Source organism: Homalodisca vitripennis, chromosome 3 (genome assembly GCF_021130785.1).
Source record: "Homalodisca vitripennis isolate AUS2020 chromosome 3, UT_GWSS_2.1, whole genome shotgun sequence".
Taxonomy (NCBI): Eukaryota; Metazoa; Arthropoda; class Insecta; order Hemiptera; family Cicadellidae; genus Homalodisca; species Homalodisca vitripennis.
In genome coordinates this window covers 194,999,197-195,114,033 of record NC_060209.1, presented here as the reverse complement: position 1 = coordinate 195,114,033, position 114,837 = coordinate 194,999,197, and the positions used below count along the sequence as shown (strand labels likewise).

General features: G+C 35.1%; 3 protein-coding genes across 4 annotated transcripts; 2 read left to right on the top strand and 1 right to left on the bottom strand.

Moving 5' to 3' along the window:
- The first annotated feature begins 21,008 nt into the window (after nucleotides 1-21,008).
- On the top strand, nucleotides 21,009-29,830 carry LOC124357972 (mediator of RNA polymerase II transcription subunit 7-like). Of its 2 annotated transcripts, none has more exons than XM_046810143.1 (4): nucleotides 21,009-21,241; nucleotides 25,052-25,277; nucleotides 28,604-28,894; nucleotides 29,499-29,830. In XM_046810143.1, the coding sequence occupies exons 2-4, from the start codon at nucleotides 25,077-25,079 to the stop codon at nucleotides 29,676-29,678; spliced, it is 672 nt and encodes a 223-aa protein (XP_046666099.1). In that variant the 5' UTR covers nucleotides 21,009-21,241; nucleotides 25,052-25,076; the 3' UTR covers nucleotides 29,679-29,830. The 2 variants fall into 2 exon arrangements, with proteins under 2 accessions (XP_046666099.1, XP_046666100.1); XM_046810144.1 differs by having other exon boundaries at nucleotides 21,009-21,244.
- A 23,916-nt stretch (nucleotides 29,831-53,746) lies between these two features.
- LOC124357971 (protein SPT2 homolog) lies at nucleotides 53,747-76,225 on the bottom strand. Its single transcript, XM_046810141.1, has 8 exons — nucleotides 76,027-76,225; nucleotides 71,695-71,838; nucleotides 69,510-69,645; nucleotides 66,251-66,408; nucleotides 61,966-64,462; nucleotides 60,972-61,101; nucleotides 59,784-59,869; nucleotides 53,747-57,906 (listed from the first exon to the last, which is right to left on the bottom strand). The coding sequence occupies exons 1-8, from the start codon at nucleotides 76,084-76,086 to the stop codon at nucleotides 57,812-57,814; spliced, it is 3,306 nt and encodes a 1,101-aa protein (XP_046666097.1). The 5' UTR covers nucleotides 76,087-76,225; the 3' UTR covers nucleotides 53,747-57,811.
- A 3,614-nt stretch (nucleotides 76,226-79,839) lies between these two features.
- On the top strand, nucleotides 79,840-101,071 carry LOC124357970 (39S ribosomal protein L39, mitochondrial-like). Its single transcript, XM_046810140.1, has 8 exons — nucleotides 79,840-80,032; nucleotides 82,849-83,037; nucleotides 84,255-84,497; nucleotides 85,042-85,260; nucleotides 92,992-93,092; nucleotides 95,210-95,281; nucleotides 98,805-98,852; nucleotides 100,955-101,071. The coding sequence occupies exons 1-8, from the start codon at nucleotides 79,972-79,974 to the stop codon at nucleotides 101,018-101,020; spliced, it is 999 nt and encodes a 332-aa protein (XP_046666096.1). The 5' UTR covers nucleotides 79,840-79,971; the 3' UTR covers nucleotides 101,021-101,071.
- Nucleotides 101,072-114,837: the final 13,766 nt, after the last annotated feature.

Below are 114,837 nucleotides of genomic sequence, written 5' to 3'. Positions count from 1 at the left end.
ATAATATAATCTTCAAACAAGCTAAGTGTAAACTTAATAATAAAACACAACTTATGACTAAAAACAAAACTCAATAATTGTGAAATAAATTGGCACATCCAATAGGCAAAAGCCCGAAGAAGGATAAACATCAGATGAAATTAACATAGTAAAAGAAAACCCGAAGGATTGAACCGCTACATAAATAATATACTACTAAGAAATCCATACAAAATCTATAAAACAAGTTATGGCCGTAAAAATAAAAAAGATTAATTGGTATTAACTGTAAAAGGTAATAAAAAACGAACTAAAATATACACATTGTTCATTATTTCATTCAACGATTCTCATAAAGCACTCGAAACCATACAATGAAAATAAAAATATTTTTAAACTTTTAAAAAATCGATTTCTATTTCATCAATCTTTGAGGATTAAAAGTAAAAAATGTTGTAAACAGTAAGAATAGGTTAGTGTGACTTTACACTATATTATTTTTTATGAATAAAGTCACACGTTAAATTCTCACGGGTTGTAAACCAGTTGTTTACAATTTTATTTATTTCGCTATTTTCTCGTAGTCATCATGGTTAGCTTTAAGACCGATGTAAATATATTCACTAACGCTCAGCCAAATCTTATGGAGCGGCTTGCATCGTCATCGAACTCAGTGTTCCTCATATACAAAGAAGCCTTAAGCAAAATTTCTAGTCATAGGTCAATTTGTTTTCGAGATATCTTGCGATGGGTAGACATACAGAATTTCTTTCAGCCCCTCTTCTCTTACGCTCAGCCAATTATTATAGGTCTACTTTATTCATAAACGGATATTTCATGTTTATAACACGGTGCGCCCGTGAGATACCTGAGCATGATGAGACAGATCGCGGGATAGTGGTTACGCGGAGTCCTCATCTAGCTTAATAGGCGATAATTACATGTTGTAACCAATAATTATTAGCACGAATCGGTCTGCGGACATGTCACCTCCCTGTTTCCGGTTGCGGTGTCCGGTGTCCTGCCCACTTCCGGGTTGACACACCGTCTACTGGACCACATTCCCAGGAACCGGGGCGTGCGCCAAGGATGATCCTACATCCCAATCTGATGTCAACGTGGCTCATAAAACAGTTTCAGAGCTTATAGTGAAGCCACTGACCAAATTAGAATCTATCTTAAAAGTGTTATCCAATTTATAAGAAAGAAAATTCAATCATCAGTAAATAACTATCGGCCTATCTCTATTTTACCTGTACTGAGCAAAATATTTGAAAAATTGTTTTTGTCAAGAATGCTATATTTTTGACATACAGTAACACCCAATTTATAAGAAAGAAAATCCAATCATCAGTAAATAACTATCGGCCTATCTCTAAGCAAAATATTCGATACTGAATAAAATGAAGTACTGAGCAAAATATTAAAAAATTGTTTTTGTCAAGAATGATAAATTTTGTGAACACACATATATCCAGCTTTCAGAAAACTAATTTGGTTTCAGAAAAAGAAAATCGTCAAAATACCATTACGATAGTCAATCTTATCGATATGGTTGTAGACGGGATTGAAGATCATACTCACAAATTAAGTGTTTTTTTAATCTTTTTAAAGAAATTGAATGTGTTGACCACAAATTCTGCTTTGAAAAATTAGAATTCCACGGCTTTTATGGATTAGTTTATTTCCGGCACAAAAAAAAACCGGCTGAAGGATTTCGACTGAACTTTTGGAACGAGGCGTTTTTCATCCTCATAAAATTATTAATGTGATCATTACCTTACGGAAACTTTTATTCGGCCTGTTTAGTAGCGATATATTGGAAAATTGTATTTGTAAGCTTGCGAGTAATTACGTTATTACGGAGCAAAATACTGGAATTAAATTACGAACACTTGATATATTTTTACTGTTTTAGATCATTTGGTTTGATAAAATGCTTGAAAATTGAATTTCACTTGTGAGGTCGATCCTAAAAAAGAAAATATTCCTTGTTTTACAGTAGAAAACAAGAAATATTTGTGTGGCCCTTGTATTTTAAAATATAAAACTAAAGATGCATTCACATTTTAGAAGATTTATTTGTACAATTTCAATCCTATGATTTTAATTTAACGGACTGTATGTTATCATATTAATTTTTAAAAATGGGGGAAATCCATTCCTTCCTTCTTTATCTAAAATGAACACCCTATATGGAATCAAAATCTAATTAAGAATAATGAGTGTGAAAATTCATAATTTTACATAATTAAAATTGATAGTATTAGCACAGTGATGCATGTACAAACAGGGTGTTTCGATACTCTAGCACCAGATTTCTAAATAAACAAAAAATGAGCGTCAAGTTCTTAAAAATACAAAATTTTCCGACTTCTCTAAAATAATCATTGTTCTACAAATATTTAAATTTATTTCAACCAAACTTTAATCAAAAATTTTCATAGTAAGCTCCATTAGAACAACAATGTTGGTTGGGCTTACTTTGCAACTTTTCAAATTACAAGAACTCGCAAAGTAGCAATCTTACATAAGTTTTACTTCAAAAGTAATATTTTGAACAAATTTAATGTAAATTTCAGAGATGCTTCCATTAAAAATGGACAACTCTGTAGACGACAGTTGTGACTTGAACATGTAAGGCGATGCTTTCGATAATGCCACGGACCCAAAAAGGGTTACTGTGAATTCCTTGTTTTTGAAAATGTCTGCTTGTAAGGAACCATTTATAATAAGTTGAAGGATACAGGTAAATTTGATCTCAACATTATGGGCACTGGAACAAAGGTTAGGACTGTGCGTATCCCAGCATTTGAGGTACACGTATTTTGGAAACTGAACAAAATACGAATATGTACCGTCACATCAAAACAATCCAAACCTTTCCTATAATAGCCTATGGCGAGCTTTTCCCGTGGAGAACCACCATTCCTACCACTTTAGGAACGTCCATTGTATGCTTCCAAGAGACTACGGCGCAAGACTGAACTTTATCTCTGCTGGGTTTGCAGAAAGATGTTGATAACTTTCTCCGGAAGTAAATATTTACTGTAGTTACAAATTGTTTCGGTTCATGGAGAGAAACTGTTTTCTTAACATACAAAATTTTAATATTTTGTTACAAATGTTTCAGGAAAGTTTTGACGAAATTTCCTTATATTAGGGGCGCCCTATGACGTATGTGAAACAGCTTTCGTGGCGCGAATTCATGTAAGTTTGAACTTGAAGATCTTGACGAGATAAGTGGAAACGATCAAATGGTCAAGACCTAATTTATTTTATTTCCGTATATCTTATACTGTCTGGAACAACTATTGTAACTACTACTTATGTCGATTTCCTTGAAATGTATCATTTTGTCGTTTTATAGGTCTTGTACGGCTTATTTTTCAAAAATTACTTTTAAAAGTGAAGAATACACTTATATTCAAAAGTCAAGTTCAAGACAATTAGATTTTCTTCGTGACGTAACGGATTTCGCAAATGACCATTTCCGAATTCAGTGGAGATTGCAAGAGAATCACTAACTTTTGAAATTTAACATAAATTGAGGTGGCAGTGACGTAAATCCACTCAAAGCAAATCTCTTATGACAACAATGACAATCAATACATAAATCAATTAAGTAAGTGCCCCACAATTGGTCCAGAGTAGTTCAATTCATTCCTTGGGGGGGGGGGGGAGGGTTCGGTTCCAAATCCGGCTTTTATGACTTAATTGAGCCAAACCTCGTTCAGGGCACCCGACCGCCCGTCGTTTAATCCCTTCCATTTTAAATCGGTGATTTTTCCATTAGTACCTCTTAAATACTGCAGCAGTCCATTTCATAACACCTGTTTCTACATGGGTGGTCCTCCGGGAACGCTGCAATTCTGTGCACTAAATGATTATAACTTTGATTACATAATTATTATTATTTTCATTTGAGTACAAACAACTATAGTAGCTCTCACGAAAGTAGTCGATGGTAGTTTTTGGATCAGAACGTTCGTTCCTTCTTCACCCCGCTTCCAACAGTGTTGCTAAACCTTACATTTATGGAAGAAGCTGAGACCCTCAACATATGTTGCATATATGCAGACATTTTTAGCTGCTACCGTAAACAAATAGACTATATTTATCTGTATTGCAGACAATTTATCACAGTATACACCCATAGGCGTATCTAGGATGGCCTAATAAGGGGGGAGAAGAGTTTACCACTACAAACCTTTCGTACCTCCCACTCAAGCTGGTATCCGGGAGCACCTCCTCCATCAGAATATATTAAATGCTAATAATATAAACATTTATAAGTTTGACAGCCGTATGAGAACATTATTATACGAGTATTATGCTATACAAAAAACTGCTTTTACATAAGCGAAATTTTTACTTTCTGGAGACCGCACAATAATACAAAAGAGTTTCTACATCTTTTACCTAAAATTAATCCGTTCTCGAATGGGTTTCCACGATACGTATCTCTTACTTGAAAATATGGGCGTCTATTTGTATCACTTAAACAATACGTATTCTACATTTAAATGTCTTTTAATTTCAAACGACGCCATTATTAATAACAAATATTGGGTTACAAATCGACATTTATTTCTATAGATGATATATTTACTGTGCGTACAATTACACAAATTTTGAGACATGAAAGTAAGTAAAATTGTGTTTTTTTTACTGTCCAATGCGTGCATTGCACACAGATGCGGCAGACGTTCGGCGATGAACAAATATAGAAAATATGAACTTCAAGTTAAATGTTATTTACAAAGCACGGATTTCGTTAATTTTGCTGTCTAATTTTGAGTTTTCGCACACAAAGTGTGACAGAAACACGTTATAGCGATCGGTAAATAACTAACGCACACGAATATAAATCGACGTAAAATAAATCTGTGTAATTTCTTGGTGATTTTAATGTCATCCTGCTCGTCATAACAAAGAATCTAAAGCCATATTGGATAGTGTTTTTGGTTACAGTTTTACACAAACTATTACAGACATCAACCTGAGGTCTGACAGGGGAATAATGATATAGGCCTACACATTTTTGTTAATCTTTCAAATAGCAAGTTAGCCTTTTATTTAGCAGTCTAAAAGTAACAAGTACAATTGAAATAGTGTGTTCAGTGAAAGAGATGTTGAAAGACAAAGTGTTAATTTTTATAGATATTATTAGACACTATTCAAACAAAGCGTTCTCTATAATTCGCTAAATAAAATCAGTTTATAACAACGCAAAGTTGTTTCATAAAAAAATGTTAAGTAACAAACAAAAACTTCGAGACGCTTAGGCCTATATTTTACAGATCATTGGTACACCAGAATTAATAGCTATTATAAATTAAAGAAGTTTGAACATAAAACTTATTGGTGTAGTGAAATTCGACCATGCCAGGGGCCGATGGCAACCCTTTGAAGGCAACCTGGAAAATTATCACAAATTATAATTTATAATATTCACGTGAGATGGGCGAATTGAAACTCAACAGGATTATTTATTACACATGATTTCCAAGAAACTTCTAGAGTTTTAAATACTAACCTTATAAACAACTCTGCCACATTAAAATCTAAATCATTTTTCCAATAAATAGACCATTACCACAGGTCCTATCACAGTTCCATCTACATCTTTAAACATTTTTCCTATTCGTAGCTAATATATTTTATTACATTTTACTTCCACGAAATCCAGTTATTTGAATCTCAACTGATTTTTTTCTTCTTTACAATCAAACAATGTTTTTGAGCTATTCCTTTACTTGACTTGTTTGTTACATAACAACAAGTATTTTAACAAGTCCATTACCGTATTGTACTATTTTCTTGAAATAAAACATATTCATATCAGTCTAGATTCTCAATAATACTTCCACATTTTCCACAGTTCTTTATTTGTTCGAAAAGCAGTTACTACCGTTCAGTCAGATGAGCATAACCTTAATATCTTATTCGATTCAATTAAGACTTTTGACGCTGTTGACCACAAGACTCTCAGTGTGGTTTAGGGTGGAATATTTTAGTCTAGGCGTGTTTCTATGAACTGTTCTCTGTAAACATTATAATGCGACAACACAATCATATGTTTAACTAATTTTTTTTTGTTTTTTTTGACAATTTTATTTACAATCTGTTCAGACATTCTTAGAACAATAAGTAAATTAGATAAAATAATAAATTAACACGAGTTAGACTCTATCCAGCGATAGAGCTAACACAAATAAACAAGAAAGTTTGAAATTAGAACCTAAGAGGTAAGTCCAGGATTGAGTGTCTCTTCAGACGTGTAACTGACGCACTATTATCCAACAGGTTCATCGCAAGGTAGTTCGGATGAGAATACAGCTTGTCTTGGTACTTCTTGCTGTAGCGAGTTATTTCCTCTTTTACTGTGGGAGTTTTGGTGTCTTGATGTATTAATTGATTAGTTATATACCACGGAGCTTCCAGGATGTTCCGAAGGACTTTAGACTGAAAGCGTTGGAGAATTTCGATGTTGGAGTTACTGGCTGTACCCCAAAGCTGTATACCATAAGTCCAAACAGGTTTCAAAATCACCTTGTATACTAACAACTTATTTCTTAATGATAATTTCGACCTCTTGTTTAAAAGCCAGGATATTTTTTGAATTTTGAGTTTAAAAATAATCTTTTGTGCCAGATATGAGAACGCCAAGTTAGTCTTCGGTCTAGATGCATACCCAGATATTTCACTTCTTCAGATTGGGGGAGGAGGACATTATTAAGAGAGATAGGTGGGCAGTTAGCAGGCCTTGTTGTGAAAGTTACATGAGTGGACTTGGTTTCATTAACCTTCACCCTCCATCTCACAAGCCACTCCGACAAGTCATCCAGCTCAGATTGTAGTCGTTGGGATGCAGTTCCTGGGACTTCATGAGAGGCTAGTATAGCGGTATCATCAGCAAAGGTGGCCATGGTGACATCGGCTCTTACAGGTATGTCAGATGTGAAGAGGGTGTAGAAGATGGGACCCAATACACTGCCTTGTGGAACGCCCGTCTCAATTTTGTGGAGGTCGGAGTATTCGTCTTGAAATTTGACTCGAAAAAACCTGTTTGACAAATAGGACTTGATTCTTAAGTACAATTTAAATCGTTTAGTCTATTGTTGAGACAGTAGTCGGGTATGTACGTTTATTTTTCTCTTGAAACTCCTTTAACTACTTGTTGTATTTTATTAATTGTGTACATAGTTATGTTCTGATTTGATAATGCCTGATGAATTAATCATGTAAGGTCAGTGCGATAGTTTATTTTCAGTTGTGAACATTCCTTGGATTTTTCATTCTGGAACAGAACTCTCATGAAAATGGTCATAATTTTATTTCTTCATTTAGGAAGAAACTTTAAACGGAATGAAATTAGATGAACTCAAATCATTGGATGGATATATTTCTGACAATGAATCAAATAACTGGCAAACTGTTAAATCAAGAAACATAAACATAAATATTACTTCTTTGCTAGATTATGGACTCAAACACCTTTGTAAAGTTACATAACAAACAATGATGGCCCCATTCAACTCAGTAATAGCTATCCTCTAACAAAGAATATTCTTTGGATGACGATGTCGTAGCTAAGAACCAATAAAAAGATTCAAAGCCAGCTCCTATATTCTTTCCCAGGAGTGACAAATGTTTCACCGTTAACCCTTTCAGGGCCAGGACCCAAATATGAGGATGTTGCAAAAATTTTTCACATATCATATCCGCTTGTGACTAGTCAAAAGTGCCAGGCTAAAAATTGGCGAATTTGCAGTCTCTTAGATTAAAAATTTATAACTTTTCATAAAAATTAGAGAATGATCTAAAAGTTGCACCAAATTACTCATATAGATATATACTACCAACAAAAAAATATATAGATGTAGTTTTTAAGTAATTTGAAATAAAAAAAAAATAATGTTTTAATAGATTACATAAATTTTTTTTTGTAAATAACTAAAAAGAGGAAAAATAATTTTGCCCGTGGGAAGCTATTTTATTATATTGTACATTTAGAAAGGAACAACCATGCAAAATTTTGTGTTATTTTCTCTCATAAATAAATTTTTTATGACACATTTTGTATAAATATGCATAATTGTACTTCGCAACAAGTGATAAAAGCAACTGACTCTTACACTGCAAGAAACTTAAAATAAATATTCACATTATGGATGAACCGGTAAAACAGATGATTGTAGGATCCATAAACAGTTTCAATACAGTTAAAAACACTATTTACCAAGAAATATTTTATTTGAAATTTATTTACACTGTTTCTATTTACAACTATGCTACTTACAATTTCACTCCCGTGAGATCGCAAATTGTCAGTCATTGTAACTAACTACACACAATAGCTAAGCACGTAACTACTAACACTACTAATATTTACAACCAAAAAATAAAATAATAATGAAGAAGAATCCAGCATACAATAGTACGATTACACTAAAGCATAAAGAATCAACAACAATAGATCGAGTCAGCTGATAATGTCACGTGACAATTATTACGAAAATAAAAATGCATAGACCCTCCAAAATAAAAATGATATTCATATTAATTATCTACAAATATACCAGGGAATAAAAAAAACATAAAACTTTAATCATTTGACGTCGTATTTAATTTAAGAAAACGACGAATATCAAGGCGACTATATATTGCCGTCTGGCACTTTTCAAGACGCGATCTATGGCGGCAATATATTGCCGCCTGGCCCCGGAAAGGGTCAAAGTTCTGGACTCAATTGTATGTAAAAATGAGTATTCGTGCAAGTGTCTCAATCAAAACAGAAATAAACTTTTCCTTCATCTCCTGACGCTTACCAGAAAATAGTCAAAGTTATTTGAATCTCAACTGATTTTTTTCTCCTTTACAGTCAAACAATGTTTTTGAGCTATCCCTTTACTTGACTTGTTTGTTAATTTAAAGTCCATTACCGTATTGTACTATTTTCTTGAAATATAAACATATTCATATCAATCTAGATTCTCAATAATACTTCCACATTTTTCCACAGTTCTTTATTTGTTCGAAAAGCAGTTACTACCGTTCAGTGAGATGAGCATAACCTTAATATCTTATTCGATTTAATTAAGACTTTTGACGCTGTTGACCACAAGACTCTCAGTGTGGTTTAGGGTGGAATATTTTAGTCTAGGCGTGTTTGTGTGAACTGTTCTCTGTAAACATTATAATGCGACAAACACAATCATATGTTTAACTAATTTGTTTTTGTTTTTTTTTGACAATTTTATTTACAATCTGTTCAGACATTCTTAGAACAATAAGTAAATTAGATAAAAAAATTAACACGAGTTAGACTCTATCCAGCGATAGAGCTAACACAAATAAACAAGAAAGTTTTGAAATTAGAAACTAAGAGGTAAGTCCAGGATTGAGTGTCTCTTCAGACGTTGGAACTGACGCACTATTATCCAACAGGTTCATCGCAAGGTAGTTCGGATGAGAATACAGCTTGTCTTGGTACTTCTTGCTGTAGCGAGTTATTTCCTCTTTACTGTGGGAATTTCGGTATCTTGATGTATTTAATTGATTAGTTATATACCACGGAGCTTCCAGGATGTTCCGAAGGACTTTAGACTGAAAGCGTTGGAGAATTTTCGATGTTGGAGTTACTGGCTGTACCCCCAAAGCTGTATACCATAAGTCCAAACAGGTTTCAAAATCACCTTGTATACTAACAACTTATTTCTTAATGATAATTTCGACCTCTTGTTTAAAAGCCAGGATATTTTTTGAATTTTGAGTTTAGAATAATCTTTTGTGCCAAATATGAGAACGCCAAGTTAGTCTTCGGTCTAGATGCATACCCAGGATATTTCACTTCTTCAGATTGGGGGAGGAAGGACATTATTAAGAGAGATATGTGGGCAGTTAGCAGGCATTGTTGTGAAAGTTACATGAGTGGACTTGGTTTCATTAACCTTCACCCTCCATCTCACAAGCCACTTCGACAAGTCATCCAGCTCAGATTGTAGTCGTTGGGATGCAGTTCCTGGGACTTCATGAGAGGCTAGTATAGCGGTATCATCAGCAAAGGTGGCCATGGTGACATCGGCTCGTACAGGTATGTCAGATGTGAAGAGGGTGGTAGAAGATGGGACCCAATACACTGCCTTGTGGAACGCCCGCCTCAATTTTGTGGAGGTCGGAGTATTCGTCTTGAAATTTGACTCGAAAAAACCTGTTTGACAAATAGGACTTGATTCTTAAGTACAATTTAAATCGTTTAGTCTATTGTTGAGACAGTAGTCGGGTATGTACGTTTATTTTTCTCTTGAAACTCTTTAACTGCTTGTTGTATTTTATTAATTGTGTACATAGTTATGTTCTGATTTGATAATGCCTGATGAATTAATCATGTAAGGTCAGTGCGTTAGTTTATTTTCAGTTGTGAACATTCCTTGGATATATATATATATATATATATATATATATATATATATTCAGTTTATCTATTTTTTAGGTTAAGAACCTGCTTGATTGTTTCTCTTTCTTTCATTCTGGAACAGAACTCTCATGAAAATGGTCATAATTTTATTTCTTCATTTAGGAAGAACTTTAACGGAATGAAATTAAATGAACTCAAATCATTGGATGGATACATTTCTGACAATGAATCAAATAACTGGCAAACTGTTAAATCAAGAAACATAAACATAAATATTACTTCTTTGCCAGATTATGGACTCAAACACCTTTGTAAAGTTACATAACAAACAATGATGGCCCCATTCAACTCAGTAATAGCTATCCTCTAACAAAGAATATTCTATGGATGACGATGTCATAGCTAAGAACCAATAAAAGATTCAAAGCCAGCTCCTATATTTTTTCCCAGGAGTGACAAATGTTTCACCGTTAACCCTTTCAGGGCCAGGACCAAATATGAGATGTTGCAAAATTTTTTCACATATCATATCCGCTTGTGACTAGTCAAAAGTGCCAGGCTAAAATTGGCGATTTTGCAGTCTCTTAGATTAAAATTTATAACTTTTCAAAAAAATTAGAGAATGATCTAAAAGTTGCACCAAATTACTCATATAGATATATACTATCAACAAAAAATATATAGATGTAGTTTTAAGTAATTTAAAATTTAAAAAATAATGTTTTAATAGATTACATAAAAAATTTTGTATTTTTTATTTATTTATTTTTTTTTTTTGTAAATAACTAAAAGAGGAAAAATAATTTTGCCGTGGGAAGCTATTTTATTATATTGTACATTTAGAAAGGAACAACCATACAAAATTTTGTGTTATTTCTCTCAAAAATAAATTTTTTATGACACATTTTGTATAAATACGCATAATTGTACTTCGCAACAAGTGATAAAGCAACTGACTCTTACACTGCAAGAAACTTAAAATAAATATTCACATTATGGATGAACCGGTAAACAGATGATTGTAGGATCCATAAACAGTTTCAATACAGTTAAAAACACTATTTACCAAGAAATATTTACACAATTTTATTTGAAATTTATTTACACTGTTTCTATTTACAAATATGCTACTTACAATTTCACTCCCGTGAGATCGCAAATTGTCAGTCATTGTAACTACTACACACAATAGCTAAGCACGTAACTACTAACACTACTAATATTTACAACCACAAAATAAAATAGGTAATGAAGAAGAATCCAGCATACAATAGTACGATTACACTAAAGCATAAAGAATTAACAACAATAGATCGAGTCAGCTGATAATGTCACGTGACAATTATTACGAAATAAAAATGCATAGACCTCCAAAATAAAAATGATATTCATATTAATTATCTACAAATATACCAGGGAATAAAAAAATATAAAACTTTAATCATTTGACGTCGTATTTATTTAAGAAAACGACGAATATCAAGGCGACTATATATTGCCGCCTGGCACTTTTCAGACGCGATCTATGGCGGCAAGATATTGCCGCCTAGCCCGGAAAGGGTCAAAGTTCTGGACTCAATTGTATGTAAAAATGAGTATTCGTGCAAGTGTCTCAATCAAAACAGAAATAAACTTTTTCCTTCATCTCCTGACGCTTACCAAAAAATAGTCAAAGAACTCACAGACTTGAACGTAAGTTTCCATACTTACCAGTTAAAGCAAGAACGAGCATATAGGGTTGTGCTGAAGAATATGCATTACTCTATTTCTATTGAAGACCTAAAAATAACGATCGAAGAAGACAGGCACAAGGTAAAAGATCTGTTCAATGTAAGAAATAGATTCACAAAGAATCCAATGTCTTTTTATCGAGCCTTTAAATAGTAATAAAAGAACATTTCAAATTCAGTACCCTTTGAGTGCCACGGGTATTTTCCGAAGGCATATGCATAAAGTGCTACGCTGTTTTTTCGCATATTTGTAAGCTTTTGGGAAAAAGGCTGTTGTAAAATAACTACCAAACAGATTTCCATAATTTTGTTGTTGTTTTTTTTTTCTTATTAAATGCAGAATATGATATATACCGTTACAAATAAAATTTGATTTATAAAAATATAAAAATTTTAGTATGTATAAAAAAGTTTTTTACTTTTGTATAAAAAGTTAAGTTTTGACCTAATTTGTGTGTATACGGTATTTTTAAGATTTTTTATCTTTATACCATGATAAAGGCCATATGATTCTAAATAAAACCCATGTGTAATATCTTATTTAAGAATTTTAAAAACATGGCATTATATGTATTAAAAAAATGCTGCCCGGTACCGACATTTTATAAACTGTACTTCATTTGTCAGAGTTTAGAAATTACTTAGTAATGATGTAGTTTTCCCAATAAATCTAATAAAACATTAATACAACACAAATAAATATGATTAGTAGATTTAGAAACAAATACTTGCTAACATATTTACATAAAAGTTTACATTTACTAAATAATAACCCTAATAATATTTACACTGAAAATTCACGTTTTTCGCTTGAACACAAATCAAATCATACATTACTTTTGTAAAGAAATACAGTAAAATACTGTATAAGTTACTATTTTATTTTGTATTTACTCAAATGCTTGGTTATCGGCACATAAACAACAAGAAAGGCCGTTACGCAACACGGTACTCGTCCGCTACGTCGCGTGACTGGAAGACAGAATCATCTTACAGGTACTTATCACTGCCCACTATTTTTGGACGAGTTTTCCCTATCAGAGATAAAAATAAACTTGATTATACGTTCCTTCTTCCATAATGAATCGACAAATACTCGATGAGTCATACTTCCTATCTCCAAATCGTCTCCAAATAGACACACGAATGACCTGACATTTTCGAATAATGAAACGTTGTTCTTATAGTTTTAATTTAATTGATTGTCGTAATAACTTGTAAATTCCAAAAATAGGTTAAATAAAGTCAGTTGTTTTTATTACTGTAATTTATTTTGTCCCCGATAAGGAAAACTCGTCCAAAAATAGTGGCTTCTTGATAAGTACCCAAACAACGTAAGTTTCGCAGATAAAATAGTAGAGAAAGAACATAAAACTCGTATTTATTGATAGTTTGGAACCTATTGATACAGCCGTCTGGTTATTTGGCCAAAATAATCTTGTACTATATAAAATATTATCAAAATACGAAACGTCAAAATTGGCGACGCTGGCACTTTATGCACTTTTCGTACCGTCAAAATTAGCGACGCTGTGGCACTCAAAGGGTTAAACGCAAATATTTTATTTGTAACACCCAATAAACAGAAGGAAGTTGTTCAATGTAAACGTTGCCAACGTTATAGACATACTAAATGCTACTGTCAAAATACATTTCGTTGTGTTAAATGTTCCCAGGATCACGATATAAATGTTTGCAACAAACCTTCAAAGGTACCCCCTGCTCACGTTCTCTGGTTTGTTGAGCATCCGGTTAACTACAAAGGTTGTCCTGTGTTTGAAGAAATAGAAAACAAACCATTTCCATCCCTTAGATAAAACACTTTTGAAATCTACATGGATCAATCTGGACGAAACAACTTAAGTAATCCTAACCAAAACCGGTCCTCTAAAAATAGTTTAGTCACTGAAGGGGTAACCTTCACTCAAGTTTTACAAAATGATCATACAAATGACAGTTCTCCTCCAAGAGAACAAATATCTAATGGACACATGGATGAATCTGAAGGTTTTTTTAACATAATTCAGAAATCTTGATTTGAGAACTTTATTTCAACAAGAAGAACAGACTAGTACATTACTTAATTTCTTGACTATTAATTTTTCTCGTTTTAAAATGAGCATTGTTCTGAAAGGCGCTTTTTGGGATACTAACGACTCAGCATAGTTAAGAAGTCTAGTTATTTATCACCCAACATAACTTACACTTTATACTTATTTCAGAAACTCATTTCACGGACAGAAGTTATTAACAAATTCCTAACTACATATTATACTATTTTAATCATCCTGACAACTAGGCCCATGAGGGTCGTGCCATTTTAGTTAAATACACAATTAAGCATTATAAACTACCCAGCTTCAGAAAGAATCGCCTTCAAGCTTCCAGCATTGTTCTTGAAGATTGGTTAGGTCCTATTACATTTTCAGCCATTTATTGTCATCACACATGTTATAACTATACACAAATTTGAACAGTTTTTCACCTCACTGGGGAATAAATTTACAGCAGGAGGTGATTACAAAGCGAAACATTAAGAATGGCGGCGTTCTCGATTGGCCACTCCTAGAGGACAACAAAGAACCATTATTAAAGGTTAGAACCATTGGTTGATAATCATTTCAACCATTTGTCTATGGGTGAACCTACATACTGGCCAACTGATATGATAAAATTCCAGATTTGTAAAGTTTTTTGTTACAAAAGGTATTAATCAAAACTACACGGATATTAAATCCTGCATTGATATGTCATCTGATCATTCGCCAGAGATTATACTTCATCTCAGCTCAAAAGTATGTAAAAAAAAGTCAAGTGACAAAATTTAATAACTGGGTTCGATTCGTGATTTATCAAATTAAAATTTGAATTTAAATATCTAGTTGCAGTGTTGAGGATTTAGGAAATGCTACCGACTACTTTATCAATTTTTTACAGTGTTCTGCCAAAGAAGCTACGCCCTTGCACCATTCTTCAAAAGTTGGAAAATTAGGGGTAGGCCTATATTATCCTAATTACACCAAGAAAATCTCGTTGAGAAAAGAAGATTAAGAAGAATATTGCAAAACACTAGAAATCTGTGTGATAAGGCAATAAATAATAGGGCAGATCAACATTTATGATGAATATAATTTAATTAAAAAAAACCTGTGGTTTGAAGAGAAAGCCTCTCAGCAACCGAAGTTACATATTATTCGTTATTGTGAGAAACTGAAAGAATACAGCAGTCTAAGATACAAATTACCTTAAAAGCTGACGGAAACTGGGCGAAAAGTAACATTGAAAAATCGGAGCTATTTGCAAAATATCTCTCGAATGTTTTCAAACTAAATGACGCCTTTGTAAACAGCGAAGACGAAATAAACAAGTAATTAGATTCTCCACTTCAACTTGATATCTCATTAAAATATTCATACCGTCTCAAGTTCACTCAGTATAACGCACAAACTCAATCCTCACAACTCCCCTGGCTACGACTCTATTACTGGAAATATAATGAAAGAACTTTCAAGAAAAGCGATTATATTCTTAACACTTTTATTTAACGCCATATTGAGACTGGAACACATACCTGTTCAATTTAAAAAAGCCCTGCTAATTGTCATACCAAAATCAGGGAAACCTCTCATGTATCTGACCTCATACAGACCAATAAGTCTCTTACCTTTAATTTCAAAACTGTTTGGAAAGTTTCTTCTGAGAAGGCTACAATTATACTCGATGAACATTCTGTAGTACCTGCTCATCAGTTTGGTTTTAGGCGGAAACATAGCACAATAAAACAAGTCCACGGATTAGTTGAAAATAAACGTTATTGATCAGCTACCTTTTTTAGATGTTAGTCAAGCGTTAGATTTAGATGTTAATCAATGTAAGGCGTGGCATACTGTTTTATTATACAAGATTAAAAAGTGTTTACATTCTATTTTCAAATATTAAAATCACATCTTTCAAACAGATTTTACCAAATAAAATATCAAGATATTTTTGCTCAACTACATTCAATAGAATTCTGAGTTCCTCAAGGAAGTGTACTTGGTCCATTTTTATACTTACCTCCCAGAAGATAAACATACTCAAATTGCGATTTTCGCAGATGATTCTGCAGTTTTATTTCAATCCATAAAGATCGTGTTCGAGCATGTTATTACTTACAACATTACAACAGAGTTTAATCATAAATCATAAATATAAAAATATTAAAGAATCATAATAAAAAATCAAATCATGACAGTGTTAGTCATGCTAAGTTACTAACTAAGTTATCGCAGTTTGGTATCCATGGGAAGGAGTACAACTGGCTAAAATCATATATACAAAACAGACAGCAATTTGTGGAAATATATAATCTGAATAACAAGAATAATTATTTAACTAGTAAATATAATTCTATTTTAAAACAAACTTCTTATGGGGTTCCTCAAGGATCCATTTTGGGGCCACTTCTATTCCTCTGCTACCTAAAAGGAATTCCAGAGCTAGATAAATTATGCTTATACGCTGATGATGCCACTCTAAGACCTAATGCTTCATCTAAAGAGGAAATAGAGGAGTCTGCTTTTCTCAGCGTATCCAAAATAAATCAGTTTTTCAAAGAAAACAACTTAATTTTAAATCCAACAAAAACAAGCTATATGGAATTTTGTACTAACCAATTGCAGAAATAAAATTAATCCTCGTATAGAAATAGATGAAGTGGCTATAGTTAAGGAAGAAGAAGTAAAGTTTTTAGGTTTAACGTTAGACAGTTCGCTGACATGGAATAAACATTCAGAAAATGGCCTTTTAGACAATCATGGCACCAGAAACACCTTATATCGGAATACCTGCAATGACCAACTTTGATTGGGGCTTTATTGTAAAATCAAATTCCGTTTCAAAATGACATAGCGCTCCATTACAAATACGTCATGAGTGTGTTAACAGAAAAGCTAAGAACTTATATAATTTAATTTTCAATAAACATTGAGTCATAAGAAGTACTTGCTCCGCCAGGACTCGAACCCGGACCTTTCACTTGCCTGCGTAAGTGCGCTACCACTACACCATCCCTTACTTTTCAGAATTCAATTATTTTGTATTTTGCCGTTTCTGTCACATATATGTTTAAATAACCAAACTATCATATGATCGGAAGACCAAATACCTGTCAAACAACTCATATTTACATTCATTAAATTTGTATAAATGGAAATAGCCTAATTTAATTTTCAATGAACATTACATCACAAAAAGTACTTACTCTACCGGGACTCGAAACCGAATTCGATTTTAATGTCATTCAATTCATATATATATATATATATATATAATTTATTGAAATTATATTGTACTGGCTAACTACTGGATTTAGGTAGTGTATTCCAAAGTGTTTAATTAATAAGCTGTATAATATGTTGTAATTGATAGAAATAAAATGTATTCTTTATATTCCAAAAAATATTAAATGGTGTTGTTCAGTATAAAAACTACAATGAGAATAACATCAGCATCTAAGTGGAATAAAATAAAACCAACTCAAAACAGTGTTGGCTGTGGTATGTACTGCATATAGTCAAATATCGCTTTAGTTTCATATTTGGCCGACAGAATACAGCACTTTCCTGCCACACTTTAATTAATAGCCGATCATCGCTTAAGGACCCTAAAAGTTTCACCTGTCTTAATCTGGAGAATAAAATTACCTATAGACTTGAAATTATGTATGCAGCTTGCATATGTGGTTATGTACCTTATAAATATGACGAATTATGAAACTGAGCATTCATTACACGTGGTATCTATACAAGTGCAACCAAAAAATAGGGAGTCCACTCATTTCTGAGGGATCCCATGTGATGATATAGTGAAAACGGTAACATATATGTTGTTGTCCGTTATTTTCACTCTAAATGTATTATTTCTATTGAATATCAAATCCGCAGTTAAGTGGTCGTCACGATGCTTTAGCTTTAACCTCTTCAGACCTGGAGTAGCGTATAAATATAACTTTATTAATTTCTGCAGGTTTTATTTCTGTTATAACAAACATTTGATATAGTTTACTGTATTCCTCAAAGAGTGCAGCACGCAATAGTACCAATTGCTTGAGATTATATTAGTTTCCACAACCACAAGAATGTGCCACCTGAGGTTTGCACACCAGTTTTATTTCAAGCACGTTTCGCTGAAGTAAGTGTTAATTTACGAAATATTTAGTTGGTCTAAAATATGTTATATATATTTCATTGCTAAAAACTAAGATTTTTGATAGTACTTAGTATCATGCAGGTGTTACTGTAGTTAATAGATTGTGTGCGTTTTAATAATTATGTAGCGTATTCGCTACATTGGGTTCTAGGCTTCGATTCAAGCCTTTCGGAGACGTAGCTTGTTTACTACATTGAGTTTTTAATTTTCAATAGTTAAAATTATAAAGGGCTATGCTATATGTAACTTTTGTCTGGAATAAAACTTTATGTTATTTATTTTACACTTAGTTTATTTACGCACCATTTTATGTATTCCACGTGTTTTCAGGACTATGTGACGATACTATCCGAAACCAGATTAATGTTTTTCGTGACGATGGCTCTGACCTCTAGGATTACTACTGATGACACGGATGCTGGTCCTACATTTGTACCTCCCCTCTTCCAAGAACCAGGATATGAATATGTTGAGGAAGAAGATTTACAGCCACCTGCATCCCCAGATCCAATAGAAGAGATCCCTAGGCGAAGGAGGATTATTTGGAAGCACAAGGACTCCTTTGAACCGCTGCCACCAGCACATGAGCATGTCCCGGATGAAAATATAATTATAGGTAACCCCTTGGACCACTATAAAAGGTACATACCTGAGTTCGTCTATGAAGTAAGAAGCACAATGAGTTACCAAAATTACCCGAAAAAGAATGTAAAAGAACTAAAAAAACATTCACTAAAGAAATGAGCAAGTTTTTAGCATGACTAAAGCTATGTTTTACTTAAAATTTCCAAGAATCCGTATGTACTGAGCAACTGCAATAAGAGTAACTATGATATGTGAAACAATGAGTACTGAAAGATACTTGCTCATGAGAAGGAACCTTAAACTGGTTGATGATACTTTAATTTCTAATGAGACTAGAGGAAGTAATAACTTATGGAAGGTACAGTTTTTAATTGACACTGTCAGGCAAGCTTGTCTTTCTAAACATAGACCTTCTAAAGTCTTAGTTGATGAGCAGATGGTTCCCTTCTAGGGCAGTCGTCCTTCAGGTAGTACGAGGAAAATCGAATCCATATGGTTTCTCTGTTAAGGAGTTGGTTACAATATTACGGATAATCCTGCCTGCACAGATTTGAATATAGGAGGCAAGGTTGTAATGCGATACGCTGAAACTATCAATGCAGGCACCTATTTGTTAATAGATCGTTACTTTACTTCTGTTTACTTACTTGATTTGCTCCAGTATAAAAGATTAATGCAAGGCACTGGAACTTTGGATCGTAGGAGAATCCTAAAGGAAATAACATTCAAGTCAGATGCTGAATTGTTGAGAGCAGGACGAGTATATTGGGATCTAGTTGTAAGAGATGATGAACAAATTTGTATAGTAAAAAGTTACGATAACAAACCAGTAATACTTAGTAACGTCTTCAAATGAAGGCACTTTTCTACCTGATAATTGTCGCAGATGGGATAAAAAGAACAGTCTATATTGATGTTAGCCGTCCATCTTCCATTAGAAGCTGTAACGTCAACATGGGAGGAATCGATCTTGCAGATCGCCTGATCAGCTCTTACAGAATCGTTGGGAGGACTAGGAAGTGGACTAACCGATACATCTTCCATTAAGTTGAATTTACATTAGTGGCAGCATGGATTTACTTCAGAAGGCAACAAGAATAAAAAACCACTCCTAGGCGTGATCAGCTTGATTTCTTCGAGTTTCGTAGAAGAATATCTAAACATTTAGTATACTCTTCAACCTCATGGACTGTAGCAATTTAAATTCTAATCAGTGTAAAAAAAACAAAAAAACTACGCACAGTAACTTTCGGGTTTGTTTGTAAAGAAATATTGCCCTATTTTCCAAAACAAACCTTTTGTAACTCAGTGGCAATTGTTGCAAATATTTCATGCCTAATGACTCAATGTCGCATATAAGCTACATAAATGGTTTTAGCCACGGGTAAATAAAAAAATTTCTCACTGAACAAAATATGTAGAATAAGAATATAACAGTGATTTTAAAAATATTTTCAGTCATAATTGCATGGAAGTTAACAAATTATTTCCTACTCACTATGGAAATTTTGTCCTTTATGAACGGAATATCAGTGTTTATGAATCACTTTGTTGGTAATGTACCAAGGAGCTTTCATAATCTTTCTCGGGATTTTGTATTGGAAGCGCTGCGTGATGTCAATGTTTGATGTTGAAGCAGCTCTCCGTAACTGAATTCGATAGGTCCACACAGGTTTTAAAATAACTTTGTATAAAAGCAATTTATTTTCCAGTGATAGGTGAGAATTTGTTCTAAAAAGCCAAAACTTGAAAAATATTATATTGAGTTGTAGCCTCTTGTTTCAGACGTAAAAGTATAAAACTTGAAACGCCTGTTTGTTGAAATTAATAAATATGAATAATAGGGAATCTTAGATCTGTGTGTGTGCGCGCGCGTGAGTGTGTTTGGGGGAGGGGTGAATGATGGAATATAAGTATAACTGCTTATGGCTGTGAGGAAATGTATTTATCAAAACTAACGTCTGCGATACAGTTTACTATTAATATTAATACAAAGCAATCAAGAATGTCCGAAAGTGTCGATGGTCGATAGAATATCGAAAACCTTAGTATCGATACACAGGTTGTATCGAGTCAATATCTATCGATGCAAAGTATCGAGATTTTTTGTTTTGTTTGGTTATGTTGTGTTTTGTCTTGTGTACTCGTTCTGTACTTGGCCAAAAAGTTGGATTTTGTACTAGACGTGACTAACACAACACAACTTTTCTAGCTACGTACGTCTTTGTTCCTGTGTGAGATTGTGCCTACGTTTTTCCACTTTCATCAATGAATAGAGTGTTAATAATTGTCAAAATTACTTTCTTTTACCGAGTTTGGTAGGATTGATTATAAGGTAATCTATTGTGTTCATTTTTATAACGAGCCTAACATATATTTCTATCATGTATACAAGATAGTGTTACTTAACCTATTTTCCATAACAAATTGGTATAAATTATTTGTACTGTATTAATTATTTAATCCAGAAAGGTTCTAAGTTGATACTATACCAGTTTTATGTAGATATGAAAATATATAATTGCCTATTGAATTTAAAATTAAAATTAAATAGGTTTGGTTGATTTTCATAGAGACCTAAATAGCTACATGTTGATCAAATCTGTAGACTAGTGTATACTAAGTATTAACAGTAACTCCTGAAATCTGTGGGCTTATTTCAAAGCATAGGTTATTAACCCTTTAACTGCCAAAGATGTATGCAACTTGGCATATTATGGCCATCAGCTGCTGACTATTTGACCGTCGCTCAACCCAATGATTCTCATTACAATCAAAGAACACCACATGCAGTGAAATTATGTTTGCATTAGCGATGTTAGCTATAACAATCTAAAACTATTTTCATAAATTTCCTAAAATAGTATGTTTAACTTCCAGAAAGATTTTTTATGTGGTTGCAATCCATTTATTGCATAATAATTGATGATATGTTTAAAATTTAGATGATATCTCCAGTAGTCTATCTATCTAGGGGACCGAAGGAAATCGGGGTTACTGGTTGGTGGTGGAGAGGGGGATGATAACCTAAGAAGGAGTAGGCATTCGTGGAGGGAGTACGATAAGCGGAGTGGTTTTTTTATATTGAAATGATCAAATGCCAATTAATTATTATACCCATCGATATAATTGACCAATAGTAATTAATTTGAACAGTAAGTAAATCAACTGCAATAACTGTACACACATTTTTATATTCTAAATACAATTTGTTCTATAAGTAGCCTATATTATTTTAAATAAAAATAAAATAGTTAACTTTAGTATCTATGCAAAATAACGCTAAAAGATAATTTATTGTTTTTCAGTTTCAAGAAGTTGGGTAGGGTACGATAAGCGGACCCGGTTTTTTATATCGAAGAATGTAATCATCGATACCTAATATTCGCATCTCAAATCCTAGACTATCAATCGATATAAAAGTATCTATAGTCCTCAATAACAATCATGTTTTAAATTAAAATATGGATTTAATATTTACAGTGATTAAACAAATTATTATAAGCAAAATTAGGAAAACTGAAGACGACCATATTTGCTCCTCTCACAGTTACAGTTGTTTCTCTCCCACAAATTTCACATAATAGATTTTTCGTTACGAGTCCAACATGTTGAAGCCATGTAAAACATGTCTTATCATCTTTCAAAGCAATGTCGTGTACTTTTTTAAAATTGACTGCCATTTTTAATAATCAAATGTTACTTATATGTAAAATTGAAATATTACCTTACGTGTATTATTTGAGTGTTTACAGCTGTTGATATAGATTATTTAAGTTGGTAGTTCAAAATAATTAATCAGTATCGATTGATTATATCGGTAGTTATGATTAAGTAATATCGTTTGCCAATTTCAATATAAAAAACCGGGTCCGGTTATCGTACCCTACCCCAAGAAGTTTATTTTGTTGTTACGTTTTCTTTATCATTTCATCTTAATTTTTCATATCACCTGTATTAGTTTTATCGTAACAACTTATATCTGTAACCCTGAAAAACTAAAGCTCATTTAAAAATTGTTGTGTTAGCCTAAACCATCATTCTATTATTGCTATCTCATAAATTCACTTAAGAAATAATTTAAGTTACACAGTCTACACTAAAGAAATTTGTTTAAAACTGTAAAAAACAGTTTGAATTTTATTTACAAACAATGTTGGTATTTATTTACAATACCGTGACCATGAAAAATGGACTTTTTTCATGGGTTGGGCATTTATAGCCAAGTATTATTATCACAGGTGCATATAAACTGGGGGGAAAGTATATCATTGTAGCTATTATATTGATGCCTTTCGGCCATTATTGCATTAAGGATGGAAAATAACCGACAAAATTTTGTCGAACAACACTTGGAGGGTTAAGGATCAGGGGCATCACGTGATCTGGGATTCGACTTTTGCAAGCTCGAGTTAATTTTTTTTCTAAAAGAGGAAGCAGTGCGCAGCACTGCGCAGCGGGCAGGCATCGTTGACAGGATTAACGTCATCATTTCAGTAAAATTGCCAGAGGTACTGTCAAAAACAGAGTTTTCAGAGGATTTCAAAAAATCGTAACTCCTTTGATTTTCGTTGCCGACGAATTTTTTCTTCACTATTGTTTTCAGGAAAAATTGTAGTTTTCAGGAAAAAAAAATTAACATACCTTTCCATGGTCACGATTTTGTAAATTGATACCACAATGTTAACCATTTATCTGCCATTGGTGTTTCTCAGTCTTAATGCACAAGCTGAGCAAATCGGCCTGTGTTGGTCTTGAGTAAATTTTGACCTCCGATTAAATCAGCCCATCACGGTAAGAGGGTTAATTACATACAATACACCTAGAATGCTTTTAACACGATCTGGCAAATGAATTGCTAAAGTCGTTTCAAAACACTTGTCCAATACCACTAGTCACTAGTTATTTTTGGGTAATACTTACTTACTTAAGGATCAGAATTAACTGAATATAAAATTCAGAACACTGCAACTTATAGTCAAGTAGGCTGATGTTGTTCAGACACTAATGGCTCTGGTCATCAGTGTGGGTTGTGGTGCTACCATGTGCTGGTGGTGAGATAGTGCCTTTCAGGCTTAACCACAGAATCAACAAGTTAACATACTTTCTTTTTATGTATGTTTTTAAACTGTAAACATCTGATTGCAATAAAATGTATGTGGTAGCATAGAGAAAGAACTAAACTTCTCAAATATCAGGGTTTTTTTTGTGTATTCCTTCATCCAGACTGGATTTCCGCTTGGTAACTGGACTGAGCACCTTTGTAGTCTAGATATTTCTGATGTCAAAACGATTTTTGTGGATTTCTTGAGAGAGACTTGGACTACAGATTCCATGAGTCAACCTTTGTAGCCTAGATGTTTCTGATGTCAAAACAATTTTTGTGGATTTCTTGAGACAGACTTGGACTACAGATTCCATGAGTCAACCTTTGTAGCCTAGATGTTTCTGATGTCAAAACGATTTTTGTGGGTTTCTTCAGACAGACGTGGACTACATAATTCAGGAATCAACCTGTACCAGAGTCAGATTTCAAACGCAGCACCAAGCATAATGTGAATGAAGCTTAACTCAATATTTGCATTACAATATTTCATTTACAACTCCAATTTATTAATAATAACACTATTCCAATATTATTATTTATATTGCAGTGTCCCAAAAATAAAATAATATTGGAAAATAGATGTTATTATGTACTAACTAGGCTACTAGTTTTAAATTATTTCCAATTGCTCCGAGAGTCTTTAGCCTTCATTTACAAGTTATTCCAATGTCTATTCTGTTGGCCTGTTAGAAAACTAATTTGGTAAGACCTAAACAAATAGTTTCACTAAAAGTACTTTTTTGGGTCACCTGTTGATTATACCAAATCCTCCTACTGCATTTGGCAAGTTTATTTAACAGATTGAATTTTAAATGTAGGCCTATTCTTTTAAAAAATATGTTGAAAACGGTTAATAAATCTTACGACGAAGACAACTGAAAAGTTTGTCTAGGAAGGTAAATGACTTAAAAGTGTTTGATATGGAAAAGGTACATAGTCTTTAAGTGTCTGGAGGGAGGCTGGTAGCTATATGACTAGTTGTTCATCTATCCTCTGCTCCAAAGAAATCTCTACAAGATGTTGGATGTAACGTTTCAGATAAGAGTGTATAAAGTAGCCCAGAATGTCAACAACTCCGGAAGCAGCTCAAGCGCAAGTGAGCTCCCTTCCACTACCACCAGTTCAATATATAAATGTCTACACCGATGAGAATGTCAAACGAGGTAGAGCGCCGAAACCTCCACCACCGGTGCATGATTCCTATAAAATGTTTGGCAACACGTACAGCACTGATGATGCAATCATCCGTCCCCTGGAAACTCAGGTACTGGTCTTCAGGAATTTTAAAATAAACTAACCAAGCGAGCTCTTAAAACTATTCTGTTACATTACATGTTTCAATATTTTAGATAGTAGTAGGCTCAGGCCTATCTAAGCTTGACTTGTTTAATACTGTATTTGATATTTCATTTACATTATATGTTACAGACCAGTGCAATCAAGATAAAAATTAGATGCAATCTGCATAACACTACTCAATCACTGTATAACCTTTCAATATTTTCTAAAAACTTAAATGTAAACAAATGTTTCTGCCACTTTGGTCAACTTCAGCTGAAATTGTCACCAGCTGTTTAGGGTCAGTTAACTTTGGTTACATGTTGTAAATATTATAATAATTTTCAAGAATTATTAAATATTCTGAGAATCTTTTCTAATGTTTCTCACCTTTAAAACCTCCCTTGGACTTCTACAAACATTTGAAAACTAAAATTAGCACAATCAGTCCAGGCTTTCTCGAGTTTTAGTAAGACTAACAAAGTCAATTCATTTTTATATATTAAGACTAGCTGACCCAGTAAACTTCGTTTCACTTACCTCTTAATATAAGCCATATTTATTTAAACCCTAATTATGTATTGCAGAACCGGTAACTTTATAAAGGCATCATCATCATAGTATAGGCCATGCTACGGCATCTTAGAACTGTTCAAAATTCAATGAATACAGCGCCTTCTACACCGCAGCTGTTGAACAATGCCACAATAATCAATAAAAAAACATAAAGGTGTCTTTAAAAGATGTTTTAAATTTATGTCAGATCAAGTGTCAGAACGCTTTATTTTTATAATTGGCTGAATTCGTTTGTAACGTGATAGTCACTTTCCTTTAAATTGATTGATTGATTTGTTTTTATAGAAGAAGAACTTTTACAAGAAAAGTTCCCTTTTGCAAAAAGTGGATAGAACGGCAGAATAAAACAACTACCTGTCCCAGTTGCACTAAAAAATTGTTAAGATGCGACGAATGTTTGACAATAACCGCTGATACTTTCAACTTTTGTATCAAGTGCGGTCACAATTTGAGCCGCATAATAAGAATTAATAGGTCCAAGGAACAATAAATCAAGTGAAACAACAATTGTTATCAAAACCGAAGTTCGTCTCAACAATGCTATCATCATCATCATCTGAAGGAATAACATTTTCAGAACTTAATTTAACTGGCGAAGAATTAAAATATTTGGATGAGATAGAAGAAAATCAGAGCACAACATCGGCAATATTCTGGCTGTGCCAAACTTGTCCGAGTCACAGAGTCCTCCCGCCACGCTGTCAGGTCCTAGCGAGCAAAGTGAAGACATCATTAGCAAGCCGGGTTTATAAATAATTTAGATATAGAGGTGGAGTTTAACATTTAATTTTAACCCTCATCGTTCGAAAGTTATATTGTTTAAGATTCAAGTGCCGATTTTTTCAAGTGCCGAGAAATTTAAGAAAATATGTTTCTTACCATAAAGACTAATCAATATATGTTTATTTGTCGGCACTATAATCGATTTCTGGATCGTAGGAGAATGCTGCTCGTTCCAGGATCACAGGAGCATTGCGTTTGCGGAATCTGTCAATTTCCTTTTCCCGGGCTCGCTGCTGTTGTGATCGATGTGCCCGAACTCGTTGCATTCTTTGTCTATCCACTTCATTCTGATTTATTGTAGAACGCAAATGTGCCATACCAATACGACTGTTATCATTATCAGTCTCTTGCTGGTCATCAGTGCGATTAGCGCGTGAGGTAGGTCGCCGCACATTCGATTTACTTCGACGACCTATGTTAGATCGTTTTCTTCTCGGCATTGTAAGCAGTATCTGATATTAATGTTTTCTTGCACTAATAATGTTAACCTATAATGGCGACAGCTTTCTTACCCAAAATTGCATGCAGTAGTAAGTAAACATATGATACTGAGACACTTCGTTATTTGTATTTGTTACTTACAACTGTTAAATTAAATTAAGTTAAACACGAACATCAATCAAACGTTTGACAGGTAAAACAGTTTGTATGGGAAAATCAAATTGTGGTTTTTAGTATTTCCCTTGGAATTGTGTTATATTTTCTCATCGTTTAAACCTTCCCTGGACTTCCACGAACATTTCAAGACCAAAATTAGCCAAATCGGTTCAGCCGTTCTTGAGTTTTAGCGAGACTAACGAACGAAAATTCATTTTTATTTATATAGATAAGGAAAATAAACAATAGTATTGAAAAGGTTTTAACATAATTACTTTAAAAATTTGTCTGACGTCAGATCACGTTGGACGATCTGAGGTCGGGAAAGTACCAATTAGAAATGCCCCTAGCCACCAGTGCAGGCTTTGGTGGTGCCTTTGGGGCCACTCTGTACATCTGACAAACAAAAAATATCCTTAGAGATAGTACTGAAACTGAAGCTCGGGTTACATGAGCCATGAGCCCATTGTTTGTTGTAAAATGGGCGATCATCGTTGTTCAAATTATATATGGGAGAACTATTGGAAGATGAAAATATTAGTTCTGATGAAACATATGGGCAAATAAAGTGCATGATGATGTTTCTTTGTCAGATTTGTTTCCAGAAAGTCTGGATGAGTATAAACCGATGGAATATGAGTTGGGTTGTGAAAACTGATGATGACAGTGAAAACAATTCATTATTATTTGATATTACTCTTCCAAAGAATTCATCAACCACCAATAAATATGGATGCATAATGACAAAAAAAGGTGTACATACTTTATATTTTTAACAAAAAATTTGTTTGTGTTGTAAACAAGTGTGTATATATATATATATATATATATATATATATATATATATATATATATGTTATAATATTTTTGTTCACTGAAACACTGTGTATATTTATTGCATTTATAGTATCTTACTATCTCAAGTCATATGAAAGTTACATGGAGTGAAACTTAGAAAACTAAAAATTTACAATACATTTTTTCAACTTATATATAAATAAAAAAACAATAAGTGCATATTTGCATTATTTAAAATTTTACTCTGGTTTGTAACAAAAAAATGGATATAAAACACTTATTACTTTGCATTTAGCACATATTTGTAAAGAATAACCGAAAAATATGCTGTGCAAAGACAACAACGAGTGTATCATTCTGGGAGTTTCTTATTATCAATCGGAGGGTTAAAACTACTATCTCTAAACCAGGCTCAAACTCTTAACACTTTTGATTATAAGAGTACCAGTTCGGTTCTCCCTAACACAAATTGCATCCAGTTTTTGTTTGCATATAAATTTCAACAAATTTTAGAATCAGAGTTACGAATTTTAATAAATACAATTTAAATTGGTGCAGGGATTCAAGCGCCTGTACCCCCAGCACTACGACAGGAAGAGGGAGCTGCGCAAGCTGAACCACTCGCTGTTTGTCAACTTCCTCGACTTGTTAGACCTGCTGGTACGTTGTCCCGACTCTACCCACCGCACGGCCAAGGTAGAGGACCTCAGCCTACTGTTCATTCACATCCATCACCTGCTCAACGAGTTCCGTCCACATCAGGCACGCGAGACACTACGTGTCATGTTGGAGCTGCAGAGGCGACAGCGCGTAGAGACAGCCCAGCGCTTCCAGAAACATCTGGAAAAGGTAGGGTAGTTGTTCTCGACAGTACCAGAAACATCTGGAAAAAGTATTGTAATTGTATAGTATTTTAGTAAATTGTATACTTACAATCAAAATAGTATTTTGAATAAAATGATAGGACAAAATGAATAGGGTTTAAAGGTGACAAATAAGTTTTATAATTATGAAGAAAAATGTTTACAAATTGGTTCAAAAACCGAATTTTAACATAGACCCATCTAGGGTTAAGAGTAAGAAGTTTTCTCAACTAAAAATTTGATCTTGTTGGTAAAAGAATTATTTGTCTATAAATCCTAATATTGGTTTTGTCCTCTTATTGAAAAAGTGTGTTTTTATTACTAGAAAAGTACTAGATATTAACAGAGCATAAAATTTTGAAGAGCCTTATTTCAATTACCACTATTGTATGGTAACACTAGTTTGTACACTGTTAAATAAAAAGAATTTAATTTACAAGAAGTGTTTAAAAATTAAATCAGTTTAACATTTGCCTGTATTAAAATAATGCTTAGTATTTTTTCATGCTCAACTCTTTATTTACTATCCAAGCTGTTGATTATTTTTCTGAATTGTCTCCTCTCTACTTGTCTGTCCGTTGTGTGTGTAGGTACGGGAGATCCTGCACCAAGCTATGATGAGTCTGCCTGACATGTCCGACCTAGACTCAAAGCTGACAGTTCCGGTAGAGATATTCCAGGCCCACGACACCACCAACAAGGACGAAACCGACAGCGAAGGTTGTGACCCTCTCGACAGACTCATGTGTGAAATTGTCGACCAATTGTAAAGCCCGAGTCAATTCCCCTGTATAATATTGTTCATTTTGTATTCATAAACGGTTTTTATATTAAAGAATTTGTGTATGTGTATATTTTTGTCCCTTTATGTTAGAGTGGTCAAGAAATTTGTTGTTGAAATTATATGTAGTAGGAGACAGTACTCTCTGTTGTAATCATAGGTTTATTAAGGAGTTTCTTACACCTCCCACCCCATTGCAAAAAAAAAAAAATAATGTTATTCTTACATAGCACATTTTTCAATTTTTAAAGGTTAAATATTAATCTTATTTCAACAGCCGCAACTTTGTAATGAATAAAGCTTATGAAGAGTGGTTTGTGGCTTTGTTCTAATAAGAATCAAGAATCTTTATTGTCGACCCACAATAACTGCATTGACAATGTCATCAGATGGTTTATACATATACACAGTATAACACCAACATTAAAGAATACAATAATACATACCACATACTTATGGTAAATAGTACACGTCACAAAGCATTAAAATTAAAAGAATAAATTATCTACATTACAAGAAAGCATTTCGTCCACTGTATAAAAAGCTTTTTGTTTTAACCATTTGAGCAAAGCATTTTTAAATTTTGTGCAAGAAACATCTTTGCCCGTTAAAGGTAGCTTGTTAAATAATTTTATACCAACATAAAAGTATGTGTGCTGGGTCTTAGTTAGCGTATTCTAAGTCAATAAGGTCTCGGTATCTGGTGGAATAATCATGATTAGAGTTTCTAAGACTAAGTATGTTCCTTAAAAAAAGGTTTACATGAGTCACTAAAGGCTATATTGAGAATTGTGCGTAAAGCTCTCTTTTGGCATAGAAAAACCTCCTTAGCACCAGCTGAATTACCCCAGAGGAGAGTTCCATACAAAAGGTGTGAGTGGAAAAGTGCAAAGTAAGCTTTTAATAGCAAGGTGAAGCTAGTACAAGTTTTGAGTTTTTCTAACAGAAAAATTACTCTGAATAAACGGGTACAAAGAATATCTGTGTGATTTTTCCGGGTAAGCTTAGTGTCCAGGTTGATTCCAAGTAGCTTAACAGAGTTATGTCTTAACACATTCGCTGCGGCAAAAAGCATAATTAGGATTACCGGATGCTGAAAAATTTTTATGTCGAAAAAACTTTCCTTGTACGGTATAAAGGCAGGATTGAAGGTGTAAATGACGTTTCCGGCCGAGTTTCCTGGAACTGTGACATCACAATTTTCGGCCCCTACTGGGGCCGGCCGCATATTGTACTGGTCCCGTACTGTCAAAAGTTGTTACGAGCGCTCTGCTGCTGATATAACTTACTTGTTTCATTGAAAGTCCATATACACTGAATGCCCTTGCCCCAAATAATCCTTCAAAAGGTGTAGGACAACCTTCTAAGTATGCCCTACACCACCTACGGTAGTATCTGATTTGCCCGTGTACATGAGGAATCTAAGAATAAATCCTTGATGATCTGTCAAAGTGTACAATTTATAAGATGCAGGATCCATTTTTATAAAAAAAAAAAACACACAAATAATGTAGAGAAAGATTACACAGTTGATATACATAGAAACAACACACTGAACACTCAAAGATTACAACAGGCTCCTATTGAAAAAGAACCGTAACAGATAGAAGCGAACGAAACCAATCACAATAAAGCATTGGACATGACTTAAAATGATTCAAGATCCAAACATTCTTTATTCATATTATGTACAAAGGTACAATAAATAGCGTCAAATTACAAATGGTTAAGACTTAATACTAGATACTTAATACTTATAATCCTTATTTATATTAAAATATATTATGTTATACCAAACATAGAATGGCCCCTCCTAGATTCCTTACAACAGTTAGGTCAGAATTGCTTACTTCTAGCTGAGAAAATATTCATCTAGCGAATAAAGAGATAAATTTATTAAATAATCTTTCGCTTTAGATTTGAATTTACATAAATTATTTTCCAGTAAAATATGCCTTGGTAGCATATACAAAAACTTTGTTCCCATATATTTAGTTTTTTTCTTAAAAAAATCTAAATGATGTGTTTCAACCTGTCTATTTAATCGAGTGTTGTGAATATGATTATTTACAGATAAAATCGGGTCAAAGTTCTGTTTTACGTAAGTCATAGTTTCTAAAATATAGAGCACATATACAGTTAATATTTTTAGATTAGCAAAAAGATGTTTGACTGAGTCTTCTCTTTTTAATTTGCACATAATTCTTAATTATTTCTTTTGTTGTATTAAAATTCTATCTAAATTTCCCTTTTTTGTTGCTCCATATATGCTTATCCCATAAGCAAATTGTGAGTGAACTAAAGAAAAATATATTATTTTTAATGTTTCCAAGCTACAATACTTTGCCAATTGTCTCAGAGCAAATAAGCCTGTTGACATTTTGCCTACCACATGATCAGTGTGCTTGTCCCAACTTAGGTTTTCGTCAATTAAAAGCCCTAAAAGTTTTGTTACTTCAACTTGTTCTATTATTTCGTTATTTATAGCTAGCTACTTGTGGGTTTATTTTATTCCTTGTTTGTTTTGTACAAAATGGTATAAAATTAGATTTATTTGAGTTTAGTAGAAGATTTTTATGATCCAAAAATTCTTTGACAATTGACAAAGCAATAAATGATGAAACTTCAACATTATCTTTAGTGTCTCCTGATATTGTTATATTCGAATCGTCAGCAAACAAACAAATAGTACTACCAACAGGGATCGCTCCAGGTAAACCCTTCAAGTAGCAAAGAAACAAGAGAGGTCCCAGGACAGACCCCTGCGGCACACCATGTTTAATTATTCGTCTCTGGGAATTGAACTTGCGGATGTAATTGTATTTTTCTGAAAATTCTGATATTGAATGTTCAATCTCAACATACTGCTGTCTATTTTGGAGATAAGATTCAAACCATTCCAATTGTTTTCCAGTAATCCCTAGTTTTTCTAATGACTAAAAGTTATTTATGAGACACACTGTCAAAGGCTCTAGTCATATCCAAAAATACACCTAAAACTTTTTCCCCTTTATCAACTGATTCGATTATTGTTTGGATGAACTCAATTCCTGCAGTAATTGTTGATCGACCTGACTGAAAACCGTGAATCAGAATCAGAATCAGAATTTTTTATTGCCGTTACAAATGTGGTATGCATGGCATCGTCATCTCATACAAAACAAATTGTATTATAAAAGTAAAATATTCATAACTAGACTATGTTAGCTTCAATATGATGTATAACTTCATCTAAACTGTATGCTGCTAGATTTACTAAGATATTTTTTAAGCATTGCTTAAACCTAATAAAATCTAGACATTTAATATGATTTGGTAACATGTTATAAATTTTAATACCTATCTCTACAAAACTATTTTTGGTACACTGGTAGGTACAGTAGTTTACTCTAAGATTAGAACAATTTCTAGTAAAGTAATTATGTATAGAGCTATTTACTGTTATTGTCTGCAAGTTATTTTTAACATACAGTAATACATCCAGAACAAATATAGAAGGCACAGTCAACACCTCTAATTGTCTAAACAAAGGTTTGCAATGGGTTCTATTGTTTACATTACACATTATCCTAATAGCTCTCTTCTGCAATATCAAAAGTCTTTTGGTGTTAGGATCATTGCCCCATACAATAACTCCATAGGACAAATGACTCTGGATGTGTGCATAGTATACTGCAGTTAATGTTTCAATATTTACAATTAATCTCAATCTTAACAACATAAAAATGCCTTTTGCTAATTTTTTACATAAAACTTCTATATGCCTGTTCCATTTCAGATTCTCTTGGAGGTGAACACCTAGAAACTTTACATTATCATGGTTAGGTTTATGTTGCAAACTAAAATTAATCTCCTGAGTTTTCTCATGGCTTACACAGAGGACGTTCGCCGCACACCAATCATTCACAATAATTGAGTTAGCGACTAATAGAGAATCATTTACTACATTAAGATTTTTACCATTCAGTAAGATTGCTAGGTCGTCTGCAAACATGTATGATCTTGTCACATTGTTATTTATGGAGGCTGGCAGGTCATTTACATAAATTATAAATAATACAGGTCCCAAAATGGATCCTTGTGGAACCCCTGCTGTAACTGCATTGTATTGAGAAGAGCTTCCATTAAAAGCAACCATTTGATATCTCTCTTTGAGATATGATTTAAAAAATTGTAAAGACAGATCATCAAAACCATAATACTTAAGTTTATCTAACAAAATTTCATGATTTACCGTGTCGAAGGCTTTAGACATGTCGAAGAACTTGCCTATGACCACTTTTTTATCATCTACACCATAAATACAGTTCTTCATAAATTTTACAATAGCATTTAGTGTTCCTCTCTTAGGCCTAAAACCAAACTGACTATCTGATAACAATAGGTTACTTTCAAAATACTGAATTACTTGCCTATTTATTATTACCTCAAACACTTTTGAAACAATTGGAATTATCGAGACAGGTCTAAAACTCTTATGTTCTTTCCGTGAACCTTTTTTATACAGTGGTATAACCTTTGCCAGCTTAAGGCACCTTGGAAATGTACCATTATTAATACAAAGATTCAAGAGATAGGCTAGAGCTTCGGCAATAAAAGGTGCAGCAAGTTTCAACAGCTCAGAATTAAAACCATACACATCCAGACATGAACTATTACTTAACAAATTAATAGCATCATACATCTGTTCAACCTTTACTTCAGTAATACTAAATTCACAGTTAGACACATTACAACTTAACTTACTTAAATAGTATGACATAGACTGACTAGAAAAAGGCACATTAGCAATGAGATCATTTACACTATTCACAAAAAAGTTATTGAAATCACAAGCTGTTAGACTACTTCCAACTTCTGTACTTTTAGACCTATCACTATTACTTATATTTTCATTAATAATAGACCACATAATTTTAGGTTTATTTTTAGCAGATGACACCCTCTCACAATTAAAACGTAGCTTACAACTTCTAACATCGCTTTTATATTTCTTCTTTAATTTCATATAACATTCTTTAAAGTAGGTTATGCCTGTAGACTTATACTGAGCATACATATCGTGACCACATTGGTAAAGTAGCGAATGTGCAAAATTTTCGAATCTGGGCTAATGTGCTAAACAGAAAGTGCTGAGAGAGAGATCTACACTCCAGTAAAACAACGAATGTACAGACCCAATAATAACAACAGTAATCACAATGTTTATTTTAACGAATCTGCCCTTGCCTCACTATTTAAAACGCTAAACAGTCGTATATGAACTACTCACAGGTAAACAAACGAATATGCCACGTTCGCCTTTTTACCAAAGTATATTAATTTATATTGCAAAAGGCTAAACAGGCGAAAGTGGCACATTCGCTGCTTTACCTAAGTGAATATTTATATTGCTGAAGTGATTTAATTAACGAATTATTTGATTGCATCTAAAGAAAATAAAATATCCCTTCTGTATTAACTCTTCCATCAAAATCATCATACTGTATAAGATATTAGAATAACTAACTATCCCAGCTCTCCCTTAGTTAACAGCTGTGACACTTACTTTGTCTTATGTGGAATCCGCTGATTAAAAAAAAAAAACAACACACCAGTGAGTGAGTTTATAGTTTTGTTTTGTTGACATTCGTTGTCGTTGATGTTAAGGCTCATTTATCTTTTTTCAGTAACAGCAAGTGATTATTTCACAGCTGTAGTGAGCTCAATGATACAAATATAATTCACAGTAACAACTCAGCACTTACAGAAGATACCCAACATCGTTTATCACCAAAAAAAGCGAAAAATATCAAAAATGGAGTTTATAAAAGACAAGAACAAACGGCAAAAGACTAAGAGGGCTTGAATATTGTACTGTAAAAGGAAAATTAGTTAATTCAATGGCCTCTAAAACAAGCAGATGCTCCGGCCGTGCCAAACACAAATGCTTTAAATAATGTACAAGAAGAACAACGAGAAAAAATCTACAACGATTTTCACAATTGCCTTCCTTATCGGAACAACGGCAGTTTCTTTGTCAAACATGTCACTGTGCGACCAACTTCAAGGAAAGTTTACAAAAGCAGTGGAGTCACACAAGAGCTTTCACCAAGAAATACACATTTTCCACTGAAAATGGCACATTTGAAGTTTGTCGAGAATTTTTTTCTCGACACCCTTGAATATTTCAGAGTCACTTATAAGAGGGGCACGTGAAAAGGTTAACTCGTCGGGTTGTTCTCCTCCCCGATCTAAGAGGAAAGAAAGATCCACCAAACAAATTAAGTCCCTGCCACTGACAAGTTTATCAGAGAAAATATTTTGTCTTTCTCAAGAATGGAATCCCATTATGCAAGAAAGAAATATGAATATCAATATCTAGAGAGTGCACTAAATGTAACAATAAATTATGCACAACTTGTATAAAGAAAAAATGCATTGAAGAAAACAAAAATCCAGTATCTTTTGAGAAGTATCGACGGATCTTTCGTGAATACAAACTGAAAATTTTACAAACCTTAAAAAGGATCAGTGCAAGAAATGTATAGCTCACGAAGAACAAAAACACGATGCTGATTATGATGATAGTCTGTATATTGAGCACTGTGAGCGTAAAGAGGCAGCACGAAAAATCATAGACAAAGACAAGGAAGATGCAAAAGAACAACAAAATGTTTTGCAATCCAATGGACCTTCAAGCTGTTCTCAACACCACCAAAGGGAGCCAGGGGACCATTCTTCTACGTAAGAAAGTTGGCTGTGTACAACCTAACCATCTACAATCTTAAGCACGCAAGTGTCACCTGCTGTGTCTGGGACGAGACAGAAGGAAAACGGGGCAGTACAGAGGTTTCTACCTGCATTTATACATTTTTAATGAGCCAGACCAATGTTGAATTTCTTAGAATGATGTCGGATAGCTGTGGAGGACAATAACAAAATTTTAAATTCATTTTAATGTGTATGAATGTTATCAAGAGCATCCCTCAATTTCGAAAATCGATCACAGATTTTTTGAACCTGGTCATAGTCAAATGGAGTGTGACTCCGTACATACAAAAATAGAACAACATAGTAAAAATGTTCTAATTTTTACTCCAGACGGGTGGTGCCCAAGTAATACGAACAGCAAGGACCAAGCCAAAACCATTTGAAGTGACGCCTTTATGCCATGATGATTTCATAGATTTTTCTGTTGGCCAAGACAAGATTGTTTTTGTGGACCCAGAAAATAATAAAAACCATCTACCTTTCAAAAAAGCTATTTGGTTCCAATGCAGAAAAACTGAGCCATATGAATTATTTGTAAAAACAGATTACGCAGAAAATGCGCTTTTTTAGGTACGTTATAAAAGTGAACAAAAACAAAAGGGGCAGGCCTTCAAATAACTCTTTAGTTTAAACCGTACAAGACTAGATTCCCAGTTACGACAAAAAAAACTGAAAGACCTTCAAAAACTCTGTAAAGATCTGCAGATACCACGTATCTATTACGGCTTTTAACAACAATCTCCCCTCTGAAGATAGTGTACGAGATGGCCTCCCAGAACCAGATGAATCTGAAGAATCTGGTACTGACTAATCAAAGTTTAACCACGTTTAACGTTTGAAAAATAATATTAAAAGATTTAATTTGTTAATTTTATTGTAGTTGTTCAATTTTAAATTAATTATAACATATTATAATTATAATATGATTGTGCTGATTCATACTTGCGTTGTTTTTTTCTCAGTTCCCTCATCTCAGAAACCTATTTTAACAGGTGAAAATAGGGATTATGCTTAAAACAATAATGCAGATTCGCTACTTCATCGTAGCCTAACAAGATTGGTACGTATATGATAGTCACTTTGGTAAACTAACGAATCTGATTTTTTTGGTAAATGTAACCATTTGGCAAATTTTAATAATACCCATTTTTTACAGTGTTTTCCAAGGTTTAAGGATCATAGTTTAAAGTATATAAATAACAAGAATACCGGATTTTTTTGTTGCACCTTAAACTGTTTTTCAGCTCTCCTGTAAAGTAGCCGATTTGCACATTCGCTACTTTACCAATTTGGTCACGATATATAAACAACTTTCCTTAAGTTCTTTGAGGTCTGTATTATACCAAGAGGGAAGTTTACAATAATCCCTAACAGCTGGTATATACTTAATAGGAAAAGCAATATTCACAATGTTCATAAATTTATTTAAAAAATAGTCAAATTTATCTAGGAGTTGTTCTTTATCTAGGAGTTGGTGTTCTACTAAATAATCTACTAACTGAAAGTGAACAACTCTTTCAAGTATTTTTGAAAAGATGGGTAGCAATGAGACGATAGCATGACAAATCATTAGGATTTCCTTTTTTAAAAATGGGAATTACTCTAGCAATTTTTAATGATTCAGGGAATATTCCAGAGATAATAGAAGAGTTTATCACATGCAATAAGGGTTTCAATATAACAGGGAGGACTTTTTTTACAATATCAATGGAAATATAATCATTTCCAGCAGAAAATTTATTTTCAAAGGAGTTAACTATTTTTTTTTTAAGATTTTCTTCTGTTATGGTTTTAAACTTAAACCTAGATTGGGTTGAAAAATTGTCTTCTAACAGTAAGTTACTATTACCCTGAGGAATCTTTGGTAAAACAGATTTTTCAACTACTGATACAAAGAAATCATTGAATAAATTTGCTATCTGAATAGGGTTCTTTACTAAAATTCCATCTTGTTCAATGTTAATATTATGCTTTGCAGTTGATTCTTTATTTATCTCAGTTTTAATCAGATTCCAAGTCATTTTAGATTTGTTTTTAGAATTACTTAATTTATTATAAAAAAAATGTTTCTTATTCCTATTTATACAGTTTTTTAATTCTTGTTTGGAATGTTTGATTAAAACTTTAGAATATTCATCCTTATTTTTTCTAAATTATTTTTCAAGTTGATGGATTTCGTTTTTCTTATATTTTATTTCGTCAGTGATCCATTGATAAATTTTTTTATCTTTGATATCTACCATAAGTTTTGGGAAACTATTACTAAAATGGTACATACAAATATTTAAAAAGGTTTCCTACTTAGTGTTAACTGTTGACTGATATACCTCCATAAAGGATTCCTGAGATAAACATTTATTTACTAAAAGTAACAATATTATTTGGATTAAAATTCCTGCAATATTTTTTTGAAATTTTCTTTTTTATATTTAAGTTAAAAATCTCAAGTAATTGAGCATCATGGTCTGAGATGTGTGTTATGAGTCCTGTTACTTGCTGTTCATAATCTTTAATATTACTAATTATATTATCTATAGCTGTCTCTGATTGTAATGTTTTTTTTTTTTTTGTTTTTTCTTCCTTGGGGCGGCCTACTGCCATGCACTTAAGCCTCAAGGGCCTTTTGCGCACCCCGAAAACACCATGAGGACTACCAGTCTACAACTTCAGCAGTTCAACAAACCGCCGAAAACAACCTATCAAGTCCTCCTGGGAAAACTCGCCACCCCTGTTCAAGCTACCAAAGATGGCATACCGCTCTCTCGCTATTGCTGGGCAATCAAAGAGCAGGTGCTCAGCAGTCTCCTCCTGCTCATTACACCTTCCACAGAGCGGATCCTCCTGAAGGATACCAACTCTGTGTAGATGCTTCTTCAGGTGACCATGCCCCGTAATGAGACCAATGACCTTGGAAGACATTGATCTGTTTAATGAGAGAAGGTCCGAGGCCACCTTGGAGGAAGGTGACTGTAATACCATTCTACTCACTCTCAAACCCGGATGCAACCTCCACCTTCTCCCATGCTCCGCGCGAATCCATTTCGAGACAACCCTAGAGGATTCACACCTTGGAACACCGCAGAATGGTTGAGGGCCCGTCATAATTGTTGCTGAGCCCTGGTTGGCCAGGGCATCAGCTCTTTCGTTCCCAGAAATCCCCTTATGACCAGGAACCCAACAAACGGTTACATTGTTGATTCTGGCAAGGGAGGAAACGGTCTGATAGCAATCCCAAACCAGTTTGGATTTGATTGCGCAAGAATCCAGCGCCATCAGCGCTGCCTGACTGTCCGTGAAAATGTTAATCGTCTTGCCCCTATATCGCAGACGAAGATTCTCACGAGCACATTCCATAATGGCTGCGACCTCCGCTTGAAAGACTGTCGGATACGGACCCATAGGAACCACCAGCTCCCTACATGGTATCACTCCCAGAATTCCAGCACCTGTGCCGCTTTTTGTTTTAGAGCCGTCTGTGTACCATTCGAGCTCCGCTGGTGGAAGAGGTTGCTTCCCCTCTGACCAATCATCCCTTGAGGGCAAAATAATCCTAAAGGGTTTGTCAAAGGAAAACTTTTGTGGCATCTGATCAGAGATCATATGCAAAACATCCTCCTGTATCAGAGTGCTAATTCTGCAGTGCCCACCGCTGCAGCCCGACCAGAATCCCGTCTGCTGCAGACAGTAGGCACTCTTCCTGGCCATAGCTCGAATGACAATGTCCAGGGGGGCCAGATTAAGACAACAGTCCAGAGCCGCGCCTGGCGCACTAGGAAAGGCCCCTGTGATAGCGAGGCAGGCCATCCTTTGGATACCTGCCAAACGTGCTACCACCGTTTTGGCTTCCATTTTTGGCCACCATACGACAGCTCCGTACATTAGTGCAGGTCTGACCACGGAAACATAAAGCCAGTACAAGAGCCTCGGCTTCAGTCCCCAGGGCCCACCTATCACACGTCTGCATTGCATTAGAGACCACTTACCCCTGGCAATGACCCTTTCTAGATGAGGTCCCCAGTTTAGAACCCTATCTAGGATCACGCCCAGGTACTTGACCTCAGGCTTCAGCTCAACGGGTGAGCCTTTAAATAGAAAAGGACCAATGCCCTCCATCTGTCGCCTCCTGGTAAAGGCAACCACGGCAGCCTTGGTGGGGTTGACGGTGAGGCCAACCTTATCACACCAGTTTCCCACCATGTTCAGAGCAGCATTGGTCAATTCCGTGATTGTTGTGTTGAACTTGCCACTCACAAGAATCACAATATCATCTGCATACCCTTGTGCAAAGACACCGCTGCTATTCAAAGAATTCAGCAGGTCATCCACAACCAGGTTCCACAGAAGAGGAGAGAGAACGCCGCCCTGCGGACAGCCCCTCGTAGCCTTTGCACTAACACTTGCTCCCATGAGGGTTGAAACAACAACCCTGTCCGTGAGCAAGGCCCCTATCCAGTCACACACCTGACCATCAACGCCACGTCCCGAGACCGCATTGATAATCGCCTGAGTGGCTGTATTATCAAAGGCACCTTCAATGTCTAAAAAGACTCCTATGGCTACCTCTTTTGCCGCCAGCGTCTTCTCAATCCTGCATACCAATTGATGCAGGGCCGAGTCGCATGACTTTCCTGGAGTGTAGGCATGCTGGTTAGGATGCAAAGGTCGCTCCAGAAGAGCTCCCTCCCAAACAAACCTGGCAACCATTTTCTCCATGGTTTTGAGAAGGAAGGAGGACAGGCATATTGGCCTGAAAGACTTCGGCCGATCCATGCCCGCCCTCCCCTGCTTCGGTATGAACACCACTCTGGACACTCTCCAGGGTAGTGGGATGTACCTGAGAGCCACGGAGGCTCTGAACAGTCTGCACAGCTGTGGAAGGAGAATGTCCAATCCCCGCTGCAAGCAAACCGGTCTCACCCCGTCGCCCCCAGGAGCCTTGTAAGGACTGAATGAGTTAATAGCCCACTCAATCCTACTGAAGGTAACAATACGGTGCGCCAGACTCCACTGCGAATGAGTGGCGCGACCCGCATGTCTCCCCTCACTTTCGGGTGGTTGTTCACCCTCATGAACAATACAGTCCGGGAAGTGTGTTCCCATCATGACTTTCAGAACTCCTTCCGGCTCAGTAATGTAAACACCTTGATCGTCCTTGAGACTACCAAGCGGCGAGATGGGATTCTTTGCCAATAGCTTTTGCAGCCTTGCACTGCCCTGCACACTGTCAATATCGGTGCAGAGCTTCTTCCAGGCTAACCTCTTAGCCGTACGAACCTTGCGGTTGTACAGTGCAAGAGCCTCGTGGTAGGTGTCCCAAGTACCCCAAGTTTTGGCTCTCCTGAATAGAGCCCTGACCCTCTTCCTCAAAGAGGCCAATTCAGAGCTCCACCAGGCTACCTTAGATCTGTTTTTGTTTATAATCGGGCAGCTGAGATCGAAGGAGCCGACAATCGCAGAAGTTAGACCGTCAGCAGATTCGTCAAGCTGCGCCGCGCTGTGAATCCGTTTCCCATTAGTGGAATCAGAATCCAGCCGTGCCCTGAGGTTTTCCTTGTAGGATACCCAGTTTGTGTTCCTCGGATTCCTATACTGAACTTTTTCCAGCATCTGTTCACCGATCTTAAAACAGATGTGAGCATGATCAGAGAGGGAAGGCTCGCCAGACACATGCCAGCCATGCATCCGACCAGCCATACCCTCCGACATCATGGTCACATCTAGCACCTCCCTTCTTGTCCTCGTGCGAAACGTGGGCACATTTCCCACATTTGCGATCATTAGACTACGGGACATTATGTATTCTAGAAGTAACTTACCTCTGTTATTAGTGTTGGTGCTGCCCCACGCCTCGTTGTGCGAGTTGGCGTCGCATCCCACCACCAGTTCCGCTCCACTCCTCCCAACATGGTCCACCAAGGCAGCCAGTTCCCTGGAGGGCGTGGACTCCGCATCATCATACGGTAGATATGATGATGCAACTAGCAGGGCTCGTCCAGTACCAGCCACCATCAACCTGACTGTGGCGAGATCCCTGCAACAAAATTCCAGAACAGGAATGCTGTCCACCTTGTTGCTTACAACAATACATGTCCTGGCATTTTCAACCTGGGCACTAAATATTTTCACCCCTGTCATTGAAAGCCCTGATATTTTTCCCTTGCTGATCCAAGGTTCCTGTATCAGAGCCACGTGAAAATCTTCCGACAGGAAGCGTCTGCAGAATACAGCCGAGGCAGCTTTATTATGCTGCAGGTTGATCTGAAGAACCTTGATCCCCATGATCAACCGCCCCACCCCGCGCCCTCAGCTGGACCTGCTCCACACCAATGAACACCCTCCAGCCCCTCCCCTTAAGAGTGGTTGAAGACTGTTCATCTATTAAAATTACAAGAGTTCTGGAATCTCCCGTGTGGACATCTCCAACAACCCTCCAGTCCGACACAGAGATCCCAGCATTCTGTTTATTAATGGCCTTGAGAATGGTCGCAGAGTCCTTCCCGGCCATGGGACCATCGACCCTTAGGAAGACCTTGGTAGATCTTATGAGGTCTTTGTAGTCCCCACAGATCACCCCTATTCCCCCAGGGCCACCGATCCCCAGCCCCGGAGCCAGACCCCGCAGCCAATCCCTGGTCTCGTCATTGCCACAAAGCATGACGAGAGCCCCCCTTTCGGGGAAACACCTTTTGAACTGCAGGCACACACCTTCTGCTGAGAGTACCTCGTCGAGAATGCGCCCCCGAAGTTCCATAGCCTCCTCCTCTGAGAGGCGCCTCTCAGGAAAGTTAGCAGGGACCAAGACTAGCTTATGTCCCGTCAGAACTTCCCTGAATGTTTCTCCCAACCCCTCCTCCGTTGAGGGATTGGTACTCGTCGCATGCGCTGCTTGCTCAGGAGGTGCGGTCGGGCGCCTCTTCGGCAGGGGTTTTTTCCGCCGAAGAACCGCCCGAGCGCCCTCTCTTCCCAATAGGAGTTGAGACCGCACCTGCAGTTGCCTCCGGTGCTGCCTCCCTCTGTCTTTTTATCTTTCTTCTTTCATTGGCCGACCTCTTGCCCGTTTGCCTCCTCCATTGACTGACCGGAAGCCAGGTGCCGTCGGCCTTTTTCTGCTCCATCGCCCAACGCTTGCGCAGTTTAAAGGGTAGCTTAAGGTTGTAGTCCATTACACATGCTCCAGTGTCTGTGTCCATGGACTCAACCCTTCCGCTAGCATCATCGAGTGCTACATCGTCGTCGATGGTGGTAGCGCTAGAAGAACAGGCAGATACATCCAAGGCCTGGGTGCCGGATGCAACTGCCCGTTGCAGTTCTTCCAGATCTAAATCTGTTGGTGTTTTTTGTTTATTTTTAAAAGACTCCATAAAAGGTCCCACGAGTACCGAGGAAATAACAGTCCACCCAGCCAGAGCCCCGCATGACCAGGTAAGGCTATTTACGCTTGGGGGGGCGCCCAACCCCCAAGGGCTCCGTTTACGACGCACAACCCCTGCGCCATGCATCCCTTAGGCACGGGTCGCTTCACACCGTGGGATTGGGGTGCCCTCAGTCAAAAACAAGTTTTTGTGTGTGGTGCGATTCCAGGCGGACCCGGACTGGCACCACTACTGCGCGGCGCCGAGGGCCGTCACCGCGCAGAGTGCACACTCGAGACACTACCCTAGATCCTGGGGTTTTGTTGACAGCAGGGCCACCTCAAGCAGAACGCTGAATAGCGTTTATCCGGGCCCAACCATTGGTTAGATGGTTGGATTCGGATCCCCCTTCGGTCTTGAGCGACACCTTGGCGGTGCCGCCCCTGGAGAGGTACTTTCCCAGTTCATTTGGGATTGACCCGAACAAAGGTCAGCCCGTCTCCTAGACCCCGATTGTAATGTTACTCTTGTCGGAAAGTCAACTTTGTATTCTAAATTGTGTGATTTAAGTACACTCACAAAGTCTTTGTAATAATTATCTCTTTTTAAACGTTAATGTTCAGGTCCCCAGTTAATATTACATTTTTGTATTTGTTAGTTAAAATAGAACATAACACTTTAAAATTTAACATAAAATTGTGGAAAAACATTGGTATTGGGGATCTGTAGATACAGCATAATACGCAGTTAAAATTTTCTAGTATTATCTCTTTTTAAACGTTAATATTCAGGTCCCCAGTTAATATTACATTTTTGTATTTGTTAGTTAAAATAGAACAAAAAACTTTAAAATTTGACATAAAATTGTGGAAAAACATTGGTATTGGGATCTGTAGATACAGCATAATACACAGTTAAAATTTTCTAGTAATACCTCAACCAGACAGCATTCAAATATTTTGTCAATCAACAAATTTTGAACTGAAGGAATTATTAATTTTTTAGTATTGAGATGTGTTTTGGATAATATCACTACTCCTCCGCCCACTGAAGATCTAGAATAATAAGAACATATATTATAACCCGGAACTTGTAATATATTTAGTTCATTTTCACTCATTTTGTGCTCAGAAATTGCCATGATGTCTGGCTTTAATTCGTCCAAATTAATTCTTAAAATTTCCAACCGTGAGGGTAAATGTTGCACGTTTTGATGCATAATTGTAAAATTAATCTGAATGTTGTCTTGGTTGTTACGATTTAAAGAGGGGCCATTTCCAGAGCTACATTGGCTAAAAAAGTTTCTGTGATGGTTGGTTGAGGAGTGCTGCACGAGTGAGAAGAGTCATTTTTGAGTAGAGAACTGTTAGACTCGTTTGAGTGAAGTTCTGCTACCTCATCTTGAAGTGTTCTTCTTACTTTAATTAAAAATTCTTTATGTGTTAAAGTAATGCGGCAAATATTCAATAGTCTACAACAAAAGGCTGAATTACACTGAGGCTTTGTGGGTAGAGCAGCAAGGCGGCCCCATCTGGGGACGTCCGTACTTCGCGCGCAGGTCTGCCGTCCCCATATGGGCCGGCCGCAGTGAATGTGTTAAACTAAAAATAATATGTTCAGTCTTATCTTCGTTAATTTTTAAGCCATTAGTGGAATACCAGAGGACAGACCTTTTCTTTCATGTAGCCAATCATAGCCGAGTTAATTTCAGAGAGCAAGTTAGAGCACATTAAGGTAGTGTCGTCAGCGTAGAGTACTTTTATTAGGCACAAATTTGGGAAAATCATTAATGAAGACCGTCAATAAGAAGGGACCCAGGACAGAGCCCTGGGGGACCCCGCTTATAACCTGCTTAAGGTCCGACCTCTGATCACCTATTTTAACAAACTGGTACCTATTACTAATATACGAGATACATAGTGAAAGCTCATTGCCCTCAATTCCATAGTAATTTAGTAGTCTGATAAGCTCTTGGTGGGGCACAGTGTCAAAGGCCTTGGTTAGATCTAAGAGTAAGGCACTAACTTCGCTTTCAAAACTATGAATAATCTATGACACCACACTTTCAACAGCCTTAATAGTGGATAGATTATGTCTAAAACCAAATTGTTCTGACAGAAGTAACTGATTTTGTTCAAAGTAGTGTTCATTCTGACATTTAATAATACTTTCAAATAATTTAGATATAACTGGTACCAAGGCGATAAGTCGATAATTATTTACATTAGTTCTGTCTCCTTTTTTTATATATAATCACAGTTACTGTTACTTTTAAGCATTGTGGAAAGACTCTGGTGTGAAACATCCAGTTTATAAGATAAGTTAAAGGATACAATATTTCCCTAATTATTTCTTTAAGTATAAAATTAGATAGTCCAAAAACATCCTCAGCCCCGGAGTTTCTTAGCCTGATAACAGTATTTAAAATATCGACAGGATTTACAGTGTGCCATTTAAAAGGCAAAGCCTTTGGATTGTTTATACCAGATGACTCCAGCATGTCACTTGCACTATCTAAATTTAGACTAACATTATCATTAGGCCTATTGACATAACTACAAATATTGATAAAATAATTATTAAAATCACTGACAGATATGGAGGGTTCGGTCTGGGAGCATTTCTTAGGTGTGCGCCTTGTTTCGTTATTAATCACAGTCCAAGCTGCTTTGCAAATGTTTTTTGACCCCAATATAATTTCATCATTAGCATTCTTTTTTGCTATGTCTATTTGGGCACGATAAAACTTTTTAATCCCTTTGTGGACCTCCAATAAATCAGGAATAAGTTTACACTTATGTTTGGACTTCAAGATCTTATTGCTAGGATTCTTATTTTTAACGTTTTTCAAAAGACAGCACTCATTAAAAGAGTGAGAAACAATCTCCATAAAATTATTAAAGGCTACATCAAAGTTTTCAGGAGCTACAATTACTTTATTCCAAACAATATTACTTACCCTACATTTAAAAAATTCTCAACATTAAAATTGTTTAAAACTCTAACACTAATGTTTGACTGTACAGATTTATTGACACCTTTAATAATAATAAACACCTTTAAAACTTAAAGAAACCAATGAAGAATCTGAAAGGTTAAGAAAATTTCTGGTAACAAGGATAATAAAATATTTGCTGCCAGAAAAAAAGAACTATGACATTTACTTGATAACCCTTAAAAACAGTCTACTTTAGAGTGACTGAAAAATTAAATGAAAAATGCCTTAATTAAAATGGCGGAGTTAGGGCTGTAAGGCCCTCTCTACCACTCAACCTCAATTTGACTATAAAATGATGCAAAAATAGTATAAAGAACTTATAGTAAATGAAAAACAAATTCAAGACCCTTCTGAAATTGCTGAACACATTAGCCATCGTCTTACAAAAATAGCCAACATCATTCTCTGTAATGCTGGCCAAGTCGTAAATCGACTACCAACATGCATAGACTATACCTACCTGATTTCATGCCTCATCGAACCACACCAGAAGAAGTCTTCCATGCACTCATCCCTAAAATCAAAACCATCAGTAGATGTCGATGAACGTACCTCCACACTACTGAAACACTGCAAGAATGAAATACAGAGTCCCTTATGTCAAATAACCAACCTTTCATTTTCACAAGGTATCTTTCCAATGAAACTAAAACTTGCAAAAGTATTCCTGAAACACAAGAAAGGCAGTGTAACATCAGTAGAAAACTATAGACCAATATCGATTTGTCCAAAAATAGTTGATATATCCAAAATTCTCCTGAACCAACTGATAACACTTCTGATTACTCACAATTTCTTGACGACTCAACAGCATGGCTTCCTTCGAGGAAAATCCACCACTACGGCTATAGTTCAACTGAAGGAATTCATTATTGACCGATTTGAAGAAGGTTCAACTGTGACTGCCATTCCACTATACTTTAGTAAGGCATTGATTGCAAAAACCACTCTGCTTCTCAAAAAAAAAAAAAAAAAAAAAATAGGTAATATGGGCATAAGGGGAGTATTGCATACATAACTGGCTCTTCAGCTACTTGAAGGACTGACAGCAACTAGTTGAAGTGAACTATTATATAAATATCACATCCCATAAAGCAAAATCAACCTTACTCCCAATCATTAGAGGCGTTCCTCAAGGATATATACTTGGCCTGGTGCTTTATATTCAACAACATGGCTGCCTGCCTACAGTCTAGTGTAGTGGCTTCCAGTTTCAGTGCATTTTGAGTGTGTATCGTCACAAAACATATTTATTCTGGAGGTCCACTCCAATAATGCTTCATAATAACCAACACTTTAATCAAGATTATTAAAAAAAAACACCCAAGTACCTAAAAATGACCTTATTTCATCAAAATACCTCAGCATTACAATTGATGACAATCTCTCTTGAAACTCACACTGATAACCTCTGTTGTAAGCTTGACCCTAGTATCTATGCTCTTAGGAGTAAAAAGCTAATGTAACATTGATGCTGCCAGAACAGCATATTTCTCTCTTTTTCGAATCTCATCCGAGGTATGTATTATTAGTATGAGGCAACTCTTTAGTGAGAAACAGGGAACGTATTCTAGTCCTACTAATTCGAATACTAGCAGGACTAACTCCCCTAGACTGATGCCGCAAGCCTACGGAGAACTCGGGATCTAACATCTGCGAGGCCACCCGCTTCACAATAGCTCAAACCTTACAACCTAGGTGAAAATCACAGCTACACTAGAAACTGTTACCATAACAGAGGCGTACCTCAGGGATCTGTGCTTGGTCCAGTGCTTTACACTCTTTTGACAAATGACTTCCCACAATATCTGGAGAAATACTGCAGGGTTGTGATGTATGCTGATGACACTGCCCTTATTATTACTGAGAAAGACAAAGAACAACTTGACATCAATTCGTATATAGCTTTTGTTATGGCAAAGCAATACTGCCATATCAATGATCTGATACTAAATGAGAAGAAAACACAGCAGCTAATTTTCACTGCCTCCCGAAACCATCACAGGGGTCTCCCAGAGCTAGAGGTAACAACATCAACAAAATACCTAGGTCTGACTCTAGACAACAAACTATCCTGGGAGCCTCATGTGGATAAACTCTGCAAAAAACTTAGCTCCTGCCTTTATGTAGTACGACGAATTAAACAAATTAGCAATATGGATATGGGTAAATCAGCCTACCATTCTCTCTTTGAGACCCATCTTAGATATGGATTAATTGTATGGGGAAGTACAATAGCAACAAATTTACAAAGAGTATTAGTAATACAAAAGAGAACCATCAGAGTTCTTACTGGACTGAGACCACGAGACAGTTGCAGGGAAGCCTTCAGAGAACTGAGGATTTTAACAGTAGTAGCTCTTTATATAATTGATACTATTTTGCACTCTGTAACAACTGGACAGACTAGAACTGGAGACCATCACTGCTACAACACAAGAAATAGACACCACTTTGCTCTTGAAACACACCACCTAAGTTTATATGAGAGGAAACCATCATACAAAGGAGCAATCTATTTCAACATTCTACCAGACTCACTGAAGAAAACACCAGTCAAACACCTGAAGAACTCACTCAAAAGTTGGTTTCTCCAGCAACCCTTCTACACTATTCAAGAGTTCATAAACTGGAAATTAATTGCATCATGAACTGATATTTTAAATTTTATGTTCTGTATGTCCTTTATTGTATTGACAAAAATTCTAAACTCAACGTTTATGAATAAAGAATATTGTCTATCTAAACACCTATGAATATGCCCTATATACACATCACCTGACCCTGTTTGAAAAAAATTGCCTACATGAGAAGAAAAACTTTATAATCAACTCCCAGATGACCAGAAGAGATGCGGAGAAGACAAGAATTTAAAGACATCACTGAAGACCTGGGTGGTACAGAAGTCTTTTTGTATTTTAGAAGAATTTTGAAATGCCTAACTATTATAATAGTTAGGCGATTTATTTTAGGCGAGGAAATAATGGTAGAGAAGATTTGGAAATACTGAACCATAAATTCGAACAGGTTGAAAGATTCAAATACCTCAGAGCAATAGTTAATTCAAAGAGTAATGAACTAATAGAAATCCAAAATAGAATAAATTTGGCAAATAGAAGCATATGTGCGCATTAAATAATATTTCAAAATCAAAATTACTCTCTTACAAAACAAAATTAAGAATATATAAGACTGTTATAAGACCAGTTCTTCTCTATGGAGCAGAGACATGGATTATAGATAAACAGGCAGAAAAGAAGATTGGTTACATTTGAGAATAAAATTTTGAGGAAATTTTTTGGACCTATTAGAGATGGAGATAGATGGAGAATCAGGCACAACCAAGAAATCAGAGAGATGTTTCAATCTCCAGACGTTGTAGGAGAAGCAAAGAGCAAGAGACTTCGGTGGGCAGGCCATGTGATGAGGAGGGAGGATGATAAATTGATTAAAGAGGTTTGGAAACACAATCCAGTTGGAAGAAGACCTCGAGGTAGACCCAAAAATCGCTGGAAGGACCAGGTGGAGGACTTCCGGAAATTGAGAGCGGGTCAGGGGGATTGTGAAGACAGGGAGAGATGGAGGCGGCTGGTTGGCGAGGCCAAATACCACCTAGGGTATCCATGGCCATGGGAGTAAGAGTAAGTAAGTAAGTAACTATTATAATAATGCAATTAGTGTATTCAGTATGCATGTAAATAAAGAATTTTATTGGATGATTGAATTGGTATGCATATTGATGTAGACTTGTATTTAACATTTCCCCAATGTAGGTAGAAATGAGTTAGTTATTGCATAAAAAAGTAGATAAGATAGCCATACAGCATTGTGCAAACTTTGTAATTTAATCTGTTAAGGTTTAAACGGTATTAAGGTGCTTCCAGACATTTTACACACCTGGTATATTGATAAAATGAGGGAGAAATGATCATTTCTTGGTGTCCAAGAACAAAGTGATCAGCCATAGCAATTTACCATAAACTGAATCACCAAATAATTAAGCATCCCATTGTATTGTGAAAATAAATCCCTTAGTGGTATACAGCTAAATTTTTGATACAGAAGACTGTCACAAGCTTCTTAAATGAATTTTTATACAGAGTAGAAGGAACAATCAATGAACCATCAGTGTAGTTTGGTTTTGAGATCTACTTCCTCTTCGTTTCTTAATTCAGTGTAAGGAAATTTTGGAGCTTCCTTGAAATGTAAGTTGACTTTTTCAAACTCAGTCAGACGGCATGATGGAAATTCATATACTGTTGTGTTCTGAGTTATATTGGCGAATTTCACTGCTCTTAGGTAGGTCTTCTCTTAATGTGAGCATCACAATTTTCTGAATACAGTGACACATTTAGTAGGGATTTTGTGAGTCCTAATGGCTTCTCTGTAGCTTTTGTTTCGATTCTGGAAATATACTCCCTCCCTTGTTTGAGGATTCATTGAATATTAGCATCTAGTAATGAAGTAGGCAACTTCAATGTTTCTCAATAGAATAGAGACTGGAACTCAGCTTCTTACAAAGTTTGTCCACATGAGGAGTCCACGATAATTTCTTGTCAAGCACCATAACCTGAACATTTAACAGGCTTCAAATGCCACAGATTCAATTGTAGTTTTCCTTTGGCCAATATAAATTGTGGGGGAAGAAGACTATAAATTAGGTTTTTTTAATAACAGAGGGCAGGTTTCCTGGGTCTAGTAATTGCCTCAGTCATCTGGCTTATTGCCCACACTCTTTCAGGTTTAAGCTATGTCAAATCCCAGGATTGTATTACATCAAAAGATTTTCTGTACAATCCTTACCTGTTCCAATCCCTCTTCTGCATGCCTAAGAAACCCAAGGAATCATAAAATAATAAATTAGGTTCAGATAGATATAACACATTTTATTTCACAAAAATTCAGTTTTTTATGAAGAAACTAATTTGAAAATCTACATCAACTAAAATTTTTGAACTGGAATATAAATTATATCAACATATTGAACTAAAGCATGATAAATGCATTTTGATTAATTTATTTGGACTCCAATCACCAATCGTACTTAATAATTCTATTCAACATAATATTGTATTTGAATGAATAAATCATTTTATCAAAGATAACTAACTAGTAGTTGTGTTAGAACCAAAGACAATCCTCCAGACTAGATTGATTTTGTACTCTGGACTGAAGTCATCTTTCTTGACTTATGCTCTGAGCAGTTACTGCACTTGTAAATACTAGTTTTAAAGCATTCTTATTTCACTAGAAATTACACATGAAATTGCCTTTGGGCAGAGATGAGAAATGAGTACCACTTCTCAGACACAATCACGTAACCGAGGAGAGTACAGAAATGAGTACCACTTCTCAGACACAATCACGTAACCGAGGAGAGTACAGAAATGAGTACCACTTCTCAGACACAATCACGTAACCGAGGAGAGTACAGAAATGAGTACCACTTCTCAGACACAATCACGTAACCGAGGAGAGTACAGAAATGAGTACCACTTCTCAGACACAATCACGTAACCGAGGAGAGTACAGAAATGAGTACCACTTCTCAGACACAATCACATAACCGAGGAGAGTACAGAAATGAGTACCACTTCTCAGACACAATCACGTAACCGAGGAGAGTACAGAAATCGTTGGTTTTTACTCAAAGTCTGTTGAGGTTGAGGATTTAGTCTTACTCTAAGATGGAAACAGCTAAAAGAACAAAAATCAAAAACCCCGACTGGAAGTAAAACCACGAGCCGAGAAGTGATGTTCTGGATTTTCTTAGTATACAGTACAAACATCATGGCCAATCATTAACCCTTTGCGCTCGAAAGGCCAGCAGCAAGATTGCAGAGAGGTCGCATTCGTTTTGCGTAGTTTGTCCTCGCAACTCGTACGGCCAGTACAGCCATACTACTACTTTCATTAAAAACTCGGTGGCCATATTTGTTGTTTGCCTCCCCAACTCCATATTTTTGAACTTCCTCCGCGTTATTTGCATATAGTAGTTACAATGTTTAAAGAAGAATTGAAAAATGATTTTTAATTTATTTTTAGTGAATCTTTCTAATAGAAAGATAAACATACATTTGGGAAATTTAACTCTTATATGTATATTGTTAACAAAGATATGTAAATAAAATATTATAAAGTAGGCCTTTACAATTATGTTATATTCAGCCACGGACTATTTTTTTGTCTTTATATTTTTTTACGGAATAAAACTTTTAAAAATACATACTTATATGTGGTTAAGAATAGTTAGTGTGGTTAGCACAAGTTTTTTAGTAAAATTTCCTAGGTTTCTATCACTTCAGTGTATAGGCCTATTAGAGCAGAATTATAGGCTAATTTAAAATGTACTACTTTACTTCAAAATTAATTTAAAATACAGCTTATCGATGGATATAAGCACTCACTATTCATTATAAAACAAAGAGAATATTAAAAAATAACTGCTACGTTTAGTGGTGAGTAGTGCTGGCCTTACGAGCTATGGACGTAGTATATCTTGGCCAGTACAGCTGGACATACAAGATGAAAGAACATTATGGCAAAAATTAATCTGCGCTTCCGACAAAATGGTGGCGGCCAGTACAACTGGCCATACAAGCTCCAAGAACAAATTATAAATAATGTCTTTGAGTGCATAGGGTTAATGTCACAGCTGTTTTAGTTTTAGTTTTAAAATACTATGAGGGAAATTATATTGTAATTCTGTTTTGGAATTTGCTATAAAGAACTGCACTTCCAAATTCAAAATAATGAAAAACGTCAATTGCTTTTCAAAAGCAAAATTTGGGAGCTTGTGTATTTACTTTGTACCTCAAAAAATTTACACAAATATATTTGTTAGGTTTAAAATTTGCTATTATTCCACTGAAAGTGGGGAAAAACAGGCTTCAGCGGAGGTGTTACAGCAACTAATAATAGGACAAAGACAAATAGGGAGACAGAATGTACAAATTTTAACATATGTAAAGTATATTTCATTTATTGACAAAATAATAATTTTTGTATATTCATGCTACAACGTACTTATATTACTCTTCATTATATACAAAAACAATACAATTACAAAACAGAAAGGTTGTGTATATATTATAGTATATAACTCATTGGTTATTTACATGTGGCATACAAAATCTACCGTATAAATGTCACTAATATTTCCACTATGAAGATAAGATAAAGAAAGCTCTTGTAATATTACTCACCAAGCTAATATTACACTTATCTGGAATATTTAGAAAGTCGCATGAAGCACAATTATCATCGACAACTCCCTATCATCGCACGACAGCTGACGATTTTGTGCTAAGGTACCAAACAAACTCATCCGAGACAATTAAATTACAGGCAGTATTACTGGAAATGCAATAATTGCGAGTTTAAGTAAAACATTCATAATGTGGCAAGATGCTAATTGTCTTTACTAACATTATTTCATATCTAGCAGCAGTGCGCTTCAAAATATCCAAAATATAACTGGAAAATCTGTGAACATCCACCTACGCAAAATTGTAATCAGAAACATAGAATCAGTCTTACAACAAACACAAACAATTGCTTGGGAAAGGTACGCGGAAACACGGTTTTCCCTCTGTAACATGGAAACAAAAAACATTTTTGTGCACAAAATTCTTTTAACAATGAATTTTTTGAATTCAGTTAAAAAAAATGAAGGGCATTTCGTAATTGAAGACTTGGAGCAATTGGAAATAATTTAAAACTAGTTGTAGTCAGTAATAAACACTTTCCAAAAATTATTTTTATTTTTGAGACAAGACCTTTTAAAAAATATTGTTTTATTGTCAGACGAGATTTGGGTTTGGAAAATATATTGTTTTATACTATACAATTCATAGCCCTCTATGGTAACTTCTTTGAGTACAAAAAAGTAAAACTTTTTTATTACACCTTGTGAAATCACAGGCATTTAAAATATGAAATTTAGGCAATTTTATAATCAAATAAAAATGTCTAAAGTTAAAAATGTAAATGTTTAAGATGAATATAGCTTCAAGTAGTGACATTTTTTATTTATTATGAAATTTAATTTAGTCTAAATGTCAATTATATTCAATTAAAAAAACAATTCTCATAAATAGTTAAAAGGACGAAAGTTATCTTAAAAGCTATGAATTTAACATTAAAAATATTTTTCAAGCCCATAATCGATTACACCAGCTTAAACACACTTTTGTTTTTTATTATTACTTGATATGGTCAAATAATATAGACACCAACTGAAAGAGGTTAAAGTACACAAAGAATTTATATTTTCGCTTGTCATATTAAAGGTATTTCTTGAATCATTCAAAATAATAAAAAAACATAATACGAGAGCTATCCAGTAAGTAGATTACGTTTTTTTCTGTAACTGCAAGGTTAATTTAATTTCAACTTAATTTTTACCTTGTAAAAAATAAATGTAAACTCCAAGCTGTGGGGTTTAAGATGTTTTTAATATAATTATTAAAAAATTGTGACATATATTGTTCTACATGAATTTTAAACTTATAAATAAATAAGTTTCAACTTCTAAATATTTTTAATACATTTTCACAACTTGTATTTAGCCTAACACAATAATTACGTTTTACCTTATTGAACTGACCTGTATTGTCAGACAATAGAAATACTACACACTAAAGACAACCTTAGTCACGTAGACATTTTACATGCACACTTAAAAATAAAATTATGGATAACAATGACTAAAACTGCTAATTTTGTATATGTACAAATTAGTAAACATTCAAACAGGGAAAAACAATACTATGATTACAAAATAAACAATCACAACCCAAAATAACCACAACATTAGTTTTATAACACAGATATAACGAGAAAAGAGTAATGAAAAACACACACACACGTTACAAGGTGGAAAAAATTGTCATTAAGTACAAATTATGTAATTTGTATATTATCAATTAGGTGATTATATTACTACTGGCCCGCAAATTTTTATTTTGAAATACCATAATAATTGTATAAATGTAATTCAAACTGAATTACACTTTGTCTCGTTTTGGTGATATTTTTATGAAGTAAAACCCAGCTTCTTTTATATTTTTAAAATAATGAAAGTACAATAAAAGTGACAGGGAAATCTTCTAATACTTCAAAGATTTGTAATTTTTTTGAGCATTCGTTTGTTAGCCCTTTTTTCTAAAAATGTGAAGAAGGAGCAATTCAAAACTTCCAAACGCCAGCCACCATCATGTAACCCATCAAATGTACGAACAAAAAAAAAAAAGGAATTATAATGTGGTTTATGAAAAAAAACGTTTACTTATCCCTATACAAACGGTGACAGTTTAAAAATTTGATTTCCACATTTCGGTTTCAATAATAAATATCCCTTTTCCCTTTATGAATAGTGACATTTGACTAATTCTGGAAATAATCATTACACCACTAAATTCCGCATTAAAATATTTAAGTTTCTCATTTCCCTCTATTCCTTATTTTTATTTTTAAACCCTAAATAATAAAGGTACATTTTTCAACGATCTGCCATTTTTTATGAGTACAAGTTAAAACTTCCTGTATGAATCAGATTTGGATTTTGCTGTAAGTACTATTTCAGATGAGTAAAAATAAAGAACTACAAATTTGTATTCATTTCAAAGCCCTCCCCATTTAGGAACAAAGAGCTTAGCAAAAAGAACTTCAAAACAAACTTCTAATCATCTAATAAAAATATTCCAAAGATTAAAAAAGGTCAATCTAACAGTACAGCCAAAGAAAAAAGTTTGACTGACAAAAATTTGCAGCTAAATTAACTGCCATTTTGTATAGGGACAAGATAAATGGATTTTATACATTGTGCCAGATTAAATTTTTTCTTTAATTTATGGGTCGATAAGTGTGTTGACATCTGAAATTTGAATTGGCCCCAACGCTTTTTTGGAAACACGGGTAAAATAAACAACATATTTTAAAGAGTGTAATTACCACCCTATAAAGCTTTTGAATTTATTTTCATTATTTTAAAAAGAGAGACAATTTTATTATGCTATCTGCCATATACATACAACAGAAACTTAGCTGGAATACAAAACACTACATATTTTATATATCTACTATTTATATATACTCTCAGTGTAAAAGTAATTTCACTTTTTATAAAATTGTAAGTATGAACTGGGCTTTTATGCCGTACGAGAAAGGTTGTCTTCCGAAAACCTTTGGCAATGTACGAAAGCCAAATAACGTTACAAGTCCAAACTTGTTTAACAAGTCTAGTATCACAAAAACCCACTCAAATTTATTAAAAGAAATAAAATAAAATATTATGTCTTCCAGCAACATAAATCACAGATTCAAAAACGGTTCTTAAAAATATATTTCGTAAAACGTAATAATAATTTAAATTTGAGTCCTCGTTTTCCCTGTGCATTATTTACTGGCAAGTATTGAAACAGAAAAAAACCAGACAATTCATACACAACATTCTTACGAGGGTGAATAAATGAATAATAAGCCCTGTAAACTTACAACATTGTTTTTGATAATCGTTATCAACAAAATATGCCTATCACAGCACTCTAAAAGAATTAAACAAAACACATGTAAAGTTACGTAATACAATAACGTATAAAATCGTGTATAAAATAATACATTATACCTAGATCAATAAATAGCATTAAAACACTATTTAAATTTTGATAGCAAAACTTAAAGATTCATTTAGTACATCTAATGGTAAATGACGGAGCACTCGTCTTGTTTATGTTCTGGAGCAGAGAAAAATACTTCAAAACATAATGTTTTTGTTTTTGTAATTATAAGACTGTGAAGATAAATCCAGTGAACTTTAGCATATCTTCTTGTACAAAACATAATAAAGACAAGCATCATTCTGTAGTACATAATATAGTTACCTCAAATATTGTCTGAGGTATATTTGAGCTAATTTAAGGAAACCGAATGATCTATTGTACGGTTTTTGAGATAATATACACAAATACAGCACTTAAATAAAAATTAAATTACGGCTCTAGACTCGTGGAACTGGAATCACCTTTTCTTCTTCATCAGTTCCATTCTCCTTCTCGCCTTCGCTCTCTTCTCCTCCATCTCCTTCTTCATGTCTTCCCAGTCTTCTGTCAAACCTGGGCAGATAAGGAAGAGATAACAACAACCGAAGATAATCGAAATCTAGACGTCCTACTGAGGTCAGTAACTGGGACATTATAGAGTTTGCTAGGTCCCTTCAGTGGTAGCACTAGGCCAGGTTATCGGATAGTGCTAGGAACAGTTAGTTGTCCTAGAGTTTTATATTTACTGTGCATATAACGCTTCAGAAAAGAGGTTTTCAAGAGGAAATCTTGAGTGCAAACTTGGCATTATTATTTATTGTATTGAATAAGGATATCACACGATAGGAAAACGGAAAATGAAAAACAGACATTCCAGGTACAATCACCTTGAGCTGGAACGATTTTTATGTAAAGTTAATAAATATATAGAATCAATTCAAATAATCACTGATAATTCTATGAAACCAATTCAGAAATAATTGACTTCCAACATTGTAATAAAAAACAAACACCACAATCACATCTCTGCAACTCTTGTAAGCTACCAGCTGACACTAAAGAATGAGAGAAAACTAAAAATTGAAATAACCTGAAATCTTAGAAATTTAATTCTTTGTCTTTGCAACTGTATACATTTTATTGACACCAGGCTCCACAGTGTATGTAATGGAAATATCTGTTGAAAGTATTGTTGTCCTTGTTCATTGAATGCTTTTATACCAAGAGATGCTATCTAGAAGTAATATATGAAACATTTTAGCGATCTCTTCATTGACAGTGAATTAGTCGTTTTTCACTATAATTCTTTCTTTCTTGGGCTGCTATCATATAGAATTATTGATACTACATTATTTCTAACTTTCTACAACTAGAGTTTTATTGATATTATGTTGTTTTCACAGGTTTCCCACAACTTTACTCGTTTTTCACTACCGACATGACAGGTACAAGTCAGCGTTTGCGTGAAGTGAATAAGCTTAATTACTTTTTAAATACCACCATATTACAGAGAATTTAGTAATCTTAACAGCAATATATAATATGTAACATTTTTGTTAGAGTTTTTAAATAACGAAAAAAAAAAACAAAAAAAAACGTGAAAGTCGAAACATTCATGTCGAAAAAACTTTCATTCGACTGGGAGAGGGTTATGGTTTGGTATGCCAGTTTTCTTCTTAACATAGCCGATCTGAGTGGTAGGTCCGAGTATTGAATAAGAATGGTAAGTCCGAGTATTTAATAAGAGTGGTAAGTCCGAGTATTGGATAAGAGTGGTAAGTCCGAGTATTGGATAAGAGTGGTAAGTCCGAGTATTGAATAAGAATGGTAAGTCCGAGTATTGAATAAGAGTGGTAAGTCCGAGTATTGAATAAGAGTGGTAAGGCCGAGTATTGAATAAGAGTGGTAGGTCCGAGTATTGGATAAGAGTGGTAAGTCCAAGTATTGGATAAGAGTGGTAAGTCCGAGTATTGAATAATAATGGTAAGTCCGAGTATTGAATAAGAATGGTAAGTCCGAGTATTGAATAAGAATGGTAAGTCCGAGTATTGAATAAGAGTGGTAAGTCCGAGTATTGAATAAGAGTGGTAAGTCCGAGTATTGAATAAGAGTGGTAAGTCCGAGTATTGAATAAGAGTGGTAAGTCAGAGTATTGAATAAGAGTGGTAAGTCCGAGTATTGAATAAGAGTGGTAAGTCAGAGTATTGAATAAGAGTGGTAAGTCCAAGTATTGAATAAGAGTGGTAAGTCCGAGTATTGAATAAGAGTGGTAAGTCTGAGTATTGAATTAGAGAGGTAAGTCTGAGTATTGAATAAGAGTGGTAAGTCTGAGTATTGAATAAGAGTGGTAAGTCTGAGTATTGAATTAGAGAGGTAAGTCTGAGTATTGAATAAGAGTTGTAAGCCCGAGTATTGAATAAATACATTCAATTGTTATTCACTTGACTCACCTATTTTAAGACTGCGCAGTTCCTCTTGATCAATTTGACCAAAGTTTGACTCCATGCACTCGTCGTCCTCTTCCATCCCCATAAACCTGGAGGTAAGAGAAGGTTGTTTATTATGTACAGAATGATTGACAAGTAACTAGATTTTTTAAAATTATAAAACAAGTTCAAGCTATTTATGAAATATACAAATTCATTAAAGATTTCCATTGCCACTGAATGACTGTCCTTAAGAGTATTTATTATATATATATATATATATATATATATATATATATATATATAAAACTAACAACCAATATGATAAAGTTCATGCATCTATTGAAGTATTAGTGTAATAATGTTTTGCCTCTTGAACATAAATAAGGCAAAATTACGAAAAACCTTTCTTTTATTCTAATCAAACAATATTTTCATTCAATGTTTATAAATTATATTTTATGGAAATTAATACTGTTTGAAAAATATTGTAATTAAATATCACAAATGTGTTAATTAATTGTAAGTGATTTTAATTGAAATACGTTATTGTAGTAGTTATGATAAATAGGGCTTGTAAAAACATAATAATGTTTAATTTAACACAAAAATAAATTAGAGATATATAAATGAAGGAGTAATATTTCAAATGCACTGAACTTAAGTTTCAAATATTATTATTCAATATTAATAATATTAATTACACTGAATACCGTTCTTTACTTAACTCTTTGATTCCATTACGGGAAGTCCTGATATTTTTATGCTCTCTGCACATAGGCCTCACAGGTACTGATTAATAATGCTAAGTGAATACAATTAGTTAAAAATAGACTCATACCGCCATAATACAATACCATACCGCCAAATTGACGTTCAACGGCCAACAGCCGTTACAGACATCCATAAACTTTTACATATAACTGGCTAACTATAGTTCCAAATGCGTGGAACTTGAGACTCTTACAGCAAAACATATGTGCAATAGAGAAATCAGTCTGATTTTGTTTTAACCTCTATGCAGTTGTTATTCTGACGTAAAAAACTCTTTACCGAGATTGTGGTTAACTTGTACTGCTTTGTTCGGCTGCTGCGAAATTAGTATGTTTAGTGTGTTTAGGTGTAGTGATGTCACTAAACTCTGTTTTACCAAAAAAAAAGTGTTACAGGACAGTACCAAATACTTATTATAATCAATTTTACTCAACTTACCTGGACTTATCGTAGCCAAATATTGATTGAATTTCCTTTGAGATTTGTTCCATATTCATGTCCGACCCATCATCGATGAAGTCATCCATCTCAGAATCATACTCCTCTTCTGACTCGGACTCAATACGACCTGAAATATAAAATTTAAACATTTCAATAAAGTTCAACCTATTTAAAAAATATAAAAAATCAAATAAAAGAGATAAACTGAAATGATATGGATAGTAAGTTGGGATGGAAAAAAAGTTTACTAAAAATTATACAATTGATATATTGTTGTATTTTGGCTCTAGAATAGAATCTAACTAATGCAGATCCTCAAAACTAAATGGCACTAAAAGAACTGTATATACAGGTGTTCAGTAAAAGTGTTCCAATATTCTGGGATTTTGTTCTACACATAAAAATGAGCAAAACAGTTCATAAAAATAAAAATGTGAAAATAAAATGTTAACAAAATCCTTTTACTTGTTTCATAAATGACATCTGTTTAAAATTTTGAAAGTCAAATAACAAAAAAATAACGGTATCGTTATAAAAAAAATGCATAGGATAACAACTAATTAGTCATTTTTACACCAATTCCAATACTATCTTTTTCAAAGAAATCAATGCATAAATGAGCACTATCACTTTATAGGTATGCTTGCACAAGCCGGGAGCTACTTAGATTTTGTCTTTTGATAGGCACTAGCGGTTTTTAAATAGGTTATACAAATTTTAAAAGATATCAACTATTTTGAAATTTTAATGACAAATACCAATGGTACTTTATCTAACAAAATCTGTCAACGCATAAGTGAGCACGGCCACTTCAAAGTTACACTTGCACAAACCAGGAGCAACAAACAACTGGTAACTCTCAACTGGGACATGTTTGCGAGCACCATTTTTTAATGACCAATATGTGTTGGATAGTTAAAGTATTTACCCACATGAATAATTGAATTACCACCAATTACGAATAGTAGCGGGTGTAGGTGCTAATACTTACGAGGTTTAGGTTTCCTCTTAACATCGGCAGGTGGAAACTGACGACCTCGGACATCCTTTGGTGGAAAAGGCCTTGGTTTGAGGTCACTTGGTGGAAATTGCTTCGGTCTGAGGTCACTGGGGGGAAACTGCTTCGGTTTGAGATCATTAGGAGGGAACTGCTTCGGTCTGAGATCGCTTGGAGGAAATTGCTTGGGTCTAGAGTCCTTGAGATCTCGAGGTTTGTTCGAGGCACCAGCAGAAGATTCTTGTCGATTCAATTGTTTTGTTGTAGAAGGTTGTTTTTCCGATCTAGTATCTGAGTTTGTTTGCGCTCTCTGAGAGGCAGCTCTGGAGGCGGCAGCAGCAGCAGCTGCTTTCAGCAAGCTCGGTTTTCCCTGAGGTCCCAGTGATCTCGGAAGCAAGGGTCTCCCATCTGATGTTCTTTCATCCCTCGGGCTCTGAGTGCTCGTCTTCGCCGGTGTTGGTTTTTTATTCATCTGCCTCAACCTCTCAATCTGACTGGCACTCAAACCTGAGCCTGATGGCTTTGCAGACGGTGAGAGATTACAGGGTTTTGACCAAACATTTGCATTTTTCTTCAACATTTCTTCAGCACTTTGCTGGGATGGTACTTTTTTCGTGTTGTCTGAGGAGCTGAGTGGTTTCGGCGATTCATTATTAGAAGATCTTGGCTTTTCTTTACTTTTGTCAACAGAAATTCGATTTTTGTCCAAATCTGGTTTAGAATTAGATGACTTTTCTGGTCTTAAATTCGTCGGTTGTTTACTTACTTCTTTAGTAACAGGTGGTTTTGAACTGGAGCTTGAGGAAGATCTGACATTTTCTAACGATTTCAGATTAGTTTTTTCATATTCCGAAGATTTGTATTTTTCTGGTTTTTGAACAACTTTCTGTCTGTCGGCATTAGAGTTTGCTTTGGGGATCTTGAATTTGGAGTCTAGTTGAACAGGTTTTTGCCGATCACCATTAAAGGAAGGTTTAGGGTTTCTGTTTTCAATATCCTTGTGTGACCTAGAATTGTCATGACTTGATGAAAATTCTTCATCTGATCCTTCGAATAAACTCATCAATTTCTTTTCTTTGCTTGACGGCATCTTGACTTTTTTAGAAGGTACATATTTTTCACCATTATCTGCTTCAGGATGTTTGCGTTTGACCTCGTATTTGGGTGTTTCGGGTGAACGGGACCGATCTCGACTACGCTCAATTGGTCTGCTATTTAAGGTCGACTTCTTCTCATAAGAGGAGGGTTGGACCTTGGATGGTCTGTATTTGTCATCATCAGGTTCTGAGTCAGAATACGACTGTTTGTACCTGTCATTAGGGGAACGAGGTCTATCACGGCTTGTCTCCGTAGGCCTTCCACTAGATGTTTTGGATGGTTTTACCTGAGACATTGATCTTTCTGTGTCAGGCTTGTACTTAACTTCTGGCTTCTGTTTGTAACTGGAGGTATTTGGACGATTTTTCTCAGACGTGTACTTTCTACTATCACTGCCTGACTGAGAATCTGAGTGCTCATTATCTGATTGCTTTCTAGGTCTGTCACTGTAACCATTTCTTTCTGAGAAGTCTCTGCTAGAATTGTGGTTGGATCTATGGTTTGTGTTGGAAGAGTTGGATCTGTCAGGTTTGTAATTTCGGTTTTGGTCATTTCCGAGAGAACCGGATCTCTCATAACCCGAGTCTGAGGCCTCAGAATGTTCCTCATCGGACATGTTATGATTTCTTGACTTGGCTTTATTTGCTGTTATGGAGGCTTGTGAAGGATTCGTACTTTTTCTCTCATAGTTCTTGTGTGAAGATTCTGTTCTACGGTTGACATCAGAGTTACTTGTAGAACGATTAGAATCCTGGTGGCTTTTTGGTCGATCTGTTCGATGATTTGTTTGCTTTGAGCGATCACTATCAGAATTGTTTCTGCTATTACTGTCAGAATCAATAGAATTTTTTCTCTTAAGAACGTTCCTTAGAATATTGCCATCAGGTTCATCGACCCTAGGCTTGCCTTCAGGGTTGGATTTCTTAGGAATACGTCCAAATCCGTTGATTTTATCCTTCCTTTCACCTCCATCAGATAGTTTTGGAATTCTATTTAGAGATTCTGGCCTTCTTTGCCCATTCTTCATGCTTTCATGTTGCATTCTTCTTTCTCTACTTTCACGTTCCCGTTCATATTCCAACTTTTGTTTCTTTGTCATGGGCCTCTCTTCTTCATCCTCTTTGACCTTTTTCTCAATCTGTATGGGTTCAAACTGCTTTTGTTCTGCGAGCTTCAATAAGGAATTGAAGTCCATGGGTGGAGGCGCCATCTTCTTTGGCTTTTTTGGCTTCGGTTCCTCCACCGGAGAATGTTCCCTCGATCTTGATCTTTCATCCCCTCTCTCTGATTCACCATTTTCTTCACCTGCCTTATCAGATTTTGACTTTCTTTTCCTTTTGTGAGGCATCATTTCTTCTTCTTCCTCTCTTTGCAATGCTGCTCTGACACGGTCCTACAATAAAAAAAGAAATATTTAATGAATTTATTTTTACTTGTGAGCTGGATTACCATAATTTTACAATGAAAACTTTGAACATCTTTAATCTTTGAACATTAGCTTCTACATACCTTAATCCTTTATAGAACACATACAATACAACAATAAAATATTATTCATAAAAAAACAAGGGAATCTGGAATTAATTTATTTCTTCTTACAAATGACAAATACATTATTAAGCTGTTTTTAAGCATAAACAAATTACATACTTGGTTCAGGAAAACAATTATCTTGAAAAGATTTTATATAAAACAAATAACAATAATCTAAAAATATTTACAAATAATATAACATGTTTTGTAAATATTAACAGTTAAGATAAATTACAAAACTATTGTACAAATACATAAAGCAAAAACTATTTTTACATTTTAATTTTTGACGCAAAAACAAAGCTAGTCAAAAGCTTTCAATTGTAAAAAAGTACTATGGTGTAAAAATCTAGTGGTGAATCGTGGTACAACACCATTACAGATTATCCATCAGGGTGAGTAAATCCTGTTTAGATATGGCCATCATAATGCTGTAATATCTAACAATGGCATATATCTTAAATTCTGTTAACTCTCTTTATACATTCTGTTGGATCCTTTGATAATCTGTTGTATCAGGTGATTAACCCTAGAACTGGCGAAAATTCTGATGTTGATTGTTTCAGTCGTAGCCTAGATGAAAACAACTGAATCATCATTTATAGTTTATGTTATTACATCTTGAAATTACAGTCAAATAGTATCGGTTTTGATACTAATAAAAAAAGTTACATTTAACTGACGAAGATATTGAACTTCCTTATCATTTTATATAAAGTCCATTACACAACTACGTGCCTTGTTTATATAGTAAGCCTATTCACTAAACTGGTTCTGTTGACTATTTATTTGTTTGTGTTAGATTTAGCTATCTCACACATTGTTTACAATAAAAATAAGATCTGAGAGAGTATCAATGGACAGGACTGTTCATTTAAAGTGAATATATATACAGGGTGTTTGAAAAGTATGGGTACGGCTTAATATTTTAAAAACCATAGGAGATAACATCTATAAACTTTGCACAGTGTTATATGGCTATGTAAACTATTTTTCCTTGCTATTACCATGACATGCTAACCATGGGGGGACGGCCCACAGAGGAAAACATGGAAATCTTAAATTGAAGCATGGGTCGAGTGATACCTCATTTGAAAGAGCTCACTTGGTAGAGTTGAATTCCGCAAACCGCATCTCAAAAGGTTTATCCAATCAGAAATGGTGGGTTGTTTTAGGTACACATTGTGAAGTACATTATGCGCTGCCATTTCTGACTGGATCGTCGTATTCTGATGCGGTTGGCGGCGTTTCACTCTACTAACCGATGTGTTTTCACTGACTTTTTTTAATTAGCAAATTATGTCATAAATTTATAACACAATAAATAAAACTAAAAAACATCGGTTTTAGTATTTTAATAACGCTTTAGTGTAACATTGTAACTTCACAAAAGAATTCACATGAATTATTAGTTACTTGCTTAGACAATACAAGTGGATCTTGGAGTTTTTACTTCAATACCAAATTGTGATTTTAGGAATCTGTGTATTTTGTATCGTTTTTATACACAACTTGCAATCAAATTTAACTTTACCATTTTTTTGTTAAAAAACACAATTTGACTGCTCAAGGATTTAAATAGTCAGTGCTAAGTACATTTTTAATTTAATAAGTTATCTCAAATACAAAATTTAATTTAATGATTTACCTTGGCGGCATTCAAGTCTTTGACGACAGGTTTCTTGGACTGAGAGAACTTGGGTTCTTCTGGTGGCATGCTTGAGTATTTGTCCATCAGCTTGGCATAAAACGCTGAAGCCTCCTGGGACACGTATCCGTAGTCGTCCTCATCGCATTGCTGTGGTCCTGGAACATTGTACGCATACAGAGCAATTTCCGCAGACAAAGCAAGTATTTCATACCCGTTTTATCTAGAGCTAGGAGTTGTAAATATCGGTACACTTCAATTTAAGAGCTATTTAGCGTTGCTTTCAAAATCACAGGATACATTAGATGTGTAGTGATGGATTGGAGCCACCTTCTGCTGAAATCCTGTGGAAGCGAAACCTTAAGAAGACGGAAACATATAGTTTAAATTATAAATAAATTGAAAAGATTCTTAATTGTACTGGTACATTGCACATTGTGCAATGTTTGTGACAACAGCACTCACTCTTAGACAAGTGGCTTGGACGATTGGCTGAATGAGTACTTGCCACTAAAATTAAAAACATATTGTTAATCAACTCCCCTAACATTAACTACATTCCTCAAACTTTGCACTTGTGTACTATCATTAAAAATCCAGCCCTGTTTTGTCAAAATCGTGTAATCATGAGTTGATTTGGTAATTAAATAATAACTTTTCTATTATAATAAAAACATCTAAAATTAGAACAATTCAAAGCACTTAAAACAAACAAGGTATTGAAATTGTACATAGATTGAATTAAAAATGTATGATATGGATATTTTCAAAGTTTCACCTCAGAGGGGAAAAAAATTAAATACCAGTATATTTTAATTGCACCTGTAACAAAGCACCTAGTTAATAGCGCAATCCAAAGGCCAGACCTAGGAACTACCACTGGCGGAACACTAGCAAATTGTTAACTGATACTAATTATCAATCTGGGTTTGGAGTGTCTTTGACCAACTATATTAACCTTTTTATTGACTGGTTGGGCCACTACAAGCTCAAGTATTATTGCCGTGGATCACAGGTTTTTGCATATGAACTTTATTATTGTCTTACTATATGTTTCGTTGACATTATTGCTGTTAAGGAGCAGGGGCATCACGTGATCTGGGATTCGACTTTTGTTACAATCGAGTGGCAATTTTTTTGCTTCTAAAAGAGCAAGCAGTGCGCAGGGCGTGGCAGGCATTTGACAGGATTAACGTCATTAGTCAGACTCCCGTCTTTACGAATTGCTTCCACGTGAGATACCGAACATCCAACACAAAGGTGTGCCATTACCACTACTGAACTTTTAAAGTAAGAATAGACGTGGAGGAACAACGGTAGTTCAAAATGGCGTCCCTTCCATTATTTGAGAAGGCGCGGAGTATTACCAAACTGTCAAATATGGATAGTGCTGCCAGAGGTACGATAATTATCGTAAAGGTACGATAATTTCATTGATTTTATGTGCTGGTAAGATACACGATGGGTAGTTATTATCGTACCATGAAAGATTTTTGACAAATTTATACAAGTAATTCAAACCAAAAGTTAATTATAACATAATTTATTATACGAACATAACATACTTGCGGGATTAAATGTGTTTGTGACAGCCCGCCACTAAATATTTTGTATGAAAGTACTTTTGTATTTTTCTAATGTTGTTGGTATGATAATCGTTTATCTATAAAACTGTGTTTCATTCCCATACTGAGTTTGAGCAGAAGTTATAGGACAACTGTCAAAAACTGATGTTTTCAGAGAATTAAAAAAATTTTAGCTCCTTTGATTTTTGTTGCCAAACAAATTTTTTCTAAACGAATATTTATTTCAGGAAATAATTGTAGTTTTGACATACAGAAAAAAATAAATTTAACATACCTTACACATTGGAAATTTAAAAAAATTGATACCGATACTAATTATCAAAGATCTGGATTTGGAGTGTCTTTGAACAACTATAGGGTTAAAGACAAAACTAAAAAAGCTAAACATTAATGTAACTATAATGGATATTGTTATTTTTATGAGACTGTAAATTTTAGGTATTCATTTCTTTTAGGTGAATGGTAGACCATTTTTTTGAAGGACTGGAAAAGGACAAAACTTTCATTGCATCACCTGTAAGCCATAGACAGATTGTTTCAAGTGTGAACCAGTCTTCACTGACAAAATGAATAAGCTCCCAACAAAACATAGCTCGACCTTTAAAGGAGAGCTATTGAAAAATGTATAAATCATTGGGTAGGTTGATTCAATAAAATTTTTAGTAGTTTGCTCAAGCCATGGTTGAAGTGAATTTCACTACAGTCTAGCCAGTGTCATAAACTTGGATGGCTTTTATGTTGTATAAGTCGTGGTTTTACGTAAACTACTTAATATACTTACAATTAGACTACAAAAAGTGTTCTACAAATTATCTGAACAAAACTCTTAATTAATACTTCTAACACAATTAATAGTTATGACACCATTGTAAATGAATCAAATTGAACAGCTCATTATAGTCTGTGTCAAACCCTGCTACAAGAATAGCAATTGTAGACCAAAACTACATGAAAAACCTTTGAGTGTTAACAAGTTATGTTATTTATTTAGTAAAGACGCAAATCGCAAATAATCTTAAGATAGGTGAAGTTTTAATTAACTCTGTGTTATTCCAAAATCTTATTATTTATAAATAACAGTAATTTCCATTTGTTGTTAGCAAGTAAGTTTTAGGTTCCTCTAATTCAAATAGTTGTGCTCAAGTGTGCATACAGGAACATTAAAACTTGTATATAAGACAAATGTGTATATTACATCTGCTTCTTTGTGAAGAAGTTGGTATAACTGTGTGTGCTTATAGGGTTCATATTCCCTTCTCTACAATATTGACGATACATTTAATGATAGTTTAACTTAAACCTTAAATAATAACGAGTAACATGAAGTTGATCATCCATCATTTTTTAATAAAGCTAGTAATTAAACTTGAAGGAAACTATAATTAAGCGTAACTAGAAAAAAAAATCATACATTATTAAATTTGGCATTCGTTACAGGACTAAGACTAACAAACATATATGCAAGAAAACAAATTGTTATTTTTTGTTCACCTCAACTTTTTCTTTTATTCAGCAAAAGAGAGAGATTTTTTCAGCACACTGTGCATTCTCCTTGGGAGCTCATCTGTGCTTGTGAAGTCTCGTTTTAATCGTAGCAGCTGTAGTGATCCTTATATAACAAGTAGTGTTAAGGAGACAAAAAGAGACAAAAGATATGAGGTGTGTGTACATACCTGCCATGGTAACTACAGTGTTGACGTCGTCTATGGCATCTTCCATGACACTCTTGTTGGCCGATTTGGTGCGCTTCAACATAGTCTGTACTCTCTTGTACGCTTTCTTGTCTTGGCTTCTCAGAGCCAACAGCTCCTAAGAGAGAGAACAGTATAGCTTTAACAAGTGAACTGTTTCATAGCAAATCATCCCTAACAAAGTGTTATTCATAGAGGCCAGGTTAAATGTTAGAGAGGGCTAATTCTTTGACTCCTTTACTCTTTTTAACCCTACATCGAGCGCTAAACGGAGTTTTCCTCCGTGTATTTTTTATTATTAAAAATAGTACTACTTTTCTGATGTTGGCAGTCGTTTCCCGCAGTGTACTTCACAAGCATCTTTCGGGGAAGCGAAACAATAGCTTCCCGCTTATCTTTGTCAAAATCTGTCAGTGTGACGTCTACTTCCGTGCGAGACTGGACGATTCCTCTGTGAGCGCCCGATGTTGTGTTTGTAGTGCTTGGACGAAATCTCCGTGAGCGCGTTATTGTGTTTAGTTTTTATGGAGTAATAATCCGTGTGCGCCTAAATGTGTGACCTGTGATGGTTTCTTTTTTAAGTTTTACAAAATATTTTATTTGAATTTTGTGAAATGGAGAATGAAGACGAGAGACTTGTCAGTACATTACCCGTGTGTGCTAGGGAACATTTCAGTACTGTTTTTGGAGTGAACATTGTCGTTATAAGAACCAGAAGGAAAATGTTTTGAAACTTTGTGTAGTGGTAAACATATTTTAGTAAAGAATACATTTTTATTCCAGAGTAATAATTGAAATTACAATTGTATAATATCTCAAGAACTGAAGTAAGTTGTTTTTTGTAAGAAGTTAAAAAGTAAGTTAATTTCCATATATTATTACAGTAGGTTTTAAAAACATTTTTTACAATTAATTGTATTATTCCTTAAAATAAATCATGTTGTTATTATACAATAATATTTTTTAAGATTTTGAATTTCTTATTTGGAAAAATTCATTAGGCTACATAAGAGAGTAATTTTTATTTAATTTCTAAAAAATGAATATATTACATTGTAATTAAATCAGTATGAATTTTTAAACAAATAAAAACAGTTTAAACGACTATGATATCCATTATTCGCTAACCTGGAGGAAACCTCCGTGAGCGCCTGATGGCGTTTCTAATTTTAAGCGCCTGATGGAGGGTTAATAATCGTGGGAAAACAAAATTTACTAGAACTAGATCATGTCCAGTGCTGAAAGTGAAGCAGACATTTTGCAACTATATTTTGTTTGGCCTTATTTGAAGCACTGAATTGAATGTAAAGCAATTCTCGATAATTACTTGAGCTGTGAAATATCACAAACTAAAAGAAAATAGTAATTATTTTTAATAGTCTAGATTTTTAACCTCCAGCTTTTATCAGATTTTTGTACGTGTTATGTAGAACATTATGTTTTATAAACTACTTTAGCTTTAGCATCTATTACTAGTATACTTACTACTATTTAGTATTACCATTACCTGATATTATGGTCATACTTATACCAAAAGTTTTATTTCGCTATTTTTTCTGACTTTGCAGTATTACTTATGTAATGACAAATCTTCTAGTGTACTGTGATGTTTGATGATATAAATAAAATCTTACAAATGCTTTGCACTTAGCAGTAAATATAATGCAATTATAAAAAAATAATAAAAGTAAGTTAAACTGCACGTTTACAAAAAAAAAATTAACTGACAACCTATAAAATTTAAACAGAAATTTCATTTTTAAAACCTAACTCTAAAAGCTGACCAATTGGATGGTCATAAATAAAATGTATATTATATAAACACTACAGCCTTGTTGCATTAGTTCTCTTTTAAAACACTATATTTTGCGGCTTCTCTAGAAATGAACCAGCGACTTCTCCTTTTATCTATATAATTAGAAAAAAAATTAATAAACAATCATTCTTTTGATTTTGTTCAGTTTAATTTTCTTTCTATTACAACACAGAACACCACATTGGAGATCTGTCAGCAGCATACAAAAATGTGCTCATCAAATACTGTTCGGTACATCGGTCATCCACAGCATCATAAATATGATGAGTTGGAAAATTACAAAATTATTTTTAGACATTTCCAGTAACATCTACGTAAACTTTTCCTTGAATTAAAAGACTAATCACTCACCTCTTTCTTTTTTTTCTCTTCTTCAGCTTTTTTTCTATCCTCTTCCTCACGCTTTTGCATGAATTTTTTTATATTAGCCGATAAATCTGTTTTAGTTTTGACCTCTTTCTTCGGTGGTTCAAATTTGGTTTTGTAACACTTGATCTGAAAAAAGCAAATAATTTAATAAAGCGTATAAGAATTATTGAATTTAAAAACGCAGAATTAATAGCCTCAAAGATGAAATTTTCTGCCATATAACTAGCACTTTTAACTAATATATTTGGTAGTTATAAATGCGCTTCTTTGGCCCATTTTTTTAGCAAGAACCACGTACAATTTTAGAAATATTTTACTCTGACCTTTTATTTTTGATTGCAGTTCAGCACCGTTAAAGGCTGTTTTTGAAACAACATTTCATGAAACATTTATATAAATGTCTGGACCTTTCCACTTTGATGTGTAATTATATTAGAAGTATTTGACCACATAATCACCTAGCAAACACAGACTAAGGTCCAATCAAGACAATTATCTTATTATGTTGTCTTACTATTTGTCTGTAACTGACAACTATTACAAAATAAGAAAAACTTATCTACCCTATCTACCTGACTATTATAAGAAAGCTCAGACCTACCCTATCTGGGAGCCGACAGCTCTACCTGAGGGCTTACCACCCAGTCCCTAAGTGTCCTAACAAAGTACTATTATTTCAATAAATTGACTGAGTACCCTGTAGTTGCTACAGTGGCACTGACAATATTGCTTATTTGGCAGAGGGATTACGGTAATTCTAAGCAATATATGGGTCAACCTCGATTTATCTCATATTACAATATAATGTTCCAATAGTCAATTAGAAAAGGAAATGACTAGAATTTCTTGCCGGAAAGCAGTTATAGGGAGCAGGCAACCGCCAGACGGTCATATATTGCTTAGAGTTACCTATTAGTGATCAGGGGCACTGACGTGATCTGGGCTTCAAATTTGGAACTTTTCGAGTTAATTTTTTTTCTAAAAGAGCAAGCAGTGCGAAGCGCTGCGCAGCGGGCAGGCATCGTGCGTGATCCTTTTTTTTTATTAAAAATTTCTGATAAATTGTTATTACATATTACAATATCATGTAGGTAATGTATGTAAAACAATTTTAAACACATAATTACATGCTGGAAAGCAAATTAAAACCAATATAATCCGCCCAATACAAAATCTCCGTAAAAAATCTGGTAAAGGAATCTGTGTCATTCCTTTGGCCTGAATCAATTCAGTATATACGAAGATCACGCACGATGCTTGCCCGCTGCGCAGCGCTTCGCACTGCTTGCTCTTTTAGAAAAAAAATTAACTCGAGTAGTTCCAAATTTGAAGCCCAGATCACGTCAGTGCCCCTGATCACTAATAGGTAATTCTCGCGGTTGCCTACTCCCTATAACTGCTTTTCAGCAAGAAATTCTGGTCATTTCCTTTTCTAATTGACTATTGGAACATTATATTGTAATATGAGTTGCCTGCTCCCTATAACTGCTTTCCGGCAAGAAATTCTAGTCATTTCCTTTTCTAATTGACTATTGGAACATTATATTGCAATATGAGAAAAATCGAGGTTGACCCATATATTGCTTAGAATTACCGGGATTACTGCACTTTGCGGCTATGCTTGGATAACAAGTAAATTTTATAACTGACTAATATAGTGGCTGCAAAGCTGAACTGGAAAATTGCATAGGGCAACTCAGTATAACTTGCCGAACTGAGGCATGTGACATGATCAAAATCCATTTCAACCAACCAATCAATGTTTAGTCTAACCTCAATTTTATTTAAATTATATTGCTATCCTATTTGCTTCTTGAGAAAACTTTCCATTAAAAAAAATGTGAAGTGGGTTTAAGCAATCTTATTGGAAGTAAACTAATAGAAACTTACCTAACCTAAGCACCTGACCGTCAGATCTACAGAGTAACAAACCTGAGAGTATTGTTTGCAATTTAACCATTGTTATTAAAGGTAACTAATGTAAAGTCACCTAACTCTCAGACCTACAAAGGAAAAATCCTGACAATATTGTTTGCATTGTTCTTATAGGTAAACTAATGTAAAATCACCTAACCTAAACACTTGACTGTTAGATCTACAGAGGATCAAACCTGAGAGTATTGTTTGCAATTTAACCATTGTTATTAAAGGTAACTAATGTAAAGTCACCTAACTCTCAGATCTACAAAGGAAAAAACCTGACAATATTGTTTGCAATTTAACCATTGTTCTTATAGGTAAACTAATGTAAAGTCACCTAACTCTCAGATCTACAAAGGAAAAATCCTGACAATATTGTTTGCAATTTAACCATTGTTCTTATAGGTAAACTAATGTAAAGTCACCTAACTCTCAGATCTACAAAGGAAAAATCCTGACAATATTGTTTGCAATTTAACCATTGTTCTTATAGGTAAACTAATGTAAAGTCACCTAACTCTCAGATCTACAAAGGAAAAATCCTGACAATATTGTTTGCAATTTAACCATTGTTCTTATAGGTAAACTAATGTAAAGTCACCTAACTCTCAGATCTACAAAGGAAAAATCCTGACAATATTGTTTGCAATTTAACCATTGTTCTTATAGGTAAACTAATGTAAAGTCACCTAACTCTCAGATCTACAAAGGAAAAATCCTGACAATATTGTTTGCAATTTAACCATTGTTCTTATAGGTAAACTAATGTAAAATCACCTAACCTAAGCACTTGACTGTTAGATCTACAGAGGATCAAACCTGAGAGTATTGTTTGCAATTTAACCATTATATTAAAGGTAACTAATGTAAAGTCACCTAACTCTCAGATCTACAAGGGAAAAAACCTGACAATATTGTTTGCAATTTAACCATTGTTCTAAAAGGTAAACTAATGTAAAGTTACCTAACCAAGGCACCTGTCTGTCAGATCTATAGACGAACAAACCTGAGAGTATTGTTTGCAATTTAACCATTGTTAGGTAAACTAATGAAAACTTACTTAACCTACCACCTAACTGTCAGGTCTATCCGATAAACAATCCAACCTCCCTTAAAGTATTGTTTACAATTCAAGCATTGTTATTAAAAGTAAACTAATAGAAACTTACCTAACCTAACCACCTGACTGTCAGATCTACAGAGGAACAAACCTCACAATTATGTTTGTAATTTAAAAATTGTTATTAGAGGTAAACTGATGTAAAGTCACCTAACCTAACCACCAAACTGTCAGGTCTACAGGGGAAACAAACCTGACAATACTGTTTGCAATTTAACCATTGTTATTATAGGTAAACTAATGTAAAGTCATCTAACCTAAGCACCTGACTGTCAGATCTACAGAGGAACAAACCTGAGAGTATTGTTTTCAATTTAACCATTGTTATTATAGGTAAACTAATGTATAAAGTCACCTAACCTATCCACCTGACTTTCAAATCTACAGAGTAACAAACCTGAGAGTATTTTTTGCTATTTAACAGTTTTTTGAACTTTTGACGCCATACACGCAAGTACATATATTTCCTTTAGTACTGCTATTTCTCTCTTTAATCTTTCTTTTATTTTTTACCATTCAGTTTATTCCTAATAAGCTTCTAATTATATTGTAGGCTATACTATAAATTGATTGTCTCATTACAAGGAAGAAATGAACAAATACATGGCAGGATTCTTTATATACATATGGAATGAATAGTTTGATTAATCAGAGGACACTGCATGGTGTAGGGATCACCATTCCCAAAAGGTAGGCTTTCACAAATCTAGTCTCATGTAACACTAGAAACACAAAAGTTTAATTACTTAACGAAAAATGGGGTAACTTAGCATCCAGATTGTCTTTACAAGATAGGCATAGTTAACATTGAAGTCATAATACCCCGGTTCTTCTTCACTATTAGTCCTTGAAAAAGTTGTCATCATGTAAAAATGTTAGGCCAATTAATTTAGAACAATGCAATACTTTATTAAGAGTGGTCTCTAACAGTTTCTGAAAATGTATAAATTATTCACTCTTTAACTTATGTCATACTTAAACTGTCAATGCAACTTAATATGTGGCAACTTTAATTTCCTTATCCTAGTTCATAAAAATTGCTTTCATATTAGCCTGTAATAACCTATTAAGAGTAGGCGTTTACCATATATTAGAACGCTAATGTCATTCATTCCTTAAATGACGCTGTACTTAAACTATCAAACATCTTGAGAAGTAGCAAAGTTTTATTTTGTTAAGACTACTTCATGAAACTGCTTTTACTTATATTAGCCTACTCTACATCCAATAAACAAGCAACGTGACATGTAATATTTATTAGTGAAAGCACTTACATCTTTGTTAGCTGATTTTTCATTTTTGTGGGCAGTATATAAAAGTTTTCCAAAATCCATATTTGCGTTATATTTCTTAAAACCTTAACTATTTTATATGTCAACAAACACAACTTTCTCTTCTCTCCACAAACATATTGCGAATGGCAACTCAGTAGGCAAGATTGTCTGCTTCAGCAGAGCAAAGTGGAAAGATGATATTTCGTCACTGCAATAAACGAACAGCTGTTTAAATTATATCTGTGTACCAACATTAGAAAGTAGTTGTAACATTATTTACAATCTGTCCAATTGAAGAAAAACAATAAGTAAGTACGACTTACAGAAACAAAATTACTAATAAAAATGGAATTAGCTCTTAACCGTTTTTAACACTAACGTAATTAATTCAAGATCCTAACAGATAGTTCCAGGACAGCAAATCGGTGAAATCTGTACAAATTTTTAGAAGTATCAAGTAATGAAATGAAATGAAATGAAATGAAAATGAAATATGCCTTTATTCAAGAGGCGGAGTTAGGGCTATTTAGCCCTCTCTACCACTCAACCTCATCATTCTATCAAGTAGATTATTTGTAAAAGATAGTTAGTGTAATCTTTCAATCTTGAAAAATAATTTAGATCGAATTTGGCCATTTCTTCTTGGACTGTTTGGGTGTTCAAATCTTGATATAACGTTTTATTAAATATAAACCAAGGCGATTTTACAAATTTTCTTAACAGTTTTAATTAATAACGTTAAATTTCCTCCAAATTTGAATTGTTTGCTGAGGCTTATAACTCTACACCATATGTCCAGACATGTTTTAGGATAGTTTTGTATAATAGTAATATGTACTCCAAACTAATATTTAGTTTAAATCCTAGTGGCCAATGATATTTTTAGTTCAGCTGCTGTCTTTTCGTTCAAATATGGGATTTCTATGTAAGCCTTCTGTCTAAGCGCATGCCTAGATAATTTACTTCAGTTATTTGGGGCAAATGAACGTCATTTCATGTAATTGGAGGGTAAGAATTTAGAATTATGAAACTGGAATTTCACAAAAACTATCAATGCAACTTAATATGTGGCAACTTTAATTTACTTATCCTAGTTCATAAAAATTGCTTTCATATTAGCCTGTAATAAACTATTAAGAGTAGGCGTTTACCATATATTAGAACGCTAATGTCGTTCAGTATGAAGGTTCGCCCATAGAAAAATTATTGAAATTATTATAATTTAGAACCTTTAATAGTTAACATTCTCTAGGAGTGGCCAATAGAGAATTGTTGTTTGGTTATAACATGATCCTAAGAACATTTAAGAAAACGAAACATATTTTGACAGTAGGGTTTAGTATGTCCATAATGTTGGTAACGTTTAAATTGAACAACTTTCTCCTTTTTATTAGGTGGTTTAAATAAAACTTTATTGTTTAATAAATACTGAATGTGAAGTATTCTTTTATTACGATTACATGGCTTTAAATCAATAAAAAAACCAACATTTGTTTTTTGGAGACTCTATTTCTTACAATGGCCAGATTTTTTTACCTTGTGCCCGTTTCTTCGACCATTTTTAGGTATTTTCTTTTACAAATAGAGTAATGCTTGTTCTGCAGTACATCCCAGTATGCACCTTCTTTCTTTAACTGGTAAGTACAGAAACAGTCTGCAAGTCCTTTGACTATTTTCCAATAAGCTTCGGGGGATGTTGGAAAAAGTTTAATTGTGTCTTTATTAAGACACTTTTACCAAGACGGGGTAATTTAGCCCAGGACTTTGATCATTGGTGAAACATTTGTTACTTCCGAAAAAATAGGGGAGGGGTGAAAATTTTAATTTTATTGGATTGTTATCTACATATCTTCATCCATTACATTTATTTTTTTAGAAGATAATAATTCAACGCTATTACAGATCTAATACACTTCTTGTACATATATTTTGTAACATAAAAATGTTAAAAGTACTAGTTTACAAAGTAGAAAATTAAAAACAACAACTGTTAAGTACAAAACGAAATAATCTAGAAATTTATATCTTGAATATTGAACAATTATGAGGAATTTTAAGCCTAAAATGCTCTATTGCGACAGTATTTTTTATTTCTGGTATTACAGCTATGTATGTTACTGTTAAAAACTAGATGGAATATTTTTCAGAACGTATGTTGTTGAGTCAACATATATCAGTTAATAACAGTTAGTAGTTTTAGTTAAAAAGTGGTTTGGAATTGTTCAGTCTCTGTGCTCCCGTTATTACAATTATAGCCTTCTTTTGCAGGACGGGGTTGTCTAATTTTAAGGGGATTGGGATGGCCCTATTTCGCCCATGTTAATTTGCATAAGTTGAGGAACATTTTTCTCAGGAACTAAAATAGATAGTTCCACAATTTTTGTGTGTGAAAGAGACGACATTTTACTACGTTATGGCTGTCTACTATTAAAGAATTTGACTTTTTGAAACTTTTATAATTAAAAAAAAAATTGTTAAAACATTTGACATTTTATATTAATTAATTAAGTATAAGTCATAAACTGTTTACAACTGAACAACACCAAACACTCATAATGAGCAGTCTATAATGAAAATTAAAACAAACAAAACTTTACTGAGCTATCTCTTTTAGTTTCTGAGAAAAAATGTACCTTTATCTTAAAAAAACGAATTTTCTGGAATCGCGCAAAAACTTTTACATAAAGTATATTGTATTAGACTATTATATTAATCTTATCTTTAATACGTCCCAGCTCCATATGTAGGGTTGTCTGGGTCTTCTTCTTCTTGAAATAAATCTTCTAGATGGATTTTGGCCAAACTTGTTTTTTCCTGCACTTTTAATTTGATCAACGGCTTTTTCGGCTTTGTGAATTCTAATTTGGTCCAACCTTTTCATCATCTTGACTATATTGTTGCCTGGTTGTTACCTAATTTGTTTAGTACTTTGCATCTAACAATAAATCCTTTGTTGTAGCATGCTACTGCATAAAATACTCCCATATCTAAAGTTTTTTCATCACAAATGTAGTTTTTGGGATTCGCGACCATATTACACTATTCAGTGATTCATTAGGATTCTGAGTGCCCCTATGCAGGCACTTTTTCAGAAGATTAGATTCTGCCAAGTCCCTGAATATTGGCTTTATTTGTTCCATAATTATCTTGGGAAGATGAATATGTTTGTGCTCATAGGGCTCTTTTTTGTCAACGCCTTATTATATTTACTTACACCTGTTCCAAAACTGAAGGTGCAACATTTACAAAAAACTCTTATAAAACGAGTAAAACTGCAAGGAATTGCACATATTTGGTCTTAAAATAATCGTGAGATTCTAAGCTATAATAAAACATCAAAAACAAAAATTCGATAATTTTTTACCAAAAGGCCATCCGACTCCCCTTAACGCTATTACCCCAAATGACTAGTATCTGATTACTAATTGAAAAATGCACAATATGCAGTGTTTACATACCATATTTTTCAAGTACACAGCAAGTTCAAAATGCGTCTAAGTAAAAATATTACTCTGGATAATCTGTTGGAAATGTATTCAATTTGGAAGTTCCATGCTAAATTCTCATCAATAAATATTCATAGAAATAAAGTGATTTGACTTGTTGAAACAAAGGGTTTGTTCTTCCCATATTAAGCGAGAAAAACGGTAAAGTATACGGTTCTTGTTTTAAACTGATTCATTGTGCTAGAAGCTGTAAAATACATACGTTACACTTACTATCATAAAGATTATTGCTGCAGGGTTATTAATAGAAACCAGCTACACGAGAACAAATTATGTATAAAAAAAATCTATCCTCAGTTATCTCTAAAAAAATCAGATTTATTTTGAACGAAACATAACCTCAACAACTGCTAGCTATAGGATAGAAAAATGTGTAACAGACCAAGGTATTTTTAATTAATTTTTGAAATTTATAGTGTTTCTAATTAGTTTTTTCATAATGAATAATTGTAAATTGGCTTGGTCTTGTTTATATTCAGTGAGAAATATTGTATCAGTCCGTAAGTTGCATTCATGTATTTATTACTTCTAATCCTTATTGTCTTTTTTATAAAAAAAATTGGAAGCTTATATTAATTTCTGAATATACTTTATGGTAAATGTAGCCTTTTTGCATAATTTATTGATTTTTTAGTGGACAGTACAAAAATGTTAAAGATAGTTATTACTAAACTATCACATTAAAGAAAATAATGTGAGGAAAGACTGAATAAGACCTAATGTAAAATTTGTACAAGTTTACTAAACCTCTCAATGTAGGGAATTTTTTAATCTTCATACTTCAGAAAAAATTCTGAAATTTTAACCACAAACATATTAAAAAATATGAGAATATATTTGTAGTAAAAATGTTGTTGTTTATGAAGTTAAGCTAAAAAAAACACTTAAGCTAAAAAGTCTTACCTACTTGAGAAGTCCAATTGCCCTACAAGAGGGCCTATCATTCTATTTGAGATCCAAACATCCTATCCAAGGATCCCGAGGGTCTATAACTCTATTCAAGGGCCAACTTCTATCTGAGAGCTTGCACTCTACCTAAGAGGGAGTTCCTCCCTTTAAAGGAGAATAATTTATTTAGGTTATCCCTCCACGCCTTTCTGAAATACAGGACCTATTGATGTCTGGAATGAACCTGGCATGTTGACGACGTTTAACACCATACAGCCTAACTGGGCGAGATATCAAGTAAATTAAGTCATTTTTAGACCGTTCCTCACTTTTATTTAATTGATATTACCATCCTACTCACTTATTAAATACTTTCCATTCGAAAAATTAACAAAATATTTGAAGTGGATCTTGTAAACTAGTAGCTATTTTTACTTAATTTGGAGTTAAAGCATTTAAATTTTGCCATCTTGCATTTTATTGCATTTGTTATGCTTGTGAAGCAAATAATAAAATACAAAGTGTTTTTCGTTTTCTAATTGTTTTAGTGTAATATGTGTTTACTGAATGTTAATCAGTAATATTTACTAAAATGTCAAAGTATTGCTCACACAGTTACATTCTTGTAATAGCCTACAGTTGCCTTACTGTAGACAGCCATCACAATATATTTAACTGAATCTTAACTACAGATGTCCGAGTGGGCCATGTGAACTTTAATATGTGAAGTAACACTTACTTACAGTCTGTAGGTGTTGTGACAGATAATTTGTCTATCCCTCCAAAGTACGTGAAGGCATGTGAGTGGAAGGGTCAATGTTGTAGGTACCGTACCAGTGCCCATCCTATTATTCTTTCCTGATCATCTTTGCTTACCTTTATATAATTTACATTGCTTGAAATGTTAAAACACTGCACTACCAAGTACTCCTGTTGAAGATCTTAATAATTGTACGATAGCTAAATTAACTGTTCCTATCAACAAGCCAAAGGGTTGAAGTAGGAAGTGAAGTTTAAATTGTATGTACATGAGAGATGACTTATACAATGATATGATCCATAATGCAAATTACATCCACCAATAGTTAAATCAACCATAATAAATATTAATAGGATTTAGCACATTTGTTATTGTTGTATTTTAGAAAAAAACCACTATGTTTGAGGATTGAAATCTACCTTCTTCTTCAGTTGTGAAAAATCAGCATAAAGTCCAAACTAGTGAGAATGAATGCAAGCGATGTTACTGTACAGAACCGAGAACACTATACAACGCATGTCACACACACCAGTGAAGGTAGAAAACTGGGGAGAAAATCAATGTAGACATTTTCTGTTGTATTGTGGCACATCATCATAACCAAAGAGAACAGAAAGGCGATGGTTGGAACGGGTAAAGACCTTGTAGTAGCCATCTAGGACCTTATGTAATGGTCCTCGACCTCAATATCATGATGCGTGTATAGATTTTATTGGCTGAGATTGGTTTGATTGTTAACATTTTATAGGTTTCCTAGTTCATCTTGGGCAAAAAATGTTCCTTTGTGGTAGCTAAAGTGGCCTAACTTCAACAGGTTAATTTGAGTTAGTTCAATTCAATTCTTTTTATTGCATAAGGTACACAGAAGTAAATCGCAATTGTCAATATAGAATAAATCCTATTAGTGGTTGATTTAATAATTGTATATACAAAGCCTTTTGTGCTTTTAGTTCTTTGTACTGACATTGCTTTGGTACCAGTGTGGACTTAATGCAATGGTGTATCAGTCAGGAATTACTGGAGTTTTTCAGTGGCAACCCATTGCCGCTCTTTGTAGTTTTTACGTCTTTGTTTCTGTATTAGGGATTTTTTACACCTGAAGATAAAGATAGATTGCTATCCTCAAAATGTAATGTTCTGTTTTTGTACCATATATAGACCCGTACTTAGACCGGTTTTTCAGACAATTTTACGGGTGGCGGGACATGACAGGGCTCGCTCGAATATCTTTTCCGGGGCCTGCCAAAGCTGAGTATGGTCCTGAGCATATAGCAAAGGCAAATGTCCAAAACCGTGTTATCCTTTCAAATCATCATCAGTAACAAACTTTAAACAAGAACATAATGAATGTGTTTTTTACCTAACAATATATCGAGGAAGGGGTATATTCCACTTATGAGGAAACTGTGCACTGGTGGTTCTTCCATCTGAATTTTTTTCATACATAACTAATTCTTAGGCCTATTGTAATTGAGACATTGATCACGGAATAAACTAATAACTGACTAGCTAGAAAAGTCCTTGCTGTCCTAATTTTGTTTGAAATCATCCATACAATAGGCAGTTTATCACAGTCCTTTAGTGTTACCAATGGCTATGTTACTATAAGTTTCGTAAAATTATCTCAATACAAATTTAGTAGATTTTACCCAAATTATATTATTTTAGGTAAGCTCAGTTCGGGATCGCTGAGTGAGGCAATCAAGAAGAGAAATGCTCTGTACAATGAAGAAGTGAAGAGGCAGAAAGAGAGCATTGGCCGCATTGAGAAAATCTCTGTGGAGTATAAAGGAATACCTAAGGATGAGACGTTTATAATGAACAGGCATATCTCGACTCCATACCATGTCGCTCAGCGTAAGTAATAACGTATAATGTTGATTATTTATTAGTACGTTGGATTACTAGAAAAACGTACAATGCTGTTTTTACACACCTTTGATCACTATAAAGTATTTTTTCAATGAGGACTGTCTAGTAAGTAGATTCTATTTTGGTATAAAAAAATTCTGTATGTCTGTAATTAAGGTACACTTAAATACTAGTATTGTAGACATATTTGTTTAGTCACTTATTTTAAATAATCACTCCATACAAATTTAGGTACTTATCGTAATGGTGCCTACATGCTTATAAATTTCATTGTCATTAAATTCTGCTGTACAGTGAATGCAGAAACACCTTCCACTTGAAATGTTCAGAAGATTTTCTCAAATTTCTGTGTGTGTTCAGGCATCATCTTGTGAAAACTAAATTTTTGAACTGTCTTTTTCATGCTTTATCTTTAGGTTGCCCTTCTTAAGTTTCCAAAAGTTTGGCAGTACCTTTCAGAGTATGTGCACCATAATTCTCTGAATGCATTTTCTCGTTTTTGGGAATTTGTGTGCTCCTACTCCATAGATATAAGTTAAATCTCACAGTTCACATGTTTTAAACTGTGACTCATTTGCAGGTACGGTTCGGTCTTTATCTTAGGAATCCAAAATTATCAATTATGCTGCTTCTTGTGGTTTTTCCTGAAAATTCTTTGAACACACCTGGCATAACATTTGTGGTAACCTAACTTATGTGAAACAATTTTATCTAACGAATTTTGTAGTATTTTAAGACAATTTACTTTACAATTGAGAGCTTTAAATGAGTGGTTTTCTTGAATCTTGTCATTTATTTTTGGCCTTTCACATTGCTCTTCATGGTGCACTTTTTAGACAATTTTAAACCCTGATGCACAATTCACAAACTCCACTTTCAGTGATTACATTGTATATTCACATTTGCTATATTACTGATCAATGGTGTAAACCAATTTGATTATTGGTTTTTTACCAACAAAAGCCTTATTACTGAATGCTCCCCTCATCTATTGGAATTCTCAAACTCTCATATATTATCAAAGTTGTTGTTGTAAAATAATGTGGAATGATACTATCTTCACACTAGTACGGTTGGATGCTAATTAAACGAACGATTGTCTAGACACCAAAATAGCCATGCTCTGTCTCTAGATTACAGACGGAAACGTAATTTACATTTTGAACAGCCCTTGGTGACGTACAATACTCGTGTGATTTCAGATATCAATGAGTTTGTTTCACAAAAAGCAGCTCTGGCCCTTGTAGACGGAAACAAGTTGTGGGATTTTCACCGCCCTCTGGAGGCGGACTGCTCCCTGAGCTTCCTACACCTGACTGACAGTGAGCCGCACCTGACCAACAAGGCATACTGGCGTGCGTGTTCATTCCTGCTGGGTGCTCTGGCTGAGACCTGCTTCAAAGACAATGTGGAGTGTCACCTTCACAGCTTCCCGTCACCGAATGGTCTGCACCTGTTTCTAATTCAGTAATTAGAGAATATTGGGACAGTTTGTGTGGCAATATAACTTGTTAAGAAGGAATATAATTATTACAAGAATATTTATGATAAATGTTATGAAATGGAAAATCCATGTAACCAATGTGGAATAGATAAATATTAAATAAAACTTAACTCAGTATTGCTTGCATTAACCCTTAAAGTCTCTTAAGAAACACTGGCCTAGAATCAATTAGCGTGCATTTAGATTAAACAAATTTACTTGTTAGATTAAACAAGTATTATTTGTTTTTTGTTAAAAATAAAATAAAAAACAAACTTAAAAAAAGAGTTTTAAAATGGTTTTGCTAGGAAACTTACACATGATGTGGTAGAGTGATTGCCATGATCTACCGCACCCATATGTTTAGTGTAGTCAAGGACTACATTTGGGTTTCATTTTGGGTGGCTTGTTAAGGCATTTGCGTAGTTATTATTATTGTTGAACGCATTCAGGAGGGGCTGTTCTCTAAATCAACAGTATGACTAAGATTACATATTGTGTTGCAGTGAAAAGTGGTAGCTTCGTATATGACGTGCAGCTGTCCTTGGGTGACTGGGTGCCGACCAAGAATGAGCTTCTAATTCTGTCTGCGGAGTTTGTCAAGATCTGTCGTCAACACCTGCCGTTCCACAGACTTGATGTTGACCCCGAGCTGGCCGAGGAGATCTTCAGCTACAACCCATTCAAGTCCTCACAAATTCCTGACATTGCCAGCAATAGCCCAGGTAGAGTGTAGCGTAAACATAACTTTTTCAAATTCCCCAGTTAACTGGTTTAAAAATTACTGATCTATTTTTAGAACATATACTCAGGTATATTAATTGTGATGAATTGGAAGAAATAATTACCATTGATTATTAGTACCAAGTGTCTGTATAAGTTGTTTATAATATATAATGAAACTGGAAGATTTTTCACATGCCATATGTCCCTTACGTTAACAATTTTTGAACAGGCTTGATTTAAAAAGTGTAATTCAACCTAACATAGTACTGTATACCATAACCTTCTAGCAACAACCATTGGCAGTAACTAAAATGTTTAACTAAAATATCTTTTTTAGGCTTCAATTTTTTATAGGACTAAAGAAAAACAATTTAAGCACACTATTGTTTTTTCTGTCTTTTAACCCTGGCAGTGTATGAAACACATTTTGAGTGCGCTTCAAAAAAGCTGCCTCTTGTTTGGAAATGCACCTCAGATGCTCTTCAGGGTTTTTGGATGAAAGTACTATTTATTGGCAAGATAATATTTAAACCAATGTATTAAAGAAGTTGTAAACTAACGGATATATGTATACATATTTATATATTATAGGTCTTTATTGGTAATGTAACAAGTTTGGTAAACACTTTTCACAAATACAACTTGGAAAGCTCGCTCTAGCAGACTGAAGAAACTACCAAATACGTCGTTTATAGCCAATCACAGGACTGATATGACGTGACTGACAACACCATTACCAAATGCAGAAATTAAGTATTTTTCAGCACTAACACCCAATTCATTCTGTGTCCTATTTTGGTTACAATAAACGTTCTTCCAAATCCTTACATCAGGTCTTGTAAATTTCATAAAATACGTTGGAATGTGCACTTGGTGCATCACGGCCAATCCATTGACCTGGAAAGCAGTCATTGAGAAATACCTGGTTGTCAGTCAGATAGTGTGGTGGTGCTCCATCTTGCATGAAGTAAACATTTTGTTCCTGGTCATTCCCATTGATCTATGCTTTCAAAAATTGTTGCAATATATCCAGGTACACCATCCCGAAACCGAGACGGGTGAATAGGCTGTCCCGAACTCCGACAACATTAGCAGAGTTCATTACCAGAGCAACAAAAGGAAACACTTAACCGAGTAATTTGGTCGGTAACCCAAACCGTGGAACTCGTTCCCGTTAATGGTTCTCTCTTGGAAAGTAAGACGCTGTAAATTTTCTTCTTGCTCAATGCACAAAACACGTTCAACTTAGGGCTATCACGAGCATGTTGCAATGTTTCATTTGGATTTTCACTGCTCCAAATCCTAGTTATGTTCGTTAACCTTGCCACTTAAATGAAAAGTTGACTTGTCAGAAAAGATGTGTCTAAGGAATGTTCATCATCTAATCGATTTATTATATCTGCATAGAAGTTCTTCCGAGCATTTGTATCAGTGTCTTTAATTGCTTGTAAAAGCAACAATCTAAACTGTACGATTTCAAATGCAAATGTTTTCTCAACATACGCCAAACCATCATATCTGGGACTCAAGATGCACACCGGATTGATTTCGTAGGGCTGTTGACAAAACTTTGTCTCACTTGCTCAAAGACTTCGTCAGATGTGCTTGGACAACCTGATGATTTCTTATGTTTTACTGAGCACTCTGTTTCTACAAAACATTTATGCCACTCATAAATTGTAGGCCTACTGGGAGGATCTGTAGCGTATTTGGTATGAAAATTACACTGAACTTGTCGCCAACTTTGATAAATAAATAAATAAAAATGCCTTTATTACTAGCGATACTCAGTTTACACTGTTTTTCAGTACAACTCAAGTCAAGCACAATAAATATGTCCTAAGCTAATTAAATAGATAACTTATACTGACAATAACTTACATGCACATAGAACATAATTACAAAAAAAAGCATGAATTTACAAATCACAGAAAGAGCTCTTTAGTCGTTTTTTAAAACTGGTAACTGAGTTTAAAGCTTTGACGTTACCGGGGAGACCATTGTACAACTTCGGACCGAAGTACGAAAATCCTTTCCTCCCTACTTCAAGCCTCACCCTAGGCAGGTGGAGGGTCCTGTTTTGTCGAGTTGCACGCTGAGAGACCTCATCCCGGTAAACGAGCTTTTCGCAGAGGTACTCCGGTTCTTTGAGCTTCAGAGTTTTGTGTATCATGCAGCCGGTGAGTATCCCGCACACGTCCTCCATGGGGAGCATGTTAACAGCAGTTCTGAAAGGGGTCACGTGATCACGACGCTTCAGTTGGAAAATGAAGCGGATTGCAGTGTTTTTGCATCTTTTGTATTCTAGTGACATTTTCCCTTGAAATACTATTACCGTATGCAGGATAGCAGTACTGAAATACTGACAAAACCAACGACTGCATGAGACGAAGTTTTGTAGGCTCAGGTAAAAGATCTCTGAACCTATATAAACCTCTTAAACGACCAAGCGCTCGTTGAATGGCGTAAGTGACATGATGGGTAAAGGTGAGCTCACTGTCTAGCACAACACCTAGGGTCTTTACAGTGTTACATACAGCCAGGCTTTCTCCGTTAAGCCTGACAACTAAACCTTGGTCATCCATCATGTCAGTAACAGTTTGTGGTGCCACATGCAGGACATTACACTTGCTTACGTTCAGCTTCAACCCATTTTTCGCTGACCATACGGAGATTTGCTGAAGGTCAGTGTTTATGTTGTTGATAGCTAAATTTATCTTGCTGGGTTCGTAAGCCAAGTGCAGTTGACAGTCATCTGCATATAAATGAGCCGTGCAGCTTTGTATACTGTCTGTCATATCGGAAGTGTACAGATTGAAGAGAAGTGGACCCAGACAGGATCCTTGAGGGACACCTCGCTGCTTGAAGAGTGGCGAAGAAGTGTCACTTCCCAGCTTAGTGACTTGTTGTCTACTACCCAAGTATGATTTGACCCATCTCACAGTATTATCGTCGAAGCCCATATAGCACATTTTGGCCAGCATCATCTCATGGTTGATCGAGTCAAAGGCCTGGGAGTAGTCTAGAAGTACAAGTGAGTTTTGCAGTCCACGATCTTTGGCTTGAAACATGTCACTTAACAAATTTGTCAGCGCTGAACAGGTACTGTAGTTTTTGCGAAACCCTGACTGCAATTTAGGAAGCAACTTATTATCTGCAATGTATTCATTCATTTGAGCGATAACTATTTTTTCTAACACCTTTGACATTGCTGGCAAGATAGAAATTGGCCTCAAGTGTTGTACAGATGTAGGGTTGGTATTTTTGGGCAATGGTTGAATAACACTAAATTTCCAAGCATTGGGAAAAGTACCTGATCTAAAGCTTTCATTCAAAAGATGGGTGATTGCTTTAATTGCATATGGGCTAACAGCTTTTATCATTTGGATGGAGATCTCGTCCGTTCCAGTAGCGTGAGATTTTATTGTGTCAATAGCCTATCTGACGTTATCATCGGTAATAGTCTTAAATTTAAATGTTTCTCCATTACCCCTTCTATTAGCTTCCAAGAATCTAACTAAATCCTTATCTACCTCCAACCCTGAGCCCATCTCAACAAAATATTTATTCATTTCATTAACCTCTAAGCTGTTTTGAAGAGTTTTATTCGCCTTATCAGGAACAATATCACACTTTCGAAGGCATCTCCAGAATTCCTTAGAAGACTTAGTACAAGTAAGGTTATCATAGAAATAGTCTTTTTTAGCTTTCCAAATTAACTGGTTTAACCTGTTTCTAACAATTCTGTATTGATTCCAGTCACTTCTCTGTCTGGTTCTCCAATATTGATTTCTAAGTTTATTCTCAGTCTTAGTGAGTTCTTTGAGTTGATCACTTCTCCAAGGGGCTTTCTTCTTTGTTACCCGTTTGGAGACAACTGGTGCATGTTCATCAAATATTTTCTTAATATTACTAGTAATAAACTGCTCAATTTCATTCACTCCTTCCATGCCTAGAGCAATATTCCAATTAACATTTGAAGTAGTTTTCTACTGCCTTTTCGGGGTCAAATTTGGAGTAATCTCGGTATGTGATCAGTTTTGAGCTTGGTCTTACTTTAGGCACAAAAATCTCACAAAAAACAAGTTTGTGATCTGTCATAACCTGCCCACGATGATCTTTAATGCTTGCAGTGTCTACTACACCGGTTCTCTTGACTTCAGTCGACTTGTCCACGATAATATGGTCGATTAATGTGGTTGAAGTCCCTGTAACTCTTGTAGGCTCGTTAACCATCTGAACTGCATTTGAGTCCTTCAGGAGACGGCGGAGATACTTTGCATCGTTGCTTGTGGCAGAGAGAAGGTCAATGTTTGTGTCTCCTAAATAAATCACAGTGTTGACTTGTACTGCCAGTTCCACAAACAGCGAGTGAAATAGTTCCTCAAGGCTGGAGGATCTCACATAAGAAGGTCTGTACACTTCACAAAGCCCAATCCGCACTCCTTTCCACTTTAGAATTACACAGATGTGTTCTACTCCAGGATTTATGTCTTCAGACAAGAAATGTTGCTCAAATGAAATGCCTTCCTTGATGTAAAGAGCCACTCCTCCACCCATCTGGTGCCTGTCAAGAACTTGGTTGAAAGTGACGATCGCTTCGCAACAAGACATATCCTGGTATACCATAACTTTCTGATGGGGTGCTAGGTTGTAGCCAAGTTTCTGACACACAAAAAACGTCAAAGTCAAAATCGCTCAATAAAGAACACATTTCATCAAACCCTGTGTTCAGGGATCGCATGTTCAAAATGAGCAACCTTGAGACGTCGACTTTGTTGTTCACACCCCCCGCGCTGCTAGTTTCCCTGCTCGGGAGAACTCTCCAGCTGTTCGTTGGACGCTGGCTCTGAGCAAGGAGGAGGTGAATACAAAGCTGCAGCCATGACATCAACAAACAGAGAGCCCAAACGTGCTACGGCTCTCCTGTTAAAATGTACGCCATCTCGAGAGAGGTCTCGTTTACTGACGTGACAGTTGGCCTCCACAAAGGTGACATCAAAGTTGTTGCACATCAACTCGACTTGCGAGTTGAAATCGAACAACGCTTTGTATGTGATATCACGCCTAGTCAAAACACTGTTAAAAAATATTTTTGTGTTTTGAAATCGGGTTTTAGCAGTGAAGAGGAGGTCAGCAATACTATGAAGGGCCTCGCGTTTACCGTGTCCTCCATTGTAGCCCGGCCTGCCCCGGTAACCTCGTCTCAAATTATTAGCTCCTACATGAAAATATATTACATCTAAATCTAAGTCTATATAATCTAACAGTTTGTTCTTAATATCTAAGGCTTTTCCACCTGGACAACATTCTAGATGTGCACCTCTTACAACAGCTTCAAAAGAAGAATGTCTTAAGTGTGAGTCACCAATAAGAAGCACTTTTTTAAAGTCTTTGGTATGGTGAGAGACGCAAGGAGGATCAGAGGTGTCAGATGAGGTAGGTGGGGGTGTTGCCTGAGGGGTGGGATTGATGGCGGGGGTGGGGGGAGCAGTCATACTTGGTAAGATCAGAGTAGCCTCGGTAGCAGCTGGTGTAGGCAGTTCAGCCAGTACAGCGTTCTCATCATCTTCCACAATAGGCTGTTCCGACACTTGTATCTCAAGCCGTTTCAGTTCCAACCGCATACTCTCTATTTCAGCTTCTAAGACCTCGATGGTAGTAAGAAGACACTTGCGCTCACCGGAGAGAAGATCGATTCTCTGTTGGTGTTCAGCTATTATATTTCCAATGTTCACAGTCCCATGTCGATCGATTTGTTCCTTAAGTTGTTCATTTTCCTTCTTACATTGAGCAATCTGCAAATTAAGCTGACGAACTTCATCTTCTTGTTTGCTTTCAAGTTCGCAGCATTCTAAGGATATTCCTTTAAAACTTTTGTTGAGGTCAGTGCATCGATTTTCGGCTGCAACCAAATCCAGGCGAACATCTTCGATGTCACGTTTGAGGTCTTCGTTGGATTTTGTTGTATCGTTAAGTTTAGAGAGGAGGGAGGAAACATGAGGGATTAGGTTATCTATTGCGTTCTCGCCAAATGTTGCCCTAATAGACCTAAGCTCATTAAAAAATAAAGCTGACAAATCTATTACATCCTGATGTAAATAATGCAGACCTTCAATCCCTTTTAAACAACTCATTTGATCTTGTAATTCGTACCATTTTTTAAATAAAGAGAAAAGGATAACTGTGTTCCTTAAACTATTAATAAATAAATAAATTTCTCGTAATAAAATAGAGTAAAACAAATATCTATCAATAAATAAAATATTACACTCTTATTACTAAAACACGTAAATATATTATTTTTACACAAAGATAAATTAATATAAATACTTAGTCAACACACAAATTACAACACAATTAAATATCTAAAAGTACGGAATAGGACAATACAGTGTTAAGGCATTTCTAAATTACGAATCTCGTAATAAAAAAGAGTAAAACAAATATCTATATCTATAAATAAGTAAAATATTACACTCTTACAGTAGAACCCCTCATATCCGGCCTCGGTTTTACCGCACCTCGGTTTATCCGGCTACTTTCCGGAAGCCAATATCGAAATTTATTTACCACGGCTTGCAGGCGCGCAGTTGCACGCACTAGTCTCCCACGACTCTTGCGTTATTTTGGTGTATCTATTTGTTTACATTTTCCTGTGTTGTCCTCAGTTGAGCTAATAGGTTAAACCTGTAAACAGTTCGTTGATTATTTCCAGTGCGGTTAGTACAGTACAGTACAATTGTTTTGTTTCGTCAAGTGCTGTGTACTGTAGGTTTGGTTTATCCGGCCGAATCGTTATCCGGCCAGGGGCTCGGTCCCGTGGTGGCCGGATATGAGGGGTTCTACTGTACTACTAATACACGTAAATATATTATTTTTACACAAAGATAAATTAATATAAATACTTAGTCAACACACTAATTACAACACAAATTAAATGGTCTGCATGCTAAGATTAATAAAAATAAAATTATTAAAGCAATGGATCCTGCTCTGTCAAAAAATGTCTGACTCACACTAATTATGATATTATTACACAACGGCATGAACTCCTTCAAAAAGTCACTGGCAGTTCAAACGCAGACAAGAGAACTAGAAGTATGGAAATAATTGAAGGCGCTGCAATAATCCGTCCATATGGAGGGGCCGTGCAGCGGGTCTGGCCTGGTGAAACGGGAAATGTTAGTCTGACAGCCTGCAGTTGGCAGCGGCGCAGCAGAGATGTGCAGAGGCAGTTTTCTGTTATCAATGTCCGACTGACAAGGCTTCTAACTTTGATGTTAGTTACGTGTCTTGACATTAACTACTTACAATGCAGTTCATGGGTTGATTGATATAACGTCAACTGATCATTACTAATAAAAGACTTATCGACACACTGTTATATATTCATAAGTTAGTTTGTTACTAACGAAATATAAGTAATAACTGCACAGTTAAAATGAATGCAACTTTACACGGCAGCCCAGGCTTGCCACGATCCTGATCCAGTAAAGGCAGCCATCTTTAAAAGTAATTGCCACTAGCGCTTGTTGCAGTGCGATTATTGACTAGCAAACTATGCGAGTCAAAACTTGATTTGTTTCCCTTTAAAAACAACACTAAAACCTGCACTGTACCTTTTTTGAATAAATTTATATGAGTTTTCAAAGTTGTAAAGTCCTTTTTGGAAACATCTTGTATTATCATGTTGAGCATTTATTAGCTCTGAATTCCAACTGTTGCAGGCAACAAGATCACTTTGTACAGAGTGGGCGATCATCTGGACATCAGTCGTGGTCCGATGATCAACAACACCAAGCTGCTGGGCCGCACCTCAATCACTGCTGTCAGTATTATTGCAGATTGTCAGTCTGAGTCAACAGAGATAATCTAACTTGACTAGTCCTTTTATTTTAAAAATAATGGATGTTTGACGATCTTAAGGAAACTAAGAATCTTATAGCGTAATTTTAGTTAAGTTTAAATCACTTGAGAAATATTCACAGTGGCGTTGGACCTTAGGTACAAATTTTCTGATGATTGTTGATGTTTAAATTTTTTACCCGTGATATTGCTAAGAAGTTACTACATTGAGGTTTTTATTAATTTTATATTCTTCATAACTCATTATTATGTTTAAGGTGTTTTAGGAAATGTTATAATTAGGCCCAATTATAAAAAACTGAAGATAATATGTAAAATTATTATAATATGGGAAGTGACATGTTTTTTATTCATTTAAGAATTAAGGAAATTATAATTATGTATGAAATATAAATTAAGAAAATTTTGTACTTTTTAATTTTTTAAAACATTTTTATAAATAAAAATCATGTCACTCCCTGAAGCCATTGTATATAGTAAAATTTTATTATATACATTTGTAAATTCTTGAGAATTTTTCTATATAATCACCATTTATATTAAGGTGCTTATACCGTATCACAAGTTATCTTTTTAGAATCTGCTGCCTGTGATTTGAACAACTAATTAACATTGCCACGAGTTTGGTGCAAGGCAAAATTCCATTTACTACCTTTCTTTCACAATTGACATGCTTGTCAAGTTATGGTACAGTTAGCTTTGTTACCATTTTTGTTGTATTCTTCAAGAAAGATTTCAAGTCTCTTATTTTGGATTTGGAACCCACCTAGCACACAAATTTGTAGTAGCCAGGTTTTGGAACCCACGTAGCACACAATGTTTAGTAACCAGGATTTGGTACCCACCTAGCACACAATTTGTAGTAACCAGGATTTTGAACCTACCTAGCACACAATTTGTAGTAACCAGGATTTGGAACCCACCTAGCACACAATTTGTAGTAACCAGGTTTTGGAACCCACCTAGCACACAATGTTTAGTAGCTAGGATTTGGAACCCACCTAGCACACAAATTTGTAGTAACCAGGATTTGGTACCCACATAGCAAACATTTTATAGTAACCAGGTTTTTGGAACCCACCTAGCACACAATGTTTAGTAGCTAGGATTTGGAACCCACCTAGCACACAAATTTGTAGTAACCAGGATTTGGTACCCACCTAGCAAACATTGTATAGTAACCAGGTTTTGGAACCCACCTAGCACACAAATTTGTAGTAACCAGGGTTTGGAACCCACCTAGCAAACATTTTATAGTAACCAGGTTTTGGAACCCACCTAGCACACAATGTTTAGTAGCTAGGATTTGGAACCCACCTAGCACACAAATTTGTAGTAACCATGATTTGGTACCCACCTAGCACACAATTTGTAGTAACCAGGGTTTGGTACCCACCTAGCACACAATTTGTAGTAACCTAGTTTTGGAACCCACCTAGCACACAATGTTTAGTAACCAGGATTTTCAACCCACCTAACACACAGATTTGTAGTAACCAGGGTTTGGAACCCACCTAGCACATAATGTTTAGTAACCAGGATTTAGAACCCACCTAACACACAGATTTGTAGTAACCAGGTTTTGGAACCCAACTAGCACACTATTTCTAGTAACCAGGGTTTTTCATTACAGATTCATGCTCCAAACTCCATGAAATTTGGAAAAATAGTTGGAAAGTTCCGTTACGATTAAATGATTTTTAATGGTTGATTTTCATCACAGGTTCATGTCAAAAGACTACCGCTATAGACTCCAAAATGATCATTGGTACAGATATTTTTGAAATAAAATCACTATTCTCTCACTCATTATTCCTTTTCAGTAAACATCACAAATCAGGCAATGAATTTTAAAGCGAGTGTCTTAGTGTAGGGCTCTGACCCCACCCACCACCAGCACTCGTCTTGTGACAGACAAAGCTAGTTCGTAAATTCCACCACCATCAGTGCAAATGCATGTGATGGTGTGTTATATTCTAGTATGTTCTTCAAAATGAAGCCAAAGATATCAGTTCATCATGTTGTCAAAGACGAAGAACCTAGTATTCTATCATGAAATGTGAATGTATCGTGTTGCAGGTACACAAGCTGGACAGTGAACTGGAAAACATGTACAGGTTTCAAGGAGTGTCCATTCCAGCAGAGATCAGAGTAAGTAATTATGAATTTGTAATTACATATTTTTATAACCAATTTGAATTGGTTTTCCACACAAAAAAGATGAAGTTATGTTTATAATTTAATGTAATTAAATTTAGTATTATGCAGCTACTTCAAATCTAAAATTTCTACCATGGGAATTAGTATTTAAGTACTGCATTTTTTTATTCATTTTTTATTCATTTGTATGTAAAACAAAGAATGAATGCCTTTGTTATTCTTTCTCGTAAATCCATTGTGATTGCTTTGCCATTGTGTGTACTGGTAATATATAGTGAAGGCTCGGATACCTTGTTTATGAAAACAAGAATAGAAAAAACACGAAGATTAAATTTAAGTGGTTCCATTAGAATATTTTGGATTGTTCGCTCGTCAGGAGCTAAATTGAAATAAATTTACAGTCTTCAATTAATGTAATAAATTCTCCTCAGAGTTTGGGTTTTCACTAATGAAGAAGATAAAGAAGTGTTTACTTCATTTTATTCTGTAAAAAAAGTCTTGGAAAAATTGTTGACCCAATAGTTTTATTGAAAGCAATCATTTTATTAAACACCAGCATGTTGTAAAGTTGACTGGCATTTACAATACTATTTAGTTCCTAAATCGATGTTTTTTTCTAAATAACGTAAGTTTATGATATTGAACTAGATCAGACCGTACGGAAATAGTCAAATGGTGGCTGCATCTGAATCTCCACTTCTAACCCTTGTGTCCAATACTTCTGCAATAAACAAATTTCATCAACTGTTACGTTAAACAAAATTTTCTCTTTCCTTTAAATAAAGCAGACTCATTTCCTTTTAAGTCTTATTCTACCCCTCCTCATGGTCCACTGGCCTGTGCAAGGGTCTTAACCCTCTAAGTGGCAAGCGCCGTCTGAGACGTATGATTCACGCCGCCGCGAAGTGGTAAGCGCCGTCACAGCCATTGCTTCACATTTAAGGCTGTTGCTCCGCAACCGTCCATTATTTTTAGGCCTAGTTTGAACTATCGTATTCTCCATGAAATTTCCTATACATATCATATAGTATAGTGTGTATTCATGTTACTAATGTTTGCTGGCTTAAATGAATCCAACGGTTTTCGTTTGACCTGGCGGCAGACGAGAGAACAGCTGTCTACTCGTCTCGTCACTGTTTTGAATGACGACTTTGCGTACTGTTATTGTCAGTATATTATTGTTTATCGCGTTGTTTGTGTTACCGGTAAATGTTTAGGTTATTCGTTCGTCATGGAAAATGTTGGGGTACTTTGGGATTATACTGACCACACCAGTATGAGGAACACAAACATATAAATTTATAGAAAAAAACATTATAGAATGAAAAAGCAACTCTTCAATTACAAACTTACAAAGATTATCAATTGTTAATGGGTTTCCTGTGACCACCAGAAAGCAGCAGTATCAAGGATGAGTGAGTGTAGTGGATTTCCGCCTTCAGCAGCAACTGCCAACTGCCACGCATATTTTAGATGTAGGCAACTAGTCATGATCTTGTAAAAAACGAATGGCCCCCTCTTCGCTCCTGGGCAAATCCCAAATTCTCATAGTGTCACCCATCACTAATCTATTACACACACAGTAAAACACGGAGGCACAACAAAGCGACGCACTCGACAGACACCTCGGCACGAAAGTACAAGAATGCCGCGCACCAGCTGAACGGGCGGCGATAATCTGTAATTACGTTATCTACTAGATCGCTCGACTTTGACCTCTGTCTGAGGATGGGGAGGGGTTTGCGATAAGACAATTCCTGTTTTATATTTACGAAATATACTGTGCTATGACAAACTAAGCCACTACACTTATAGGCCCTACACTACTGGGAGGAAAAGACAAGCCCCTTCTAGTGACTCGGGAGTAAAAAATCCAGTTTATACATAGATTTAGTTTTTCCCATCTAACTTTTTTGTTTTTGTAAATAGAAAAACATGTATAAGAAGTAATTTGTTTAGAATAAAATTGTGTATATTCTGTGTATTTGACATTATTTTGTAGCTTCAGTAGTTTCAAAGTGACGGACAGTAAAAATTAAAAATTATTTTTTCTAAAAAAAAAAAATTTTTACACATCTACAATGATATTAATTTGAAAACAATGGTAAGGCACCAAATATTATATTTATCCTTATTCTATAGTTTATAAGGAAAACAAAAATATATAATGTTGCTAGGTTATCACTTAGATAATATTTTCTAAAAATAAGTTTAACGATCACGGCAATTTACCCGAAAACGGCCTGCCACTGAGACCACAAATGACCGCCACTTATAGGGTTAACAGATAAAATAAGAGGGAGAGTTGATATAGTACAAAGTACTGATAAAAATTGTAACGGTCACAGATAGGACTTGATCCTGCGCTATCTCTCTCTCATACCCAAAGGCAGACGTCTTAGACCGCTTGACCATCGAAACTAAAAAAAAAAAATTAAATCTGCAATGTATGAAATACATGCATTTGTCTTCATTCAAACGTTTTGCAGACAACATGTAAATCAAGCGGACTGTATGTGATCATAGGTACGTCACACCTGGTGATCAGTAGCGATATGGCTGTATGTGATCATAGGTACGTCACACCTGGTGATCAGTAGCGATATGACTGTATGTGATCATAGGTACGTCACACCTGGTGATCAGTAGCGATATGGCTGTATGTGATCATAGGTACGTCACACCTGGTGATCAGTAGCGATATGGCTGTATGTGATCATAGGTACGTCACACCTGGTGATCAGTAGCGATATGGCTGTATGTGATCATAGGTACGTCACACCTGGTGATCAGTAGCGATATGGCTGTATGTGATCATAGGTACGTCACACCTGGTGATCAGTAGCGATTTGGCTGTATGTGATCATAGGTACGTAACACCTGGTGATCAGTAGCGATATGGCTGTATGTGATCATAGGTACGTCACACCTGGTGATCAGTAGCGATATGGCTGTATGTGATCATAGGTACGTCACACCTGGTGATCAGTAGCGATTTGGCTGTATGTGATCATAGGTACGTAACACCTGGTGATCAGTAGCGATATGGCTGTATGTGATCATAGGTACGTCACACCTGGTGATCAGTAGCGATATGGCTGTATGTGATCATAGGTAAGTCACACCTGGTGATCAGTAGCGATATGGCTGTATGTGATCATAGGTACGTCACACCTGGTGATCAGTAGCGATATGGCTGTATGTGATCATAGGTACGTCACACCTGGTGATCAGTAGCGATATGGCAAACACTGTCTCAAATGTCATCGGATTATTTTAGTGCACTTTCCTCTAGGTTTAAACCATCTTGAGTGTTTTGAACATGTTACGTGATTGAAATGACTTAAATGTTTTATAAAAGTGAAATGACTAAAATGTTTTATAAAAGTGAAATAACTTAAATGTTTTATAAAAGCATTTAATATATCAACTAACACTACAATTAGTCTATGACATTAAAAAGCTCAAGAAGTGTGTCATACATGGTTTAATCCTGAAATACCTTTGTTTACAGATAAACCATTTTGCATACTCTATCCTGGAAGAGAGGGCTTCAAAACTGGTAAGATTTGAAACACACCATACCAACTTAGATTATTTTGCTTACAACAATGATAAAGAGGTTACGTTTAAATTACATATCAAGCACCTCTTATATCTGGTCTGATAACATATGATAAAACGTTTGTAACCGTAAGTCTTGTAAGTTAGGGATGCCACATGAACAAGCTCAATAACTTTATCCCACACGTCGGCGGTGCACCGTGGTCTGGAGAGGGATGTGGGGTTTTTTCTTTTTACGATGACCTTACCCCCAATATTTTTAGGAAAGATTACCTTTACGAAAATTGCATTATTGCAATTGAGTCAGTTTTTGAATATGTGCTGGTGGGATAGTTACTTTTTACACGTTAAGAAAGTCAAGATGTGTATTTTTAAATCGTAAATTACTGAATGTTTTATTTTTTCTAAAATAAATTCATATTTACTGTACACACTTTTGAACCATTTTAAATTTTAGATTCGTAACTAAAAGAAAATATAAAATATCCGGTGCATTAGCGTAGTTTTAAAATAGAATATTTTTTGTGTCATAATTTATAAATGATGAAATTCTGGCACAGTATTCATCAGTTTTGTAATTATGTAGTGTCTTTAAAAAGTAAACTACATTTGCTATAAATACCTTACAACTTTTAATCACATTCAATCTACCCTATTACCAAATTAGACCGGTTATAACAGGTTTTTTTTTTTTGCTCTCTTAGGACAAGAAACTTATAAATTGCACTTAGTCCTGTAAGAACCTTAGCGCTGCTTCCAGAGTGACAGGATGGGTAAGGTTGGAGGTAGGGGTCGCCTCCTATCGAGATCCATGAGGAAGAATTTAGAACACTAATCTCAAAGTCATGTCCCCCCGGAAGAACCAGTCAAAGCAGGCAGCGGGTGGCACACCGTTGTTGAGGCTAGCAAGAACCTCTGAGGTTAGGGAATAAACCCCACCAACTCCAACAGTAATCTCCTGCAGTAGACTAGACCTATCGAATTGCCCTTGAGCCCCAGAATCTCAGCATTTGCAGTTAGTGATATACCGCTCTTGGACATCCATAAGGTTGCCCAGATTTAAGTGACACATCGGTGTTTGCGTACTCAGTGGTTATACTGTTTTTATGACAGGTTACACTGTACACTTAGATTCCTGCAATTTATATAAAGGATTGTTTCCACTATGCCTCTTTGCAACTTGGTGGAGGCACAATGTTACTTGCAATGTCCAATGGCTCCAAAAGCATTTGCACGGGTCGTCGTAAGTTGACTCATGTACTTCCCAACATTAACGGGAAGCATCTTTCAATAATCACCTTTTTTAGCAGTTCAGTGCGTCTGCCATCCTCGAGAGGCATGATGGAAACAAACCTTAAACCATCTCTATCAAACGATTTGGGATTCACCGAATATGTTTAACTGATTAAACTTACAAGATGTTTAAGGCTTCTTTAAAAAACTTAGTACCTTAACATTTTTAATTTTTTTCATTCTACAAAATTTTTCACAGTTTTGCTTGATAAAGCAAAGTTGAGAACACTGTGTTTCTTATTAGTGAATGCTGCAGTTGCTCAAGAATTTATTTTTGGTTTTTTCTCCATGTTCTTTGGTTACTTTTTGCCATCCCCATTTGATAGTTGGTAAGTTAAAAAGGTGATAATATAAACACAGTACATGTGTGTCATATCTTGTAGCAGCGGTACCCCTGTTTGATTGGGCCAAGAAATGTTTTTTTTTGTCTAGGCAATATGGAAACCTCAACCGTACTTAAATCTGAAGAGGTTTAAAAATCTCAATATATTTATATTATATACGGAACAATTAATAAAATCAACAACCCTGCAAATTTGGAATAAATCTTTGTGGGGTAAAAAAAATCCTAATTGGGGTCTGTTGTATATTTTTGTATTTCAAATTGCTTATATTAAAAAAAAAATTTGAAAAAGATCACCAGGCTGGGGACGTTGCTGATTCCATGACAACTGGGGCCTTCATAAAATGTGAAGGAGTAAGTGTTATTGACAATCCTCTTTCATGTATTGATAAAACATGTTCTGTCGGACATACTTTTATTCTTTCTCTTTCTTGTATCACTTCCTAATATTCGTCATGTTCCAGAATCCTGCAAGAGTCCCCGCAGCCTTGGAGTCCCCACCTTTGAAGCAGTCGGCAGAAGCCACCTAGCACTTACTAAGTCTAGATTCTAGAGTGATCACTTTTTATGTTTAATAAAATGTATATATAACCAGTGTTTTATTTGTTTGAGAACCATCGCACAGAAATTTAGCAGTTTTCGTGATACAGAGTGGAATTTAGTAATGTTACCATAACGTATTCTTCAAGGGATCGTATATCAGGTACTTATGCTTGAAGCAATCCAAAAAAATGTTGTACGGACGTGTTGTGTTTTGGACAATAATTATGGCATTGTCAAACTTATATAGGTACAAAAATTTTTTGCATATGCAAAAATAAACACATGTATAGACATTGATATTTCACTTTGGTGGGCTAAAATCTAGGATCTTGGTTGAATTAGCAGTACTAAGAGGTATCTATATCCCGTCTTATCGTGAATTTTAACACATTGAATGCGGAAGACGCTTGCTGATTGTGTTTGTTCAGTCTCACCAGTATGAACCCACAGTGAAGATGTTAATTAGTACACTAAACCTATGGTCATCAGTAAGGTAATATGGTTTAATGAAGCGTTGGGGCCCATAAAAAAACACTTCACGTTGAGGTAGACACACACGCTGGTTACTTGGTCAACTTTTGACATTACACTTTTCACTAAGTCCACTGTATTTCCCGTAGACATCCTGGGTACGTCTCTTACTGTTTAGATTTCAACCAACTAAATAATTTCATTTTCATACTGCGGCTAACCTGTTCTTTAAAATATTTTGTGTCCGTTTCACTCCTGATCAACTGTAGCTCATCTTGTACATGCTTCTGTGACTTAGTTTACATTATGTGTAATGGAGCGTGAAAACTTGTGTGATTCTGAAGTTGACAAAGGGATTGTGAGTATAGGGAGACTTTAATAAGTGGCCTACACTCGTTATTCGATTGCTATTATTGAAAAATTCGATATATTATCCAACTTCAATGTATGTAAAAATCATACACAATTGGAGTTATAATACATTACCATAACAAGAAGAATCTCGTACATTACAATTTTAAATACATAAATTTTACAATAACGTTACAAAACCAACTATGGCTTAGACGTAGATTTCAAAGAAACCTTACGATATTTATAACTTGCCTAGCTTGGTATCAATAAGTAACTGCTTTTGTTAAATGGAGGAAAGAATTCTCCCCATGTGTTACCAGGAGCCAAACATGTGACTTCCACATAAAGTTTACCCGTGAGTATAAAATTAAAGTGGTAGTGATATTGGTGAAAGCTTTGAAGTTTGCATTATACCCCTATCTAATATTCTCCGGCCAGGACAACTCGAATGACATTACCCTTCCTTTAGATCATGAGGAAGAGCAACAGAAAGTACATTTGACTTCTGTAGACCTTGAAATACTGTATTAGACATAAGTCTAGTTGCTTCATTTATTAAAAGGCCTATAATAGTAGATAGTATTCCTAGCACTTCCAGTGGAATTTTTGTTTTTTCTCTCGTGTTTGAATTTTTTGATATAGGGTTAAATATTTTCTCCTGTGTAAAAAACAGTATGGACTATTAAGATACGCTAATTGCACAGTGTGAAATATTTCACTTTTAAAAAGTGTTGTTTTATTTTTTTGGAAAATAAAATTATGGGACTATCAATTTTTAGTATTTTGTTTCTTTAAATCATGTATAACAATTATCAATTTTTAAATAAAGTATTTTGTTTCTTTAAATTGTGTATAACAATTAGATAGAGGAACAATTATTTTAAACAATGTTTCAAATGCCATTGCTCTATCATAAACAAAATAGTTATTACGGAATGAGCCCTGCAGAGGCTCATATAACTACTACCTCAATGGGCTAACCCCCCCCCCAGCCATGGTTCTTAGACATGATCCAGATGAAATGGATGAGATGATCCAACCAAACTAGTAGAGAACAAGTGAGTTTAAGACAGTGTTTATAAATTCTTTCAAATTTTGATGGGCCTTTGTCAAGAGTAATTCTATTAAATCCAAATTCTACTACAGTAACATTTCATCATAACATCTGCATATAACATTTTTCTGCTTATAGTATCTCTTTTATGTTCACCAAAATAGTCCTTTTTAGTGCAAAAATACCGCATTTAAGGTCTTGGTCATTTTAGATTACATTTATACAGTCTGCTTTTCAGTAGGCCTACATTTTTATTGTTCATCTAATTTATTGTCCCCGCAAATCACTGATTCGGCTATTTATTTGCGCCCAATAAAGGCGGGAGTTGTGGTGGTGCAGTGTAAGTGAAAACCAATGTGCTTCCTCCGCACACTAGGGATTACTCTCTATCTCGGAATGCAGACGACGTAAAACGGACTTCGTACCCATCCAAGGCTTGTAATATGGTTTCTCTAACTGAAACACCAATTAACAGCTTATTATTTTGGTCCTTAACCATTCAATACCCCTGAGAAGTATAAGTAATTTTTTCTGGTTTCACTTTGATATCACAACCGAAATATCTTAATGTCTTCTTTGCTACCATTCGCAACCCAATTTTATTTTTAAGGTGATGTCGAACTTTCATGGTGAACTGTTTCAGACCTGGAAGGAACATAACACCACAGAACAATCAAATTTGGCAGTTTTTAACTTCATACTGAGGAAATTGGAAGATATGGATGCTGAAGGACAACTTTTATACAAAGTGAAGATTAAATGCAAGTGTTGAATTGAGCTCCAGTTCACCTTCCTCTTAGTGCAGCATCTGGATCTGGGGTCATGTTTGTTTGAAGAGATCCAATAAAAGTCGGTGAAGAAGCTCCAAATGAACCCTAAACTTTGTTTTGTCCACTAGGTGACTCTGATGACAAAACAATGTAAAGAGTTTGAACTTCTTCATCATCAACTTTTTTTGGATCTCTTCAAACAAACCTGACTTCAGACTTAAGATTGAGCCTAACTTAAAATTCACATTGAATCATCTCTTCCCACTTATTGTTCTATGACTAATACATAAGGTACTAAACCTAAATTTACCAGAAAAATGTAATTTAAATTTGGAGAAAACTTGTTTTGAATTATTCAGAGGAGGAACAAAGATTTATTTGCATTATAAATGGATGAAGCATGTTTTGAACGGAATATGATGAAATAAACAAACTCGGGATACAATAAATATTTTATTTGTGAGTACGGTACAGAATGAATTGTTTATTCAACAAGAAGCGTACATGGAGTCAATTAATTATGGTAGTTGTCTCTATCTATTGTAAAAATCAAGTAACACTTCACTACGGTAAACGACAAACGTAATAACAAATTACCATAACCTCAAAGGTACACAATAGCAGCTGACAGCTTAGGACCACATGACCAAAAAGGATCCCTCTCATTGGCTTGCTGGAGTAATGGCAACTGTCTGACTGAACGGGCCTTTTGAAGAAAAAAGACGATTGAATCATCAATCTTTTAAATAATAGGATATTAAATGTTTTATTTGAAAATTATATTTCCATTAGGTGTATTTCAGCATAGTGTTAATTCAAGTATCAAAACGTATTAGTTATTACTATTACCAGGAGCAAAGACCCTGGATAATTTTATTTTTCTGTCTAGCAAATGTTAGACTAATATGTCTTTGCCAGTTAATCATCCTCAAATTATCAAAGTTTTTAATTTATACCTACGGACCCAAGAAAAACAAAATGAACAACTTACAATAAAAATATTAACAGTTATACTATCATTCTTCCATTAATTTTTAATTCAAAAATAATTTATAATGGATAGCTTTTATAGCTTGACAAAATATTTCAAACAAAACGATAACATTATTGAATTTTTGTACATCCTTCAGCAGTGATGGTCAAATCTACACTTTTAGTATTTTAAAACACAATTCCTAATAGTTTTGTGTGGCTACATTTTATTTAAATAAAATCACCAGTACTACTCGCATAATTCTTAAACATTTGGATACCGCTCGAAAAAGCAAAAAGTAATCAAAGAATTCCACTATTCTGAGAAATGGTTTTATTTTAAGAACGGAGCCATACTATCTATTTCTACTTTCATTTTATGGATTATAAAATGGGCATCCAGAACTTAAGCAATTTACTGTAAAAATTATGGGCATATATGTATTATTTACAAAATGTATTTAAAATCTAAAATGTTTGAATAATTTCAAACCAGTATAAGACATATTAAAAGAAAAGTAAGGTGTAAGCAAACCGATATTTTATGGAGGGCAGATTTATACCACTAATATTATTTATATAGCAATTTTACGACAAAACGAGAAATTAGCGATCGTCTGTTTACCGCCGAGTTGCAAAAGCATGGCAATTCACGAATTCAGGTTTTCATACACAAAGTACGAATACGAACACGTTTTATCGATTGGTAGTTAGCGTTATGATGCTTAGCTACCGCAGCAAATAGACACATCTGACTCCGGGCGATATATGTAGGCCTACATAATCACAGTGAATACTAACAGTAACAAAATATTATTAAAAAAACTACCATAATTTGTTAATCTTATTTTCTAGGTACAGGTTTTCATACACAAAGTACGAACACGAACATGTTTTATCGATTGGTAGTTAGCGTAATGATGCTCAGCTATCGCAGCAAACAGACACATCTAACTTCGGGCGATATATGTAGGCCTATATAAATATAGGAATACTAATAGCAAGCATATCATTTACGAAACTACCATAATTTGTCAATTACGTCAGTTATCTATTTTTCACGCAAAAAATATGTAAAACAAGTTTTATCGATCTTTAATTTTCAAACTTCAGACCGGCTGTCGTCTCCAATATAGCGCTCCAGTACTTTAATATAAACATAGAATATGCTAATTTAGGTAAAATATTTTTCTTAAAATCGTTATATTTATTTTGGTAAGTTGTCCGTCTACCACTACTAGCCAAACGAGAACATTCATATAACAAAGAACTCGCCTCGGCTCGAGCAATTCCGTTACATCGTTCAGCCGTTAGCCGTTATCGATCGGTCATCGTCACAAAAGCAGACGACGCAATACGCAACTTTGTATCCGATTCATTCATTGTCTTCTAGGTTTAGCCTAAGTTAGGTTTTCACCTACCGATATGTTTCCGGATTGGATGTAGTATGCTATGAACATGACTCCTCTATAATAGTCTATAACTATAGTTGAATTGATTACAAAATAGGACTTGAACGAGGGGGGTGCGGTCGACAGCTGAGAGCAGCCAATCAGCTTCGAGTAAACCGTACAGCGTTGCCGTTTTCATATCCGCACGTCACTCCTCAGTCTCAGTCTCTGCCCAGTAACCGATTCGTGCGTTTCACTTTGTAGTCTCATGTTCTGTGCAACTGTAGTGGTGTTACCGTTGTTTAACAGTCCTTTTCAGGACTTAGCTGTGACTTAGGCCTACAGTAGTGTAACAAACTATTTTGTACTTTCATAACCTTCGTACTGGTAGTTAATGACTATATTTACATCATGAATGCAGAAAATCAAAATGTGAAACGTCGTGGGCGTCCGCGCATTCATCTTAAGCGTTTACATTATCAGAACGTAGGACGTGGTTGTACCTCTGAGCACTCAAGCCAGAAAACTTGTTTGCACTGCCAAAGAATATTTCCAACAGGAAAAAAACAAACAATGGGCCACTCTTACCCGTTGCCAAAGTTGTACAACGAACTGCAGCGGCCCTGGGCATAAATAAAAATACCGATGTAAAAATTTGTTCAGAGAAGAAGAAAAACATTGATGAGGGAGGAAATGGAGAAGTACATACCCCAAATAAAAAGAAACTTCCACGTCAGAAACGAGTTACAAACCTGGATAATTTCCAAAAAGATGCAATCCGTCGTCATGTGTATGCATAATATAGACGAAAGGAATATCCTTTAAACTTTAAAAAAAACGAATTCAATCATTGAAGGATGCCGATTTATTTAACGGCTGCAAATCTTCTCTTTCACTTGTTTTAAAACAACTTGGCTTCAAGTACAAGTCAGTTGGGAAACGGAAAGTACTTCTTGAAAGAACAGATGTAGTTGCATGGTGCTGTAGGTTTCTTCGTCAAATGAAGAACTTAAATTTAGATGAAGTAGTCTGGATTGACGAGACATGGGTTAACACAAACCACTCCCAAACAAACGCTTGGACAGACGACTCTGTTCAAGGTGCAATGTCCGTACCTCTCGGTAAAGGGGGAAGAATGATATTGCTTCACGCTGGTAGTTCTAAAGGGTTTATTCCAAACAGCCTTCTACTTTTTTCTTCGAAAAAAAAACGAGTGATTACCATGAAGAAATGGACCACGAAAAGTTTTTAGGCTGGTTTGTAAACAATCTTCTTCCAAATTTGGAAGAATCCTCAACCATAGTATTTGATAATGCTAAGTACCACTCAAAAGTATTGGACAAGGCCCCAACAATGGCTTCAAAAAAAATGTTTGGTGGTGGAATGGCCACAGAAATTCAACATCCCTTTTGAAGCAGACATGAAGAAAGCAGAACTTTTGGAAGTTATAAATTTACACGAGCCTCACTTTTTAAAATATGTTATTGATGAGTTAGCCAAGGAACGTGGCCATACTGTAATTCGTTTACCTCCCTATCACTGCCACTTCAATGCTATAGAGTTGATTTGGGCCCAAATCAAAGGACACGTTGCAAAAAACAAAATTACTTCCAAGGAAAGGAAGGGATAGACTTAGTAACAGGAGATGAGTGGGAAAAAATTGTATCACACACAAGGAAAACCATAAAGGATGCGTGGGAAAATGAGGGTTTGCTGGAAAACTGCGATTGAAGAGCTCATCATCACGTTAAACAGCGACGACGACTCCAGCGACGACAACAGTGCTTTTTCGGATGACCAAAATTTGGGAGAAGATCGCTTTGGCCACCTGCTATCAGATGAATCTCAACATGACAATGAAGATGGAAGTGACAGTGACTTAAGTGGAGTGCAACAATTATGCCCAGAAGGTAGAGTACTACAATTTGATGAATTTTAATAAGTTTACGTAATAAACAATTTCAGAGTACAGCTACTAAACTAGACCTAATTAAACGTTATTGTTTTGAATGACAGTAATATGTATGTAAATAAAAATATTTAACATTTAATGCTTGTTGATTGTTTTCTTATCCTGCTTACTTTGATAGATTTACTATTATATATATATATATATATAATAGTTAAATTCTTCGAAAAAATAAAACGAATATATTTTGGATTCTATTTCCGCATGCAAATACGACAAAACTATACACTTAAAAACCCATATTCTAAATCATTTTTATGAATACTGGTTTAAAATTACATCATAATTATTATCTAGCTAATTGTAATGATATTTAAAATTAAATTTGCAACCAAATATTTATGTCATTATTTAAATCAATATTTATGTGAGTTTGTTTTTATTTATGAACACCAAAACGAAAAGTATGAGCAAACAAGTTCATACAAGGTCATGAGTAAACTTTATCATAATTTTGTGTAAATGACCAAAAGTCACTCAAAAATATTAACTGTAATGAAGAAATTAATAGAATAATAATATAATCAATTGAAGACTCAATAAACGGTCAGTGAAAACGCGCGTGGCTAGCAGATCTGCTGTACCCTGTAACACCAAGCGACGTCAACGTGGCAACACCACTCCCTCTCCTATGCCGAGCGCCAGTCCTATCTTGTAATCAATTCAACTATAGTGACGCGGACAATCTCGGCAGATTCGACTTTAGATCTCATCGATCAATTGTCGAATTCGATTTTTTTTATTCGACAGCCTAGAGACTCGGTTCGACACTTTACTATCCGCCTCTTTAAAATATATAAAACAGTGGTTTTAGGGGCAAACACGATGAAAAAACCCCGAGTTCGCCCATAACGTGGGGAAAAATTTATAACAAAATTTCACTAGATTTATTTTTTGTAATGCGAACCGTCAAAATAATTGAAGACGTGACACTGAAATGAGTCAAAATAAATTTTGGATTTTTCTGTTATCTTTTAAGAAAACTAAAGTTATTACACTTTACGTTTTGAAATATAGAATAGAACAATAATACCAAAGCAAAAATATAAGTTCCACGAAATATATGCAGGGTGAGACAGACCGCGATGTATAGCGGCTGAATCGAGAAACCTACCTTCTTCGTTTAATGGAAACCCCCATTTTTTCGCCCCCAAACATTTCGGTTGCAATAATTTTTAACATCCAAAAAATACCCCAAAATGGCAATTGAGGGAAGAGGGTAGGGGTCAGTTTTGAAAGAGTTTCAAATGAATCAGTCATTATTGAGAAACACCTCATGTCCATTCTTTACCAATAATGAGTTAGGCATGCCAAAATGTAGTTGAAGGCAAGGCGAATCCAGTACTAAGTAAACACCACGTCTCCACTAAGTAACCATAGTGATAGCAGATGTTAAAATATTCATTCTTTTAAAAAATACCTCATCTTCCGGAGATGTGTTATTTTTCAAATGACTTACAATTTGTAGCTGGTGGCAGCACTGTTCTTGCTAATATTATTCTAGCCTAGAACAGCTGTAAAATAATTACACTATGTTAATTTTTGTCTTTGTATTTGTCATGGTTCATATCTAAGTAAAAATGACTTCTGATGAAAGTGATATTAATGATTCTACAAGTTTAAAACGTTAAAGAGAGCGAAAGCAAGTTGAGTACAATTGTGAAAGAATAAAAAAGTCTCGAGTGAAGAATGAGGAGTATGAAAAACTGAAAAGGAAATGTAGTGAGACCAAAAGAACATGGATTCGATTGCAGGTAACTTAACCTAGAAACTTCCTCTAGCCTAACACTTTCATTATTTGTACATTTTTATTTATTTTGATTTTACATGTTTTAGTTGTCAAGTTGTAGGTAACATAACCTTGAAACATAGTGTAGCCCAGCGTTTCCCAAACGGTGGGTCGCGGCGTGACTGTCAGTTGCTGAGTAGCGTAGTGTAGTGACCGTGCACAATCTGGCAACGGCGCGCCGCGGCTGTGCCGCCAGTCCGACCGTTTTTCTCCCACCAGGCTTCGCTCGCACGCTCTCACTCGCACAGTCTCGCTCCATTAGTCAGTCTGGCTCTGGTATTTGCCCGAGTAAAGGGCCCCATACACCTGCGAGTCTGGCTCGCGAGCCTGGCTCGACTCGCCTAGAAATGGACCAAATCCGTCAGTGTATGGACAATAAAGAGCCGAGCCGAGTCAAATTCCGGCGAGCCGAGCCGGATCCGCCACTGCTTGCCGTGCGGCTCGGCTCGTGTATCAGTTCGCCAGTGTATGGCGCATTACGGATCGGACTCGTGCCCCAACCACCGAAAAATCTGTTCATTCCGTTTTCACTACTGTACGCCAAACGTTACGCACCACTCGTTCCGCAAAGGTTAAGGTGTTTTGTTTGTTTTGAGTGAACATGGCTGACTCCAAGTTATTTATGAGCCCTGATTTTTTAACAACATTCATTGAAGAGTATCGAAATTTGCCGTGTTTGTGGAAGGTACGAAGTGCGGGGTATTCCAACAAGTTTAAACGGGATACTGCCTGGGAACATCTCCTCCAAATTACGAAAAAAAAATTCCGAATGCAGACACTAACTTTGTAAAAAGGAAAGTTGATAACCTTAGGGCAGCATTCAGGAAGGAAATTAGGAAGGTTCGTGACAGCACGAGAAGCGGAGCTTCCGCAGATGATACGTACACCCCAACTCTGTGGTATTTCGAGCTCATGAAGTTCACCGCAGAGCAGGAGCAGCTTCGAAAGACCAAGAGCAATTTGGACGAGGACGAAGAAAATATTATTGAAGAGGAAGGCAGTATTGTTGAGGTAAGTTTGTAATAACTGTTTAAAACATTATGACAAGTTTATTAATACAGATATTAATACATATTAATGTTATTAACGACTTATAATAAAAAAAATAACTAATTTCAACAGTTAGTGCATGTGTGTATCTTTAAAAGTTTAATTTTTTGTCTCCATTCTGTCTTGAAAGGGAACCTTTCCTGGCCCATTGAAATATTTCACATATTCATCTCGACTTTCACAAGCTTCCTTTGCAGCTGTTGTTGTGTAGGATCTGCGAAGCGTGTGAAAACACCTTTCAGGTTGATCATTTCTCCAGTCACCTGCAATGACACTGGCGCTTTCTATATCTTCCTTGTCTAGCATTGAACTAGGTGTATACTCCGCTCTGTTGTTTGCCCGGAGAAAAATTATGTAGAACCACGCAAGCTAGCACAATATCATCTACTTTTGAAGGGTGAAGATTGATAGTTGTATGAAGAATGCGAAATCTAGAAGCTAACACACCAAACGCGTTTTCCACACACCTTCTCGCTCGTGATAGCCTGTAGTTAAAAATTCTTCTTTCATACGTTAATTTTTCTCGAGGGAAAGGTTTTACAGTATTCTCCTTTCAAAGTGTTGTAGATAGCCTTACAGGTCTCAGGTATTATTCTATCTAATGCTTGTGGTGATATGATTGTAGTAAACTTCAAGTCTTCAAACGGACCGTCCGGTAGCCAGAAAACGGAGAGTAGCAGTGAGGCGTTCCTCTGGTGATATAGCGTTTCGCAGTATAGTGTCTTTTTTGTTATAAGCGATTTAACCTTGTCCAATAACATGTTAAAACTTTCAGCTGACATCCTTAAATAGTTCTGATAGTCTTGGCGACTATCATTCCTAATGAAAGTCAATAAATTCATGTGACGAAATCTCTTTCTATTTAGTAACCAATTCTTTGACCACATTACCCTTTTCTTCCGTTTCTTCTTAAATACACCTAGCTCATCTAACACTATGACCGCAGCTGCAACCTTCTTCGAAAAACTCATGTTTGCAACTGGGCGAACAAGATACGTAGGTGTATGGTGAATAATCAGCGGTGTATGGGGCCCTTAAGAACAGGACGTCAGTGGCGTGATACTCATCTAGCTTTGTTTTTTGTTTTTTTTTAAGTAGTGACTGTTACATCTATTTACGATGGAGAATTGGCTGAAAACTGGATTTTGTGTTAAGAGAAAACTGGAATCTACTGATGAAGGTGAGCTTAATCGTCCGTCTACTAGCAATACGTTATAGTGCCTCGAGTATTTTCAAATGTTAAGAAAGGGGAAAAAATGTTTCCAAAATATTGTCCTGAATACCTTCAATATGGATTTACGTTCATAGGTACGGAAGAAGAACCTTTACCGCAATGCGTACTTTGTTTCGAAACCTTGGCTAACGAAAGTATGAAGCCTTCAAAACTTCAGAGGCACATTTCAACAAAACATCCAGAATGCTTGAATAAACCTTTGATGTTTTTTCAAAGTAAGAAAAAAGATCTTATTTCGACTCGGTCAAATATGGAGAATGTGTCATCTGGGCAAGGCAATAAAAAAATTACTATGGCCTCTTACCAGCTGTCTTTGCTAATAGCAAAAAATAGCGCTCCGCACACAGCAGGCGAGAACCTTATTTTGCCCGGAGCAATAATTTCGTCACTTCTGCTTGATGAAAAATCAGGTCAACAGATAGGTCAAATACCCCTATCCAACACTACAGTGAAACGTAGAATCGAGGAAATGTCTGCTAACGTAAAGGAGATTTTAATATCTGCTGTGAAAGAAAGTGACTTTTATTCTTTACAATTAGACGAAAGTACAGATATTGCTGACAATGCTAATTTGTTATGTTTTGTAAGGTTTAATCTCAATGGATCAGTTGAAGAAGACCTTTTATTTTGCCACTCACTAAAGACCAGTACAACTGGCCAAGACATTTTCAACTCCTTGGATAGTTTTATTCGCGAACATGGAATTAATTGGTGGAAATGTGTCGGGCTTACAACAGACGGAGCTCGTGCTATGTCGGGAAAATATACGGGCCTAGTAGGTAAAGTCAAGGAAGTAGCTCCGTTAGTTGAATGGACCCACTGCAGCATCCATAGGGAGGCTTTGGCGGTTAAGGGAATGAACCCAGACCTCAAAAGCACTCTTGATGACGCCGTAAAAATTGTGAACGTAATAAAAGCACAATCAAAAAACTCTCGGATGTTCGCTGTAATGTGTGATGAAATGGGAAGCGACCATAAGCAGTTACTTCTACATTGTGAAGTGCGTTGGTTGTCACGGGGAAAGGTGCTTTCCAGATTGTTCGAACTTCGAGACGAAGTTAGATTGTTTTTGGTTCAAATTGAACACGATGGCAAAGAAAAGGCCAAACATGTTCTTTGCGATTGCCTCAATGATGAGACCTGGCTGATAAAACTGTCATACCTAGCTGACATTTTTAGCTCTCTAAACATCCTTAATCTTACATTACAAGGAGAAGATGTACATCGATTCTTTGTTCAAGATAAAGTGGATGCTACTATTAAGAAAATTGATAGATGGCATAAAAAGGTACAAGCAAATAAATTTGATGCATTCCCATTGATGAACGAATTTGTGGATTTCCATGAGCTGACAGTCGATTCAGTAACCTCAGAAATTATAATTGAACACTTACAAGGCTTGTCATCCGAACTGAGGCGATACTTTCCACCAATAGCAGCTACTAATAAGTGGATACAAAATCCATTCGACGAGGATAATTTAAAGAACGTCAACTTAGCAGCATTTGAGGTATGTACACATTTTTACATGAACTTTTTGCTTAAATTTTATTTTTATTCAGAATTTTTAAATGCCTATTATAATTTTTTTTATTGTAATTAAGTATCACACTATATCAATTTTTTTCTGAATTTTCAATGGTAGCTATTTTTGTTCTTGTGGGAAAAAGTTAACTCTTTCAGAAATAGGTGACAACTGGTTGACCTACAAGCTTCAGTTTTTAAGCGTTGCAAAATTACCTTCTATTAAAAAATATATTTTTTCTTCTTTCAGGAAGATGCTTTAATTGAGTTGTCCTGTGATTCCACCATGAAAACCATGTTCAAGAAGAAAGGTTTAACCTCATTTTGGCTGAATGCTAAGCAAAGCTATCTAGTTTTGTATGAAAAGGCAATGAGATTCCTAATGGTATTTTCGACAACATATCTTTGTAAGCGTGCCTTTTCAACCTTGGTTCACATCAAGAATAAGTATAGAAACGGACTGGTGGACGTTGAAAGTGATTTACGCCTCAAAATATCTAATTTTAATCCTGATATTGAATTACTCGTTCAGTCAAAACAATGCCAGAAGTCACGCTAGTATTATAGAAAAATTATTTGTAATCTTGAATAATCAATAAAACTCTTTCTATGTTTTCAATACTAAGCTGTGTACATATTTTATTTACATTTTTTCTATACACGTATATAAATATAAATCATGTGCATTTTATATTAATGCTATATATACATAATATACATATGTATATATAAAATCACGAGTGAGGGATGGGTCGCGAATGTGAAAAAAAATTTGGAAGTGGGTCGCCAAACACAAAAGGTTGGGAACCACTGGTGTAGCCTATCATTTTAATTTTTGTCAGTTTTAGTTTATTTAGGTCTAATTTGGTTTGGTTTTAGATGCAGATGGAAATATATCCCGGAAAACATTACAGAGGACAAAGCAGCTGAAACATATGCTAAGTTCATGGTGAATCAACTAGTCAACCAAAGTCACATTCCTTTGTATATGCTTTGTCTACATCTAGTGGAAGAATACAGGTTTGTAAACTTGCATTTCTTTCTGTCCATGGCATATCTTCTGAACGTGGCAAGAGGCTATGTAAATTACTATCCCAAAGCAAGTCACCAAAAGACTTGAGAGGAAAAAATACTCCAGGGAATACTAAACCAGGTAATATTATAAAGGCTATTGACGACCACATAGCCTCTTTTCCCCAGAAAGAAGCTCATCATTATACCAGTAG

Bases quoted from the DNA above. Each gene is read 5' to 3' on its own strand.
- LOC124357971 (XM_046810141.1), bottom strand. From the start codon at position 76,086: ATGGATTTTGGAAAACTTTTATATACTGCCCACAAAAATGAAAAATCA. The intron at 71,839-76,026 runs GTAAGTGCTTTC...TGCTTTTTTCAG, and splicing joins AAAAATCAGCTAACAAAGAT to ATCAAGTGTTACAAAACCAA. The intron at 59,870-60,971 runs GTAAGTTGAGTA...TCTTACCTCCAG, and splicing joins TTTGGCTACGATAAGTCCAG to GTTTATGGGGATGGAAGAGG.
- LOC124357970 (XM_046810140.1), top strand. From the start codon at position 79,972: ATGAATAATTGTAAATTGGCTTGGTCTTGTTTATATTCAGTGAGAAAT. The intron at 84,498-85,041 runs GTCTGCACCTGT...ATTGTGTTGCAG, and splicing joins CAGCTTCCCGTCACCGAATG to TGAAAAGTGGTAGCTTCGTA. The intron at 98,853-100,954 runs GTAAGATTTGAA...GTCATGTTCCAG, and splicing joins AAGAGAGGGCTTCAAAACTG to AATCCTGCAAGAGTCCCCGC.
- LOC124357972 (XM_046810143.1), top strand. From the start codon at position 25,077: ATGTCAACAACTCCGGAAGCAGCTCAAGCGCAAGTGAGCTCCCTTCCA. The intron at 25,278-28,603 runs GTACTGGTCTTC...AAATTGGTGCAG, and splicing joins TCCGTCCCCTGGAAACTCAG to GGATTCAAGCGCCTGTACCC. The intron at 28,895-29,498 runs GTAGGGTAGTTG...TTGTGTGTGTAG, and splicing joins TCCAGAAACATCTGGAAAAG to GTACGGGAGATCCTGCACCA.